The sequence below is a fragment of the Streptopelia decaocto genome, assembly GCF_964273445.1.
Source record: "Streptopelia decaocto genome assembly, chromosome: 1".
NCBI lineage: Eukaryota > Metazoa > Chordata > Aves > Columbiformes > Columbidae > Streptopelia > Streptopelia decaocto.
In genome coordinates, this window is record NC_138663.1 from 190,063,206 (window position 1) to 190,207,384 (window position 144,179).

General features: G+C 42.3%; 2 protein-coding genes across 5 annotated transcripts; one reads left to right on the forward strand and one right to left on the reverse strand.

Annotated features, from left to right (window-relative positions):
* Window positions 1–36,033: 36,033 nt before the first annotated feature.
* POLR1D (RNA polymerase I and III subunit D) lies at window positions 36,034–54,067 on the reverse strand. The gene is made up of 3 exons (XM_082043653.1): window positions 53,934–54,067; window positions 45,163–45,237; window positions 36,034–37,400 (listed from the first exon to the last, which is right to left on the reverse strand). Exons 1-3 carry the CDS (start codon window positions 53,957–53,959, stop codon window positions 37,115–37,117), a joined length of 387 nt encoding a protein of 128 aa, XP_081899779.1. The 5' UTR covers window positions 53,960–54,067; the 3' UTR covers window positions 36,034–37,114.
* Window positions 54,068–54,206: 139 nt separating this feature from the next.
* On the forward strand, window positions 54,207–113,852 carry LNX2 (ligand of numb-protein X 2). Of its 4 annotated transcripts, XM_082043649.1 has the most exons (11): window positions 54,207–54,850; window positions 59,299–59,412; window positions 86,696–87,211; window positions 95,306–95,544; window positions 96,625–96,824; window positions 100,673–101,044; window positions 103,066–103,212; window positions 105,396–105,573; window positions 107,136–107,367; window positions 109,130–109,288; window positions 112,459–113,852. In XM_082043649.1, exons 3-11 carry the CDS (start codon window positions 86,811–86,813, stop codon window positions 112,592–112,594), a joined length of 2,064 nt encoding a protein of 687 aa, XP_081899775.1. In that variant the 5' UTR covers window positions 54,207–54,850; window positions 59,299–59,412; window positions 86,696–86,810; the 3' UTR covers window positions 112,595–113,852. The 4 variants fall into 4 exon arrangements, with proteins under 4 accessions (XP_081899775.1, XP_081899772.1, XP_081899773.1 ...); XM_082043646.1 differs by lacking the exon at window positions 59,299–59,412; XM_082043647.1 differs by lacking the exons at window positions 54,207–54,850; window positions 59,299–59,412 and adding an exon at window positions 76,069–76,183.
* The last annotated feature ends 30,327 nt before the right edge of the window (window positions 113,853–144,179 follow it).

A 144,179-nucleotide genomic window follows, 5' to 3' on the forward strand; every position in this document is an offset into this window, starting at 1 on the left:
TTCTCAAGCAGTGATTATTCATGGTTTCACAATGGACATAAAGGTCACTATCAAAATAAAAAAATTAAAACCTCCAATTTTTTCTTTTACCATTAACTTCAAATATGGAACAAAAAAGTCTTTATTTCCATCAATAATAGATAAGGGTCAAAGGCTACACATTAAAATCCCCTCCATTAGGCACAGTCAATTGGATTTTGAAGTTTGGTTTTCTATTCTGGAGACTTGGTTGGGAGCTAAATGTAAGAAGTCGTCACATTTCCTGGAAAAAAAAAAAAAGCCTGGGGACAAAGGGACCTGCTGATGAGTGTTCACACAACTCTGGTCTCTGACAGCAATACGGACCCAGTTCTGACTCCTAGCTCTAAGGAGGCAGTGATGGATGATGTCCCAGTGTGAAGGCTGAGCAGTGATAAATGAGGCAGCCACACTGAGAACACTCAGGACAGCATGGTAGTTTTACAACACATCATAAAACAACTCTGGCTGCTGCTTTGATGGACAAAACTCATGGAGACTAGAGAGGAAATATCATCTGGCTGTGATAAAGCATTGGGAAGGTCTGGCTGGCAAGCAAATGCAAATAAGAGCACCTTTGCTGATGCTTCTGCTGGTAGAGCAAGAGCAGCCATTGGTAGGTAAAGCACAGCTTGTGCCTTTGCTCTGTGGATGGCCATGGAGGGGCTGTGGGTGATGGACATTAAGCAAAATGAGAGACAAAGCCCCTGAGGTGTTTTGAGCCTTCATCTCAGATGCACAGGTATGGTGGGACATTTGGAACCTTGCTCTTGGACTTTGGAAAGAGACAGTTGTCAAAACTGGTTGGTACAAAATTTAGAGAGATTAACTGAGTCTAGGTTCATGTTTGCATTGGTCCTTTGAGTGGGTTTTCCATGTTGAAGTTAGGGCCCCTCAAGCCTGAGTGAGAAGAAAGTGGCCAGATGACACAGCCCTGGTCACAGAAGACCCATCTCTGTGACCTGTGGCTCTGCAAAAGCAACCATGGCCAGAGCTGGGTCTGGCTGAAATGGGAAGGAGGTGCAGACACTGGGAGGCACGAGAGAAAGAGGTGCTGAAGAGGACTGAGGTGAAATCAAAGTAACAACCCTTTGCTAATGCCTATTCCATTGTCTCAGCTGTTGTCCACGGATGGCACAGAGCAGCACAATAAGAGCCCTGACACAGTGACACCACCTCAGCGAGTGTGAGTTCAAAGCACCAAAGCATGGACTCATCAGAACAAACACTGCCTAGGTCTGTGATGGAATATGGCACTAAACATACAATCTCTGACACACAGAGGCTGGAAAGGGGAAGTCAGAGGAAGCGGAAGGCCAGCTGACCCTCACTGCCAGGTGGGAACCAGTAGGATGCCCTCTATAGTTGCCCTCAGCCATTCCCTGGAACTACAGAGGCATTCCCCTTTGCCTGGTAGTCACATAAACGTAGGGAGTATTAGGTCTCCTCCACAGGCTTCCAGAATGACCTGGTACGCTCATTGACTAAGTGAGGATGGGAGTCATCACAACCACCCTTGGCTGCCCAAAATCTTGGAGTCAAGAGTGAGTCAGCTGGGCTTCTGCTGCATCTCATGGAGGGAGGTAAGCATCTCAGCTGGCAACTAATCCCCCATCAGGGCAACCTCATTTCCCTAGGACAGCACCCCAAAACTCAACCACATATATCATCTGTCAGAATCACATTCCACCTCTGAGCACTGGCTGCAACCACACTGCAGTTACATTATCCAAGGCTGCAAACTCTCCTGCATATGCCTGGCTTCTCATATGTGAGCAGTCCCTTTGAAACAGGTGAAATTAAGGACATGCGTCGGGCATTGCACTATTGAAGACTAAATTAATAATATGGATCCTGACTTATTACTACAGATCCTATACAAAAATATGAATACAAATAGTTTCATGCAATACTGAGGTCATATGCTGAACACTATAAAATCTTAAGCTGATTCATTTTCGTATTAACATAATAAAAATATATATATAGGTGACAATTTGTATACATTGCACAATCCAACAAGTAAGCCATATACCATCTTCAGATTGTATTTAAATGTGTGGATTAGTGAAACCAAAACAATGAGCCAAGTTTAGAAGAGGAGAGAAATAAGTTTATTTGTTTATAAATGTTCGCTTGTTTTATTTGATCCAGAATTGCCAATTCAGCAGCAGTTCTCGTAGGGAAGATTGAAGACAGAGCATTTATAAGGTAACTTCCAGTTGCTTTTGCCTTCCATGAAGTGAGAGTGCCTTTAAAAAGGCACATCCTTTATTTAATTGAATGATTCAATTTATTTTGTGTGATTAAATTTATCCTGTGCAATGGGATAGACAGATGACCTAAAGTATCCCTAGAATATGGTGTTAATTTTTTTTTTAATCCCTAATGTCCTTGATTCTATAAATGTATGTATCAGTGGGGTCCAGGTCCAACCTGAGAACAGCAAATAGCTCAACTGAAATAAGGAGACCTTCACCAACAGAAGCAAAAGCCACAGGACACTTAGCTCAGAGAGAGACATTTCCTGCCCAGCCCTACCCATCCACCTAGAGCACTGTGGTCCTGTGACACGTATGCAAAGATTCCAAAGTCGGATCTCAAAGGGGAAAACAGTGATGGAATGTATCACAAAACCAACAAATTAAAAGTACTGTCCTCTATGCAGTCTGCTATGCCTGCTAGTGGGAAGGTTCACTGGCAGGCATGTTCATATGGCAGATTGCTCGGCACCTCTCCTTTGAAGAACCCCTGGTCCTACCTCTTTTCCACTCACTGCTGTGTTAACCCTGATGTTTTGACTACTTAGTCCAGGTGTTTCTCACACAACACATGGTCGAACAATAGCAACTTGGACATTTCTGAGTAAAATACATTTTTTTCTGCCCATGTTTGATGCAGCATTTTTATTCACTGTGAAGCTGTACCATGTGCTGTGGAGAAAGGACTGGGAATTTACCCCAGAGGATGAAGAAACAGGGCTGTTATTATACCTTTTCTCTTTCTATTAGCTATCACCTAATTTTGTCCCAGGCTTTTAAGGAACACCTTTTAAACATGCTCAGTAGACTTTGCAGGGTTGAACAACTCTTGCTTACTGAACTTAACTCCATCTGAGGGCCAGACAGGGCCATCCTGGGATACAAGTTCAAAGAGACTCAGTCATATCTGTGGACTCACTCTGCTGCATCCGAGGAATACCAGGTGGAGAACAGACAGAGTAGAGGCTGGTCAAGAGGGGAAGCTGGAAGGAGTACACTGAGCCAGTGATGCTGCAGAGGCAGGACTGGATCTATGGTGGAGATGTGAAGACTGTGAGGTGGTACATGGGATAGCCTGGGCAGCTAGAGAGTCCAGAACCTAGACAGCAAGGCTGGAGAGGAGCCTATGACAAAAACGTTGTCACGGGCCTGTGACAATGACTGATAAGAGACTTGAAGAGACAGAATGGGGGGGGAAAAAAGGCCAAAATACAAATCAGGGTGGTAAGGAGAAATGGGACAAGGAGGATGGTCAGAAGGGGCCAGATAAGGGCAGAAGAGCCTTAACATCCTACCATGGAAGGGAATTTCTGCTCCTTCATTGTGCCTAAAGCACACATTATATGGTAAAGCTGCCATGAACTTTGAACATGGCTTGATAGCGGGGGTTCTCATCTACATACTACAGAGCACCCTCTGTGCAAAGCAAGGGGAAAAGAAGCACACTTCAGATGCATGAGTTGCTAAATTGCAATTCATTGCAAACTTTGCCCTATGGCTGCTAAAGTTGAATGCAGAGGAATAAGAAACCTGGATCCAGTCCCAGAAAAGAGTATGTTTGGTCTGATGCAAACCAACATGTTTGCTTTGATCTGAATCTCAAAAACACCTCAGGAAATAAAGATAGTCCCCAAGCATGAGGACATTAGCCCTCCTCATTCAAGACCAAGATATAAGAAATGCCAGTGGGGCATTTCTAGCAGCAGCTTTGCAAAGCCATGGGACCATGAGTCGACAATGTGCCCTTGTGGCCAAGAAGGCAAATGGTATCCCGGGGTGCATTAAGAAGAGTGTGACCAGCAGATCGAGGGAAGTTATGCTCCCCCTCTACTCTGCCCTGGTGAGGCTGCATCTGGAGTCCTGCGTGCAGTTCTGGGCTCCCCAGTTTCAGAAGGATAAGGAACTACTGGAGGGAGTCCAGCAGTAGGATACAAAAATGATTAGGGGCCTAGAGCACCTTTCTTATGATGAGAGACTGAGAGAGCTGGGTCTGTTCAGCCTGGAGAAGAGAAGCCTGAGAGGAGATCTCATCAATGTTTATAAATATCTCAAGGGTGGGACTAGACTCTTTTCAGTGGTGCCCAATGACAGGATGAGGGGCAATGAGCACAGACTGAAGCATAAGAGGTTCTATCTGAATAAGAGGAAAAACTTATTTACCTTGAGGATGCAACAGGCTGCCCAGAGAGGTTGTGGAGTCTCCTTCTCTGGAGACATTCAAAACCCACCTTGACATATTCCTGTGCGATGCACTCTAGATGAACCTGCTGTAGCAGGTGGGTTGGACTAGATGGTCTCCAGAGGTCCCTTCCAACATCAGCCATTCTGTGATTCTGTGACCTCAGAGCTGATGCTGTTGGCCATTGCCATTGCCAGCATCCCATTCTGCACCTGTCCTGTGTCGGGTTTCCTGACCTGCCTCTGCCATTCCTCTGTGTAACTCTGCAGTGTACCCCATCAAGCTGGACATTTTTCCCAGTATACTCAAAGACTGGCTTTGTAGATTTCATTCATTTTTCCCTTGTATTTTGAGAGGCATTGGAGTCTTCTGTTGCGTGTTTACTTTTGATCAGTGCCACTGCAGTGAAGTGTACACCTGCAAACTCCCTTTTTTGTTTTCTGAGAAGTTCAGTCAGCTCCAGACCTTGGTGAATAATATGTCCAGCTCCCAGAAATCATGCCTGTAATAATAAATCTGAGTTTGTCTTTTTTTGCTTCTGCAATGTTTTAGTCAACAGAAGCCACCTTCTCAAAATCTCCTCTGCAATTTGGACACCATGGAACATGTTATGGTTGTTTCTTAGTCCAAGCTGAGAACATCATATAAGTCAGGACTGTAGGAATGGAGACTGAGAAAAAAATAGAAATCATGAGACATTCATCAAGTCTGCCAAACCTGGCAAATGATGAAGCTCACTGTTTAGGTTTATGGTGTGTTGTTTTCTGGTTGTTTGTTTGTTTGTTTTATTTGTTTGTTTCTACTGCTGTCAGATCAACCTGCCCCATTTGCTCTGCCGATCTGACAGAAAGTAACTCAGATGAGGACCTTCTGTCCCTTTGCAGACTCTCTGCACAGGGCTTTTGCCCCAGCTCTGTGCCCCCAAGTCTTTTCCCTCTCTGTTCCTTCTCATGTGGTCTGTCCTTTTTGTTATCTTGGACTCGAGGCTTGTTGTAGCTGCTCAGCTTCTCATTACAGGACAAAGCCACTGAATTAAGTTTGTTTTTTTCTACCTTTCTTTATTCTTTACTTTTTTTTTTTTTTCTGATGTGTTCTAAAAATGATATTTGGCTCTTGTTTCATAAAGAAATAAACTAACACATAAAAGAAAAAGTACAACTGTCAGTGCTTTTACCCTCTCAAGTGAAACAACCCCCAAACTCCCATATTTTGTCAAACAGTGACTGGACCTGGATGAGAACTCCTAATGACAATTTTCTATCACAAAGACAGCTTTGTCAAAATCAAAATGTGACCAAGGAAGATACCAAGCCTAAAAAATTTTCAGTTAGAAGAAGTTGCAGTGGTTTGTCCTGACTTCATTATTCTATGTTAATAATATTGTAAAATATACTATTTTGATAAAGTCAAAATGTAATAGTTTGACATTTTTATTCCAGTACTGGTGTTATTTATCATTGACTAACATTTTATTATAATGCTGTCGAGGGTTAAGATTGCGGGGTGACAATAAAACCCTGGCAGATGTATTGTTAACCTCCTCTCCCCACCACTTCCCCCTTTTTGCCCCTCCCTCTCCCCCCTTCCCACTAAGGACAGGCGATCGGGAGGGAAAGAAGGACAGAGAGAAGAGAGTTGGAAAAATTAAAGATGTTTTACTAATGCTACTAATAAGAATAGAGAAAATAATACAAAATATACAAAACCAATCTTGAAAGCCTCAGCAACTGCAGAGCCGGCCACCAAAGTCCTGGATTGGACTCTGCAGCCAATCGGAGCTGGATTCAGTCTCTCACTAGGCCTCAGTTCTCAGGGACGACTGGCAAGATCCTCTCCTAAGGTCGGCCATAAGCAAAAAGGGAAAAAGGGACGAGATCCTTGTGATCTCCCACTTTTATATGAAGTATTCACGTGAATGGAATGTTATACACAGTTGGTCAGTTTCTTAGTCACTTGTTTCCCGTCACCCCTCTCGCGAGATGTCCATCCATGCTTATCAATAAGTTTGCATTCCATTGCTATGTTTACCAAAACATGTGTCTGGTTCTCCAGGAAAATGCAGTTAATATGAAGGCTTTAGCTGACAGGCAAAATTCACTGAAAGAGAAACTTGTTTTTAACAAAACCAGGACAAATGCTTTCACTTCATTGAAGTTAAATGAATTGTAAAATGAAAACATGCCAAATTACCAAAGCAAAATGTTTCAAGGATCCTAAATCCCACTCTTTTTTTTAAATTCCAATGTGCATTCAATGGGGAATTTAAAGTGCTGGCTTTGCATTTAGATATAGTTCACCATGAAACACCAGCCAGTGAGGTGTATCCACAGCATTCCTCCCCCTTCCTCCAGCCTCCTTGAAATGGAGCAGTCAGCTCCTCATTGCTCTGGTTGTGCTCCCACCCACTGTAGGACTCATTATACAGGTATCAGTTATCTTAGCTTGCTGTTCAAAAACACACTCATAAGCTGCTGGTAAAACAAACAAGGATGTTCTCAAAGCCTTTCCACTAGTTCGACTAAACCAGTTCAAACTCCTGATTTCAGGCAAGATTTAGCCATATTCTGTCACTGATTAGGCTGAACTAATATGCAGAAGGGAGATGTCTCCAAGAGTGGTCAAAACAGACCATACTCTCACTGCTCTGCTGAGTGTTCAGCTTCTTGCCTTTCAGGTAGAAGCCTTTATATTCAAACCTTTGTTTACATGTCCCTAATCAAAGAACCTTCTTTAACAACACATCTGGGAGTGATAATACATTTGAATAGTTTTCATTTATCCTGCAAACACCTACCTGGAGCAAAATGGAAGCCAAGCATTGAGATGTTTGTTTGGCTGGCATCTACCACCTCATGTAGACGTACAGCAACAAGTAACTAAGCCAAACTAGCGAAGAATATAATCAAAACTCTATGGAAACTAACAGAACATGTCTGACTTCACTAGGTTTATGAGAAATTATCCAAAATGTTACTGGAATGTTCATAATAGCTTGTGTTTCAATGGCAAGACACTAATATACCATGAACTTAAAAAAAATTTATTTTTCTGCCCAAGCATTGAGTATCGCTTCCTGGATTAGGACAATGTTTGTGCAAGTCTTTATGTATGAAGTGAAGTGAACTCATTAGCTTATGAGATGGAAAGTTTAGGAAGGAGTCATGGGCAAATTACTGTTGAATTTCGTCTTCATGAGATAACCAAACAGATCAGCTTCAATATTCTCTGCTCCATGTGACCTTTGAATGTAGTAGAGATGATGTAAAATTTTTCCTTTTTTCTCACAGGCTGTTATAAGGGTTTGTGTTATGTGCCGACTTTATCTTTTAGGCCTGCACAGGTATAAATCACTTTGATGAGATGCTCATAGCCCTATATCTTCTTCTTGCCACCTCATTCAAAGAGTCCATCTCTGACTGACTCCACTATGTTTGCTCACCTATATCTGCCTTGGCATAGTGGAAGAAAAAAAGCTGTTTTCCATAATAAAAAAGATCACGTATTTTCCTTCTAAATGAAATCTTAAAATATTTTGTGAGATACTTGACAGTGGTCCAGTGAAAATTCCCCTGACCTCTCTTTCTAGTCCAACTGTCATGAGCAGGAATGAGGCTTTGACTCCAGAGGTGCATTGGTGACAGGGTTGGACTATCTCCAACTCTTGTTTGTGGTGGTCTGGGAGCCCCATAAGAGAGCGGTTAGTCTTTACTGTCCCCACTCTGTAAACTGAAATGGTAGGGACAGCATAAGCGTTTGCCTTTTCCTTTCCAAAACCAGTAGTAGCTGCTATTCCTTTTCATGTCCCCTGGAAACAGTCCATTTACCTTATTTCCCACCTGGCCATCAAACATTACAACAGAGAAAATATGCTGCCCACCAGATCTGTTTACCCTACAACTTTAGCAGCAGTGCCTGAGCTATGCAACCGCTGTCATCCAGCTAGGATTCTAGTCATGATGCTCAAGAGGAAGGTGAAAGGATCATAATAATCACTATGCTTATTTCCATCAGGCTTTGGTTACACAACGTTTCCATTTCTTAATGTAGAGTTGTGACAAGACATGAAATAGTGAGCAGCTGGAAGGTGTATTTTTCTCCACTGTCCCACTGTAATTCTCAGAGGACTATAAATTGCTGAAGATGTTGCCTTCTTGAATCTTATATTCTTCTCCTTGCTGATGGATGTGAGGGTAAGTATAATACCCTGTTGTCTGCAGTCCTACACGATACAGGCACTTGCTCACTACTGTACTTTGGCTGGATTGTCTCCTCACATGAGGGAGTTTAATATACACACCATCATTGTCAGAAAGAAACTTGTTTATACTCTTAACACTTCAAACTATGAAGTTGTTAAAATGTTTAGGGTTTATGTTTTTTAAAAGGAACTTAAACTTGTGAATCTAACATTTTTGGAGAAAGCTCAAATTGTTAAGGAATCAGCAGGACACATCACCGAGCTACAATAGGTTCACTTTCATGTGGATGCTGTAGCAGGCAAGCCTTCATGGAAAAACTCTGAATGTGAATTTAGCTAGTTTTGGATAAAGACGCCTTTCAGCGTCAATAAACACCATGAATGCAGCCACGGTAGAGTTACAACTTAATGAGATGAGGGGAAGTGCACAGGGTCAGGCCTCATCTCCCGGCCTCTGTCATGCTAATCAGCTGGGCAGCCTGCAGCTGAAAAACTGCTGGAATTTTTATTTGCATTTCGTTTAGTTGGAAGGAAATTGACCCAGATGGTCCACAAAGGCAATAGAAGGCTGGCAAGCAGTCTAGTGCTGCACACTTTTCCGAGGGGCTGCACTTGTCCGTCCGTCCCTCTTGGAGCCCAAAACATAAAAGATTAAAACAGCGTAAGGGAATTGATTTCATGATTTTTAGATAATTTCCCTAAGATTTCAGAAAAGACCTAAAACCCCTAATTTAATCAGGCAGGAGCTCAATAGTAATTAAAGGGAAGAAAAGATGAGATAATGAAAGAGGTGGTGGGGATTTTTGCTGTTGCTGGTGGGAACCTTTCTTAATTAGAAAAAGTCTAAAATCTAAATGATGTTAATGATGACAAGCATGAACATTTGTTGCAAAGACTGCGTATCCTTGGTCAACTTTGATGATTGATTGCCAAATCTGATAAACTTCCTCAGAAAAAGATAAAATGATTTGCTATGCATTTGTTCAAGCCAAATACTTCCATGTGTTTGCTCAAATGAACAATATTGGTGTCACTGTTACTCATTTGTCCAAAGCTTAGATATTTGTCCAAGTCATGTGTGATTCCACACCATCTGCTCGTGGTTTCATCTATTTTGTTCTGAAAGCTTAGTTAAACTAACAAAATAAGGGCACTCCAGATTCCACCTACATTTACACTGTAATCTGAAAGACTATAACATTTTAGAACAAGTGCAGCAGCCTAATGGAGGACCAGCTGATGCTGTAACTACTTAATTGGAAGATATAAAACATAACGATAATCACGTTACAGAAAGTATATTGTAAGGACAAACTTACAGCTATAAATTGTCTTGACACCGGAGAAATGCACAGAGATGGAGTAAAGGGCTGGGGATCCCTTGTCTTCCAGTTACATCAGTGGAGGTGCTGTTCTTTACCTCTACCCTGCCCTGAAAGGGTGGAACCAACTGGTCTTTGGTTTCTACCAGCATGAATCTAGTCAAGGTTAAACTTCCTACTCCTTTTACAAGCTGTCTTTCTAGTTATGTTGCCTTAAACAGCAGTGTGCTAACCCCACTGGCTTGGATAGTCATTGAACACATGCAAACAAGTCTTCTCAGTGCAAGTCCTGGGGAATCAAACCCAGCCATCTCAAGGGAATTGCTTCTGATTTCCACTTGTATAATAGTGCATGTAAATCTGGACTTGGATTGCTGGGTTCACACGGGGTTTTGTTTTCATTCTGTTTTTGGGGAAATGTAATAAAAAGAGCCTGAAATAGCCACAAAGACATACAACAGTTTGGGCAGTGTGACAGTTCATGCAGGAACAGAAAGATTGGGGATTTTTCATCTTCTTTTGGTTTTCTGAGGTCTTGCAGTTGGTTCAACTTGTAGCAGCTCAACTGCTAAATAGTGTGGGCTCTGTCATCACTGAGATGACCCAAACACACCTCTGGTCCTTGCTACAAGCCAGACAGAGACCTGGCCTTTGTCTTCCAAGCCATCAATGACTCAGCCCTGAGTTATCTCTAGGATTGTTCCTTCCCACAATCATGACAGTCACACTTGAGCTTTGATTTTCTAAAGCTTACATAAAGCACTCATCCACAGTCCTCTATGCAAAGCAGAGTGAGATAATTCACATTCCCAGAACAGTCAGAAGCCTAGAGTAATTTATAGGGCAAATATTTATAAGGCAGCCAAGATTCATATGGTTCTGAAGACCAAATACTTAAGATATAACACCTTAAAATCATACCTGAGAACCATAAGGTAGCAGGCATAGCCACTGTCCACACTGAAGGTGGCTGAAAGAGCTTCTGACACTGCAAGTCCTTGAGTTATCTTCTCTGAAAGTCAGGAAGAGATGAATACTTTTAATGTGGCTTTCAATACTCTTGCTTGGCCTCCACTGTAGAAGGGAAGGATACTGACTGTAGACAATGTCTGTCTTACAAGAATTGAGCACACTGTGTAGGAGTGGTCTTGGCTTGTTTGAATGAACAAGCTGATTAAGGAACACTTTTATTTGCACACATCCTCTTACCCACCTAGGAGCCTGGAGGTGAGAGAACTTCATAGAAAATATGGAGGGTTGAAGCATTCAGATGATGCACTAGTTACATCAAATCCTAAACCGCATAAGAAGCCCCCAAGAAAGTTTAAAACAGCTCTTCCCAGCGGGGGTACCAATGGCATCACTGCAGGATGTTCCCCTGGGAGTAGCAGTGAGGTCAGCCCTGAAACAGAGTAAAGGGCTTAGAAAGACCTGGACAGACATTCAGCATCACTGAAACAAACTTATTGACAGATGTAGGTGTCTCTGCCTCCTCTGGAGTCTTCTCAGTGCAGATACAATCCAGCTTTGCAACTGAATAGTGTCTTGGTGCTGGAACTCAGTGTGGCAGGCCCTGGTGCCAAGGCAATGCCCAAGCTACATTTTGATTGGTGCCTGAAACGCAGATGTAAACCCCAAATTTCCTCCTCTTCATACTAACAAGGCAGAAGAAAAGTTTGAGGTAAACTTGCAGCTTTTTAATTTTAGTCATACCACTGCTGACTCAGTGTTGTCCCATCTGGGGTGTGGGTGAGATGCTCACTACCAAGTTGCCTGTTTCACATTTCAATTTTGCATGAAATCACTGTATTGTTGCCTATCTCTGTCTAGGGTAGCTGTGGTGTGCAGATGGACTGAATTCAGTGTACCATACATGAGGGCAGCAACCTGCTGGGCCTCGTGAATTCCATTTGTAAGACCTGTAGGATGCCCATAGCCACATCAGGGTAGATGACAGTCAGAGCTTGCTCTGGCCTATTCTGCTCATGAAGCTTGTACTGGAGTAGTTTGGATGAGCAGATTAGAAATGGAAGTTAAAATCTGAAGAAAAAAATAAAAACACCTGTGAAAACAATCAATTTCTTTAGAAATCATTCAATATGTTTAAAGAAGCTTGCTATCTTCTTGAAGTGCTTTTCAGCAGCTATCTGTGCTCTTTAGTTGGAATTTAGTTAATTTTCTTCATAAGAGTTACAATCTTTTATTTTTGGTAGCTAGCACAGTCTTTTGTTTTACTTTGGGATCAGAATAATGTGATAACATGCTAAGTTTCCCATGATTTGCCTGAGAAAAGTGAACTTTTTTATTTCCAGTAGCTGGACTATGTTTTGAAGTCGGTATGAAAAGAAGGTAAGAACTCATTGATATTTTGGCTGTTGCTGAGTGAACTGTGGACTTCTTCAGTTTTCCAGCTGCAGGTGCAAATAGTAGCTGGGAGGGAACATAGCTGAACAGCAACCATTTTGACACCTGGGCTGGTCAATGAAGTATTTCCTACCATGGGCATCATGCTCCGTATATAGCTGTAGCCGGCTTTTCTGACTCATTAGGTTGGCTTTTCTGATTCATTAGTTCCATATGAGTTCTGTGTTTGTTAGTTCTGGAGTTAATTCATTAATTTTTGGACTTTTGCTGTTTTGTCCTTTTGCCTTTTTGCTCTCTCTTGGATCGGCTGTTCGGGACTGGAGTGCTCTCCTTTCTGGGGTGGGCTGTTCAGCGTGATCGTGTTCAAGCGATAGCTGCTGACCAGATCTCTGCTCTTTCAGAATTGATTGATTTGGACAGGAGTTCATGAGCAATTGCCTTGTGCATAATTTATTTCATATACACATGTATAATTGTTATTGTTATTATCATCCATGCTCAGCACTGGTCCCATGCTACACTGGGGCTCAGCCAGGGACCTGCACATCTGGGAAGCTGTGGGCAAAACAAAGGGCCCAGAGCAGGACAAGGAGAATGACAGTAAGTGTGTGATATACAACGAAAGAATTGGGGTTGCTCTGCTATATGCCAGGGATTTCCTGATCATATTTTTCAAATATGCCAAGAGCTGCTGCAAAGGAGTGAAATGCTCTTCATGCCCATATAGGGCAACAGATAATATTCTTAGGTGCAGCGATGAGGTTCCAGTAAGGCACTAGAAACATGTCCTAGTGGTATGGACAGTGAAGGAGTGGAGTTGTACTAGAGATATGTGTGTTGCCGATTGTGGCGGAATGCAACCCCCCTCTCTCTCTCCCAGTTTGGAGTAGGCACATCTCCCTCTTTCTCAGCTACTTGAGGCTAACAGCTTCTTTTGTGTGGCCCAGAGCACACCACCCAGGCCCATTAGGAGAAGGGAGTGCCGAGGCGCCACTGAGCCGCTGGGTGCCTGCGGCCAGTATGGGGGATGTTTGGAAGGCTTCAGAGGCACCCACAGACAGTGTGGGGGTGCAGAGAAGCTTCTAGAGTGACTCCAGTCAGGTCTGATCAGCCTATAAAAACGGGACGCTCGTCGGTGACTCCGCCCCTTGTGCGGGTCCCTCGGAGCACGAGCTTGGCCACTGCCGCCGGGAGCCACGGGCCCCCCCCCGCTCCCCGGGATGGAGACTCCACTTGCCCTGCCGCCACGTGTGTAAGTAAAACTTCTCGCGGATTGCGAGCATATTTATATTTTCTGTGCACATTTGCACATATATTTTCCGTGCACATTTGCACGTGTACTTTAAATTAATCCTCGCACAGTCGCGAGTGGCCGCTGAGAGCCCCTCGCACAACCGCGAGTGTATTTTCCTCCCGTGCACGGGTACTTTAAATCCTCGCACAATCGCGAGTGGCCGCCGAGAGCCCCTCGCACAATTGCGAGTATATTATAAATTTACCCTCGCGGAATTGCGAGTGTACACTTCCCGTACTCAATACGAGTGCGTGCATCTCTTTTAAAAAATAATCCTGCACCGTGCTTGGCGAGTGTGTGCTCCTCCGGGACCCAAGGCTGGCTCCGGCATTGTTTTGGTGCAGCCACGTGCATGCACACTGTGGACCGCCAGTTGTATTAGTTGCTGCCCCTTCAAATTATTTCCTCAACTGATATCCGAACCTGTATTTAAGTCACTTGTGGAGTGCAAGAACCCTGTTTCTCACTGGTTTAATAAAAGTTGCTGTGGACTCTCTTGTCCCTTAAATTAACCTCGGGGTGCCTCCGTGTAATATTTCGTGACACCCATCATGGGAAATCTCTAAGAACAGCTTGGAAGAACCTCCGTCTGACAGGTAAGGGTTATCAAGTCTTGTGGCAATAGTCTGGACTAAAAGACTGCTTGAAAACCTCTCCACCACTCACCAGAGTGAATTTACTTTGATGACTTCAGCTCTTTGGATACTTTTGGTTTGATTATGTAGAGTCACCTTACACCATATATAAGGATGTCTGCACTGGTTCATCTCTCTAAAAAATAAAATAGTGTCAAAAATAGGGCTGTAGTATGTGGATACAACTCAGCTAAATGTAATAGTTTTGCAAATTCTTATCCTAAGTCCGAATTTGATCTCTCTGAACCCTATAGAAAAAGTGTTATAGAACTAGTACATTAAAGGGAAATAATTCTAATGAGCCAAATTATTTAACAGATAAAAAAATCATGCTACAGAGCTCTATAGATTGGTTTAAAATTCAACAGAAAGTTAATTCATTAGTAGAGTCACTCAAGCTTGACTAATAACAGCCTGAGCCAAAAAATCTGGTAATTTAAACTAAACCTTTAGTTGAGAGCATAACTTGATGCATATGATGCCAGCTGCAGAAATTGCCATTTCAAGCCTCACTCTGGTTGGCACAATGGGAACAAATAGCTCTCAGCTGCAGGTGAAGCCTACCAGACCTTTCTCCTCAATCTTTGTATAGTGTCAGTTCTTCTTAAAAAACAGCCATTAAATTATCGCCATTGTCTTGGGGGAATGGTGATTGATGCCTCTTCTTTTATGCTAACTCAGCTTGTTTCTCTGTTCTAAATGGCCTTGTCTTAGGCGTGGGTGTTGGTAGTGCATCATTAGGTTTTGGTAGGCTTCGTGCTGCTAGTTTGCTTGCAGCTTGGCAAACAAGGCAGTCAGACAACGTGGCTGTTCAGCGGATTAATACAACTGCCCTGAACTCCTTAATAGAAAAAGCCACACGTTCCCACTGGCTGGGGCTCGACCAGGGTGCTTTGCAGGGAACGCCTTCCCCTTGTGAATACAAAGGTGACAACATAAAGTAACCGCGCTTTTCACCTCTGTGGTGTATTTTGGGCTTCATCCTACCTGCCACAGGCAACCTGGGAGGAGGCATACAGGAGAGTGAGAGCTATGGGAAATCCTCGTGATGGCAGCAGAGTCCAAACCAACCATTTCAGGTCCTTTGGTTGGCATTCAAGCACTGTTGCTTTGCTGTCGCACTGAAAATGTGAGCTACTCCCTCATGTGCTGGTACACTGCAGAGGATGGCCCCTTTTTTTGTACATAGTTGATCACTCTTTGTAGAAGTACAACCATGTACCTTTGGGGAGGGATCAAAAAGGGAAGTGGAAGCCAAAGATCAATCCTCAGTAGGAGAATGAGAAAGCTGTAAAGGTCTGTAAAGAGCGAAAATCAGCTGAAATTCACTTCCCTCATGCACCACCACACTGGCCTGAGCAGGGAGGTGACCTGGTCCTTGTTCCTGAGCACTGGGAATCCAATCTGACAGCTCTGCATTTTTTGGGTGAAGCGGGTTAGCAGTCTGAGTTACAGTTCCACCCCGAGTAAGTTGTTCTGCTGGATGTTTCTGCAAAGCAGGAATGATAGCTGTGGGATACTCACCAGGTGACTTCTGAGAGCAAGTGAACATTTCTAAGGAGCTGTGAGATGCTTTCACAAGGAGACTGAGGTGGGGACATGGAGAAAAATGGTAGAAGGGTTTGCAGATACTCCTCTTGTGTGAAAAGTCTTTCTTCTCAACACTATAAACCCGGAAAGAGAAGAGCAGGTTTTACATCTCTCTGGTCCCCCATGTAGCATCACACTTCACCTCACTGGTTCTCTTGCCCCTCTTTCTTTCTTGCCCATTTTGTTTGCAAGTTCTTCAAGCAGAGAATGTTTCCTGCCTCCAGCATTGGCTGTGGTTTGTCCAAGTGAAATGAGGCTTAAATGTTTTATTTTTCCATTCGTGTTCCTCAGACAGCCATAGTTTGAATCAGCTATAATCTTCACAGCTTGTGGATTTCAGCCTTCCAAGTAAAGACAGCAAGTACTAAAATAAACAGGCACATCAAAATTGTTATCTTAAGCAGATGAAAAAGCTTAGCCAATCAGCTATACATCCTACCTGGGGAGTGTGTGCAGCTTACCCATGCAGAGATGAGTGATCTGAGCTCAGAGGTTGTTATTCAGGCTCTTATATTTCAGCAGTTTCTACCTCGGGAATGCTGCAGACACCAGTGCATCTAACAGATTTCACATAGGCAAAATCTCTCCCACTGGGAGCTCTGTTTGAACAAAGTGTACTCACAGGACATTACTAGTGAGATGACTGTGGTGTTCATGATACAACACAATCCTCTTTATTCAGTGCATAATGTGGTTTATATTTAATTCATGTTTTGTATTCTTTTTCACATCATGAGTGGGGTTGGATACAAGAGGGAAATTTTTCACAACGAGAACAATCAGCCATTGGAATAATCTCCCCAGGGAAGTGGAGGATTCCCCAGCACTGGACACTTTTAACATTCAGCTGGACAGGCTTCTGGGCCATCTTGTCTTGACTGTGCATTTGTCAAGAAAGGCTGGACCAAATGATCCCTGTGGTCCCTTCCAACCTGGTATTCTATGATTCTATGATTTTCTTTCATAGAATGAAGAGACATCAAAAACCTTATCTGTCTCATATGTTGAGTATTGGGTGCAGATCAGGTGTCTGCATTTCAAGAAGGCTGTAGTGAAGTCAGAAGATATAGGAAAAGGCCATGAAAATGACTGGGGACTGAAGCGGTCACCTTATGTAGAGAGACTGAAAAGACTCCTCAGTTTAGAGGAGAGAAGGGTAAAGAGATACTGTACAAAGTTCACAAAACTGTGAGGGTGATGGCTAAGGCAAATGTGGAACTGCTGTTCACCAAATCTCACTGCGAATGGACCACCATGGGCTGGCAGGAAGTGCCATGGACTAAATGGTTCCCACATCTCTGAATGTGGTCCTGGAGTTACTTTTATTCTGCTTTGGTGGCCGGGAACAATACCCCTTTAATAGAGACACTGTTTTAGAGTGACTCTGTTTACAGACAACTCCAAACAGATTCTTGCAAATGTTTTCTGAAATACAAAATAATTGGTCTGCTCTGGTGGCATTCAACTTCATCTCATTCCTTTCCAGAGATGTGAGGGGAATATGGTTTGTTAGGATGGTCATGGACATAGAGCCTCTGGCAAACATGCTCCTTCATGAAAACTCACAGTAGGAATGGGTCATCTGGTAAATCTTCAAAGTTTCAGGAATTGCCCAATTTGACATCAGGAAAAAAAAGTGTCTCTAAGTTACCAATTATGGCTCAGTCACAAAACATTAAAAAAAAAACATCTTAGAAATGCACAAAGCAATTGACAGGTAGTCTGTAGATAATCCAGAGACTGTCCAACTGCTGAGCAAATAGTTACAGGTGAATAACAAATAAGACAAACAAAATCCTTTTACAGATAATTTTGCAAACAAGAAAATGTCAAATAAAGTAGCCTTTGTTAGGAGTCTAGTTTCAGCTTTTAAAATCTAGATTTTGTAAAAAGTTGGAATAATAGAAAAGAATGGCTCAAAGTGTTGTTTTAGATCTGGGTTGGGTTTTTTTCTTAAGTTTGCAATTGCTTCTTTTGGATGAACTTTATGCCTTTGGAAGATGTCAGGCTGACCTTTCTGTGAACTACAGAACATCTTGTTTTTAAGGATAATTCCTCCAAAAGCTAAAGAAACCATTATTCCTACATTTCCCCAGCCAGCCTTTCAACAAGATGATATCCTGTCACTACCCAACACTAAAGGCTTTCCATGTGTTGTTTCTGCTGCTTCCTTTCCTCTACATCTTTTAGGTGTTGAGATCATAATGATGTGAAGGTAGAAATTGAAGTAGAACCTACTCTTTTAGAAACCTACTACTAGATGAAGAGGACTTTACCTGTTTCTGGACTTTCTTATGGACATTTAAACTCATCTGTGTTCTCTGTGTGAACTGCTGCATTTACTGAGTTCATTTGTCCTACGAATTAAAGTACTCAGTTGACATTGTTTCTGCATCAGCTTGGTGTGGGATGAGGTATGCTGGAAACACCTGGGAAAAATTTTTAACCATTTCAAGGCTCCTGAGAGCATTCTGCTCTGAGGAGACTGGGAGCAGACAGCTGTGTTTGGGGAAGAAAATGGGATAGGGTGGGATGGCCTAACTTTTGCTGAGCAGGAATCTGGACACAGCGCTGACCCACACCTCTCATCACTGTTTATTCCTTCTACTGTCTTCCCACAACCATGTCTCTGGCTTTTGCACTGCCTTAACATCTCTTAACTTCATAGTTGTTTATGCCTGTTAACAGCTCTTGAGATTCAAGCTGGAAAGATGTGAAGAACTAATGGTCAGGTCTGTGGACAAGATCCCATGGAGACATATTCTGAGAGCCACACTTTTCAGGCTCCAGCTGATTTCTGCAGCAGTAAGGATCACCTACATTTCTGAAATGTGTTCATCAGATGCCCAACCTGCCCACAAGTCACTCCATGTGCAGGGTGATGTGCAAGCTGGGTGTGTGAGCCACCCCAGCTCCCAGGGGTGGAAATGCCAGTGAACCACTCAGCTTTGCTGAAAGGAGGAGATAAGCATCCAGCATTTGGCACACTACTCAGATACCTAAGGTGCCTAACTCAGTGTCCAGGGGTATCTAAGAGGCCTCCACAGTTGCTAGCACATCGATATAGGAGGCTTGCAGCTCTACTCCTGTTGCTGGTGCTCAGACCTCCAGGGACACCCAGGCACACAGGCTCCTCATGCCCGGAAAAGCAGCTAGAAATGGAGTTTAATGAGAAGGTGGGACAGACTGAGGTGATCAGGCACACAGACTAACCAGTAGCTTTGTTATGCAACCAGCCCTTTTTATTCTCTTTGACTCTCCACACTTCTTTCCCCAAAGCACCTCCATCCCTCTCTTTGTCCATGTTTAGTCCTTCCCTTACAAAGTCCCACAGCAAGTTTTATATGATCCCAAAATGTTTTTCCCATACTGAGTCCCATACACCTGTAGGCACTAACCCCCTCAGTCTGCAAGGTGAGGAGGGAGCCTCTCAGCGAGGGGCTCACCCCCAGACCATGGGGCTGATACCTTGTTTGAGATAGGCCTGGGAAGGGTAGGGTTTCTCAGTTAGGTTATGGGGGTTCCTCCGCTGTCACTACTATTCCTCTGTGCTTTTTTGTGTTCACAGAGATGAGCTTTTAGTCACATAACTTAGAAATTCTAAGCAGCTGAATCCCACTTCTAATGTTAGTAATGAAAATCATAGTTTCTGGGAAGCTGTGCCAAATACTTGGATCATGCACAATCCTTTTTATTGAAATTATCAGCTTGCAGATCTCCTCAAGGCAAGTTACTGTTTTTGAAGATCTGTGTGGCCTGTCATTTGTCTAAAGTTTACTTTAATATTTGTAATTTATTTTTCTTTCATTCCACTCTTCCTGGTGTAAACAACCCACAAACCTCAGATGCAGGTGAATGCAAGACAAGGTGACCAGCTCACTTCAGCTTTGCACAAGTGCATCCCAGAGGATAGCTGGGGCTTTTGGCATCTCTTCTTGTCCACATCTAAACAGGGCTGACCCTGCCTCCTGGGTCAACCTGGCCTTTCCCTGGCAGTTTACAAGTAGTCTCTTCCTTCTCAGACCCACAACATCAGCTGGATCAGCCACATGCAGAGACACCTCTTGGTCCAAGATTGTACTCCGTACTAGGAAACTCCCAGTTTTCAAGATTTTGGTGTTTGAGTCCTAGTTGAAAACTAAATTAAGACTTAAAGCTATGTTTTGTCTCTAAAAGCCTTGGATTTTATGCTGTATTCCCAGGAAGACTGAACACTAGTTCTGAAATTTGGTCTCCAAATGCAGAATAAGGTTTACTTCTTTACAGTAAAAGCTGATTGCTTCTTTTTCCCCAATAGTGCAGTTGACCATGAACACGTCAAGAGTCTAACATAAGGCAACCCACCTCATGTCTGCCTGTCTGTATTCTAAAAGGATTTAAATAATATTTATCTACCCTGAACATCACCATGGCCTGTTGAACAGATGACTTGGAGCAAGAAAAAGTGGTCAGTGGGACAGTCTGCAAGCTTCAACTTTTTTGTCTTCATTTAAGAAATAGAAAGCTCTGATGAACCCCTTCAATGCCCTTGAAAAACTGGACAAAACTGCCACTCCAGCTATAGCCCACACTTCAAATGGCCGTGAGATGGCCTTTTCTGAATGTTACATAGTTCAAGGAGGCAGTGAAGTGCTCGCTGGAAGATTTTGTATGGGAACTTTAACTTCCCATTCCATTTGACTTTTGGTCTTTAAAATACAGGTCAAATCAATGAATTTAATGAAGGCCGTGGAACACAAAGGCTTTGCCTTGCATTTTGACCTAAATAAAGGAGAGTCAGTCCAGGTCAAAAGGCTTTAGCAGCACTTTAAGTGGTTAGTACACAAATGTGACAGAGTGTTTAGACTCTCAGAGACTTGCAAGACCCAGTGACAAGCCGTTAAAAGTATTTGAAATAGCTGCTTGAATGAACTTTGATAAGGTTCCGCTATTGTCTTCCATTGTCTCTTTCTTTTCATACCAAAACACCCCCAAAAGAACAAGAGTCAATGAATGTATAATGCAGTCCCACTTTTACTGGATTTGGGGCTTCTTTCGGCCCTTTGGACTTTTTTTTTTTTTGTGAACAGTTTATGCCATTTGCATTCGTTTCTCCACATTAAGCTTTTCTCAGACACTAGTGATTAATGTGACTTGTCAGTAGAGCTTTTAAAGTGTAATGATACTTTCAGAAGCTATAACGTGCCAATTGAGCCTAAGATTAAGAACAAATTAAGAGTAAATTTACTTTTACTGAATCTTCTTGCGAGATGGAGCTATGGTACCTGGAGGTGGTGGCAACACTTTCTAGCTCCCACACCACAGATCCAGGTGTCCAAGGCAAAACTAACACAGAGCAGCAGACTTGGATATTAAGTTCTGGATTCATACCTTTCCTCTCACTGGGATTAAATAGCCTGATGAGATCATCAGGCACTTAACACACATTCATGTACTCTAAGCAGGCATCTAAATTAGCTGGTTGAAATCAGCTTGTTGGTAAAGGTAGGTTTCTATTATCAACGATAAATATATTTTAATGATGCAAAGTGTGCTGTCAGAAAGTGCATGATCCGAAGATCTGCCAGGAAGCAAATCTCCATTTAAATACATAATTAATCTCCATTACTAGAACACATTTGTCCAAGAAAAACTGGTAAAATGTGTAACAGTTCATTATGCAGGACGAAATTTGTCCAGAAAGACCAAAATTCTAGTTAATTTGTGCAAGGCAGAACGGTTCAGTTTTGTTTTGCTTTTCAATTTTGTTGTAAAAAGTCTGCTTCTTGAAAGCTTTCCAGGCCAGAGATCAGGTTCCCCCTTCATAATGAGAGCTATTAATGCCTGAAATGGGCCGCTCTAAAGAACCACATGTCTGTTTCACATGGTTTGATAGCTCCAAGATTTTGCTCACTGTGCTTTTGGGACTTTTCTCAGTATTCTCTATAGTGAGATTTTTATTGTATTTTACTCTTTTGTCTGGTTTTTGTGTTCAAAAATTTTCCCTTATTCATTGACCAGCAACTTTCTGTCACCCATCTTTGACTTTTCTTCTTACATCTGCATTAAAGCTGTCATTTACTTCTGCTTTTTCCCCTCTCTCCATATTTGACAGCAAAAGCCTTCATCAGCTTTTATCCCTTTTTGTTCACATTATGACATAACCTGCGCAAAGTGGCACAGCTCCCCAATTCTTGTATATAAAATTTGCAACATTTTTTGAGACGGGTCAATGCCCATTTTTGGGATCCTTTTCTTTATCTGAGTACCGTGTTAAAACTTTTTGCAGATGTGAGCTATTCAGGAGCAGCCTGTGGCTGCATGCAGAGATGGGGAAAAGAAGAAAAGGCCTTCCTATTTTGTGATTGCCATAGTAACTCAAACATTGCCAGGGTGTTTGTCGGTTTGGTAGGGCACAGCCACGGAATTTTATTTCCTGTGCAATCAAGCCCTCTACTGGAGATCATGGCTTGTATGACACAGGGTTACAGAGAGGACAGTGGGCTTGTTAGGCCTGGGATTAAGCATTTTGCTTTAAAATAATACCCATTTGTATCCGTTTTGTTCAACATAACAACAGCTGCTGGCCTTGGGATGACAGGCTTGCCTTTTTAACCAAAGTCTCGTATGACATTTATGAATGAGGCAGACTCCATTCATTTTCACTTTGAATTCACGTTAGTTATTTTTGCTTGCTTGATTCTTTTTTTTTTTTTTTTTTTTTTTAGCGTGTGATGATAGTTAACATTGCTCCTGCAGTTATATTCATGGTTTATGAGAGCTGAAAATTCAGCTTTGTTTGGGGTGTCAAATTCTTGCTTTCATTTGAGGGCATACAGGTTAAAAAAAAAAAAAAAAAAGGAGGAAGAAGCAAAGAAAGCATCTTTCATCAGTATAGTGGAAGGTTTCTATTAGAGCAGTAGATAGAGATGGAGAAACAAACTTTCAGGTGGAGGAGCTTTTCTTCAGGAGCCACAACCCTCAGGTTGCAAAGGTTCCTGACTCCTTTCTAGATTACAAAAAAGACTTGCTACTCCAAGAGCTTCCTGTTTTTCCAGGCTGTGGCAGACACCATCTCTCCCTGCAAATGGTGCTTTCCATGCACAACCCCAGGCCACCTTCTGCAATGGGTCCTGGCAGAGGACTGGAGACAGATGTACTGATGCAGGCAGGAGGAGGAAAATAACAGCTTGTGGGGAGGCTCCTTCAGACTGTTGATTTCAAAGGGAGTTCAATTTTCTGCTCATTCATGGTCATGCTTTCTGCTAAGCATCTCATGGCTGTAGTAAAAAGACTGACCCACCTGAGCAATAGTGATGAGGCTGAGAGACACCCTTCATCCCCCATTCTTTCATCCCCCCAAAAGGTTGTATTGGTTTGCATTTCTAACCTGAAGCAAGTAAAAAAGTGAGGACTATGTTGAGCATGGCATCAAGTTTTCCACCCAGAGGACATGGGGCAGCTCTGCATCTGCAAGTCTCATGGCCTTTGGCCCTGGTGAGCCTTCATGCTGGTGTCAGTTAAGCACAGAACATTTCCATTTCAGTCAGGCAGCAATCGCACTCCTGCCTAAGAAAATGCAAAGGATCAAGGCCAGCATGAATCACACCCAGGGCTGTAGTTTGCTACCATAGCTCTGCACAAGAGAGCATTAGCCCTCCTTCCCCATCCCCACCCTCACACAGCCAGTCCCAAGGCCAGGGCTGCCCTGAAGTCTCCAAAGAACTTGCACAAAGAACAGGCACAAGTCCCACATGTCCCACCAGTTCCTCTCCTGACTTCCCTGCTCCTGCAGCAGAGCTTCAAGACTCCCAGACATATTTTGATGCATCTCTCCATTCTAGAACTCCATATTCCCTGAAGACTTCTAGCTCCAATTAAATACCAGTCAAAGTACTCAAAGTCTGGCACATTGGGAAAGCTATAAGGAAAGACTTCCTTCCATGAAGTCAGAGGTGGAATTTAGCTTTTCTGTGATATATTTCATAGAGGATAGAGTCAACCTGATCTTTTTCTCCACTGAAGCTCATATTTATGAGCTTCCCCAATCCAGGACAGCAGCATGAAGCAGTTTGGTGGAGCCTCACCATGTAGTGCCCTGCACCTGCCTGAAGAAGCAGCACGATGAGGTGTGAAGAAGGAAGGTGCTCCTGGAGACACCAGCATAGCAAAGACCTGGAGCTTGGTATCAGATCCTGCCTGAAGGAGAGAAGCTGACTCATGCAATGTCAGATCATTAAAAAAGCTCCCTCCCTTCTGGTGAGGTCCAAAGTTTTCATTCCTACATAATAAATGAGGTTTCAGGTTAAATGATATGACCTGAAAACTTCCTTCAGTGCTGCTGACTGAGGGAACAAGGAGGAGAATCGCTTGTGATATAAGGGGGGCTACAGTCTGACTTAGACACAGGAACTACTGGGAAACATTTATTTCATAGTGCACTCAACCTTGTGAACATGCCTTTTGTCTAAACCAGAGCTTCCTCAGCCCTGTGTCCTCATAGCTTCAGGGTCCAAATCCTGGCTTGCCAGTGAGATGTAGGAAAAGCCAATGAAGACTGAAGTTATCTTTCTACCAGCTTTGGAAATAAAATTAAAAATTGCTTTCATATAGACAGAAGCAATGATATAATACTCCAAACCTCACTGACCAAATCTGGTGGTTCAAACAGGGCTTTTCCTGCAAATGATATGTTAAGAGATTTGGAATCTGATTTGTTTTGCTTTTCCATTCACAGCTGTAAGACTGGTGGGTATGTCCCATATTGCCCCATGGATTCAGCCTTAGCCAGGTTGGATTGCAACCACAGCCATGACCCATTTGAGCTATTTGACCATGGAAATGCCTGGACTGAACTGATGTTGTCCACCAGCTGACTGCCCCTGAAATGACTTACCCAGCCAAGCCCCGGCAAAGGCAGCGCCCAGTGCCTGAGGAGCTCTCCAGCCCACCCCATGGCTGTGCCCTTCTCCTTGCAGGCACTAACAAGTCACACCAGTAAGAACTGGAACACAGATTAAGATCACTGGCCACACAGAGTTCATAGATAAGACATTGAAAAAATCTCTTTGGTCACATTTGCTGCAGGATCAGCCTTTTTTTTCCTCTCAAACATAAATGAATTAGCTGAGGTAGAATGACGAAGGAAATAAATAATGTACATCAGGATGGTGGAGTGGCTGATCTCCTTAAGTGTCTATTTTCCATGAGGCAGATGCTTTCAGACTGGAAAGGTTAAGATTAATATTCAGCTGTCTCCCTGAAGCAAACAGGATTGTAGCCCAGGACTACTTCATTAAATATGCTTGAAGAGCTGGATCTAGACCATTCAGGTCACAATGGAAGCAAAGCTTAGAAGAAGCCTGAACATGCATATGACTCATCAGTCCTTGGAAGATCTTCCTCAAGGCCAGCTCTCCTCTGTACTGCCCTCTCACTTTGTGCACAGAGGTGAAAAAGCTAATGTGGGGACTTCTGAAGGCTTTGCCCAGCATGTGCATCTCTTCTCTATGTGCTACCTACCTGGTGGGTGGCACTGCACAAAGCCACCTTTGGGCTGGATTGCAGAAGTCCTGTATCCCTTGCCCATTGCATGGGTTTGCTTGTTTGGGACTCTAACCCGGCAAATGAATGCAGAAAATAAATGCAACACAGAATAAGCTTCAGATGTGAATCACATCCTCCTGCCCCATGCGAGAGCACTTCTGCCACGCACCGGCAGCTGGCTTGGAGCAGGCATGGCCGGTCACTCTGCTCTGGGACTGGACGGGGCTGCAGTCCATGGGGCCATACAAATCAACACTGGAACTGCTTGTACTTCAGAGAATCACACACAATAAGGCAGAAGCATCTGGAAATACCACCAAGCTCACCACTCTGACTGAGGACAGGTTCTATCTGTCCTGAAATACAAATTCTGCCCTAAGATAAATTCAGTGATGTCAGAAAGTCTCATATGCAACCCAGAGGCAGACTTTCCTCCTTAAAGCAAAGCTGCCTACATCTTGCATTCTTCTGACGTCTTCTCTTTACCAATAACTTCATTTTCCCTCTTCTTCTTCCTTCTGTTGCCCCCAAAATACAAGCCCACTGGGAGAGTCACCATTTAGAAAATAAACTTCATCATTATATCATAATTGACATTATCGTATTCTTTAAATATTTGCCCATTTCCACTACCAAGAATTCTTCCTCTCCCATTACAGCAGGTAAAAAACTTGAGCGGGTTGGTATGCTTCTATGATGCTCATTGTCTGCATATGGTGAAATCAGTCCTATTGTTATCAATAGAAGTTGCACCTGTAATAAATCATCACAATATGATAATGTAATGCTAGGACGTTTGGAGATACTCGTAACTTCTTGGAGACATTCAGAAGCCATCTGGACACAGTCCTGGGCAACCAGTTCCAGGTGACCCTGCTTGTGCAGAAAGGTTGTTGGACCAGGTGACCTCCAGAGGTGCCTTCCAACTTCAACCCTTCTGTGATGATAAGTTGAACGCTAGTTCCTGTAATCTTGCTAAAAACTCACAACGACATTGCTAAACTGATGTAAACAGTCTTCAAAAAGTAAAGATAGCAAGAACTGACAAAAGATGTAGAACTTAAAGGATAAAAGAGGCTCTGAAAGAGCTTCACTTCTAGTTTTCACCAGCATGAATTCACAGTAAGTCTGATGTCTACGGATTTGCGCAGACCTAAGAAGTGAGTCCCGCCCAAGTCCCATAGTTCTGAAATAAGAAGATGTTTTAAAGGTCAGTCAAATATAATGATGTATGAAAACCTGTTATTGCAGAAGATTTCAATTGCATGCCACATCATTCCATGCCTACTGATGTTATTTGCAGAAAAATGTAAATTTTTTTCATGTGGCATTTAGTTTTGCAAGCCCAAGCAATTAAAAATGTATCTGAATGTAGCTGTTTTCATCATAGTCAGGCTGAGGTTTGACGGGATCACTGTCTTTTCTGTGAATGGGTCGTGATTCACCAGGCAGCAACGGATGCTGGGTCCTGGCCTTGCCCTTGTTTCAGCATAGGAATTAGGATGGTAGGGGTATACATTTGCCTTTAGGTTAGAAATATTAAAATCCAGAGGGTGGTGACCTTTGGAATACGGAGGTAATGTGTTTTTCATACGCATTCCAAAATTTACTCTGGAACTTTATATAAATTCCTAAATTTAATCTCTCAAATTTACTTATTTACAAAATACTTCCACACAGTTCCCAGAACTGAATAACAGGAAAAATTTATTAAAATCGTGCACCACATGATGTAACCCACTTCTAGCGAGAACACTGGTGTGGCCCAGAGATCGTCTTCAAGGTGTGCATGTCTAAAATGCCAGTGGAATCTCAGTCTTCTTCACTATAGCTGTTGTACAAAGATTATTATGGGACACCTAAATCATGCAGCTGTACAGAGAAAATCAGCTCTGTTACGTTCAAAATGTGTGAGTCTACTGCTATTTCATCTCACAAATTTTGAGCTTAACAGAGCTTAGAAGCTACCTCCATCACTTTGTCCTTTGCAGACAGAAGGCTTCAGTGGAACTCATCCTCAGAACCATTTTTCACTGTGTTATTGCCTTGCCAGGTATGATATGATATAAGCACAAGCAAAGGCAAATAAAACCTGCAGCCAACTTGTCATCAGCAAGGTGCATGGTGTGCAGCTTCATTGCCCCTGCTGATGAAGAAAGATGCTCAGGCACCGCTTCCACGTGCCTCCCCTTGTCCCCGATAGCTGCGGGAACACACAGCTGCAGAGGCAGCCCCGTCCATCCTCCCTGGCTCTTCCCAAGGCGGCCAGGATGAGTGTCAAATGCCTAATGGCACAGGAAAGAGGAGAAAAGAGCCTGCGCTAGCCATGGCCAATCTGTAGCTGTCTCTGGCCTGGGAAGGGTTAAACACTTTGTGGTGAGGTGGGACAAACTTCACTTAAACTCAATTCTGTGGCCAGCCTGATTGTTTTGACACCTGCGCTATGTGAGGGATGGCATGGTCTCCTTTGTGGCGTATAATGGCACATCTTCATTATTGTTCTAATACCCTGTAAAAAAAAAAAAAATCCCTAATCTTTCTGTGGTGCCAGTGACTGTAACAATACCGGGACGTTTTATTTTCCTCCTTGCTCTCTCTTTCCCTTAACCCGCTATTGTTGCCATAGCCACGATGGTGCAGTACTGCTGGTTCAGGGAAGTTTCTGTACTGTACCGCCCTGAGCTGATTGTTTAAATCTTTATTATTCAACTGTTCTGAAGATTTACATTTTTAATGGGTCATTTATGTAATCCCATAAATAAAGTAGCAGAAAAGCATCCCACACAAATGAGTGAATTGGGGTTTGAAAAAAGCTGCTGAAGCAGGTCACTCAGGGTCTCAGCTGCGGGGCCTTGATTGGTATCAGCGATATAGCCACTGTGGCAATGGACTTAAGACCACCCAGTCAGCCCCAAAATGGTGCATTACCAGGGAATAGTGGAATGGTGCTATAGTTCAATCTCCCCTATTTAGCAGGGAGCAGAGTTCTGCTGCAAAAACCATTTCAGCCTCAGACTCATTTACCTTATTGCTTTGACAGCTGCACCTCTCCCGCACTAAAGTTTAGATGATTAGCTTTTCCCTCCAAGCAGCTGATGGTGATAGTTTTTTTTTTTCTTAACCAGTATATTCCTGGGGCTGATAAATTCCCTCTAAAGACGCTGTGAATTCAAGCACCTGCCTGAAGAATTTGTTTTATAAACTGAGCGCTGAGATGGAGATATGTTCTAACAATTCACTTTTAAGCCTGGTCCCCTTGCTGGCTCCCTCCCCACACACAAATCCTTCGTGAACTGTAAATCCTTTGAGCAGGGTGAGTGTGTTTGTAGCTGCAGACGTGCTAGTGAAAGATGGGGAAGATATTTTGTTTATGGCCAGTTCTTACCCTCCAAAGTTGATTTTCAGTTGCTACCTCAAAGAGCAGCCATATAGCCACTGTGCACCCCTGGGACTCTGTCTCAGGGCATCCACCACATCTCCTGATGCACCCTGCTCTCCAGGAGAGCTGACAGCAGCCAGCTACCTGCCCCACACCTCACACCCTCACACCACTCTACTGAGTCATCAGGAGAAACCCACCTAACTGCAGTCTTGTCTTTACGGCACTGCCTTCAGTTTGTCTCACTCTGGCACTGCTTTGGCCCCTAGCATCTAGCATCACCCTGGAGGGACTCCAGGCTCAGCATGGGCAGCTTGCCTGGGTTTGCCCTGCCTAAGGGACTGCAGCCAGCCAGGCATGAGCTGGCAGCCCCAGGGCTGCAAGTCCACTCCTGTCCTGTTTTATTTATTAGCACAGATGTAACTGTGGAGAGCTGGTCCTCAGCATGAGCCCTCATCATCTGGACAGCCTGGGGCTCCATAGGCTCTGGAGTCATGGCAAGATGGGGTAGCAGGAATGGAGGCTGGTGCTACCTGAGAAAGGGATGTAGGATTGCCCACTCCTCCTCCTCACTCTCAGGAGCTCCTCTGGGTACCCCAGTTGGTGCAGCGTGTTTGGGGAACAGTTTGCCCTCTTCTAAAATGGGAGGTGGACACCTCTACACCTACCCTGGGGGCACAGAGTAGCTCATCCCTGCCAGTTCCTGCCTCTCAAATTGTGCTGACAGGTAGCAACAGGTGCCAGCCTGCAGCCTGCAGGACAGCCAGGCCAGGTCCCCGTGGCACCGCTTCCACGTGCCTCCCCTTGTCCCCGATAGCTGCGGGAGCACACAGCTGCAGAGGCAGCCCCGTCCATCCTCCCTGGCTCTTCCCAAGGCTGCCAGGATGAGTGTCAGCCAAGGCACGGGCTGCCAGACAGACAACAACCACACAGTCAGAGCAACGTGACCCACACCCAGCACCCAAACTGTGACACACAGTCTGCTGCTACCAAGACACACCAGTGCTGCCTTACACATGCACAAGTATTTTAAGTGCAAAGGAACAACGAGTTTTCCCCTAATTAAAAGGCAAACCAGCTCTTTACAGAGGTACACCCGCGTGAAGCTCTGCCAGCAGATAAACTGTGGTGGTGCACAAGCAGTCAGACAATAGCCCTTCCTCAGTTTACCTGCTGGATCTCGTTCTGCCCGGCTGCGTGGAGCGGAGTCAAAGGAAGCTGCTTGGAGGCAGGGAGCAAGCAGCGAGACAAAGGCAGGGAGAATACCAGCCGGCCCAAAGGAACAGTGGGGAAGCTGGTAATTGGGCCGTGTGTGTTTGGCTTTCGCCAGGCTAGCAGGTTTGTTTTTCCCAGGCTGGAGCCTAGGCTGAAAGAGACACAAAATTATGAAAGACCTCAACCTAGAAAGGAGAAAAAGGGAAAAACTGCTGGCAGTAGCGGATGGAGGTGAATCTCGAGTAATGAAAGCACGGTGGGGGCTCTCTGCTCCCTCCCAAGGGCAGAGGTGCCAGGGAAATTATTTTCAATTGGCAAAGAAAAATGAAGTTTAGGTAAAATTCATTCCTGTGCACTTTTACTGCTAGCTTAACTCATCTGTCAGGTGGCAGGGAGCCTACTGGGCAGGAGGCAATAGGTCCTGCAATGGAAAGGTAGAGCTGTGCCTTCCAGTCCCTTCGTTGCTGCAAGGAGATTACCACAGGGATCCATGTCCAAATGGGACCCATTGGTGAGGCAGACTTAGAGCCACCCTTGGGAAGGGATTCTCCTGTGACAGGGCTGATGTTTGGTACTTTCACCAGGCAGAAGTCACAAGGAGCTTATGTTTACCTGCAGGTCTACAGTGCTGCTTGCAGGGACAATGCATGCAGGAGCCCAGGGCAGACCAAAAACCGTGCCAGTACAGCAGCAAGCCTGAGCTGCTTTGCCCTGTGCTGGCTTAACATGCCGCTAATCCCAGGTGTTAGCCTCGAGGACTGCGATTCCATGTATATATTCGCAAAGCACACTATAGATAGGAAATTTTCAATAAGGTAACCAACCACCCTAAATATGAGCCTGGTGATAAGGATGGAAAATACATTTGCAGTTTCTTTCCCTTCTGGTTCAGGAAGAAGCTGCCTGGATCCTCACAGTCTCCATCCACAAGAAAAGGGGATGCAAAATCCTGCTGCTGGACAGGCAGTCACGAGGGCTGGGGGAAGCAGTACCCAAATCATGAGCCCCAGGGAAAAAACAGGACTGTTTGGAGTTGCTGGTGATCCCACGCTGCTCTTCTGGCTTCCCTGCCTCTTTAAACTATGAGTCAGTGGCTTGCTGGACACAGAGCGAGGTGCTTACCTGGTGCTTACCCAATACAGTATCATCTGCTTTCCTAGAAGCCTACACTTTCTCCCAGAGATTTATTCAACCAGTGTCTGACACGAATGGGGTCTTTGTGGTAGCTATGCCCCACACAGCACCCTGATTGTGTCCTCCAGGAGGGAAGGCACAGGGCCATACCATGATAAGTTCCACCTACCTCTTCTCCAGGTGTATCCCAGCTTGGTAAACTGAGACCAGCAGAGAAAGGAGGTAACATTTAGAATCAAACTCTTTTCTGGACCAAACATTTTCCATCCTCCAAGGACTTCGGAAGTGTCTTCTCTGTGTGGAGGGGTTCAGAGAGTCACTAAACTCCCAGCACTGCTGGGAGAAGCATTAGAAACCAAACTAGCAATGCCATGAAATCTCAGCAACCACCTCTCCACTGCTTTAGCAACACAGTGGATTACACTGAAGCGTGATGTTTTAATTTAGGGGTCTGCTGTGGGCAGAGTTGCCCAAGTTTAGACATCCAGATCGACAACATCAACTATTTTGCTTACCATCTTTTTGGCTTTTGCTATTACTCTGGTGTCTGCTAGTAAGGTAGGGAGAGATGACTGTATTTGAATATAATATACAAAATTAAGACAAAGCAATAGCTCACATAAAGCCTTGGTTTTCTTCATGTGTTATACTCCGTTCTTAATATTCTTATTATTGAAATTAAACAATGGCTCATTACCAGGAACTGCATGTCACTGCTGTTCCTGATGGGTTACCTGCTTGCTGGCCTTTTTTTTTTTCTATTGGAAACATTTTGACTGTCTAGCATTGGGCAAACTTTCAGCCCTTGAGGGACATTTTAAAAGACACAGGCAGTTCCTCTCCAGGAAAAGCTGGAGAATTCAGAAGACACAGAGTCCCAAGTAGAATGCCCATCCATGTTTCCCAAAACCAGACTTGGGTTGTATTTACACAATTAGTATTAACCCGTGTGTAATATTGCTTCTGGGGCACTTTCTGCAGTCTTTCCCTATTCCCATCCACGTGCCCCAGGAAAGCATTGATGACTTTGCTGGGCCATGGGTTTCATGACAACCAGAAGACCAGGGACATGCTCGGCAGGGGGTGAATGTATGTGCTCCTGCCGGTATGGGTGGGAAGATGGCAGAGAGCAGCAGGATTTCCCTTCTGCTCACTAGCAAGAGTCTCTGGGCTCTCTAGGGTTATACTTAAAGACTTAGAGTGCAATTAAATCTTCAGTTACATCTGTGCTTTTTCATCCGCACTATTAAAGACACCATTGCCTTCACTTTCTGACAAAGCTTTCATTTTTACCTTTGGGACTGCAGTGTCATACCCCTCTAACACTCTTTTTGTGACCATGTCCCAACCTGCGATGACACTGAAAGAGCAGAACACAAATCTGTTTGTCATGCCATACACCAGACCTTAACCCTGCTTCACTGGATACACAGAGTGCCTGAAATTATTTACATGAGGCTGTGACACAATTTTCTCAAAGTATCCCTATATGCTGGGTATTCCTACATCTCAAATCCCTGTTCATAGAGAAGAAACTAAGCCACGGTTCCGCCCTGCTCACTACCAAAGTCATGGTGACCACAGCTTGTCCACATCCCCAGTCAAGGCTTGTGGCAGCGGTGCCTACCTGTTCTGAAGGCACAGGGCTCCAGTGGCCTGTGGGACCTTATCAAACTCGGCCAGGCTGGGAAGCTGATGGCCATTTGCAGAGCAGGCAGGAGGACAGAAGGTGGGTGAGAAACACAGCCTACAGTGCTTATGACCACGCAAAACCTGTTCTTCATGGCACAGTCACATCCAGAGCAACAAGAAAACCTGCCTAAGATCCTACAAGGAAGGGGTAGATGTGAATGAACTCTTCACCAGAGACCTATGCTGATATTACAGGGGACCACATCCCCTCTCCAGGGCACTGTGCCACTCCCCACACAATATTTGTGCAGTTAGCCCTATGTGATCACAATATAAAAGACATGGGACACTCTCTGGAGAACTACGCAGAACTTGCACTATTCTTTACCCTGAAGTATTTGGCTCAACATTCCAGTTCTAAAGCCAGGCTCATAATTTTGGGTAGCAGTGAATGTTGTAAACTGCAATTTAATATAAAAAAAGCATATTCTTCTTGTTCTCCCTTGATTCTTTTTCTTCATACGGATGGAGAGACAATGTTTTGAGATTCAACATAGATGCAGCCTTCTAGAAGATTTTATAAGGTGGGGTAACAGGCTGAGAGTTACCAAAACCATATTGGGTAAATTTAGAGTCTAAGCAATACTGAACCGATGTAAAATAAATAAGGTAGGCACATCCACTGTGCTCATTTGAGACTCTGGGAGGCTGCTAAATATTTGTCAGAAAAGTATTGGAGCTTTTTTCAGTCTTAAGACTATCATATCTGGAAATGAGGGTATGAATATATATAGCCTGCAAAATTCTTAAGGCTTATTTTTTTTAATTGGAGATATGCCCTCTTTAACATTTACTCTTGACTACTTCCTATTGACAGCCACGAAAACAAAGAGTGTATATTAATGCAGACGAGAGTTTCATTCATAGACAGTAAGCTACAACAGGATTATTTGCAAGTACAAAGATCACTCACATGAATAAAGATTTGGTGGATCAGTGACTCTACTGATAAAATGGATAAAATCCTCCTCCAAACACAATCCAAATATGTTTTCTTGCTACTTATCCAAGCAAGTCTACTTTTGTGTTGTTCCAGTTTAATTAACTGAAAACACATAATTATTAATGAGTGCTCTGATAGGACAGGAGAGGAAACAGGCTTCTCAGCGATCAACTTGCAGCCACAACACAAAACCCAGTTCTGTTTGTGCAGGAAAAGCAACCCCCTCCTGCTACATTATTCCATTGATCTACGAACATTTACATCTCCTTTGTTAAGTAGTTTTCTGTAGTTTTCATAATCACTAAGTAACACTCTTACAACTGCACCTCAAGAAATTTCCGTGAAGTAAACTTGGATCAGTCTGAAAAACAGGGTCTATTTTGCCTAAGTTGTGTTATACATCAAGTCTGTTGGGCTTTTCTTGAACATTATTTGTTGCATATAATTCAAACTGGATTTACAAGAGAAGAGGCTGCACAATGAACAAAAAAAACTGCACATTACCATATTGCTGACAGCCAAAACTAATATTTTATAAAGCTCAATCATAAAATGCTTCTCCTCCTCTTTCACATTGTTTTGTGATCTATATCTACTATAACGTTGATGAAGTTTGGAGGATTTCTGTCCACCACAATAAAAAAGTCTAACAAGGTCTTGTGGTTATGGCAGAAGAGCACCCTCACCTGAGTAAACTCCGTTATCCACACAAGGTGCACTGAAGCTAAACAAAGACAACATTAGTGATTCACAGACAAACAAGAAACACCTCTGAAGAATCATTGCAGCAGCATTAATATGAGGTGTATTCCCTTCCCATTTGAGCACCTAGAGGCTGCAACGCACCACTACAGGAAGCTGAGACCAAGACCACACTATTTATTGATGTATTTATTTAAAGGACTAGGCACCTTTATGAGTAACAAGTGGTCCAAGTTACAGTAGTTAATAAGATATTTTGAAAAGTCACGTTCAGCTTTAAGTTTCAGGGTTTAAATCCTATCTTTAAGATACCTTATAAACCTGATACTGGTGTTGCACAATATGAGCAACTGCAGACATAATACAAACCAGGTTTTTTGCACCTAAATTTTTATTAAAAAAGTGATCAGCATGTGAAGATTTGTCTTAAGAACAGTTCATGAGCACAGAAATGAGACGTTCTTTATTAGGTACACTTATGAAAGACAGCACTAAAATATGGAATCAACCAATGAAAGAATAATTCACATATAATCTGTAAGTCAGAAAAAAGTGGAATTAGATCTGCACTTACCACCACTGATGAAGACAGGCTTCCTCCAGCTATCTGGTTTAGGTCATGTCAGATCCTCTAGTTGAGCATTTCTAGTATGGAAGTACTCTCTGCCAACAATCCGGACTAATTTTGAAAGCATATTCTAATCACTTTCCCTACCTGAAAGCCTGGCTTAAATTAACATAGAATCAACAGCAGCACTTCTCCTGAAGAGGTGTTTGAAGACTTGAATGTGGAAAGCTCTCAGGACACCATATTATCACTACCAGCCAGACCAGCAAGAATTCATGGAGGTTTGTTCTGTTGAACATCTCCAGGCCCAATCCTGACCAATGATGAGAAGAATTCTCTGCTGCAAAGCCACATCTGTGCAGCACTGTCTCTGCAGCAGAGCCCAGCTGGTATTACAGGTGCTGTCCTTCCAGTAAGGATTATTAAGGAGAACACAACCAATGTCCAGCAAAATAATGACTGCAAACAATATCTGTTTATTTAAACCAAAGATAGTCCTATGTTCTCCAAAGATACCACTTTTTCATCCATCCCAGTCCTACATTCTCCAAAGATACTACTTTTTCATTCATCCCACTTAAATCGTTGGATATTTTCTGAAAGACAGGGACTTCTACAGCACTCTGGTTGCTGCCAAGAAATAGAGAAACTCTCCACAACTCCCTAGTGGAAATGTAAAAGTGTCCCACTGTGTTGGCTACACTGACCCTGGCAGGCACTGGTGGCCCCAACACCAGTTTAACTACCTTCCCATAACTCAGAAGAGGAATTCCCAGCTCAGGCATCAAAACTTAGGCACGGCAGATCTGCACTTTGATGTCCCCATCTCCCAGCTAACGACCTCCTTCCAAGAGCCGGCTAAGTATAGCAAAACGAGGTATAGAAAAGCCTATAGGTGGCACTCTCGCCCTGGCACAACACTGAAGGACCACAAAGCGCTGGTCCTCCCTGCCCTCAGAAGAGAGGCCCATGTCAGTTACAAAACCCACTAAAAGCATTACCTCCACAAAGCACTTTTAATGAACATTTTCAATTTTATTGTCAATACACTTAAAAACGGAAGCCTATGTTCAAAACAATTATTTTTGAGAATACCAAAATACAAAATATTTCACATGGAAGTCTGTTACTGTAACACGAACAGAAACGAGACGTAGAATATGCCCATGTGTATTACACGTGCCCCAAGCCACAAGTTTAAGAACTGTACCGCTACAGAATTGTCACACAGACTTGGAAAGTGAGCATTTGACTGTTTTTAAGTATCACTTCTGCACTTCTAGTATTACACATTTACTCGGAAACTTCCCAGCACTGGACAGAGAACATGACAATTTTGTCTTCAAGGTTTGTTTTGAAAGCACCGTGACAACAGACTGTTCAAAATGCTTCCTTACAGAGGGAAGTCTAAACAGAGACAATTATTGCAGCTATGGCTTTTAGGGGTAATGTTTATTATTACCTATGACAGGTTTGTGAATATACAATAACAAGCAAAACCAGTGTTTCCTGGTAGCTCCTCCTAGAAAGCAAAACCAGTGTTGCCCATTTAAAATTTGTTCTTTTTATAGTAAAGCAAACTTATATTCTATACAAAACATATGTGCTTGGCCAGACACTGATCAGCTTTCCCTTCTAGATGCTGTAGAACTAAACTAACCCAAACACACAAAACTTTATTGGTTAGCAGCAAAGTTGTTCTGCCAACTTTACACAATAAATAGATTTATGCTTAATTAAAATTTCTTTCCAAAAGAGTGACATGACTAAACGAGTTGTATCAGACAGTGACACACATATCACATTCCATCACTAAGACCCTAAGCTTAGTCAGACGGGGAGAGAGGAACGGAGCAAGGGAAAGGAATGTCTGTTCTAAAACAACTGGAAGATTTACGCTGCACTTTGCTTTTACCTTAAAGGTCCCAAATAAAGGTTTTCTAAAGCTACCTCAAGGTTACTTCTCACACAAGCAACTCAGTTCAAAATTCAATTTTGAACAGCGTATTTTCCTGAAAAACGAAAACATCCCTGCAGTCTGACAATTAATGACATTCCTGGCTCGTAACAACACATGTTCATCACCCTCCTCTCCTCATCGTTTGCTTGATCGCTTTTCATGCTTATCCTTTGTGTGCTGGTTCCTGCTTCGATGCCTTGGAGGAGAGTAGTTGACTCTCCTTCTGGACTGAAAGCTGGGTGTGTATGGGTGAATTCTGCGTTTCTTTGGTTTTTCTTCTTTCCTGCTTTTGTTTGGCTCAGGCTCTTTACTGTCTTCCTTTTGCTCACGTTCTTGGTCTTGTTCTTTTTGAGATGGTAACGTGTTTTTGATGGTATTAATAAGAAATCTTTTATTTGTACCAGCAAGAGGACACTTCAGCCTGCAAAGACATTTAAAAGTGATCAAAAGACAAGATAAAAACATCCTGAATCAAGTCTGAAATTTTAACTTCAATAATTTTAAGACAGGTTTGTGCTTTTGGCTTTCCTTGCATGCCACCTAGTGTAAACTCTCAGTACAGAAAGATATTCTCAAGTTTGTCTCCATTCTCCTTTTATCTTACTCTTTATAGGATGAAAAATATTCTACTTCAACACAGTAAAAATCTACATGATTTTCACAAGGTAGCATGTGCAGGGCGAGGCAGAGGATGACGATATATTTTAAGGTTGACGGTGCTTAACTTGGGTATTCAGGAATGAAATTTTTAGTAACATATTTTAAGTCAAATTGGAATGGTTTACAATATCATAAGCTACTAAAGTCAGTATTATTTAACAAACTGAGATATTCAGAAAGTAAAAGATACACTTGCATGAAGAACCTAAACAGCTGTAGTGATAAAACATATGTGAGGCATACTAATTTTAACTTATATCTGGAAACCATCAAACAATATGTTTTTTCTGATACTTATCCAACTCTTCCATTGCTTCTTTCTCCTCTTACAGCTTAACACTTTTGCACACAGCTTTTCAGCTAGTTTTAGTAAACAAGGGCTATACATTTCATTTATCTTCTTGGTATCAGCTGTACTCTACTTATTTCAAATTTATAATTTCTTAAAGAATGGGATGAGAAAAAACAAGTTTGAATATATTCCTGCAGTAAGCAGGAATCACTCTGAAGGCTTTGTTTATAGTGGGAGCCACCGTGGTGTTTGTCTCCAAAACATTTTTGAGTCTGCATGCTAATGGAGAAGTTACATGATTAGTATAAAAAAGCAGAGCAGTTGGAGATCGCAGTGTCATTTACTCTATCAACTATGGAGGCAATGAATCCTAACGCCACAAGGTTACAATCATCTGTGCTAACTGAATACTTTGTGTAACTGTAGAAGCTATACCCTGACCGCTTAAAAACCTCTGAAACTTCTGAATAATCAGAGGTATCAGAATAACAACAGAATTGTAACGAAGAACAGGTCTGATTATTCAGCATACTTCATGTCTTTTAACTGGGTGGGGTAATTACTATGGTGTTTTGCTTCAGGTCTGCCTACTAAGCATTGATAATTGGTCTTGTCCTAAATCCTTGAAGAACTTATGAGAGTAATTTTAGAGGTACACATTAAACAGCCACACTGTTCTATTTCTGCCAGGTATTTTTCTTGAGATATTTCTACAGCATAACCAGTTTTAGAGTTTTCTAAACTTTCTGCATATAAATCTACACTGTTTTGCTCAAGTCCTAGTTTAAAAAAAAATAATCTCTATCTGTATCTAGTATAGCTGTTTTGTAAATTAGGTAAACAGTATTTATCCATTAACTGTATTACTGAGTAAAAATACAAGGCTAACATATATCAGTAGAACAGGGTTTCTACTTTAAGCTACATCAGCCATGAACATGGTGCTGAACTTGGTACAGGTTACACTCAACACATAACACAAATCAACCATTTAAGTCCTTAGTATGTCTTCTGCCAGGATTAAACATTGTACCTCAACATCTCCTACCCAGGAGGGCAGTTTTTTCTAGGCTGCGTCCAGGGAAAAACTATTTCACATTTGTCTCCTTCCTCTCAATCAATGCTAATGCATTGATTAATCACGAATATATATAGCACCAGAATGAGACAATCTGCCCCAAAATAAATTCACCTTGCTGAAGTATTTATTTCTTTTTGGCACCATGAGTGCTGCCTGAGCTATACTAAGAATGAAAACTGATGAGAAACACAGAGCTTCAGCATCAGCGAAGGGATGCCACTGGTTCACCATCACACAGTGACAAAATCAAGCCACCAGCCTTTCATGGAGCAGCAGTAAATTACAGCACTGAAGAGAAACATCAGTCCTTAGTTTTATTGACCTCAGACTTCAACAAAGCAAATTCTGCTTTTAAGTTTTAAAGGGAGTGAGATGTGTGGCACATGGTATATTACACATGCACGTAAACAAACCCATGTTTACATATGTCCATGGTATATATGGGACTGTGAAGATTAAAAGTGAACTATATTAATCTACCAATGTCTTTAAGACCATTTCAAATGGTGAGAAAACTGTAGACTACTTCTACAGTTGACCTCCTTGATGACAGGCCTTTGGCTTGCTGTAGGTCTGATCGTGTGATGCTCAATCCAATGACAGCTTTTCCCCGAATGTACGTTCTGAAGTGCTGGGAGGCAAGCTCAGCCTATGTAAGGTGGGACACGATACTGACAACTAGTAAACAGTGCCACAGAGCAGCTTTTAAATACTTTTCTTTAAAAAAAAATATAAAAGACACATTAAAAGAACATTCAAGCTCTGATCTGAAGCGTGCCTGGAGCAGGGCAGCACGTGTGACCAAAACCAGCACAGAACCTGCAATTCTAGAGCAGTCTTGTCTACTAAATTGGCTCCAGTTCTGTAGCAACGTATTCACTCAGTGTAAGGGTTCATCTTTTGCTTTACATGCTCCAATAAGCTAAATCAAGCTATTCTTAGCCATAGAACCTCATTCTTCTCCACAGAGAAGTCCCACAACCCCCAAACCTCTGCACTATGCAATGATGAAATGTAACATCGCATTCAGAGCAAGAAAAAAAATTAAATCCGTTATTGCGAACACAGGTCAAATCTTAACTCTTTTTTTGACATTTTAAGCCAACTTCTCTGCAATAACACAGAATTTCCAGCCAATACCTGTCATCAAGTGTAGCAGTGCAGCTCAGAGCAGAAGTGCACCGTACCACTTACCAGTAACACACACTGACACCACTTAAGACACAGGAGTACAGCACCATGGGCCACAGCCTGTTCTCTGCTCAGTAACTGGACATATTGAACAGGTGGCCTTGGCACACAGAGCAAATCAGATCTTTCCAGGAAACAGAAATCACTCTGCATGAACTTACAAGTACATTTCTACCACTTCCAAACTGCCATGGAAAATATAGTACTCAACAGAAGAGTGACTGAAAAAAAGAAAAAAGCAGCTAGAGGTTGTTTTGTTAAATCAACTAATCTAAGCTTTTATCCTTTCACAGGAGATCTCATAAAAGAGGATGCCTGGGATGACACTGCAAGCTTTTTTGTATGGTGTTGGCAGCTAGATACAGCTGACAGACTTTGGACGGGAACCTGTGCTCTGATTACAAGATTTTAACATATTTACTTTGCAACCTCTGCCCGTACCCTGTTTCTCCTCCTCTTCACATTGAAATGAAAGAGATATAGTGGAATCACATTGCAGTGTTTCTGCACAGTCATGCAACATCCATTCAAAGAAAAGATGCAATACAGCATTTCGCAGTTCCAATGCCCTTAAACCCTTTGGCTTCATCTTCATTATTTTTGTATTTTGTATTCTGCAGCACTTCTGACTAACAGATTTTATATTGAACAGAAAGCTATCCAATTTTAGGATTGCTTTACAAGAAATAGGATTAAAAATAATTCAGTGCTTTCAACACTTTTCTTCTTTTTGCAATTCATCTGCTCTTAAAACGTAGAGCTGAATAAACCATCCCAAAATACCCTGTTTTCCATATCTCATTTTTAGGTTATCCAGTAAGATGAGAAGATTACATTCAGTTTAGCCTTGGCTCACTTGCTACCAGCATATTTAAAGACCACACCTCTACATTGGAGGAAGGAAAAAAAAAAAGCCTCTAGAACTTGTCCACACAGCAGCTTTTGTGGCATTTTAACTGCTTTTCTCAATTAATGCGGAACAACTCCTTAAAATGGGACCTAACTCCCCTACTATAAGAAGCATATGAATTATGTACGCAGGACTGACAAAACCATTTAAGGAAAGCTGAGCTTTTAGCTTGATTTTACCTAGACACACAATGGAAATCCTAATGTCTTACAGCTTTATTCCATCTGTTGAATCAAGGATCCATTTATCTAACCATTTCAAATGTTCTTACACTATTTGTCCACAAGTTCCCACTCTGCATCCAGCTGGCCCTTCAAGGCTGAACTTTCAGACAGCTACTCTGATGTGTTTTCTGATCTCAGAAGTTCCAGAATCACAGCAGCATCACTGAGATTTAGCCACAGATTCTGTTTTCTTTTGCTCAACTTTTCGAGGATTAAGACACCTTCAGAAGAGGATCCTCCCTTCCCATTCTCTCACACATTTTCTTACTTGTGATGAGCTCCACTAATGCTTGAAGCAGACACACCATTAGCAGCATCTGTATCATGTGGTATCATAAGGATGTAGGAGACCCCCAACAAGAATCACTGTGGCCATAGAATACATACAAAATGGGTATTGCAGGAATTAGAAATACTGTAAGGCTGAGAACCAGAATCTTGTGGACATCCAATGAACAAGTCAATACTCGAGAGCCAAAAATGTGAGATCTACAAAACACTAATATCCCAGTATTTCTTGGATGAATTTACCATGGAGCTAGATACTGCCAGTGTAAGCAGTCCTGAGAGCATGGAGGCCAGCGAGTGAGGACTCTTACCAAGAGCTCATGAACCCCATTGACAATACTAACAGTTTCTCCATGTCCACAGCGTCTCAGATTATGTCCTTTCCCACATAAAGTCTTGCCTGATATCACCACCAACCTCCTTGTCTGGGACAAGCCTTTCTTCTACAGGCATTTAACCACTACAGGTTGCAGCACCTACCCATGTCATCTGCAGCAAACTTGTAATACAATGTAACACTGGCAAAACATTCCCAAACTGGAAGGAATCCTAGCAGTCACCCATTATTTCGGGGCTGAATCCTTAAATCAGTGACAGCAGGCTAAAAGCATACCGCTCAGTGCATGTTTTCTGTATCTGTCAGCTATGCTAGCTCGGATGCTTGCAATTTAAGATCAAACAGCTGATAATCCGTCTCACACAAGGAGACAGCAAAAAGGTAAGTAGGGGTGCTTGGGGAACTTCTTCAAGCAGTGCACTTGAGCTATGAAGAACTAATGACTCTGGACACTAAGGGAGCAGTGGCTTGAACCTGAAAGCAGTCCCAAGAGTGTTCAGAAGCTTGCTGGCTACGGCTTTGCTGCCATCAACACTCACCAGGAGACACTACTCCTTTGTACCACTATGCACAATATAGTTCCCCAGGAATGCCCCAATTCTTATCAAATGCCACTGACTCCAGAAATTTATTTCCCAGTATCCAACAGCTGCTGGAGATCAACATAATCAGTGAAGTATGAGCAGTAGCAGCCTCTGCTTCTCCTTACCCAAAAGACAGATGGTAGAACAAATCTTTTCTTCATAAGCCGAGTTGCTTCAACTATCCAGTTTGCGCATCTCTTCTCCAGGACTCCTCTGACAAAGGGCCGAGGAAATCCCAGAAGTCCTCATGAAACACACCTGTAAGCATTTTGAGTTTGGCAAGGAAGGAAGGTTTTGTGTTTTTACCTGTTAAGAGTGCTTTTAGCCAAGCGAGTGATGACCTTGTCTCTTTGCTTCTACCACTTATGCTTTCCTAGGTTTGGTCCACTAATGTACATTTTCACAAACTAACTTTTCTGCTCATTTCATTTGGTATCCACAAAGCTCAAGGCAGCAGCTACCTTCCACTCCGTAGTTTACAGCTGCAAGGTTACATGTCAGTTCTAGATCTAATCTTTGAAGCTCTTCAGGATTTACTGTAACATCAGTTACATCTGATGGTATTTTGCTGGGGTGTGATACTCAGCCGAGCGTAGTTAATTCGCTTTCCAAATATCTTACAGGTTATCTCATCTCTCACAGGTATATGCAATACCTAGATGTTGGGCCAGTTCAGAAGAATCAGAACAGCACAATGGGGCACAAAAAATATTAAGAGGAAGAGAGTAGTGGCAACTTCCAGCTGTTGCTCTGTCTCTTGTGCTTGCAGAACTAGACACAAAGACTTCTGAGGAGTCTGCCTATGTGGCGGCTTTACACCTTCCTTAGAACCACACACACTAGCAGGACACTAGCCTATGCCAAACTCTATGGCAGCAGATTTGTAGCAAACGAGGTGACTACCAGTCTCTATAAAGATAAATTCAGAGAGGAAAAAATTCCTGGAGAAGTATCATATACAAATATCACCTCTGAGTGCAAGGTATCCTGAGTTGCAGACTGCCCAAGGCTGGGCTAGCACCTTGAGGAAGTACTGCTACTTTCCTGTATTTGTCTTCCTCCATTTCCCAGGCACTGGCTATTGGGCACTGATAAAGACAGGACACTGCAGAGATGGGTCCTTTGATTGACCCGCTATAGCTATTTTCACATTCTTCCACAGTTGAAAGGATCCTTGCTTGAAGAATCTCAGTTCAGGATATCACTGTGCCAATCCCTATGTCTTCCTCTGCCTGAAGCATTCTTGACAATCCTCCTCCTACACCTTTAACACAACCCTGGCCTAGCCACCTGCTCTTTCACTCTAGTGGAATCTGCAGCTGTTCTGAAGAACAGGTCACCCTTGGCTGTCCCCTCCTCTAGCAGATCTTGGGCATCAGGCTTTAGCAAACTATATTATCCTGAGCTGCTCATCACAGCCAGCTGAGCAGGACCACTACTCTTTTACAGACAAGGAGCATGAAGTAGCCAGAGCTGGGAGGAGAAGCCCAAACACACTCCTGGCAGCTATTCCAGACTGCACAAGCAGCAGCAAAGTTGCTCAGGGACACTTGGTTATCTCTCAACAGAAATATTTAGTCTCCATAGTTGGAATTCACTTGCAAATTCACAGTAGCTGGACGCATGCAACACTTCACAGTGCTAATTATCTGCATTGGTGTACCTGGCCATCTGACAAGTCTGACAGGTTAAAAGCATGCTGCATCTGTATAGCTATAACCATTCCAAGGGATTAAACCAATCTAACTATTTCAACATAAAGCATATAAACTGCATCCCTAGCAGAAACACTGGGTAAAATATATAAACCCCACAAAACTTGTTTAGAAAACATAAAGAATTAACTTTTTTTTTTTTCCAGCACTATTTTAATCTCTTCAGAGCTACTAAAACAAACATACCCAAGAAATAAACTGAGAATTTCATTAACAGTGCAGGCTTATCTTTTACTACTGTTGGTGGAGGAAGCCAAATCTTATCTACAAATGTGTTTAATGCAGTCAACTGGTGCCCTACTTGCGTGAACATCCCTAGATCCAATAGCTTCTTATCAAAGTCATGTACATTGTTTTAAGATGAATGACTCTTCACAGCATGTTATTACTTCTTTAATTATATGCATTACGTTCCATGAAAATCTAGCTGTAAAAGTGAAACAATGCATTGAAGAATTAATACTGTATTTCACTTAAGATTTAAATACTGTGATTCTTTTCCTACTTGCTATACAAATTAGCTCCTGGGTTTTAGGTTTCTGTTTTAGTATTTATAAATACCTCCTTCCAAAATTGGATTACACTTTTGAGTTCACTTTTGGCTGCAATTTACAGATGAATTCTCTATTAGAGGAAAATTTATTATTTTTATTGTTTTAAGGGTTTAGGTTTCTTTGTCAGGTTATGAACTCTTAAAAAGAGTCTAACCCAGTAACATGTGGCCAGTATGTTCTTTCTTATCTGGACTCCAATTTTTACCCAGACAAATTAGTACGTGGATGAAGACAAACTATTATTTAAACATGAAGCAAATTAAAAGGTAGAGACTTCTGTCACACATCAAATGCAAAAATTATTTTGGCATTAGTCACAGCATTCATTCTCTCTTGGGCCAACTTACCAGCCCATAGCTCCCATTGTTTCTGCTCTGGTTCTCCCACGTTTTGCCTCTTTAAGTAACTCTTCCACAGCCTTCCTACATATGAGAAAGAGAAAAAAGTTACCACTTGCAGAACACAAGAATTTGCCACTTCATGCACTTACGTAAATAAAGTGGAGAGCTTCTTCACTGTAGTGAACTTAACAATAAAGAGGTTACCAAAATCACCTTGACTTTCTTAAGATAATTCAAATTCCTATGCACTAAGATTAAAAGAAACATTTTAATATGTTAAAAAACCCAAATCAAACATTAAATCTGTTCCAAATACAACAACTGCAATCCTAATTTAAGAGCAGTAATAAAGTGTGCAAAACTGGTCTACTACACCAAAAAGCACAGTCCCCATCACTTCACCTTGGGAATGTTCTTCCCTGCTGTCACATCACTTGGATTCTTCCTAAAGTCTTTCAACCACAGCAGATATATTTTGAGCATGGTTAAACAACTCTAGCAAGCAGTCAGATGACAGTAAAATCACTGCAACTACCAGCTGTTAAACTGCACTAGCTTTGTGCAACAGTGGAAGAGCTCATCTTTGTAACTATGAAGCAATGTCAGTCTCTTGGTTTTCTTTACAAATTAATCTCAACCTCAAAACTTACGTAACTGCTCTACAGTAAATGGTTGAAGCTAACAGGAAAACCAACGAACGGATAATGTGAGTCATTATATAAAATGAATGCATAAACCACCAATTTGATTAGTTAACTGTAAGCAACTATACACATGAAGCAAAAAGAATTTCAAGACAGAAAAGGAAAGCTATGCACCTGGCTGTAATACCCAGTGTATGAAGCTAAAGCATTAACCCCACTGACACGGGTAATACTGAAGGCTCAAGGAACTGAAGGTAGGAGGCAACACAGGATATTTATTGTTTAGTTCCCCCAGCTATGACGTGGCAGAAGGGTTGCTGGCATTCTGACTATGTGAGCAACACAATCATTATCTTGATAGTACAAGTGCATGTGTAGACTGTGCAAAAATGTAACTGCCAACACACTTCAACTCAAACTTCAAGGAAGCCATGTCCCATCATGTTGTTACGGTATTATCAGTATAGCAGGATTTTGCTGCTTTGCAAAATTAAAAAACCCCTTGATTATCAATTTTACTGTTGAGCCAAAATTGATACAAGAGAAGTCAAGAGTCATCATCTTAGAGCAGAAGCAGGTCTGAGAAGAAAAGCAAGCAGTTTATATGGCAGGTCCATGGGAAGATCCAACAAGTTAATGCTGGGCTCTAAACATCCAACAGAGTGGTTTATTCCCATCTACACAGAAAACACAGGAGGTCTCAGCTTTAAATGCGTACACTGCATGTGCAATAACGGAATGAAAACAGAATTTCCTACAGTTGCTAATGAGAAAATGTTAAGCAGTCACACAGCGGCCTACATCTGTTGGGCAAGATCTAACCTTCTCCAGTTTGTTACAGTATTAACATAAGCCCTTAACAGCCCCTTTCACATGTGTGATCCTGGATTTGTTCATTCATTAGGATAGGCTAGTGACTTTATAAACACAGACACACTTTTTCTTCTGTCTGTATAGCTTTTGGGCATGTTTTGGTTTTCCATGGCAACAGAAGCCAAATTGGTGCTAAATGAGTACAACTGTAATGTACACCAAGGTGTAGCAACTCTTTCTGCAGTTACTCTGCAGTTCTGCTTGAATATAGTGAAATATTTGTACATACAATCAGCTACCATTGAACTACTTCCACACTTTATAGTAATTTCTGGCAAGCAATACTTTAGCTAAAGATTCATAAACAAGTTTCCAGAATGGGTCACAAGTTCTCTAACAACATAGAAATAATCCTCGATCAACTTATTTACACACATTCCTTTGTTTCAAGGGGAAACCATTCTATCCAGCAAAAGCTGAGATCTGTGCCAGACAGACACGCAAATACTCACAGGTCATAACGTTTTCCTTTGAGAGTTTGTGTTTGAAGGGCTTTGCAATGGAAAGCGTCCAAGGCTTTCACAGAAACAACAGTAGAGAAATGCAGCAAAAATTGTACTACTGCTTCTCCATGCACTAAACCATTAATGGCACATTGGTTTAAGATTCCTCACATCCTCATCATACTAGCTTTATAAGTCAACATCTTCCATTCTTATCAAACGTTGTTGCCTAATATCCGTCTTTCAACAGTACTCTTATTCAGTGTGCCTTTACAAAGCCCTTTCGACTTGCACAGACAAATGAAAAAATACTCAGATCCTCTTTGAAATAATGTGTTTCCACTCAGTGAACTTATATTCTCTACACAAGTAAGCCAAAAGCTTAGAAGCTATGCAAACAAGGTTTTTACATTTGCTTTCACAGGCCTCTTGGGACTCTGCATTCCTTGCTCTCTCCATTTTTACAGCTTGGCTACAATACAAACAGTCCTGTGGCTGCCAGCTTCCACTCCAAGAGCAGCAGCATGAGCAAAGGGAATGCAGCACGCAGCTTTCACATGAGCAGAACCAAAACACTGCGCAATTGACAGGGGGGAAAATTAGGGACAGGGGCACATTTAAGAACACTGTCATCATTCTGGCATCTTTTACAGCAAGTTTTAAGTGGTGCTTCTTGTGGCAATCCTTTCTGAGCAACCAAGCTTCGCTGCAGAATTACAGTAACAGGAAAGTATAAGCAGTGATGGTTTTATCTTCAAGATTATGGTCCAAGGCCTATTTACTTTTCTGAGGATTAGACTTTTGCCTCTATATTTCAAGGTTACAGGCAAAGCTCTCATTGCACAAATCCTAACAACTTGCATCACAAATGTATGTGCCCAAAGAATGGGAAAATGTTAAAGGTCCTGCAGTCAGGCAAAACCAGAGATATTTCTTATTCCTCGCTGAGGCAAAGAGCTCCATCATTTTTTCTGGAAGATCAAGTGAATAAAAATGAATAATTGGTAATAAAGAGGTATGTCTGATACAGTTACAGGCAACAAAAACACCATGTCGTTACAGAGACCACCCAATGTCTGTAATTATAGACCACTCTGTTAGGAGAAAACATATCATGCTGGATCTGACAATTGAACAGCCAGGCAGCCACAGCTCCATGCCCAGGCCCAACTAGTAGCGAGACTGAAAATCCACTCCCAGCAGGCAGACACATGTACATGTGCATGTACACACCACTGCCCACACCGATCACAAACAGACACAGGGTGCTCACACCAACAGCTTCACCCTGCTCTTCCCTCTGTCCAGGTGTAGGAGCCCTGAAGCTTCAGCCCAACAAACTGCTGGTACAGGCTGGGACACCCTGGACCCCCAGTACCCAACGCAGTTTTGCCCACAGAGACAGGCACACACACATCTTGCCACTGGAGACACCCTGATCCTGCAGCCTCTGCAGCAGCTGGCCAGGACTCCCTGGTGCCTTCAACAGCTAGCTCCTCCCATCTCCCACTTTATTAACCCACTTACCAGCTGATCCAGCTTGATCTTCACTAGCAGCAATGTTCTGCCTCACATATCCATACTTGCTCCAGTACTGCAGCACAGATAAAGAGGTCCCCAATCCCACTCCAGCGGCTGACACTTGGTTTTGCTCACTTGACCAAGTGTCCCCAGTTGCTACCACCCAGCCCTCCAGCCCAAGGTCCCAGCCCCACTGCTGGTGCCCAGGCCTGCACTTGTTCCAGTTGCTGGCACCACAGACACACAGTCCCTCCAAGTCATGGTTTGACTCTAGTTGCTAGGGCTGAGATGTACACCCTCTCCCTTCAAATAGAGACTCTCGCTCAAGAAAAAGTCAGAAAGGAATTTAACAGGAAGACAAACCAGGCTGCGCTGATCAGGTGCAGGGCATGGCCAGACAAGTGTACCAACAGGCAGCCTATTCACAAAGGATCAGACCTTCTTATCCCTTTACTCCTCTATTTTCCCACTCTTGCTTCTCACCAAATCACCTGAACCTCTCTCTTTCCCCTCCTTTGGTTCTTCCTCTACACATCCCATAATAAGCCTTATGCAATCTCAAAATGCTCTTCTCTTGCATCCCACAATGCATTCTCCACCGCTACACAGCAACACCCTTAAGCCCCAAAGGCACCCCAGCATTGACTCATCTTGATGGGTGTCACTCCTGGAGGTCAAGGCTGCCTCCCAGCAGGGGCCCAGAGAATATCTTCATTCTTCTGAGTCCTTACTGTGGGTTCCCTCCTGCCACTGTGCCATTGTGTTACTCTGGGCTCATGGAGATGGACCTCTGATGGGCTGGTGGCTCCTGAGATGGGCATGGCAGAGTTGGGCACTATTTGGGCTTCCCCATCCACCATGGTCTCTCTTTAGTCCCCTGTGGGTGTACGTGGTAGCTTTCAGCATATAACCTAACAAACTCTGCCATCTCCACCCATGCCATCATCTCATTAAAGATCCTGATGAGAACTGTAATGAAAATATATCTACTGGAATTGCTTCACAGCATGCAATTAGCTAAGGAAGTGCACAGACCTGGAGTAGGAATACGGAGTTCAACATCTCCCAGAGTCAGAGAAGGAACATTTTTATCAAACGCATCTTCATGGAAGATCTTCCCAGCATTAATAATTGCTTGCAGTCTATACCACTACTATTCAAGCTCAAAGGCCAGGCTGCTTTGCTACTGCGATCCCCAAAATTGTACTTCAACCTGCCTCCTGAGGCACTCTAGGTTCTGACAGCAAGCTGCAAGCCCAGGAAAAAAATAGCAGTTTTAAAAATAAAATTTTCTCAAAGTAGTTTTATGCTGACTATACAACTTATCTTTAAGCATGCATGAGACTGGAAATAGAAGTGGATGCTGGTATTCTGATTACATCTGAATGATTAATACCAAGACCTTCAGTCAAGTAAAGGACTGAAGATACTGTCTTCTACAATAAAGGAATGGTAATGAATGCCAGTGCAATTTATATTTAACTCCTGTGATCTCATTTGTCCTATCTGCTCACACTTGCTAAGAGAATTGATGAAAAGGAATGTCAAGAATAAAGCCTAAACCACCACATTAAGAGCAAGAATGAAAAAAGGCACAAATATACCACAAATTTCCTAATGTTTTTTCAAAGACAAAGACGCCCCACATCAGGAATGTGAATGCTCTCATTCTTTGTCAATGAAGTTTCATACTTATTTAAATATTCTATTTGTCAGTCCCATGAGTGCTATTTGAAGCACACTCCTGTGCTGATATTCTCACCAACTTGAGCAGTGAACATACCACTCCATTTCAAACATCGGTTTTATCTTGCAGACCTCTTTTCTGCCACAAATATGGGAAAGAATGGCATACTGAATCCTGACACTTTGAGTTTAACTGTTAAAAACAACAGTAAGAACTTTCAATTAACTTCTCCCAGGCACAAAGCTTACTTGTTAAAAAGTATAATTAGGATGCCTGTGCAGTAAAAATATTAGACTATTGATTCCCAGCTCAACTACAGGCCTCTTGTTAAGGAATTATAGTGTTCCTTGTGATTCAGAGCAGCATGTCCTTAGGAAACACTTGCTTCCAAGTAAATGATGCTCCAAACAAGTTTGGTAGGCACTTCTAATAAGGTATGGTATCCAAGGTTGTGAAATATTTATAGCTCTTGAAAGACAGCCCGAATTACAGAAGGATTTGGACATACAGTATAACAAAGCCACTTCCTTTATATGAGCAGAGAAATGACATCATTTTCTGTGCTTCAAACACACGGAGCAACCATGATAACAATTTCAGAAAGAGAGGAGGAAGAAAGACTTTTTTTTTTTTTTTTAAGATAGGGATGAAAATAGAGACCTCTGTAATATCCCAAAGGATATTTAGTTGACATAAACTAGGAAAAACAGATATACCTGTTTGCAGGGAAAACAAACTAAATATTTCCTAGTAGCTGATTTGTAACCTTTTTTTTCCTACTCATTCTTGGGTCATATGTTCCCAATATCATTAATTACAAATCAACAGAATTTAGGCTAGAATTTTCTTAGAATCACATTGTATCTCAGGCTCTGGGTCTTCCCCGCTGTACCACCAAGCTCCAAAGAAAACAAAAAAAAGTCAGTTCATACTTTCAACAAAGGTTATTGGATGAGATAGAGGAGGCAAAACAATTCAGTAGAATGTCACAAATATTACTACACACCTATGCTATTTATGGCTTTTAGAGTACACAACAGTTACATCGTAACCTGCAAGTTAGTATTCAGCTTTGGTAGCGACTATCACTTCCTATTAAAGTGAGGAAAACATCAAATGCAAGGTCAAGCAAGAGTCAGACACAGTAAAACTGAAAAATAAGAGCATAGCAGTGTGGCAGTAAGGACAAAATAGAACAAGGAAAATGAAGACACCTCTCCTTAGTTAACAACAAAAAAAAATAGGACAACTGACTTGTCTTAACAGATCACTTTGAAATGCTGGGACACAAAATCATCTTCAGATCTGAAAAAACACCAACAAAAATAGCTACTCTTCTTTTTTCTCCCATGGTAAATTAAATAAAAAACACACACACACAAATATTAAGCTGTTATTTAAGACTTGTGCATTGCAAGACAAGCCTGAATTCAGAGACAGACTATTGAAAATATTCCAAATAAACCCATTTTTAAATGCTAAAAGTCTACCTAAAATAGTTAACACTGTGGCTACAGAACAGAAATGCCATTGTTTGTAGGCTAAAGCCATATTACAAAGAGCATAAAAATTATAAACCCTAAATATCATCGCTGTACTACTCACAGGACAGTATGATCAACAGGTCATTGAATACAAAACTAAGACGTAATATAGTAATGTCTGTAAACCAAAGGATAAAGAAAGGTCTGTATTAGACTCTTGAAAACTGTATGGGGTAGTGTATTTACAGTAAGAAATGCCAAGTATGACATCTAAATGCACATAGCATTAACTGAGTACAGGCTGCTACTAGCAAAACAAGCTGTTATGAAAGCTGAGGGTATGAAAAAGTAACTAACAACAGGTGGATCCAGGACAGAAAGTGACTAGTCATCAACTACACTATATTGTACTTACTATGTGTTCAGAGCTGATTAAACACGTACAGAGGTGAACAGTAGCCTGGATTGAAGACACCAGACCCCTAAACCTGACCATGTACCACTTGATAAGTAATACTGAGCTTCATCCTTATTATCTGCCATGGTGCCACTGAAAAGAAAAAGCAAATCCCAACTGAGATTGAAGCCATGAGGCAGGATAAAAGCTTTGAATCTGGTTCCTGGGAACCACCCAGGAGAGTGTCAGAAGGAGTGTCTGGAGCAGTGAGCTATGGCTGCTGAGCAAGCAGCTACAACCATGAACTGCCCAGGGGACCCCACGTCCACAGCACAGCAACAGCAGCCAGAAGACAGACAGCATGGAAGAACAGTGACATGGTTTCAACTTGCTATGAGTGAAAAATGTTTAAGTTTGGAATGGCACTAGGAAAAATAACATTTATGCATATACAGAGAGAAGCTTTAATTATTAAACTGATAATCTGAGAGCAAAAGTAGTTTACCAAGAATTAAAAGCCTCTTAGAAAGCATCATGCTCCCAACCCCTCTACCACCCCAGTGCTATTGCGTTGTCCCATTTAAAAACTTGCCAGATATAAGCAGAAACAAGTTATTTTTGAAAAGCACTCTCAAACCTGATTTCTTAAAAGTTAAGGGAGAGAACCATGAGAAGAGTTCAGAAAGCTCCTAGTCATCATTTCATTGTAACAGGGTTTTTTATCAGCAAAAAGAGAAGTGCTGTTACTCACAAATGAGCTTGCAAAAAAAAAAACAACCACCTCCAATAACTACAAATAAGATTATTATCCCCCAAATTTGTGATATAAACACCTGAAGTCTCTTCCCCAAGCACACATAAAGAGAGGCCTACTGTGACTGAGTATCCAAATGCAGAAATCTGCATTTTAATCCTCAGTGTTTGCTTTGGAACACTGTAACTCTGTACGTAGAGCGAGAGGAACCCTCTTGTCCCAAAAAAATGAAAAATAGAAAGCTATTTTATTTTTTTGACAGAATAAATGCCAAGCATTTTCTATCATTCCATAGAAGGAACAAGGCAATTTTAACAATTAGTCAACTGGCACATCTCTGACACTGAAAACTGGCATTTGTATGAAGTGAAGTTTATTTGCTTGGTTTTGATTTATTGTTATTTTTAAATTTTACCAAGTACCCCTAATCACGAAATTATAAGTGATTATAACTGATGAGAAAGAAGCCGCCTAACACTTTTCAATCTTGTTTCTAAACGGTACCAGCATGCTTCACAAGAAGAGCTGATTTTTTTTTTTTTTAAGTAATGGATTTTCCCCGTTACGTAGGAAGATTTTATTTATTTCCTGTTGCAACTCCCTCAGCGAGGGCTCCGAAGTTTTGTCTGAAGACACAGCCCAAGCTGCGCACCCCTGAGTCGCACACTCGCCGCGGGCGGAGAGCAGGCGGTGGCGGAGAGCAGGCGGTGCCGGGCAGAGCCAGGCCGGGCCCAGAGCGCTCCTCTCCATCGAGGACCGCCCGCCGCCCCCCCGAGAGCCGAGGCCCGGCGCTGGTAGGGCCCGCAGACGGCCCCGGAGCACACGGACGCGCAGCGCTGGGCCCCGGCCGCCGCGCTGGGCCCGGCAACCCTCACCCTGCTCCGCAGCCCCCGGGGACCCTGTTCGTCGGAGAGGCCCCACCGAGACCGTGAACTCCCGGGGCCGTTCAACCACCCCCACAGCCCGCCCCTCACCTCTCCAGCTCCGGGTCCTCCTCCATGGCGGCACTCGCTGTTCCCCCGCGCTGCCCGGCTCCTCAGGCGCAGGCCGCCGCCATGCCCTCTGCCAGCCCGGCTTGGGGCGGGGCGGGGCAGGCGCAAAGGACGGCGAGGACCCCGGCGGGGAGGAGCCGGGGCGGTGCGCGCCGAGCCGCCGCCACACCCCTCTGGGCACCTGCGGCCGCGCCCGGTCTCTCCCGAGGGGAGAGCGGGGGTGACAACCCGCCCAGTGGGCTCCTGTCCGCCCCGCTGCATGTCGGCGGGACCCACCGCAAACCTCCGCACCGGCGGCGGGAGTGCTGCAGGCCCTGCACGCGGGGAAGTAGGCTTGGGGCGGTCACCGCTCGCTCGCCCGTGGCTGAGCGGGGGTGCGCTCGGCGGCAGCACAGGGAGGCGGGAGTGGAGCTGCCACCTGCAGTCAATGGCAGAGCCCCCCGGAGCTTGCCCCCCGGCAACGCCGCAGGCCTCGGGCGGGCAGGGACAGCTGTCCGGGCAGGGCAGGGCCGGGCGCCGAGCGGGGCAGATCTCCGGCCGGCCCCTCCTCCACCCCGGCCCCTCCCGCACCCCGGCGCGCCGGGCTGCGATCAGGCGAGTGGCGGGGACACCCCGGCCCGAGGCTCCGGCGCGGCCCGCCCCGGCCCGCTCCGATAGGCTGCGGCGCGCCCCGCCGCTCGGCCCCGCGCCCCGGGCTGCCGCCGGAGTGGCGGAGCGCGGCTGTCACTTGGGCGGCGCCGCTGCCTGGGGCGGGGGGCGGGAGCACCGGCCCGGCCCGGCGGAGACGCGCTCCGCTAAGTGCTGCCCAGAGTTTGCCTTCCGTGGAGCGGGCGGGCACAGCCGGCTCGGCTGAGGGGCGCGGCAGCGGCTGAGGAGAGCGCGGCTCGGAGCCGGCGGCGGTGAGTAACTTCCCTGCCCCGCCGCGGCGCTGGGCGGCTCTGCCTCCCCTCGGCCGGCGGCGGCGGGAGGGCCGCCGGGCAGGGAGGCAGCCGCACGCCCACCTCCTCCCCCACCGTTCCCTGGGCCGCGGCGGCGCCGGGGTCTCCCCGCGGGTGTGGCGGGGCCGGGCCTGCTGCCGACGCCGGGTTGGGCCGCCCTGTAGGGGCAACAAGTACGAGAGCGGGGCCGGGGCTGCTGTGTGTGCGCCGGGGAGCGGGTCCCTCCCCGCGCGGTCCCGGCCCAGCCCTCGCCCGGGCGGAGTGGGGCTTCCCGCCCGGTGCCCGCCGGCGGGGACTGCGCCGGGACCCACCGCGCGCCTCGGCGAAGCTTGAGCTGTGGGCTCGGGTGTTCGGGAACCTGCTTCAACGGCTCCCGGTTCTGAAGTCCCTCGGTACACCTATGCTGCTCTCCTGTAGCTTTATTGAAGAAGCTGCTGCCTGAAAAGGAGTCAGATTACTGCGTGCGGGGGAGGCAGAAGAACAGCTGCAAGCAAACCCCTGCTGCAGGAGCTGGTTTCAGGTTATGTGTTTTACAGCTGCGCCAGAGGAACTCTGAGCTGTGTGTAAAATGTCTCTAAAGCTTTTGTAGTTGGCAGCTATTTCAAAAGGCTAACTCTAGTTCTCGGTGCGCTGACCCAGGATCTCCTTTTATTTTTACCATTTGTTAGCTCTTACCGTTGAAAATGTGGTTTAAAAACTTAAAACCTCGTGTTTTTTAAACTTTAACAAGCCATACTTTAAAATTGGCATTGCTCTTGAGAGGATATTAGTACTCTGTCAACTAATTGAGAAACCAATTGCTGGAGTTGTGATAGTGACAAATCTCACGGTCCCTTGTGACTTTTCTTACCATGTTCCTAATGCATAGTGCTGATTGTTTACTTCTGTAGAAATCCACTATTAAGCACTTCTGAGCTTCATTTAATTCCTTTTTTAATTACATGATGTTGTGGGTTTGTTTTTGTCTCTGTGTGCAAAGTAAGAGCTGTCTGTTAGGAATTAGCTTTGGGGTACATTTGATAGTGTCTGGAAATAAATTTTGAATCATAAATGCATTCGAGCTTCTGTTCAAAAGAGAAACTGTTCTCAGCTAGACTGTCATTAAATAAACACTTTGAATTACTGAATTTTTTTTTTAGTACTCTACCCAATTCCTTTTGGCTTCTCGATGCTTTATTCTAAGCTGCAATCCAGCAGCAGATCAAGGAGGCTTAGGAAGAAACATCAGATGGTTTTGGTTAGTGTCCCTACCACTTGGAAAATAAACATGTTAGTACCATATGCTGCCCTGAGTTTAATAAAACAAATTTCCTCCAAATGGAAACAAGGTATGTCAGTGTACTTGCTAAAACCATAAGACTTAATAAGGTCCTGTATAATTTGCTCTTAAAAAAAAAAAAAAATAGCTCTACTGAGGGAGGAATGCTCTTTCCTGAACGCAATATTATATAAAATGATTAACTCCAAATTCAGCAAAGAACACCATTGTGCCCACTTAGTGTTTTGGGTGTTTTTTTAATAAAAAAGTATGTAATGTTACATTTTAAAATCTCTGGATATTGTAAAAAAAAAAAAAAAAAAAAGCATAATTTTAAAATGAGAGTTTTTAGTACTGAATTTTTAACTGTACTGACCCTTAACTCGGCCTGGTGACTTCAGCAAGAGATAGCCCAAGGCCTTGGACTCAGGTCTGAGATTTGCAAACACATCATGATTTCCTAACACAGGACTCAAATTTTTGATTAAAAAAAAAAAAAGCTGCAATTTAGGCATGAAACTTTGCAAGAGGAATGTAAGCTGGTGAATGGGTGGAAAAGTACTGTTCACTTGAAACAGGTTAGGTTAGGTTAAAAAATAAGCTTACTAACCCCTATCAGGCATAATTACAAAAATGTTGGCTTTGACATTGTAAGCTTTGGCATTTGTTTGGAGTCTGCTCTTGTGGAAGCATTGATGACCTCAGTGAAACATTGTTTTTTTCATAAGGCTTTACCTGCACTGAACAGCCTGTCAGTCTCAACCTTGGTAAATATTTATGGACCTGTATGGCTAAGAACCAGCAGAAGTTTGTTAGCTTCTAGATAAAACTGTTTACTGGAAAATACTTCAAAATATCCTCTTTTTTTTTTTTTTTTATCCTGTTTTTCTGTGCTCTTAAAAATGTCTTCATATAGTTCAAAGCAACTGTGAAGAAGTGATACCGACAATATCAAAGTGAAATGTGTAAGGATGTGATGTATACTAGACCTTGGATTAATTTAAATTAATGTCATAAATTAGCAAGATGATGCTTACTTAAAGAGTGATTAGATATTAAGAGCTGTAAGTAATAAGAAAACAGCATTTATTCAGTGTTAAGGTGTTCCCTGGTGTAAAAGTCACCAGAGGAAACTAGTTGCCTATTTGATATAGCAGTGGCTTGTCTCTGATATTTGAAAGTTTATCTTGCAGAAGCAATTTTAATGTGACCCCATTGAGTTGCGTGCCGTGTAATTTCTTTATTAGGTCAATGGAGTTTGTTGTTTAGAATTTGTAGTGCCTTTCAAAGTTGAAAATTATTTTAAATATCAGTATTATATTATGTAATTGTTAGGTCATGGTGCCTACAGAGCAATAAATAATAATGTTGTGGTGTGTGCTTTTTGGTTTTTATGACCCCAATTCTGTCGGTGTTTGCACTTACATATGTTTAATTTTAAACACCCAAGTATTTCTTTTGGAATTAATGCCCGGTTTTTAGGCTTAATGTTAAGCCTGCATGTAAATATTTTTAGGGTCAGGATTTATGTTCACAAAGTTCACGGGATAAATGTGTCATGTGTTTTCATATGGACTGTGCTGTATTTTGGATGAGATAATGTAAGTAGCTGACTTCTGCTTCAGAACCGCGGGGTGGTTTATCTGTTGACACAAAGAGACGCTCTCAGCCCTACTCTGCGTTACCGTGCTGTACCTGAGCTGACTCCCTCCATGCATCTCTTTCATTTCTAAAGTATTTTTGGTGATTTTGCATATGTCAATCCTTGACATACTTGTAGAATGCTGGTTTCAACTGATGTTAGTTTTACAAGTATTCAGGGCCTGGAAGAGGAGAGGAATCTCTTGCTGAGCCACTCACACTGAGCTGTGCATTAGCTGGTGAAAACAAAAGCTGAAGTATGCAGTTGTTTGATATAAAATCAGGGAACTTGTGAACATGCAAGATTTTAAATTGCTTTGCGTTTCTGTGATTTTTCCACCTAATTAGTAGGAACTATTTTTATTTTAAAAAATGGAAACTTAGGGTAATGTGGCTCAATATTTGCAACCTCATTTTTGTTTTGAGTAAGCAAGTTGTAATGTTGCTCTGGAGTTGTGGTATTTTGTTAAGAATGTCTAGAATTTCTTTGCTGTCATTACAGCAAAACTGAACAAATCAGGTAAGAACGTAATTGCGAGGTTATAAATGTGTCAGATCAATACTATATAGAAGTTAATTTTTGCCCAGGCAGAGTTGTTTTACTTTGGGATGGAGTGATAAATGTTGCATTTTGCCTGGCTGTTTTTCCTTCATTCCACAGATAATAATGTGTTTTTATATTTCATTGCAGAGATTTGTCACACTTAACCACTGTTTGATGGGGTGTACAGAATTTTTATGAAGAACCCTTGTTCGTAGAGCAAAATGCAATTTGATCAAGGAGCATGCCCAATATATGAACTGTTCTGGTTTTAAATTGTTGTAAATGGTAGTAATAAGTAGTTCTAGATCATGAAGGAGGAACTATGACTTATTTATATTGTTTCTAACAATAGAGAATAACTGACAGTGGTGTGTGTTGAGCAAGAACCTGTGTGTGTCTGGGTGAAGGGTGGAACCCAGTAGCTGTAGAAAGGCAAGGTGAGACTTTTGGATCAGGTTGCCTGGAGTAGTGTAGTGCTGTCAAATATTACTCAGCACAGTGGGGAAAAAATGAGCGACAAATTACCTACTTCTGCATTGGTACGTTCTTTGCCAGTGGGAGTGATCCGAGGTGTGTTACAGGCTGTGCTCCCCATGCCAGCCCCCGATATAGCACTGCAGTGTTCTCGTGGTCATATCCAAAGAGGTTGCAGAAGCCTGTGGGAGGTGTCAAGGTGCTGGTGTTGTGTATCTCCAAGGGCTGACGGGTTAGAAAACGACTGGGAGTAAGTACAGTTCATTACTGGGTTCAAGTCGGTGTTCCTGTATGTTGACAGTTTTATTGGCTCTTGGAGTTGTAGATTATTCTTTTTTTCATACAATTTTTGTTGGAATCCGAGATCTCCTCCACAGACAGCTCTCTCTTAATGCCGTATAATCTTCAAAATTTTGGCCCTGAAACACCAAAGAATACTAGTGATGGAGGATTTTAAGCTCTTACCTTTGCGTGACTTTCTTTGTTTTTCAGATTGGTGCTAACCCTCATTTCTGAGTTCATACATAGGAAAAAGAAAGCTGGTGCAGCAGACGTTTTTGATACAACAAAAGCAAATGGAAATTCAAGCAAAGCTAACAGATGGAGGTAAAATGCCTCTGACTCGTGTACTGAAACCAGTTCATGGAAAGCAGTTTTCAGTGGACTCTGTATTCTGCTTGGATAAGCTGTTGTGTTTTGCCACAGGAATGTTGTGTTTGCTTTGGAAGGACTAACCCGTGGGGGTTTTTTTCGGACACAAAGCAACATTTCAGAATCTAGGCGTGTCATGCTTGTTCTGGCTATCAAGTTTTGGTTGGTGTTCCTGAACAAAGTCTTCATTTAAAAAAAAAAAAAAAAGCTTGACTGGTATCTGTGAGCCTTCTTGGTACATTTTATTTTGTCATAACAGGAATGTGCTTTTGTCTGTGTATCTTGTATTAGTCCCCAAATTAAAAGAGCTGCATCAGCAACGTACTCTTATGGCAGTATAATAGAGCCTATACTGAGTTTTTTTGCAAGTATAGTGATGTCATCCAAATAATTCCCCTAATTGACATCACTACCTGCTACACCAGAAAAAACCAAGCAACAAGAAAACCCACAGTCCCCACAAGTCTCTTAACACAGTTGGTTCTTCCACCACCATTAGTAATGGTCTGTGCGGAACAGTGCATTCAAATTCTCTTATGGCTGGTTTTATTCAGTGTATGAGACAGTGACTTTCTCATCCAAGGAACACGTTTTGCAGAGTCGTTTTTCGTACATGCTTCAGCCTACATCTACCCAGGTAGAGGAAGTGACTTTTCAAGGAGAACACAGTAGATCTTAGTATCTGCACATGCCTCATGGATAGTGCACTGAATATCTGCAATAAATTAAATGTGGACTATACGAAACTACTTCTACACATTTGGAGGTTAAAAGTGATAGAAAATAACAGCTGTTGCCACTTCATCCAGAGGATGTGTTATTATTACTTCCAAGTTAATGCATTTCTTTACCAGTAGCCCACCCTTCCTTGCATTTTTGCCTCTTCTTATTAAATTCGTTTCCCTGCCCTATGTCATCTTTTTCCTGTTGTATTTTCTTCTTTTAATCAAGTTGTTCAAAATGTGTTTGTAATCTGACTGAAATAACTGTACATGAAAGCTGATTGATACATCACAAGACCACATAGATCCTGATGTGTTGTATAAACTTTCTGGTTGTTTTCAAAGAGTTTGCTAGAAACCCTACTCTGATCCTACAGCTGTAACTGCACCCGTGGTACGAGATGTGTGCACTGTAGCCATCATCCAAACCCCCATGCTCCTTGGGGCTGCCTTGACTGTTAATTGGTGTAAATTTATTTTAAAAAACTTTTTCAATCAAGCTTCTTCTGGAGCAGGTGGTTGGGTATTTCCTTCTGTGCAGCCTCTTTTTCCTGTCATTTGCTCTAGGGTGGTTTTCTCAGCTGTTTATTGTTACTGACAGGAACTAGTGAAGGCTTACCCAGTGAATTAGTAAAACAGTACCCTGTCTGTGATAGTCTTGCATTTATATTAATTAAAGATTCGTACAAGTCAATTCCTGAGCTGTTTTTACACGTAGTCCCTTACTAAGCTGTTATTGCTGCTTCTAATGAAGGTTGAAGCTGCAGAAATCAGTTTCCTGCCTTATACTAAAGGAGTATAAAATCCTATTTGTTCAGTATTGAATGCCTTCAGAATTTAGGTTCACTTCTTAACTATTTTAGTTCCTTTTAAATGCTAAAGCTAATCTCATCCAGGCTTTAGTAGGCTAAAAAAATACAGATTTGTTTGTGTACTTGTAGATCTGTCATGCATTTAATCTGAATGTCTCAAAAAGGTATGTATGTTAGATCTTTACGTACACATTGCAAAGCTTCGTAAGAACTCAGTGACAACCACCAAATGTGTTTCTTTTTCAAATCACCAGCTAAAAAAGGTATCTTTCTACTTTGGCAAAATAACCACTCTGCTTTCCTGTTATCTAGGGGATGGCTCAGCATGTCTGTTCAGCGCTTATACTTTCATATTCTATAACTTCTGATAGTGTTTGCTTATAGCTGGAAGTGACATGAGCTGAATTAGGCTTTGCTGCATGTACAGCAGCAAATATACCTGTCATGGTGTATTTTTTTTTTTTTCAGTCTAAGCATGATCCTGTATAAATAATACTTGCATTTTCAGCTGTGGGGAGGTTTTTTTTTCCCCAATCTGCAATCTGTTTTGACTGATAGCTGCTGATTTATGTATTGAGTGTAGCTCTCCTGCTTTCTGCAGGGAAAATAACTTTCTGGTGAAGCAAAAGTGAAGGCAATTCAGTGGTGGTAAAAAGGAGAATCAGCAGCACAGCTTGTCTGTGCACTTGACCTGACCTGTCTTGCCATGTAAGCAGAAAAAGAGAATCCATGGGAAAATTAACACTAAAGTGCATGGTAATGTAGAATTTTGGTTTACTGGAGTGTGAAATGAAACTGTTAAGTTCTTTCTTCTGCAGTAAGGGATGTGTGCCATTGACCCTGAGTGCAGCCTCAGTAAGTTTGCAGATGACACTGAGCTGGGTGGGAGTGTTCATCTGCTGGAGGGTAGGAAGGCCATACAGAGGGATCTGGACTGGCTGGATTGTTGGGCTGAGGCCAGTTGTAGGAGGTTTAACAAGGGCAAGTGCTGGGTCCTGCGCTTGGGTCACGACAACCCCAGGCAGGGCTACAGGCTCGGGGAAGAGTGGCTGGAAAGCTGCCTGGCAGAGAGGGATCTGGGGGTATTGATTGACAGCTGGCTGCATATGAGCCAGCAGTGTGCCCAGGTGGCCAAAATGGCCAACAGCATCCTGGCTTGTATCAGGAACAGTGTGGCCAGCAGGACCAGGGAAGTGATCGCCCCACTGTACTTGGCACTGGTGGGACCCCACCTTGAATCCTGTGTTCAGTTTTGGGCCCCTCATCATAAGAAAGACATTGAGGTGCTGGAGGGAGTTCAGAGAAGGGCAACAAAGCTGGTGAGGGATCTGGAGCACAAGTCTGATGAGGAGCGGCTGAGGGAACTGGGGCTGTTCAGCCTGGAGAAAAGGAGGCTGAGGGGAGACCTTATCACTGTCTGCAACTGCCTGAAAGGAGGTTGTAGCATGGAGGGTGTTGGTCTCTTCTCCCAAGTAACAAGTGACGGGACAAGAGGAAATAGCCCCAAGTTGCTCCAGAGGAGGTTTAGATTGGATATTAGGAAAAAAACACTTCACGGAAAGTGTTGTCAGGCATTGGATCAGGCCACCCAGGGAAGTGGTGGAGTCACCATCCCTTGAAGTGTTTAAAAGGCATTTAGATTAAGTTCTTATGGACATAGTTTAGTGCTAGAGTTAGGTTTTGGTTGGACTCGATGATCCTGAGGGTCTCTTCCAACCAAAATGATTCTACGATTCTCTGATTCTATGAGTAGCAGAATGCTGTAGAAGTATAATACTTTCCGAAGTTGTTATATATTTTGACAAGTCTGCAAAGCTCTGAAACCAGGAAACGTTCATAACTAAGTGTCATGCTGTTATGAAGCAGAACATACTTGATGCAGAAATTTTGGATGCATCTTGGTATGTTGCCTCCTCCAAATGTTGAGAAACATATGGATTTCACAACAGGTGTCATTGGTCTTAAGTCTCAAGTTTAGTGAAGACAACTTATTTCACACAATAATGGCAGCATTGTGCTGTGGGATTTGTTTTAGGTTTGGGGTTTTCTTTTGTTTTTCCTCAAAAGATCAAAGAGGAAAGATTTCTGTTTTAGATATGATACTGCCTTGAGGATAAAGAAGATGATTTCTTCTAAAGCAATATAGGTGAGGCCATGTGTTCCTGGAAACCTGCTAAGCAGGTGAAGTTTAAATGTGGGAGACAAGGGACTTCACTCCAGTGCACCCACACGTTAGGAGCAGTTGCTATCCCACGTATGCTCTTTTTCAGATGACGTATCACATGTTGAGTCTTACTTAGTTATATTTAAGTATATTTAAATATTAAATATATTTATACTTAAATATATTTAAGTATATTTAAATATAGTTATACTTAGTTATATTTAAGTATATTTAAATATTTATTTATAAAATTGTATTTAAATAGATTGATAGAACTCTTTGTTGGAAAAAAATGCTCTGCCTTAACAAGAATCGAAGAGGATTAGGATTTAATAAAGTGAATTACTCTTTTCTGTTTGAGGGGGGGGGAAAATGTTTTCCCCTAAGGTTTTGCTTTTAAACTACTGTCTTTCTTCCCAGATGTTTTCGAATACATTCTGCATTGTTTTAAAACAACTCTAATCTTTAATACGATTATCTGTAAACTTCCTTTGTTTACTGAGGGATTTTTTCAGATTATCAAATAATTTTATACACAAATCCTCCTTTTCTTGGTGTGTGCCATAAGTCTCCATTGCATGCTCCAGGCAGTGCCCCAAATGAAGCCGACCGACATCAGTTATTGATGATTTCTCTCTGCACACTGGGAAGTGAAGGGGAGCATCTGGTCTCGATTCATGGTTCGTTTCCAAGATGGGGTAATGAGACCAGGTGCAGGGAGACACTGGAGTGTGTGTGCTGATTTGCAGTGTAAGTGTAGACAAGTTACTTAAGAGTATATGGGACTGAGAAAAGGGTTGGAGCTGAAGTTGTCATTTGCTTCTAAATAACTTGGTCAATATGTATGTACTCCTGTTATCTCTATGGCAAAATGAGAGAAGCTATTTTCTGTCACTGTGGTGATGATATTTCACGGTGCTGGGATACGGGACAGCACTTAGCAGGAGGGAAGAGCGCCTCTGTCCTGGTTCTCCATTCCACCTGAGCGTGGCCTGGTCCGATTTGCTTTGACTGCATCAGGGAAAATTGTACTCCCAATCTCTCACGCAGCAATAACTTTCTTTCTGTGGTGGTTTTTAAGTGTGAAATCAAGCAACCTAACATTGGAAATGTGCTTGTGCATCCCTCATGCTGTTCCTCTTTGTGGCCGCCCCTTGCGCGGGCTGGACTGCTGGGGTAAAAGGCTTCTGAACAGAAACCAGCAGCGGAGTTGCGACACAGGCTCCCGGCGGGTGGGGAAAACTGAAAGGCAGTGGGATAGCTTAAAAAATGGCATTTCCTAATTTTGTAAATTAGTTTACAACCTGAATCATCATGTTTTAACATTGTTACATGTAATTTTTGACATATTTTTAAAGGACAGCAACAGTTGTGGCAACTATATAATTACTAAAATCCTTACTGTTTATGAGGTTTAGAAGGAGCTGGCAATACTGCTTGAGCTACGAGATGGCTTAGACACAGGAGAAAACTTTATTATCTTATAGAGGAAAAGTACTCTGCTTGTTTTTGCTGGAGAACAAAATGATCAGTGAGGATTTGGGTCCAGCCAGCTTTTCCCCCACTGCAGGTTCTTTCCAACACTGCCAGCCTCTTGTGGGTCCAGCTGCTTGGGTTTCCCTGCAAAGCCTTTGCTTTTGGAGATTATTTGGCAAGCTGTGTTTATGCCTTCTGAAGAACAGAGAAAAGAAGGGAAATACTAATTTTTTTCAAAACCCAGTGTGGAATTTGTTGGGATAGAGCAAGCCATGCAGGCACATGAGGATTTTTCATGTTTGAAGTTGTCAGAGTCTGTTGCAGGTAAAAAGGTCAGATGTGAATTCAGGAGCGTGATGTTTCCCCATCAGAATCACCCCTCCATCTTCTGGGTGCAGGAGTTCAAATGCCAAACGTAGCAGGGGAAATAAAAAGTAAGCAAGAGACAATGCATCTTCGAAGGGCGAATCAGTGTGTTGAGAGCCTCCCTTGCTGGCGAAAGCCTGAGTAAGCAGGTGGGACTGGCAGCGTGCCCTCAAGGTTAATGTCCTCAGTCACCAACCCGGAGGGGGGCCAAAGCCTTCCTTCTGCAGGGCATCTCTAGAAGAATGCTCTGAGAGGCTTCTGGCTGCTGCCTCTCATTTCACCTTGAGTGCCAGGAGAAAGAAATGGTAGCTAGGGCTGAGACAATGCAAGGCTAAAAAAAAAAAAAACAAACAAAAATCAATTTATATAGTATCAGTGGCATTTAGAACCGCACTGGTTTGTTTGGTGGGCTCTGAAGAGCAGCCAGTGTTTCGTTTCTTCTGCAGCTCTGCTGCCTGGGTGGGCTCAGGGGCTGCTGTCTGCCCCCCCAACCACCTCAGCTGCCCGCCCCACCTGCTGAGGTTTTATGGTGCCTCTGGGGCTATTCCTGGATATCAGGTCTGCACTGGAGAAATACGGCCAAATTTTTTTTCGTGCAAGTGCAGGAGAGGTCTAGCTGAGCACAGAGACAGTGATACTGTTAATTTTCCAGGCCGTTGCTATCTTACTCTCAGCTGTCCCTAGGCATCCTCACCATTTAATGTTTCCTCTCTAATGGCATGAGCCAGGATGTCATAATATCCAAAATCAAATGTACCAGAAAATATAATAAATTAGAATCTGGCTAGCAGAGTAATTGAAGAATAAACTGAATTTTAAACAACACAAGATTGCGTTATGAGCTGATTGCTATGCACAAAGTGCACCAGAGGAATGCGACTTCATGTAGATTTACTATTGATGGCAGCATTTCCTAGATTGCTACGGGTAATAAAGAAATGAAAACGGTTTGAACTTTTGAGTTAGTACCACAACATAATGTTGCAGCGAAGGAGAAGTACCATTCTAGTCGCACTGCAAAGTAATTCTGGAAGAAAAATTTTCTAAGCACTTTATTTATTTATTTAAAAGGTTTTCTTGTATTTAACAATTTTGGAGTTTATAAAGCCACAAAGCGAGGGCAGGCTTTGTAATGGAAAGTACTAAATTTGTCCTCGTTCCTAATGTGTTTTTTCTATAGGAAATTGAGCAGTACAGTAGATTCCTCCCAATTCAGAAAATTGAGTTTAAGGACATTTGGTGTCCTTAAGGAATTAAAAGGTTGCTTGCCAGGTCAATTCTATGGCAGTCTGCACATTTTGTTTGAATAATTTTCTTGTATTTTTTATTTCATTAAAAACAGGTAACGGACATACATAAGATATTTTTAAAATAACTCTCTAGCTGTCATGCTAGTAGAGATATAGGGAGATGGCATAAAACGTTCTGTTTTGTGAGCTAGAAGTTACCTCAGCTGAGCCCTGGAAGCTGAGCATCTGTGTTCTCCTGGTCTTGTGAAACGTGAAATGAGATAGTGCTAGCGAAAGACACCTGAAGGCTCTTCTGACAACCAGAACTTATGGGAAAACCCATGAAATCGGAATAGTCGGTAGCAGGTATTTGCTAAAAGATAACAAATATCGCTTGAGCCTGGGTTGAAGAATCTGAGTGGGCTGGATGAAAGCAGGTCCTGCGCAGAGGCATTGGTACTGAGGTAGTCAAGCTGATGATGTGCAGAGAAACATGAAAAAAAACACTTTTGACTGTACTTTATTTTTCTATTCATCCTGATTTTGAGAACACAAAGGAAATTTTGTAGGAATCAGATTTTTGGTGACAATAATTCAAAGTCAAGGGAAGACTCTGCCACTTCCAAAATTACGTTATGTGGTGAAGTATCAGTGAATGGAAGGGCTATTCAATGGTAAAAATCAAACAAGCCTTCCTTGTGGTAGCAGGGAGGGCAGGAAGGTAAAAAGTAGTATTACTTCACTAAAAGAATCCAATTTTGTAGTGATAAACAGTATGATTTAAGTGAATATTTTTAAGTTTAAAGTTGTATTTAAATGTGATATGGTAATGTTTATTTTCATTATTCTTGTAAAATTTAAATAAGGTTCTCTACCAGGAATAGTAATGAAATACATTTTATTTTTAACGTACTTTTATAAAATAGTGAAAAGGTAGCTTCTGAGTTAAATACTTAAATATACACAGTAAGCTTTAGCATTATTAAACTAATTCAGAGTGCTGTAAATCCCTGGATTTAAATTACTTCAGTGTGCCACAACCTAATAGAAGCAGAAATTAATCGAGAAGATGCAATTAATAAGCTACTTACATCCCCTGTGTAATATTTTAAAATGGATTATTTTTCCATCTGTATTTTGATCACTTAATAACTTACCTGTTCATACCCATCCCGCTTCTCCATAGAAGGGGCTGAGGGAGGACATCCCGCTGCTGCCCATCCCTCCAGGCTGCTTGGGAAGAGGGAAAGGGCCCGTTTCATGAAGAGGCCACAGGTCACCATGGCTCTGGCTCCTGAAACTTCTGTAGGAGGAAACTTGAGAGAGTGGAGTTATGAAGGAAGAATTAATCTACCCATCAATAGGGGGAAATAGGCAGCATTTAACCCATTTAAATAGAAACAACCTTAAGCACTACAGAGCTGAATTTTCACTACAGTGGAAAATTCAGAGCTCACCTGTGCTACTGAGGTCTCCCTGTTCCTTTTCCCCTGTCCCGCATCCCAGGTGATGTTCAGGGAGTTATGCAAACACCATTTATCTTTGAGAGTTTTCTCCAGTGGGATATGACACTTGTAGGAAATATTTGCACGATTAAACCTTTCTATAACTGTGGTCTGTCTCTTAGTCTCTAACACATGTTGCCTGTCAGAGGGAAACATGCATACCGTGGGAGAGCTCTTAGTGCAGGTAGGACCACTCGAGAAACCTTGAGTGCTGTTGTTATGGGTAAATGGAGTTCATTCAGGGAGTCATGGAGAATTGGTTTTTTTCAAAATATATTACTGGCATGCAAGAAAGCGAGCATTTCTGATAAAGTTCATTGCAATAGTAAATGTTAGAAACAAGTCAGGAATATTGAGCAGTCCAGATCATGTTGGAAGCTGCAGGCAGTTGAGTGATATATTACAATTTAAGCTATGTATTTTCTATAACATTTAGAAGCAGAAAATCTAAATAATTTTCACAGGGTGAATGCATCCTGGAAACATGCAGCAGTCATCCTGATAAAAGGGGAAAAAAAAGTTACAAAAATTATTACAGGCTGCTTTATGTTATTTATTCAAGATCCCTTCCTTCATCTAATTGATAAACAAACTGTAGTGCATAAACGTAATGGGTGGTTTCATAATTTTAAAGAGGTGTTTACATATCTGGTGGCATTGCTGACAGGCAGCTAATATAGCCAGGTAGGCCTGATAATGGTTTGCTACAGACTGAGTAAATATCATAAACACTTAATGATGGGAAACCCTCAGGAACAGTAAACATGACTAGTTAATAGCAATAAGTAATAATTTCACTGTTGGATGCAAAATTGCAGTAATGTATATTTAATGTGCACACGCTTCAGCTGGATACATCGTATGTTGATGCTGTTGGGATCAGCACTTAATGGTACAATTTCTGTTAAGGAATGCTTTTCCTGTGGTGGGTGGGCAGGGAGCCAATGCTACATAAAGTCATTGAAGTTATCCCAGGGTTGCTGATGAGGGGAACAGGTGGGACCAGATGTCCTGAGACCAATGTACGAGGCAACCGTCTCAATCCCTGCATCCACTGCTGCTGCCATTTTGGCCCTCTGTCAGGCAGCAAGCACAGACTGAAGCACAGGAGGTTCCATCTGAATATGAGGAGAAACTTCTTTACCTTGAGGGTGCCAGAGCACTGGAACAGGCTGCCCAGAGAGGTTGTGGAGTCTCCTTCTCTGGAGACATTCAAAACCCACCTGGACACATTCCTGTGCGATCTGCTCTGGTGAACGTGCTTTAGCAGGTTGGTTGGACTAGATCATCTCCAGAGGTCCCTTCCAACCCCAACCATTCTGTGATTTACAGTATGTTGTAAGTCCTGTAAGGAAAGTCTTGTCTGGTGATCAGCCTTCCAGTGGAAGCCGCTATGTTTGAAGAATCTCTTCAATCTGTTGTTTTAAATTATGTATGCTCTGAAGGGGGTTTGAGTGCTCCTAGTGTGTCTATTAGACGGGCAGATGGACAGCTCATAAATTTAGATGTTGCTGTGTTTCATGTTCAGTCAAATAGACTTTGGTTGTAATACAGCAACACAAAGTCATTTTGAGTTTTGTAAATGCAAGAAAGAATATTAATATAGTTCAGCTTTATCCCCAAAAAGTCCAATGAAAAAATGAAGAAAAGCCTTCAGACATTTTGTTATATTGTTTTCCTACCTTCATGAAAGCTTCTTCTCTTCAGTTTTAGTAACAGATGTAGTAGCTGAAAGGAGGCTTTTCCCATGGGAAGGAAAAGGGTGAGACATTGCAAAATGAGCTTACAAGATCTTCAACAGAAATATTTCATGGGGCTTACAGAGGATTCCTTTGTATGAAAGTGGGAGAACTACAGATATAAATTAAGTCCCTATATGAAGTAATTTTTTGTTTGAAGTGGCACACCAATAAAACTGTTATTTTTCCCTTTCAGCTCTTCTGTGTGTTTGAAGAGGGCATAGAAAAAGCCTATCAAAAGAGTTCATAAAGGTTAAGACTTTTATGGTTGTCAGTGACTTTGAGGTTCTTGGGTAAAGACATTAAATAAGTGGCGTATGCAGTGACTGTATCACGGGCATTACGTTGTTCCATCACACCTTACAAAGTTAACAATGTCATGAGTTCAAAACTTGTTTCCTCATATTTATGCACAACATAGAAGAACACAATTGCTCAGCTAAATAAACAGGACATTTTCAATTAGAAGGTGCCATTACCTTTGTGTGTTCTTGTCATTTATGAAATCAGTGGGTGGTTAATTAAATTGCTCCTTTGCACTCTTCTGAAGGCTGTGTATTAATTGTATTTTAGTGATGGTGTGCACATTTCTCAACTTTTTAATGAGGGTAAAAGTTGTTTACCTCTTCCTTCGGAAATAGCATTTTTTTTATTGAGGTTAGGGTAATATGGGGTTTTGTGGTGTTTTTTTCTGTTTTTCCAATAAAAGCTCATTAGTCAGCTGCTCATTGCAATCAATGCTTAGTTGAAATCAAATGTTAAAATGTTAATTTTACAGTTGCAAAGCACTACTAAAACAGCCATATCTGTGCATTAAACCCTGTGTTGATGGAGTGAATAGGTTCATCACTTGAAAGGAGAAAATGCTTCCTTCAGCCATCAGGTCTTTTGAAGACATGGCTCCTGGAGACAATTTAGGGGCTCCAACTGAGAATTTCATTTCAGCCCATTGGCTGAGCAGGCAGATCCTGGCTGTCCTCCTCCATCTCCACCTCCACCAGCAGGAAGAGCAGCGCTGGTGTTTGGGGGTTCAGAGGAAACCCCATGGTGGCAGGGCTGGACTGGGGAGCAGCTTTCATGCGGGAGGGCCAGGGCTCTGCTTTTACCCCTGTGCTTTGCGGAGTTTCACCGCACGTATCCCAGTGCTAAAAATTTTGGTATCTTAGCAAATGCCATTTCCAGCTTTGTCTTTCTTTTTAGTTTAATGAATGACATTTGCATACTAAAGGAAGCCCATGTAGGTGTAGTGTGGGTGTGCTGACAGAGGAATGCTGTAGGCAGGATTGGTTTATATTTGTTCCTCAGATGAAATGGTGTATTACTGGCAAATGTTCAAGTCCAAAGAAGAAGCCTCTAGCCCAGTGTAAATATCATTGATACCATAATTTTAGTGCTGTTGGAAGTGCCTCTAGCAGAGGTCAGAAGTTTCTCTAGGTCTTTGAAATGCCATCGCAGGCTTTATCTCATGGGAACGAGCAGAACAGGCCTCGCTTCTGATCAGACCATTTATTTATTATAACTGGCCTGGTGGCCTCACCGGGGGTGACATCTCGTCTGGGCTGTGCAGCTTTCCTGTGAACCAAAAAGACATCGGTCCTCTTCATTACGCTGTTTATCCAAGCCTGTTTATTTAAGACCATACCAAGCAAATAAAAGTCAAGAAAAACAGTTTGGTACTTTTTGAGATGGGTGGTTTACTTTGCAATTGTGTGTTCTCAAGTGGAAGGTGATAGAAAGACCACCCTGAAGTCTGCCGAAGCATCCATCCACTGAGACCTCAAACCGAACCCTTTACCACTGGAGCATATTTGTCTACTGCTGATTTATGGTGGTGTTTGTGGTTTTAGGGTTTTTTTTTTAATCCACTTCATGGAACTAAGTAAGTGAAAAGAGAGGACAGTATCTTGAGGGGTTATCACATTTAGCAGGCTGTAGACTCTCCTGCATGTTGTTTGTATTATGTCCAGTATAATGGAAAAAAAATACTTAAGTATTTAGTTTGAAAGTGAAAAAAATTAAAGTCCAATTTACTAGACTTTATAAAAGCAGCTGTGGAAGACAGTGGTTTGTAGTCTGTGAGTCTGCAAATATGCAGTATATCTAATATTGAAAAAGCCAGCAAGTTACTTAATTTGAAAGAAAAATACTATTTTTTAAATTTTTATTTTAATTGACAAAAGCAGAGTAATTTCAGGATGTAAAGCTGACTTTCTGCATGGAATACTCCCCTAGGATTGAGATACTGAATTATTAAACTATATAGAAATTGAGAATTTTTCAGAAAGTATGCACAGTTTTGAGAACAGTTTAAACATTTCATTTAAAATTTCTTTTTAAAAAAACAGGATTTTTCTAAAATAGAGGAGGGGAGGAAAGGTTATATAATCTGATTTGGTTTTTTTTCTTGCAAATGTTGTGTTGCTGAAGTAGCTTTACATAATATTCATGGTGACATATGGTGACATATACATAATATTCATGCACATGGTGAGCAGAGTAGAGACTTGAAACGTTCTGTATGTGTTGTAAATGCACTATATACGTGGAGTTATTGTAAGTATTCCTGTGTGTATGATACCCGCACATGCTCTCCGGGTGTGCTTGCGAAACGGTGATGCGCTAGATGTAGTAGCACCGTTTCATTATGCATTCATGAGAAATTGCTGGTGACATTTTAGCCTACGTAGTGTTAGGTTTAGGGTTTGAAAAGGACACAGTGTAAGAGATTGCCTGCAGATCCTTTACGCTGGCTTCTTCTCTGGTTAGTATTTACTAAGCCACAGCTTTTACAGCTTCCCTTGTATTCGTGTGAGGGTAGGTGATCAGATTAATTTACTGCCTTAAGTAAATCAAACCCCGAGAGCTGCTGTAGTGGTTACAGGAGGGGCTGGTCCTGTTTTAATTACTCACCAGTGAATTAATTTGTGTATACCAGCATGCCGACAGCCTTTTTCCTTGAAGTTCCCTGTTGTCATGTGATATCCCCTCCTCCCAGAGAACAACAGTATATTCTCCTTTTCCTTTATGTTGGGCAGGTGCACTGTGCTCCCTCCTCGCCTCTGCTGGGATGGAAGGGTAAGAAATGTAGACTAAGGAGGTGGAAAAGGGAAGGGGCTGTTGTGCTCTGTGGTGCAGGTTTTGTAACAGATCCTCGGTGCTGGCTGCCGAGGAATCACACCTGGGTGTTTCTGGTGCTCCGCTCGGCATTTTAAAGATGCTCTTCTTCAGAGGCTGGATGACGAATGCTTAATTGCACATTAGACCCTGTGCTGAGAATGACAAACAAGAAATTAAGGGAATGCTTTCAGTTTGGCTCTTTTCAAATGCATACGCTGGTCTAACCTCTAACCTGAAGTGTAAAGTAACCTTCTCTTGAATTATCTGATTTGTGCTTCTTGTTTGGTGGGTTTTTTTTTTTTTTTCATTTCTCTTTCCTGAGGGTTTTTGCTAGATTATATCATTCTCTGATGTGTTGCATTTAACAGGTTGGATGTTTTGAAAAATGTTGTGGTCAAGAATCTAAATTTCACTTGCATGAGTACAAGGGCTCTTTCTAGTGATTTGCATGTATGTATATAAATTTTTAAAGACTGCAAGTTTTAGTTTTGCTCTGTTATAAAATTCAAGTTTAAAAACACGTTTTGTGAATTACATGAGATTTCTGACATCTTTTTAGCCAGAAGATGAGAAAGAAGGAGAAGTGACATAAAATTAAATGGTTTTTGTTGATATAAGCAGAGGTCAGTGTACATTCTGGCTGAAATAAAACCATGTCCTCCTTTCCCACAGCTATTTGTATTATTTATAAATGCATGAGATGTGTATCGAGAGGGTGGCCAGGAAATAAGCTCTTAAATGTGAAAGCTCTTTGGTCTCCTAGGATACGTATGTAGTAATAGTTGTACAGTTATCCATAACGTTTTCCAATAGGCATCCTAGAAACCCTGGTAAACTTCCAGGTAGCCTTTATAACCACCTTGCAAAAAAGGCTTCTCATTTTGTTGGGCGTTGTGCAGTGCATGCAAACTTTTAACACAAGTCCTCTGGTTAAGGCTTTTTTAAAAACAAAAAGGAATTATATACTTTTATGTCAAGTATAAACAAGGAACAGAAGATCATTCATGTTTTTGTTCCTTCTTTTTACTAAATCTGTTTGTTTTCAGGACTTCTTGGTAGAAAAATAAGAGCTCTAGTGTGTAAGTATTTTAAAATAACAGTACTTAATGTTTTCAAGTAGAAATGTTTGTCCCAGAAGAAAAATTAATGTTTCACTGTTTTTCTGGGATTTGAGGAAATGAAGGAGGCAGAGAGAAAAATGGGAGAGCAAGTGAGGTGTCAGGTCTGTCTGTCACGAGGGTTTTTTTTAATTGTTGGTGAGGTTCAGTGGTTTTGCATTTGTATTTTCTTACCCTAATCATGCTGTGTACCGATGTTTACAATAATTACTTGGGACAAGGTTCTATAGCGTCCCTTTGGTTGCATTCACAAGTCTGAAGGGAGTCATGAGGGCAGTGGAGAACATGGGTCTCCAGCCAGCCGGAGCCCCAGCAGACGAGCTGTGCTCCAAATCCGATGTCCAAAAAACCACATCCATCTTCTGTTGCATATGAGAAAAGCGGAGTGATTTATTTTAATTTACTTAGTGAAAAAACAAGACTCTTTGTAAACCCTTTTAGCTTTAAATTTACTTCCATTTAGTAGTGTGGTCGGCTGAAGCTAAAGCAACAAAACATGCTTTAAAAACAAAATAAGTATCAGTTCAGAATTTAATCTCATTGAAGCTCTCATGTTAAGTTAAACCGGTCTGTAAAGACAAGCAGCAAATCCAAGTTCATATATTTCCTGTTCTGAAGTTCATAAAGGGAAATGTATGCAAATCATGGCTTTTAGCCAAAGCATGCTATGTTACTGCAATACGTTTCTAGTGTAACTTCTCCGTGAAGCTTGGTTTGCCTTTTCCCCCCCCGCTCCCTGATCTTAAAATTGCTCAGCTAGGATGGTTTTTCAGTACTCCTTCGTTTTCCCTGTGTGTGTTCTTTACATTCACTCTATATGTGGAGGCACACTAGTTGCCTGGGATTCTATTTATTGTACTCTGTTCTTATCCTGATAATAAAGAGACAACGTTGCTTGTAGCTGAGTCTGCTGCCCTTAAAGTAAGACATTTCCTTTGAGTGAAAATTTCATCATATTCTTGACTGCCCTTCTGGTTTTCAGATTGTGCACTGAAAGGATGGGAGGAAGGCTTTTAATTACCCTGTTTCCTCACCTCTTAGTTCACTGAATTGGAATGATTAGCCTTTGAACTCTCAGAATCAGTGAAAATCAAGGCTGATTTTATTGCAGTATCAAATGGTTCTTTACAGAAATGTGAAATGTTGTTTTTCTGACCCAAATGTCTGTGTCTAGCTGGAAGGTAATAACCATAGAGCAGACTAATTTTTTATGTGGACTCCCTCTTAATTGTCTATATTACAAGCTTGATGCAAAAGAGACCCTTCTCAGGATAAAGCGTGCACTCATTTCTTAGGTATTCCTTAGCTTTTTAGCATCTCTGCCATGTGAAGGTGACTTGTGGCATAGTCTCTTTGACCCACTAGACCCTGTTCCTGTGAGCTGAACTCTGAACTTGATAGTAAGTTTGAGTAATTTCTTACAATATCTGGATTTTATGAACTGGCAGTTTGCAGGTGAACTTCTGACTAATTCCTTGAATACTCATTGTTGCTGATAGGAGCAGAGAAGTTTGGAAGTATGCTATTTCCAAATACTCCGTTGCATGCTTGTGTCATTGCATGAAGTTAACCTGGCCTTATCAACACTTCTCCTACTGTTGCTTCTTCTCTTGGAAGGGTAGGCGTGTGTCTACAGCAGCACCGTGTAGCATTTCTGGGGTCTCATTGTCCCGGTGCACAGCACTGCTCCCTTTTTATGAAAAAGAGATATATCCCATGGGAATGTGAGTCTTTATCTCATAGAGACGGCATTTTCTTTTGGGTTCATTTGCACAGCACGCAATGTAGTAGGAACATTGTCTGTGATTGTTTCTGGCTCTTGGACAATATAACAATTAAAAGAAAAAGTTTATAAAATTTTAAAAATGTTTAAGTATCTGGCATAAAACATGTGAAAGTGTTTGGCATGGGTTAGAAATAAAAAGAAAAAAAAGGTGTGGAAATAAATCAGAGCTTGAATTTTTGAAGTCTGTGAACCTAACCTAACTTGTTGAGAAGTGCCTGGTTTGGGAAAATGAGCATTGTGGTTAGGGAGTGAAAAGAAGTTGGGCACTCCTGAGGCTGAATCATCTGCCTCTTAAAGACCTTTTTCCAAAAGCAATGCTAATGAAGTAATATCCTTCAAAGCAAGACTGGTATTTTAAGAGCTAGCTCTGAAGGGTTGAATACATAGAATAAATGAGGAAGTGAAAATTGTATCATCCTCCACAGAATCTCAAATGCAAAATTTCAGTGTGCTGAGAAGAGATTGGACAGGGGGGAGGAGGAGGAGGAGGAGGAGGAGGAGGAGAAGGTTGGCTCCTTCCCAGTGTAGCGTGCTTCTGTCAGCCTCTGTTGCTGGAGCCATTTTGACCACGGGTATAGAAAAATGGTGCCTGAAGTTAGGAACCTGGGCATCCTACCTGGTGGGGCTCTTCAGCGCATCGCTCCTTTCCCACTCTCTTCCCAAAATGTGGTGAACCAGAGTTCTCTACTGACGTGAGTAAATGTCTTCTGTATGTTTTGCAAATTCATGATTAAATGTCTGAGAACTGAAATGCATTTTTCTTTCAGAATTGTAGGTCTTCAGTTTTTTAACAACTCAGCTTTTGTTCACTAGATGAGTGTGGCAGTTGGAGCCCTGGTGCCTTCCCAACCACCGAACTTCTCCTGACCCGTCCCCCTGTTTGCTCATAGGACAAGTAGCTTTCTCTGAGCACTTAACCCTCTTGTGCTTGTGTTGGACAATTTTATTCTAGTCGATTTCTTTATTTATAGCTATATAAATATATATGTTATATATAATTTCTGCATAAGGCTGCCAGTTTGGTGTTTTACATAGGTGCTACCACTTACGTGTCTTTAGGGTCATTTTGTTTTTCTTTGATTTTTGTTTTAATTTGTACTGCTCACTTAGAAGGTAATGATTTTCATTTGTCTGCCTTTGTTTAGGAATCTTGTTTTTTGAAACAAAGAGAACAAGACTACCAAAGAAAGCAGACAGAAATGCTATAACAGCAGTTCAGCGCTCACTCCTCCACATTATTCATTCTGCAACGGGGAGGTAGAAGATTCCTCCTTAATATTTAGTCCCTGTCACTCATTTGAGAATAACATACCAGGACCTGTTGCTTTACTGTGTGTTACTATGTATCTTTGCTAACATTTTCACTTGGAATTTAAAGGAATGTTTTTCAACAGTGCTCCTACAGAAGTGGTTTCTTTCCTAAGAGCCCTAACAGGATTCGGGGGGGACACAGCAGCAGCAACCAAACTTTGCACCTGAGGCAGATAAATAACTGCACTGTAAAAGCCTCCCTATCTAATAGGTGCTGAAATTCTGTTGTTTTTTTTTTAATATATATATATATATGTATGTATGTATGTATGTTAGTATATATTTAACTTACAGTCAGCCAAGCTTAATAGGGAAAGTAATTGAAATAAACACCTGGCAAACATGGTTAACAGACAGAGGAGTGTATTAAGAAAAATGTTTGGGGTTTTTTGGTGGTGTTCTTGTGTTTTGTTTTGTTTTTCCATTCCACAAATGTTGTCTCCACTTTTTCTTGCTGGCCATGGAATTGCAAAGACTCAAGGGGACAATATATGATTCCTACAGCTGGACTATAAACAAATGCAGCGCTTTCTTTGTTTCCATGTTCTTTGTCAAATCTGTATAACCAGACTTGACTTTACATACTCAACTCAGTGTCTGCTTCCCTCTCTGAATCCTGTCTGGAGGCTCCAATCAAATGCTAGTCTACTGTGTATGTAAAGACCTGTTTACATACAAAATATTTAAATGTTGGGTTTTTTTTAAATTTAAGATAATATTTGTATATTTAAGACTACAGCTTCTAGATCTAGCATGTTCTTGTTATGTAAATTCTGATGATGCGCGAGCTATTTGTTTTCTTTATCTGCGTACAGAGTACGTCTATCTGAGGTATGGTACATGTATGTATAGAGAGTGTAAGCAGAAGATCTCAATGCAAAACTTTTATTTTCTGACAAGTGTCCTACAAAATAATGTGGGAGTATTTTGTATAAATGTACAAGAGCATGAGGACAGGTCACGTTCTGCCTTTCCTATGTGCTCAAAGCTGGGTTGGGCAACTGGCTCTGAAAATAACCTTTTAACATGGATCAGAAGGAAAGTTCTCCCTGGAAGTTAGGTAGAAATTAAGTTATATACAGCAGCAAAGTGAAATGTCTTCAGCAGAGTTAATAGGGAGAGGGGCAGCTATCACCCTGAAGTGTTAAGAATCAAAGAACTTGCCTTTATCATGGAGTTAATTCAAGTGACAGCTTGTGAATGGCATCCAGATGTCATTCCCAGGGACAGGTAGGGGTGGCTCAGGCATGGCAGTGCTTTCAGGACGAGTCACCTGCTTGCCGAGGGGTGGCTGGGCAAGCACAGCTTTCCCTGAGCTGCAAACCAAGCGGGTGGCTTGGCTGGTGAACCAGTCACCCTGCCTGCAGTGCCCCCACTCACCAGCAAGTCACAGCTTCTGGCTGATTAGCCCTGCGTGTAGGTAGCTGAGGTTAAACACTCTTTTGACTGTGGTTTTAAGAAGGTGCTTTTTTGTTGTTGTTGTTGTTGTTGTTGTTGTTTTTCTTATTTGAAGAATCCTGATGTGGTGATACTTGTTTTCTTATATTAGGGAGAAAATGAGCAGTGTCTTGGCTGGGCAGACCGGTTTAGGGGATTGCCTTAGTGCTTCAAATGAAGCTCCTGAGCTGCTGGGGTGGGTGCTGTTCAGTAGGTTGAGGCTGGAGGCACAAACCTTCTGTCTAGACCATCCTCTGTACTTTTTCACTTGTACTTTCAGGTTTCTTCCTCTCTGCATAGGTTGTCATGAGTTCCTTGTAGCTGATGGGCACTTGCTCCTGCAGAGGATTCTGCCTGCTTTCCTGCAGAGCAAGGATGGCATATGGCTTATGATTTGTCTGAGCTGTCTCTAACGCATGTCTTCTTGGCTCTGTCTCATACAGATCTTAGAAATCCTCATTTTGATAGAAATCATCCTTTTTTGGTAGCATAGTAGGGGGCAGCTTCATTTTTTCGTAATGTGGCTGAGTTAGAGTACTGCTTAGTAACAGCATGGTTTATGTTTCAAAATAGCTTTCCACCATCACTCAGGTTGTGGTTGATGGGGGAAACCAGCTGTAACACATCACACAAGGTGGCATATGCCCAAAGGAAGAGATGGGGCTGGTGTTTTTCTCTAAAAATAGTCAGTCCTGCAATTTAACTACCCAGAAAGTTACTTTATCCTTCTTTCCACCCCTCCACCCCCAGCTTCTCTTTGTCATCAAAGCCATTCTGTGATTAATCCAAGTGTTGTCTCCCTGAATTTTCTCCATGCACACTCATAGAGATGGGGGCTGTTATACAGAAGAGCAGAAAAAGGGAATGTAACTCCCCACTTCTTTCTTTATTTTCTTTAAAATGCTTCAGCACCTTAAAATTTGAATTAATCAAATCAAATCGTCTCTGCGCACATCCAGGAACCAGCTACATTTAATCTAGTTAAGTGTTTTCTGTTCATCCACGAAAGTCCCTGTTTCAGGGTGAAGTGCGCAGGGGAGGGCTTTCCAGAAGGTTTAGCGTCTTGATGGACAGCTTTCTGCTGCCTTCATCTCTCCAAACAGAAAGGGTGGCACATATGGCAAGGGCTGGTGGACAGATTGCACTGCAGAAAATAACCATGGCGGATAAGCAAATGTTTTACTCTTTCTTGCCTTTCTACTCTGCTCCGTCAGTGAGAAGAAAGCCTCGCTAAATGTCTCCTTGTCGTGGATTTTTGACTGTTGGGTTACTTTTTTTGCTCCCACTGGATATAAAAGCCCACCTGTTACAACAGTGGTAATGAGATACTGCTTTCGTTATTCTCTTCGAGTGAGGAAGGAAGTTTGGCTCTACTGGCCGGTAAGTAGGGTTATTTTCACTTTCATTTCATTTTGCTTCTTTTTATTTATTTTTTTTCACTACTGCAAAAATCCCAAAAGGGATTTGGGAGCTTGGAGGAGGTTTCGTCCAGGGGTTTTTTTTATACTCTTGGCCCTGAAAGTTGCAGACCTGCTCAGTTGTTTAGAGAGACCTGGGAGCATCTTGAGCCACCTGGCACTTGTCCTGTGCTTGGGGGTTCCTGCAGTGGGGTGGCTTCTGACAGCAAGCAGTGTTAACCCCCAGAAACAGGCCCTTTGCTTTCCACTTAGCAGTGAATTGAATGTACCCACAGAAAACAGATCTTCTGGCAAATCATAAAGGCGGTCACCACGTCTCTTGTTGAACAGGGTGGCAGAGAAGGGCAAATACTTGTGACTGAGACTTTGAGTAGGATGGGCAGCAGTGGCTGCTGTGCTGGTGGAGGAGGGGGTGCAAGTTCAAGTCCTTTCTTCTCCAGGGGGTTCAGGGTTCCTGCAACCCAACAGAGTGGCTGGCCATCCAAACCTGGGTAACTCTCATCTAGCTTGGCTTATGCATTTTACCTCTTCGTTTTTCAGCGCTCCTCTTGTTCAGTAGGAATATGCAAACTTTAATCTGTAGAGACGTAGTTGTGTCTTTGTTAAAGATTCATGCTCTTGCCTCTTTTTCTTCTATTCTAAGATGATTTATCGGATGTAGCTCTGTATTAGCTATAAAGAATGGATACTTCGTTGCAGAGACCTCCTCATCTTCCCCATCGTGTTCGAGACCTATTTGACTAAAGTAAAGCTATTTTAATCTCCTGGTCCCAAAATAGAAGCCATTCCATTTGTGCTGTAGAAAATGGCTGCAGGATGATCTTCGCGTCTTTGAGCAAAACCTTCTGGCCACTTGTTTTCTCTCAGGGCACCTCAGCTGTCTCTTTCCTCCCATCGTCCCCTGGTGTTGAGCATCTCTGGGTTTGAGGTGCTGTTTTTGGGAGATGGGCGTCATCCTCCTTCTAACAGTGGATGGCCTTGTGCTTCCCCCTTTCTTTACGTCTCTTGGTTTGCTGGTGTGATGGTTGCTCAGACTCCCTGAGTCTCTGCAGGCAGCGGCCAGGCAGCATGGGCATCCCTCCTCCATCCTCTTTCACACACACCGGGGTACAGCCAGGGCCCTTAACGTCGTGATGGTAATTAAAGCTTGTAGCCCCCAGTTGCCATGGAAACGCAGCACTCCACAAATACCGAACACAACTTACAGTCCTATTAATTTCCCCAAACACTCCTTATTCTCCAGATTTAAGGAGGGTTTCATTTCGCAGCCTGGAAAAATGCCATACTCCAGAAATACCCAGCAAGGGAGCGCGTGTGCACATCTTTTTTAGGATATTGCGTGTAACAAGCTGACAAGTGGGGAAGGAGAAGCATTGCCTGCAACCTGCTGCCTTTGCAGCAATGATGCCATGTCAACATCTGGTGCAGGGCTGACACCTTCCCTGTGTGGGCATTGCTTTGGTGAAGCAAAAAGACAAGCACAGAGGCAAAGAAATAATCAGTGGAGAGATAGTTTTACTCCAAGCCCAGCCTTGCCTGGTTGCAGTTCAGTGAAACAAAGTCACTATTCAAGCACAATTTTTTTAGCTTGATTATAAAAATCACACTTGTTCTACTGAATTACTTAAACGTGGAAAAGGGTTTCTCATTGGTACAAAAATATAGGTGTATTGGATAATTGTCATGCAGTGACAGTGTGGCTGCAACATTAGCAGAAATCTGTCCCAGTCTAATTGCTGTGCTCTGCCCATCTCTCGTACACTTTTCCCTGACTTTGAGCTGCCAGATGCCATCTTTTGACAAAATTTTCAGTTGCTTGCATTTTCAATGAGGAAGAGCCTAACAGGATTACTATCTCATAAATTTGGACTAGAGTCGAATTGGGGTTTGATATTTGAAGACAGTGCAAGCCTCAGATAGCGGTGTAATTAACACGGATATTGTAAAGTCAATACAAGTTGGTAGTTCTGCTTCACTTGTTTGCTGTGTGGCTTTAATATTAAAGCAGAGATTGTATCTAATGAGGTAGGTCATGCTTATTGGAAGATGTGGAATAACACTTTCCCCTCTAGTGCTGTGTGCCAGCTATTTATTCTCATCATGTTTTTTATTACAGTTTCTGCTATCTTTTATTCTTCCACTCAAGCTAGGGTCCGCTTTGAAAACAGCTATGAATCATCAGCCTGATGTTGTAATTCCTGTGAAGGGTGCTGGACTGGGAACTAACAACTAATTTTGAAGCAGTTATGATGTGTGTTTTTTAAGCAAAGGTTGTAACCACTCTATAGTTTCCCTCTGCTGGGGCTTGTGTTGATCCACTCCTGTCTGCTAAGAGATCCTGTTCACAGCCCTCGTGTTTGAATAAGGCAAGGGAATTTAGATACCACAAGATCCTTCTGAGCTATCTTGGGTGCTCAGGTGCCATGGAGAGCAACTTCAGAAATCCTATGACTGTTTTAGATTAAGCCAACCTTTCCTCATATGAGAGCATTTGTGTTGCCTTGTAAATGCAAATATGACCAGGAAAGGACTGCCTGAGTTCAGGGTCATATGAAACCTTCACCGTAGCTGTTCTACCCTTCTATACCCTTCCCCACTGCAGAGGGATAAGAAGGGGCTATGCTGAGGCAACCCTGTGCTGGCAGCAGGCAGCAAGTTTTTGAGACTTGTGGGAAGAGAAGCAGCAGCCAGCACCTGGTGGCACTGGATCGACAGGAGATGCAGGTGGACGTTTTATCACCTGCAGTTGCTTTAAAGCACGCTGTATAAATTAAGCATTAATTCAGTGGTTAGATACAGCTCAGTGAGATGATGTCCATTCTAGCGTGGAGCATTATCAGCCACAGAACTGACACTTGCATCCCAGAGGTTTTGGGATACAGGGACACCAGAGTCCAGCAAAGAAACAGTGGTGTCATTTGTCAGAGGGTGTTCTTTTGACCTTTGCCTTCTGCTTGAGGAAATTGTATTGGGTAGTAAGCAAAATAGGAAATTGTGGTATATTAAAGATAATTTTTAGCGGAATTAGTTGGTAAGATGGGTATTTTCTGTAGTTATTTGCTTTTGGGGTATAGTCAGATTTTTTTTGTAAAATTTTGAACTGTCAGTTAATGGCCTCTACACCTGCAAGATTTTAATAATATAATTTACAAACAGATTGCTTAGATCTCTGAAAACATTCATTGCAAATACATATTTCCATTAATTTCAAACTAAAACTAGTGTTAATTATTTGTGACTTATATAAAAAGGCAAACATAGTAAAAGAGCTAAGTTATTGCTACAATTCTGGTTTGATTGTGTTTTGTGTTGGTTTTTGTTTCTTTTCTGTTGTTTTGTGTGTTTGTTTTAGTGCCCCTTCAGACAGAAGGAGTAAACATCGTGAAGTCTAATGCAGGTATAAAGCCTGACATCTTATGCTTTTGTAAAAACATGTCAAGCTTCTCCAAATAACGTTAGTGGAATCAATAAGTCAGAAGCAGAGGAGGCCTGAGGATAAGGCTTTCAGTCTAAAATCACTCTCATGCACAGTCCACTTAAAAATAAATCACACAATTGGATGTCCAGTCTTGCCCACTTCCCAAGTGGATTGTTATTTAAAACTAAAAGCAGGGCACCACCTGCACTGTTCGGCTGTTGTAGGGAAGTTCCAGGAGAATTATTTCTTGGCGAATTATAGGCCCGGCTGGCTCTTGTACCCTCTTATTGTTTTTAATAATTCTGACTATTTTTCCTGTTTGCAGCTTTACTGAGCTGATGCCATCCTGTGGAGGTGGTGATCTTTGGTGATCTGCAGCGATAAAAGATACAGCACGTAATAGAAGGGATGCATAGAGAGGGTTGAAGTAGAGTATTATAATAGGCAGTGCTCCAGTATTGTGGATTTCGGGGATATAGTGCTTTACATCGGTGAAATTTAGACCCTGCCTGCTATCCCAATAATTTCTTGGACCACAAATACTGTGTTTGTGAGCTTTGTAAGTCAGTTGATATTTTGCACTGGGTATAGTCTTGGAATTGATAATTAGGCAGCTGTGGTATATAATCAATACAAGTCCTGGTGAATGATTCCTTAGTCCTGGAACAGTGAAGGCAGCAGTGCGAAAGAGAAGAAATCTCAATGGGTTTTTTATTTGTTTGGTTTGGTTTATTTATAAGGGGGGTGTTGGGGTCATGGTAGTGGTTTGGTTTTTTTTGTTTGGTTTTTGTTGGTTTGTTTTTTTCTTTTGGATCTTCATGTTGTAATCCACTATCTGTTTCTCCTGCAGCTCTGCCAGCAGGGAGGTGATCGGAGAGTGGTCACGTCAGCCACAGCAAAAGTGGTGGGGTAGTTTATATAGTATTTATTCGTGGCTTAAGCTCAGAGGGCACTGGCAGCCCTGAGAAGCAGCCAGAGGCGATGTCAGCAGCTGCAGGAACAGCCTGTCCCTGGCCTGAAGTGGCACCTCTGCACAGCCCAGGGCACTTCTCACTGTACCAGCAGCATTAAGAGACTGGGATGAGGCGGTTGTAGGAACTGGTCTGTGTGCTCACCTGCTTCAGGTGTGGGCAATCGAGAGTGACTGCCTGTGTTTCACTGTGCTTTCAGTAAATAGAGCTTGTCTCTGGATATGCCTTTCCGGAGAAAGAAGGCTTCTCATGGTAATTTAAAACACGACAGTGAAAGCCTGATCACTCAATAACTTCTCATTTTACTTTTTGTTCAAAATTGATAGGGAGCTATTTAAAAAAAAAACATAAAAAACAAAAGGGTTTAATTGCAGCCTTCCTAAAGAGAGGTGCAGGTATCTTTGACCGTAGCAAGTATGTGGTCAAAGTATCTCATGGTATATTTACTGTGTGACACTGCCTGGTGCTCTGCAGCAGACTGGCATGTGAGTCACATAGACTTCAAAGGACAGAAATGCTGGAAGCTTTCAGGTACGTGAATTCGGGATGCTCACCGTCAGGGGTCCGTGACAGACCTCCGTAACTGCAGTACATTGAATGGTTCCTGGGTGTTTCTGTAGCCTGGCTGATGTAGGACTTGCTCCTTTCTTGGGACCTGGGTGACTGGGAGGAGGAGGAAGAGTCCTGCTCATAGTCAATAGCAGAAGTGCATCTGGCATTTGGGTAACACACTGTTAAAATGTCTTTCTCTGCCAGTTCTGCATGTCCCTTTTCTCTACCCTGCCTGTTGGGGCTGCCAGTACCCCCACGTACAATATGACATGTGCCACGTATTCCTCTCCTGGAGCTCTAAATGGCAAAATAATTTGTTAAAGCCGCAAATCAATACAGTGTTTTTCTAGAACATTTATCTGGTTTATTTTGCGTTACATAAAGGGCAGCCATTAGGCGGGTCTCATCCCTTCTGCGTTAATCCATGAAGGCAGAGCGCGAGCGCTGCAGTTCGAGCACGAGGGCCCCGCGCGCGGCTCTCCTGAGCTGCCCTCCAATCTTCGAACTCTTATATAATACATTTAAGACTGGTTTTTGAGTAATCTCTTTTGGGGTCTCATTTTGCATTCGCAGTCTCCAGTAACAAAGAACAACTATGCTCTTCCCTGGTGAAATCCTTTCCAGAAGGTGCACATTATCTAGTACGAGGCAGGGCAATGATGAGCATCAATTTCCACGGCAGAATAGAAGCCTGGATTACAAATTACTATTTAATCCTTTTTGCGTCAAAGGATATAATAATCCTTGTAAAATGTGCTCTAAGTCTTATGCTTGGCTGTGTGAGGTTAAGGGGCAAAAACCAAACCAGGGATTCTCTTAAAAAGTAAGACATGGTGAAATGCATGCATTCCACAAGAATTTCTGAATATATTTATGACTTCATTTCAGCAGCTAAAAATAAAGGTGGTGGGCTGGTACCTAGACTAGCAGTTTTCATTTCTCTGTTTGCTTGCTACTACTCTACTAGAACACAGTAAGCATCTGTCATGAGAGTTGCTTGCTGAATAGCAATAAAGAACTTGGCCACAAAGTAAACATTTCTCAAATTTGTTTTTTTTTTTTTCCCCACCAATGAAAACATTAACGAAAACTAATGAATGAGGAGGCCTCTAAAGTACGTGAGAAAACTTATTTTGTTTTCGAAGTTATCCTGTTATGCGTGTCAAGCAATGTGATTTTTGTAAGGGAGAGAAGGGTAAATAAGGTTGGGAGGGGTAAGGATTCAGTGTTTGAAATTGCAGACTGATGGCTGCTCAGTTTCCTGACCAGGCAGCTATTTTAAGAGAGGCAAAGTTGAATAATTATATAGTTTGGAAAAGAAATCCCGCAGTGACTGACTTACATTCCTTTGACTGACATGATTATTGTCACATTGAATATGCTGTAATTTTGTTAGATAAAAAGCAAAACAAATTAGTTGTTTGGAAACAGTAGTTTCATATGGTTAGTTTATTCCATATTTTTATTAGTGGCCTCTGTACTAAATCAAATGTGGTGTACTGGATAGAATCAGTCCTTCTTACTGTGTAGCAGCCCACAGAGAAAATGTGAAGTTAAGTGGTGACAAGCATGCAATATTACTGATAGAAAGAACAGGGTAAGGGGCTTGTTGCTGTTGGTTTTAATGCAATGTATTTAGACCTTTAATGTGTAATATTCTACATCAATAGTCAAAATTTTTAAAAAAAGATAATAGGACCAGACTAAAATCATAATCTTATATAAAAGAATACATTTAATTACTTGGTCAAATAACCATTATCCCACAATAGGATATTTTTGTGCTAGACAGTAATTGCACGCTTCTGGTGTGACATTGCGTAATGCGGTGTCCTTGTTGTCACAAACTGGTCATCTTGCAGGTGAAAGCTGTGCAGTGCAGCAGCTGTTATGAAGCTGTAAAATGTTTATGTTGTAAAAGGAATCGTACTTACACATTTTTTTGTTGCTGTCTTCTGTGACGAATTTACAGAAAACGGGAATATTCTCTTACTCTGGCTGTTGTGTTTTGGTAAACCCAGAAGAAGTCAAAAGTTCTGACAAGAACTTTTGTAATTCATGCAAAATGAATGATTATTATACCTTTATTTGTTGCAGAAAATGACACTTGACTGAAGAGCATAAGTCACCCTGGAAGGAGTTGCTCCCCTCTGAGCTTTAAGTGAGCAGCCCTGTCGTATGAGGAGGATCCGTCAGCCTTCTTAGCTGTACAATGGGCACCACAGGTGACGACATGGCTTCGGTGGAGCAGAACGCCTCCTTGAACCCGCTGTGCTTCGAGTGCGGCCAGCAGCACTGGACAAGGGAGAACCACCTCTACAACTACCAGAACGAAGTGGATGATGACTTGGTCTGCCACATTTGCCTTCAGCCCTTGTTGCAGCCGTTGGACACTCCCTGCGGACACACTTTCTGCTTCAAGTGCCTAAGGAACTTTCTGCAGGAGAAGGATTTCTGCCCGTTGGATCGAAAAAGACTCCATTTTAAACTCTGCAAAAAATCCAGCATTCTTGTTCACAAACTGTTAGACAAGCTATTTGTTTTGTGCCCCTTCTCTTCGGTGTGTCAGGAAGTCATGCAGCGATGTGACCTGGCGGCACATCTCAAAAACAGGTGAGCGGGGCAGGTGCTTGCATTGCGTGTTCCTTGCACGTTTCGTAGGTCAGTTTGTGTAGCATTAGGAATTGAGGGCAGGAAGGGTAAGAGTGTTGGTGGTGGGGTTTAAATTTGTAGTAGAACACCATAGGAAATGATCAGTCTGTAACTGGGCATAGCTGGAGCACTGGATCATCTTTTGGGCATTGCGCTTCAAGAATAGTGAGGCGCACTTCAGGAGGGTCATGGGGAGAACAACATCATTCATTACAGAGGTCTTGACAACGTGATTTAGCAGAAAAAGTTAAAGAAAACGGTCTTGTTTATCATACGGGGACAAAAGGCTGAAGGAGGGGAAAAGAGATGTACAAACCACATCTGCAAAGAGGAAGGAAACAATGCAATAGGAACAAAGGAGATTTAGTTCAAATTTTAAGAAAAAAAGCTTTAGAATGATCCGGCACTAGTGTAGGTTGCTTGGGGGTGGGGTGGTTGTGTACTCCCCACTTTAAGAAGTGTTTCTGAACATATTAAACCAGACTTTGTCAGGAACAGTTGTGGCAGAATTGATTCTTTGAGTTAGGCAGATGAACAGGCTATCTCTGGAGACTCCTTCAAGACCTGTTTTTCTCCATGTTAAAAAAAAAAAAATCTGTTTTCTGAACAGGTTGGTAGTACGTCGTGTGAGCATGCCGTACTTTCTAGGATTGTTTGTTTGTTTTGATTGCTTATAAAACACTTCCAACACCCTGTTAATTTGGTAGAAACTCATGACTTCACACCAGTGGGATGTTTTGGTGCATCTGTTGCAAGTGATTTTTTTGTGAGAGAGATACATTCTGAAATTACTTGCACCTAAATGTTTAGGACCTTATTTTGAACTGTTAATAATTTTAAGGTTCTTCTGCTTTATGCCATCCTACCCTAAATATTTAAATATTGAAAAAAGGCCATGATAGAAAGAGGGAAATAAGATTATTGTAAGGTTGGACCAGATGATTCTTGAGGTCCCTTCCAACCTGGTATTCTATGATTGTCAAATTCAGATAGAATAACACTTCATATTGTGCAGACTAGTGCACTTTTGTTCTTTCAGCAAAGGAATTGCCTCCATACGATGTGTGTGCTGCCCTGCTACATGAAGGTGTTTTATTCTTCTCTGTAAGGAAAATCCTTTTTTCTGATGGAAAAATGTTAATCTTGTTTTGAGGGGTACATTTGACTTCTTTTGTTTCCTCTATAGAGTGGAGTATATTTTCAGTAAATAAACAGAATTCTGTTAGTTATTAGTTATTTCATTACATGAGTCATGAACAAGAACTTGGACATACCATTTATGTTAAAGCTAAAATATGGTGGAATTAATGAGTCAGGGCTAAAAAAAAAAATAATGCATATCTATACCAACTAACTTAAAACTGTTTAGGGTTTTATGAAATTATAAGAAGAGTATAGTTAAGGATTTCCTAAAGAAGGAAATTATGTATTCAAAGGCGATGCATCTGACATCAAAAGGATCCAGTTAGGTGAATTGCATCTGCCTCCAGAAAATATTCCCTGTGCACAACTCAGTGCTGTTTGAAGACCTATGTTCATTTCACAGAGAAAGGTTTCGGAAAAGTATGTAACTGTCCTTGCAAAAAACATTAAACCCAGAAGAATAAGCATTGCACATAGCAATTGTACATAGACAAAAGGCACTAGGAAAATACAATTCCATATTGGAGTATTTTTGTCAGCAGCATTTGTAAAAACAAGCATATTGTCTGGTGAAAATGGATGGTAGGAGTACTAACTCCTCTGGTCTCCTCAGTCACCAGCTGACATGAGATCTTTTCATTTCCATAACTTAATCATGGGCTTTGTTCTCACCTGCATTGCTTTCATTCATTTTGATAATATTTCCTTTTTTTTCCTTTTTTTTTTTTTTTCTTGTTTTTTTTTTTTTTTTTTTTTTTTTTTTCTTTTTAAATTTCTCCACAGTTTCCACGTTAGCTTAGGTTCTTGCTTGTTTCATCCAGGCAAGTCATTTCTAACGTATATGATGACTCAGGGGTGATGAGGCCGCCTAACTGTTCGCTCAATTTATAACCTTCATATTGAATGGATTTGATTTTAATAAAAAGCAACATGTTAGCAAGATTCCTGCTTCATATTTGGTTCATCCTCTGGTTTCCCACTGTCGTGTCCCTCACCTTTCCAGTCCATTTTCCTTGGTTGACATCTGTTTGAGTGATATTAGGGCTGTTTACAACAAGGCCACGTAATTTATTTGTACATGGAACACTATGCTCACTTTAGGTATACATGAAATATTCATTTACTTAATGCACAAGGTTATTATGAAATCCAAGTGAACTGAGTCACTAGCTTTCCCTGTCTGGCAGCTGCAAAAAAAACCTTCAGCTGCAGAAAGCTGCTCATCTTCAATTCTGTCTGTTGTCTTGGGATGCTGATACGCATTTTGAGAATATGGTGATTTACAGTTTTCAATTAAGTTTATTTGCAAACATTTGATCATCTGTAAACTATCACTGCTGACATAAACAATGTCTGCAACTCCATAGCTTGAATTTGATTTTAAATGGATTAGTGAATCCAGTAAAATTCTACTGCTGATGATTAAATGTAGGAAAGAAATATAAAATTCAGTATAATTTTCAGCACAGATTAATATAAACCAGTTTCAACAAGCCTTTCTATGAGCTAGTTTGTATTTCTAAGAAGTGCAATATGGTTGGTTAGTTTTCATTGTCTAAAAACATTCACACTCAGGTTTTCCAGTGTTGTAATCAGCACCATTTGAGCATAAAAGCTCGAAGAAAATGTCATCGTATCCAGCAGGCACCTCGGAGTGTGAGGTTGCTTCAAGCTGCTCCAGCAAAGAGACGAGAGGCACAAGACACAAACTTGATTACTTCATGGTGACTAATTGCATTCCATGATACCTCTTCACAGAAAGAAAATATTCTTGATTTATCAGTCTTTCAGCTTCATCACATTCACTTGGGAACTGTGGTTTTCAAAGTTAAACACAATGCATATAATCTGATGTAAAGAAAAAAAATATATGTGCACTGTTTTTCCTAGTCACTTGGTATAGAAAAATTTTAATAGGTGCCAATTTCACTTCTAAATATCAAAGGTAAATTTATCAGAAGAAAAGCCGACAAAATATACTGAAATTTTTTGTGTATGATTTTAATTAATTTAGTTCTTGCAGATTATTCAGGCCTGAATAATCTGTATTGTACAAAAACATACTCTGAAATTTGTACAACTTTTTAGTGAGAGGGTTAGCTGTTGAGTTCATGTATTGCTTTTGCATTGGGCTTCAGTTTTTGCTTCCTATATTCTCCCATGGGGGCTTAAGTTATCATTTTGGATTTTTCCAAGTGTTCTGGCGCTGAGGCTGACATTCAAGGCAATTTTATGTCAAGTTAAGTTTGAACTTTTAATAGGATTGTGTTTTCTGGAATTGAAGAAATTATTGAGCTATTCACTGTGTGTCCGTCAGCATGCTTAATATATGGATGTAGACTAACAAGATCCACAGGAAAATTAGTTGTATAAATACAGATTTTTATCATTCAAACACTTGGCAGTCCTGCTTATTTTGGTGTTTACAATAGTGCTGCTGGGTCCTGTTCTTCCCCTGTGGCCTCATGTTGGCTGCGAGCACTGTCCTACCCTGCTTGTTGTAGCACCAGGAGAAATGAAGAGGATCTGTAGAATTTACCCTTCTCTTGGCAGGTCTTTTCTTACAGCCGAGCAGTGGATAGGCAGCAGATTCAGAGTTTCTCCATGCCCTGTGGACTCTTTCCCTTGCTGGAAAGGTGAAGGATCTTTCTGTGGTGGGTCTTTGCTCTGAAGCCTCTTGGTTGGATCCCTGGATCATTTGGTATGAGAGGGAAATGTGCAACAAAACCATTCTTTCTTTTTTTTTTTTTTTTTTTTTTTCTTTTTCCTGAGTATTCCCAGATTCCCAAATCAAGATAAGTCCTAGTGCCCCATTTTCTTTTTTCTTTTTCTTTTTAAATTTTTTTTTCCCAAAAGGAAAAACAAGTTTCAAACACTTAACTTCCCAAAGCAGCACCATGTTTTATTCTGAATTGCAGCTGTTAATCTTGCCAGAATTAGTTTAAGGTCACTTTGCTGGCAATAGCAAAGGCATTTGGGTTGCTTCTCTGCAGTCTTTGCTTAGATTCAGCTCCTACTTGGAAAACGATTTAGTGCAACTGGTTTGAGGCTATTTGGTGCGTTTGCTTTTATCAAACCGCTAGACTGGGCAGAAGCTGATGGCATAAATTACAAAGAAATCTTTATTTTCAGTAGTCGGTGAGCAGATCTGTTTTTTGAGCCCCTACTGTTATTCCATAGAACACACCGTAAACTACATCTTAATTTTGTATGAAAGCTCTGCGGAGAGGGATTGCTGCCAGTGTTCCAAGAAGTCAGCTTTTAAATGAGAAACACAGCAGCCTTGGCTGAAAAGAAGAAAAAGGTAAACTTTTCTTCTGTCTGAGGTGAATCAAGAGGAGTTGGAGGTAAAAGCTACACTTTGTCACCATCCAGAATTAAGCAAAAGCTGGTGCTGAAGGAAGGAGAGGAGGGAGTCAATCCGTATAAGCACAGGCTCATTTTACGTCCCAAGAACAACTGCCCTTTGAGTTTCCTGATAAATAACATCGCTCAGTTGTTTTAGCTGGTTGTTTCAGTATCTCTGCCATTGGACACTTTGATTCATGAAAGAAATTAAATAATTCCTGGAAATTCTAAAAAACATGCCCACCTTTCTTCTCGCTTCTAGCCAAGATACTCTGGCTTTGCAGGTAGTTATGAAATGCTGTTCCTGTAAGACACATTTCAGTCTCATTTCAGCCCTTATTTATGCATTTTGTTGTGTGAGAATAGGTTCCTGTACCCATAAAAACAATCTTCAGTGCTAGTTTTGATCCCAAGATGCCCAACTGTGTGCATAACTTGTTAAAAGATTTAGTCCAAAATGCTCTTTATCCCAGACTTCGGGCAAAAATAGTATTAGTGAAAGTGTGTACCTTTAGATATTTATTGGTGCTTGTTAACTGTTACACTTGTCGTATGGTTTTGCTGTTTGTGAATAATACATTCCTACTGGCAATAAAAGTCTTTTTATGTTGCAAGTGTAAATGGAAAATTTCCTTACAGGTGTACTTGAATACCAATACTGAGTTTTACTGCTTGGTAGGTGGCAGATCGTGTTTAAAGACTGAGGAACTGACAACCCATGAACTAAGGTCTCCACCAGACAACTGCTTTCCTGGCAATGCAGTTCCACTATACTGGGCTGAAAGTCATAGTCTGTTACAATTACTGGTGAATTTGAGGAAGAATATATATTGGTTTGGTTGGGTTTTTTTGTTTTGTATCTATTCATTTATTTATTTTTTGTGGGGTTTTTTGTTTGTTTTTTGGGTTTTTTTGTGTTTTGTGGGGTTTTTGTTTTGGTTGGTTGGGTTTTGGTTTGGTTTTGGTTTGGTGGTGGTGTTTTTTCCTTTTTTGCCTTGTAGAGTTGGAATAGGTGTGCTCAGGAGGTTGTTTACATTTCCTGATATTAGCCTTTGAAATGATAATTAAATATCACTGGCAAAAATAAACTTCAAATCTATTTATATTTCACATGATGACTTTCATCAGCTGCCTGGTAATGGTGGGGGAATGTGCTCTGTGAGGGAAGACCTGTCTATGGTTTGGAAGGCTTTGACAGAAGTAGGAGAGTTCTGAGAGTGATTTTTTTTGTTCTGTCCTGGTTTTATATAGTTTAAAAAATAATACATTTCCAAGGTGTGCTTTACCGTCTACACCAGCTCCTTGGGGATCCATGGCTCATGTGAACTGGCTGCATGAGAGTCGAGAGCACAGTGTTTTAGTAGAAGATAGCAAAAGAACCATCTGGTTCACAAGTGGTCCAGCGAGGCTGGACTCTGCAGCTCAGACTCAGCGGGATTGAAGCGTGGTCCTCTGACAGTGTCAATTTTGAGTGATTCATTCACCTTTCTGCTGAAAATCGCACTTTCTAGCAGAGCAGTGGAGGGACAGCAAGGACGTGGCTTGGGGTGGCTTTGTCCTCAACTCTGGCAGGTTGTTGTGGGACAGCACATCTGTCAGAGCTTCCAGCAGATGAGAGGTTTCCTCTGCAGGAACATTTACTCCTTGCTGTATTGCTGCAGAAGTTAGTGATGTTGGAGATTAATCCTTTGTTTTCCTGTTGTCAGTGCTAAGATTTGGGGGATTGTGGGGCTAACCTATCAAGTTAAAGTATTTTAGAAATTTTGAGGAAAGGGATTGCATCTTTCCTTTTCTTGGCCTTTTGGGATTCTTTTTTTGAGGTTGACATTGTGAAATGGTGAACAATAAAAACTTCCTGCCAAGTTTCACCTGTACCTGTGGGTCTCTGGCCACCAGAATAAATTGAGACCAGCCAGTATTACCTGACCAAAACCAAGAAGTAGGGTTATGTTCCTTCATTAAAATCAGAGAAACATTTTCACAAAGCAAAACCTTTCAAATAATTTTCCTCTTTCACGGTTGTGCTTTCTTAACTTTGTAGAACAGCATGACTAGTAGTCTCCTTGGGGAATGCCCCAAGAAATGGTTACTTAAATGTGTAATTTCATAACATGAACCATCTTCAATTTATGTATTTAAGTGTATTCCACAGCACATTTGGGTTACCAAATGCCATTCTTCTAAACATATATATCATTATATATAGAGATATATATGACTTCATGTATGTATAACGCTGCTGGGGGTCACAAAAGCTGTACAGGTATTTTTATCAACATACTTCAGAGCTGAATTGCTTTGTTAATATTTCTTCAAAATCCCTCATTCTGAAACGGTCTAATCATCTAATTATCAAATCCCCTTCACAGAATGTCAGAACAGAATTGTGATTCTTAAAACGTTCTGGTTTAACAAGTTAGGACATGATTCGACTTTTGCTCTGTTAACACACTTATTCTCCCGTTGCAAAAAGAAAGCATTTTTTTCTTTTGTTTTAACAACTCGTTAAGTTCTCAAACACGGAGTCTTTTCAAGAACACAGCTGCTTTTTTCTGGCGCTGCTACAGTATGAGCATATTTAGGTGATCAGCAGCTCCAGAAGCAGAAACTTTAAAGATACCAGATACTGAAAGAAGTAGAATATCAGATGCTGGCAAAACTGTCACATGGGCAGATGTAAGACTGATATCCACATCCAATTATCTACATGTAAATGTAAGACCATTTGATAAATGAAGACTTACCATGAGTTCGCAACATCGCAACCCTTTTTTGCAATAAACTGTTGTAGGATTTTAAACATAAGCAAAAAAACCCACATTGCACTAGGAATAATGGGAACTCTCAAAAATTTATTTACACTGAAAAGTGCAAAATGCCGATGGAGCGTCATTACCTGAGGGAAAGGAAAAAACTGCACCTTCTATGTGAAGTCAGGAATTAAAAAAGGGAGACAGGAGGAGGATGAATCACCAGCTATTGATTCAAGAGGAGATGATGAGCAGATCTGTTACTTTTGCTAAACTTTTCATACAAACTTTAGACAAGCATTTTTTTTCCAGTACTTTAACACTTAGGTTGCAATACAGGTAAAAGGTTCATCTCTTTCTTTCCTCCCCGAAATGACCCCAGGAAAATACGATGCTTCCTTTTCTCTTGGCTTACTAAGGTGAAAGGAGATTGCTTCGGGGGGCTCCAGATGTGTCTTTGAATGGGGTGTCTCTTCTCTGGAGTTTTATGCAAGACTTGTTTAATCTTCTCAGCAAAGTTATCTTCCAGAAACTGGAGTGCACGTAACAGTCCACATTCACAAGGTGTTACTGCACATGTTGTTCATGGCCGGAAAACTATGTAATAAAAATTTTGTGAAGAAGGCAGTATTGTTTTGGGATTCTGTCCACTCAACCATTTTGGCCTTAAAATCCAATGTGTTTAATATTTTTTATGATTATTTTAAAGCTATGGCTTTGAAGAAGACTGATTTCATTTGATGGAGTACCTAGGCATTTTGTGCTACAATCATTACTGCAGGCTTGAAGTGCAGTATAAACCTTGTCTTCACAGGTGTCCTGGGGCTTCTCATCGAAGGGTCGCTCTGGAGAGAAGGAAAACGAGTAAACTGCAAGCAGAAGTGGAGGGCGAGAGCGGTCCTGGTGGGACGGAGCAGCCTGGCAGTTTGTCTCCGGACGCGGATCAGGGAATCGTGCCAGCCGAGCAGAGCTTCACCTCGCCCGCCCTTCCAGCCTGGACAGACGAGCCCGGCATCGATAACCCACCTTTTGAGGAGAACACAGCAGCAGATAGTATGTCATCGCTTGTCTTCTCAAGTCTCTTTTGTCAGATGTGAAAATATTTGTGGTGTCAGAGCTTGTCTCTTGCCGACCGTGAACCTGCATCTTCTGCTCTTTTCTCATGCAGCTCCTGGAGAAATATTAGTGGGTTTCAGTTTTGTTGCAAGTATACAACTGGGATACGGTCACTGTTAGGAAGGAAAGAAGTATCTTGCAGTATGTGCTGGATATCGTGGTGCTATATCATCATGTATCATCATGGTGCAGAAGTTCACGTTAATCTAGTAGTAGTACTGTTCTTGCAGTGATTCGGAAGGAGCATATTTTCTGTAAAATTACAAAAGTTGTTTTCTAAGATGAGATTTCTTTTCCCCTGTTTCCCCTTCCCCTCCTGCCCGGATCAGCAGCCTTCCCACACACAGAGAGCTGTCCTGCTCAAGCGAAAAGGCAGCTGAGTAGCTCCTGCATCCATCTGCACCGAACAAGCAGTAACGTCTCTAGCATCTGGGATTTTAGAGAGGAAGCACTGAGCCTTACTGCAGAGGAGGGTGGTCCTGTCCCCTTCCTTCTCCTCTGTATTTGCCATCCTTTAGCATCCCCCTTTTTCCTCTTCAGTTGCCTCCATGTTTGCTTCAGAAATGGGCTCCTTCTCTTGAGCCGGTAACTCAGTGGCAGCTCCTAGTGCAGTTGTGAGACCGGCTGACAAAGAGGCACGGCCATGTCATGCTGCGTGGGGTAAGCCCCAAACAAATTGTTGTTGTTGTCATCATCAAACGTGAATATACCAGTGACCAAATTGGAAATGAAGTGTATGGAATTTACTGTAAAGGACAAGATACAAAGGATTCAGAGTGTCATTTTCTGATCCAAATGACCCCATTTCATGAAGCGTGGATGCTACTAAGTTGTTAGAAAGCTGTTTCTAACAAGCTGGGTGTTCCAACAAGTAGTGGAACTAACCCAATTGCACTTGTTTAGTTTGTTTTTAAGCCGTTGTCGTGTGGCCTGTTTACACTGTAATTTGGTGATTTGCTTTACTGAATGAGGTATAAAGGATGTTAACCATCTTTCTTTTTAAAAAATAATCGGCAGCAAATCAACAGCCACCTACCCTGCCTGAAGGAGAGATCACTACTATTGAAATTCATCGGTCTAATCCTTATATCGAATTAGGAATTAGCATAGTGGGTGGCAATGAAACACCTTTGATCAACATTGTCATTCAAGAGGTCTATCGAGATGGGATCATTGCCAGAGATGGAAGACTTCTTGCTGGAGACCAAATACTTCAAGTATGGAACCTAATTACGTATTCTGTCCGCTTGCTTTCCATTCGCTCCTTGCAGAACTGCTTGTTAAATGAGATGAGAGATCTTCCTTGTTGGACTATATTGTGTAAATGTTAGCTTTGCAATTATCAGTTGGAAGGCAAATTAATATTCAGAGCAGAGCCTGTTGTTCTAGCATTTGTGGCTATCATGCTTTATATTGTTGGTGGCATCAGCCTTCTAGAATTATTTTTCCTCTTAGCATCTCTTATGAGTTTTTAAAACATGGGTTTATTTTTCTGTTTTTAAATGTCGTGAGACTTGTTCTTCATTTCAACTTTATGCATGCTTTCTGAAGGAGCCCAAGATTGCTTCTGGATAACAAGTTAGCATAATTTGTCCTATGTAAAAAGCAATTTGTGGATTGTAAGGTTGACTTCATCTAAACAGCTATTTTAATCTGGCTTCACTGTCATCTTCCATAGCCCAGGCAGCCAACCTGCATATTTCAGTATGTGTAGGAGTCGATATTTTTCACTGACATGGTTTGAAAGAAGGTGCTCTAAGTATTTTTCAAAAAAATAGACAAAATTAAAGTTGGTTATGATAGTGTGCATTTTTTTAAGTAGTTACCCACAGACAGTGTAAAAAGATCCAATTATTTTAACTTTTGAGTTTTAATTTTATATTAGGGGAAGGGACTCTTAAGAATGGACATAAACAAGATGGTCCTCCATCTTTTTCTTCTATTTTTAATCATTCCACCTGAAACAAATATATTACCATAATTTCAAAATTACTTGAGTAGCAATGTTGGCTTTTGATCTGTGAGCCTGAGATCTGCCTTTCAGTAGTATTTTCATTTCACTTTTTTGAAATCAAGATGATAGAAGTAGATTTAAATACTGTAGTTAACCTTGGAATTAAATCAGTTTGCACTTCAGAAAATAAAGTCCCTTTTGAGAAATGTGTCTTTTTCCTCTCTTGGAGTGTTAGCATAGTGGCTGGCCAAGAAAGTGACCCAAGAGGTTTCCAAGATGTTGCCTTTTTAACAAGCAGAGGCAGACACTGATTGAATGCTGCCTAATTTGTTTCAATACTCAAGGGCTCTCCTTGGTTGCCAGAATAGGGAGCTTGAGCTCCAGCGGAGCTTTGGAAATTCTTGCTGTTTGGGCAGGTGTCAATTATAGTTTGCAAAGCTGTAAGTAGCAGTAAATTGACTATAAATAGGATTTATAAGCTGCAGTGAGTCTCCCCTATCAACGTGCTGGGGGGATGTCCATCAGAGTCACCCTGTGACGCTGAGGGAGAGGTACAGGAGCTAAAAGCCAAACATTTTGGAAGATCTCTATTGCTTTGAATTTACCTGCGCAGGTGCTGGCCTATTGTATTAAAATGACCAGGCTTGGTCTCCACAAGCTGTGATGAAGTGCGGAGCTGGATGCAGCCCAGTGTGCACACTTCAGTCAGATATTTCTGAAAACGTTTTCAAAGGCTTTTATGAGCAGTAAAGGACTAAAAGAAAGCCAGAAAGGACTGTGAGGTGAAACTCAGCATTTTCTTGCCCAGTCAAACAAGAATATTACCCTTTTAAAATCTGAGGGAACAGCATTCAGTAACAGCTACATGTTAATAAAAGCATATGTTGTCTGTGAGGTATAGGTGGGTGCCTAACATTAAGCGCTCTACAAATGGCCCCTTTTTTGTGCTGGACTCTGACTGTAATTCATGTAAGATGTGTACTAATGAGAATCTCTTTCCCCAAGAAATGCTAAGGCTGTTCTGTTCTGAAATTGTGAGCTGCCTTGTAGAAAGAAGAATTACATTTTATTGCATATATTCTTCCGTGCCCTTTGAATGCTTCCATATTTTATGTGTTTACTTTAGCTAGCGACAGCTAAAAATAAAACTAGATTTAATTTAAGGGCTCTGACGGATGAGCCCTAGTGGGTTTTGCTGGTGGCAGCTCTAAATGTTATTTCTTCTAGCTCTGCCTCCTTTGCCTCTGCCCAAGGTTACAGCCTGTCTTGGGGCAGTGGAGAACCAGGGCCACCTCCTGCTTCGCTGCTGGAGCGGGAGGCTCTCGCAGGAGTGTGGCGGACGCAGCCACCCCTTTGCCGTGCTGAAGCCACCACAGCCAAATTGCTTGGCATTGACCTCTCAAAGCCCTTCAACTCAGATGCATGATGTAAATGTGGCAGCTGTTGTACATAGGCTTCTGGGTCATTTCTCTTCCTATTTATTTTTTTTTTTTTTAAGTGGTACTATTGCTATTACAGAATCATGGAATTGTTAGGTTTGGAAGGGACCTCTGGAGATAACCTAGTCCAACCCACCTGCTAAAGCAGGTACATCAGAGCAGGTTGTACAGGAATGTGTGCAGGTGGGTTTTGAATGTCTCCAGAGAAGGAGACTCCACAACCTCTCTGGGCAGCCTGTTCCAGTGCTCTGGCACCCTCAAGGTAAAGAAGTTTCTCCTCATATTCAGATGGAACCTCCTATGCTTTAGTCAGTGCCCTTTGGCCCTCATACTATTGTTGGGCACCACTGAAAGGACTCTGGTCCTATCCTCTTGACATCCACCCTTGAGATATTTATAAATATTTAGATGGTGGGAAGCTGCAAGTTTATGGTTTTACTTACTCAGGTTGCAATGGGGAGCATTTAAAGGCTTAGGTGGGGCAGGTTGTTATAGTCCATTTGGCGTTGGTCTCTATCTGCTAAAGTTATGGGACAGGGGTTCCTCCATCAGGGCACAACAGTACATGGGAAGGATGAAGTTTTGTTGTTAGCTTTGACCTCCTTACAGAACAAGGAAAATACAGCTTTTCTGCTGTTTTTTTGTGGTGCCCCTGTTTTCTCCCAAATCTCCTCGCACTGTCAATTTTTATCTTAACTTCATCGTGCAAGAAGTGACTGAAGATTACTGATCTTTGCATCAGTGGGCCACATAACAAACACAGTTCTTGTCTGTAGGGAGGGAAAGTTTAATCTGTTTTTCGTTTACAACTGAATTTTGAGCGATAGAGGTCATAAGTCTGAAACTCTGACCTAGGTGAAGTCGGTGGAAAATCTCCTAAGTTCATGCTAAGATTTGAGAACTAGTACAACCACCTTTTTCTACTGCCTTAAGGAACAAATTTCATTATTCTGGATTTCAGGTTTTTTTTTAACTTTTGACATCATGAAAGTACTACATGTTGTTAGACATAAGCTTTTTTTCAGAGATTTGGATATATTCTTTTTATAGCTATTATTTTATAGTTTTAAGTGATCCTGAGCTTAACACTGAAATCACATGCAAAGTTTTTGTTCTGGAGAACAAACAATGTAAAGATCTAAAGAAGACAAGTGTTAGGAGACCAGGAAAACAAAAACCCTGGACTACGATGACAGAGGGTGTTCACCATTAGAGAGATGATGTCACCTTTGTGGGAAAAGGCCACAAGTTGTGCCAGCGGACTTTTAGATTGGATATTATGAAAAATTCACTCACCAAAAGGGTTGTCAAGCACTGGAACAGGCTGCCCAGGGAAGTGGTTGAGTCACCATCCCTGGAGGTATTCAAAAGACATATAGATGTGGCAATGAGGGACATGACTGAGACGTGGACTTGGTTAGGTTAATGGTTGGACTTGATGATCATAAGAGGCTTTTCCAACCTCAAAATGGATTCGTAGATTGAGCAGCCCAAGTGTGTTTCTAGGAGACAGTGGAAGGAGGAGAGAGGAAGGCTGGTAGGGTCAGATATGTAGGTTGCTCCAAGGTCAGTTTTGCAGTGAGCTCTGAACTGAGTTTCAAAAGGACTTTATTTCCATAACCAGGAACAATTAAACATGTGAAAATATCATTTTGTTTTTGTTGTTTTGCAGGTCAATAGCTTTGACATAAGCAACGTTTCTCACAACCACGCTCGAGCTGTGCTTTCCCAGCCGTGCTCGGTGCTGCACCTCACCGTGCTGAGAGAGCGGCGGTTCGGCAGCCGCACGCACACCCACGCGGACACCACCGGCCCCTTGCGAGAAGACAGCTTCCAGGTGACACTGCACAAACGCGACTCCAGCGAACAGCTTGGCATTAAACTTGTGCGCAGAACAGACGAGCCGGGAGTTTTCATTCTCGACCTTTTGGAAGGGGGTTTGGCTGCTCAAGATGGCAGGCTCTGCAGCAATGACCGTGTACTCGCAATCAATGGACATGACTTGAAGCACGGGACACCTGAGCTTGCTGCTCAGGTTATACAGGTAATTTGCATTCCTACCCGAGTCCTTAGCTCGGCTTTATTTCTTGGGCAAAGCCTGAGGTAGAGACTGTTCCAGACAGAACAGCTTCTGTAACACCTAAAAGCCTACAGTGATGCAATTTGCTGTGATTTATGTTCTGGAAATAATAGTGCAAAACAGGGTCTTGCTTTTGTTGTCCCCAAAACAGGGTTCTGTCACCCTGTGTGGAAAAAAAAGAGCTGAATTGTAGCACACAGAGATGAGATATTGTTTATTACAGAGTTGTGCAAGCCTGGATGCTGGAATAAAGCCAGCACACCAGAAAGAAAAGTAACAGCCATTATATACAAAATCTTATCACTACATTCACACCCTAAAGAGCCAGTTGGTTATACGTTTGCATATTTGTTACATATTGTTTTAGTGTATAATGAGCAACATTCAGCTGAAGGACACTTTAACACGTATCTCAAGACTGTTAGATAAAGCAAGACTCAACTAATGGTGAGGTTCCAAAAAGTCTGCACCGCAAGGACAGTATTCTTTGCAGTTTGTGATGATGTGTTTTCCAAGTTACCCTTTCTCAAATGAGCAGACTGACCTAAAACTGAAAGGATTCACATATCTTTAGGTTAGCAATTGCCAGCAAGATTTATTCTTTCAAGTTGTGATGACTACAGTTTGGTACCTAACAGATGAACTTCACCTCCACAGAAGTAAAAAGTCTTCCCTGGCATGAAGCCTGAAAGTTAGAAGACTGCTCATATGAGCAAGGAGAGTACCATGTAGCCTATTGCTAGGCAGAAAAATAAATGAGGATTATTATTATATTTATGTATGTACTGTAGTTTTAATCTCTCAGTAAGCTCTATAAAAGCAGGCTTTGTTTTGTATTGATTTGCCTGTGCATGGAATTGGGGTTAAAACAGGAAAGTGATTTGTCAGACTTTGTAGAGGCAGCAGGTAGCAGCTGGGAAGAAAAAAATAGATCTTCCATGAATCCCATACACTAAAACTCATTTTCTGAGTGTTTAAGAAAGGGCTATTCCCAATGTCTGGCTCTGCTCTAGGCACAAATGTTACCCAAAGCTTGATGCAGTCTGACATATGACCGTTCCCTGTTCCCCCAGGAAAACCTTTACTCCGTGCCTTTCTCCTAGTCTGTAAGGAAACAGCTGCAGCACATCGCTGCATCCTGCTGACAGGATGTTTGTAATTGCTCTCGTTTTAGGAAAATTGGAATAGACCTGTAGTACGTTCTTGCAGTCTAGTGCAGCCATCTTTGCTTAACCCAGCACCACCATATAGAGAGCTGCAAAACAAATGAGTAGTAAATATTCATTTCAGGTATCATTTTAACAGCTTCAGCTGCAGTGAAAGAAAAATAACAGTGATCTTGGGAAATGTGAGTTCAGTTTCCCAGTTTTTGGATGCAGTGGTCAGAATTATACACTGGGTAACTTTTACCTATTGAGGTGTATATTTGCAGCAATAGAAATAATTGCTGTTTCATTTAACATCTGGGATCTGAGTTTCCTGATACTCCCCATACTGCAGAATTTGATGGTCTGCTCACATGTAACATCTTTCTTGGAACTCTTGTTTGGAAACAGCAGAGTTGTTCAGGCCTTTTGACCAAAATCTGCAGGCCCTGGAGCCTTCATGTGGGCATTTCTTTCTTTTATTGCCATGCGTCGCAGTTCACACAGGCTGCAAATGGAATTGTGTGATGGTTTTTTTTATGTTTGAAGCTTTCTAATACATTTTTTTAATGTGAGAAGCATCCTTTTGCAAAGGATTTCCAGCTACTACAGATGTAACACCAGGGGAAAAGCAGGAGTGTTAGTATCACTTCTGTTCTGGGGGGAATTGCAGCAAGAAGCCAGTAAGAGACTGTGCAGTCTAAGCAGTTTGTGGCACCTCTGAGGCCTGGAAAAAAGTGCTGCCATTGTTTGTTTCATATTTCACCATATGTTTTCCTCCCTTTCTGATAATAATCAATATCCTACCAACTTCAGTACTTTGTTTTATGTATTCGACAGGCTAGTGGGGAGAGGGTGAATTTGGTCATCTCTAGGCCTCTGAAGTCACAGACCGTCAGTATTATCCGAGACACCGGGAGTCACAACAGCAACCCACACCAACACCAGTCCCAGCAGCTGTTTCACAGCAGACCCAACTCACATAAGGTTGGTGTTTCTCTTTCTAAGAGTTATAAACACAGTTGTAGTCTTGTTATGCTCTGAGTGTGTAGCAAGGCAAGATTTGAAGAAGGCATTATATATTCTTTTCTACTTACTCTTTTTAAAATTTTAAATTGACTTCTAAGTACTCAAATCCTGCATCGTGTCTGGAGTGAAAACAAAAGACATGCAACAGCTTTTCAGTATATTTTTTTGATTTGGGGACTGCAGTGAAAGAAGCGGATGCTCTGAGCTGTAGTTGTTAGACCTCGTCTATCACAGTGGCTCGTGTTACTGCTGCATGGGAGAGCTGTCATTCAATAATGTTATTTTTTTGTTGCTGCTGTGCTGGCTGCAACCAGCAAGGACAAGAGGTGTGGTGCACATCATCCAGAGTATAAAGAGCATGTTGGAGGGATGTGTCATCTCCTCAATGAGCCAGCCGTGCTGAATTCTGCAGGATCAAGCAGAGAGGGAAAGGCAGAATGAAGAGACTTTCATGAAGCTAGTGGCAGATTATCTGGAAGACCTGTAGAAATAAAGCCTGTGCTTGAATGTTCTTGTAGTTAGAAAAATATTACTTGTCAGTGTTGAGAAGTTGATTTTGTGAAATAATTGTCATGCTGACCATGTCAACCAAGCCATCGTTCCTCCTGTCTGCGCTGTTGGCGTGTCTGTTTAACATACTTCTGTTGGCAAGTTTTACATATGTTGAAAGTATTTTCTTTTAAAAGCTTGGGTAATTTCAGAAAAGAACAAGTGAGGCTCCAGGAAGCTTCTTTTTTATTCCCAAGGGACAAAGATGAGGCTCCTGATTAGAGCCACTAATACTTGTCACAATGTTAGGCCATATCAGCACAGTAATTACAGCCCATCTGTATCTGAGCTGGATTATGTTCATATGGCAGTTTCAAAAGTTGAACTGTTGGCCAAGCTGATCTCCCTCATGTGTCAGTCCCATCCCTGGGCTCTTTCAAAATGGGATGTCCCCTCTCACCACAAGCAGACATTTCCCATGTTTCATACCATTTATCTTGGCCTGCCTCTCTTTAATCTATAGTTGGCTTAGAGGTCTTGTGGCTTAAAAACTGTTTATATAATTGCATGGCACCAGCCAGTTAGTTCTGAAGACTTAAGAAGAGGCTGTCTTCATAAACTATGGTATGTATATGTATAGCTACATGTGAGATTAACACCTACCTGAGAGCAGCAGAGTCAGTCAGAAGGAGAATGTGGCATTAGAAGTCAAAGAAAGCAGTGTTGCCATTTCCAGGAGAAGGCAGGGGAATAAGTAAGTATTTGTAGTTGGAAGAATCTCCCAGGTTATTTCTTCTGTTGTTTTGCATTCCTTGCAATTATTCTGTTGATTTAAGATGCTACTACAGGTTTATGTGCTATGGTTTGAATGTGTCACTAAATATCCTGAAGAAGAAGGGCTTCAGCAAATAAAATATGCTTTAATTCAGGTTTAGATGCTTGATGCTTTAGATGCTTTAGATGTTTGATGGGGCAGAACTGAATGTGACCTAAACTTTATGTATCAGGTGTTAGAAAATGAAATGCAGGATCTCTTCTTGCTTCAAGTTTGGGTCTTTGTTGTAATCATTAGAGTCTGCACAAGGCACCCATTACCAGCCTGTAGCATCGATTGGCCTTAGTTACTTTGTGCTCTGGGAGACTCTCCATACCAGCTGCAAAAGAAAACATGACGTATAAGGGCTTTGAATGGTCTCTCTTTGTCATCATGGAAACACACGTGTTTTCGTTTCTTAGAAGCTTCTTTGTCGTTCTGGGTCATATTCTACTGACAAATGAGGCAATGCTGTTGTTCACCAAGACATCAAAAGATTTGTTTCTGGTTTGTGCCCACTCTTTTGACCAAATGGTTTTGTAGTGCAGTCCTAAAATGTAGCCTATTCCATTGCAGGATGCTAAGAAAAACTGGAGTGAGATTTTCAAGACGGGCCTTAATAAATTTTCTGTCTATATTTAAGGATCTACATGAGTGGCTTTTATTTTTTCTTTTTCCTGACCTGGAGGAAATCTAGCTGAAGCCAATTTACTCTACTTAGTCCTTTTAAATCATTCTGTTAAAGGGCCAAAGTACAGCTTTGGGGTGTATTTAGTTATGTTTTGTTCTGGTTTTGGTTTTTTAAGTTTTAACAATGTTGTTTATCCTTGTCAAACAGGATCTCTCCCAGTGTGTTACATGCCAAGAAAAGCACATCACAGTGAAAAAAGAGCCACATGAATCTCTAGGAATGACAGTGGCAGGAGGCAGAGGCAGCAAAAGTGGTGAACTGCCCATCTTTGTGACAAGCGTACAGCCTCACGGGTGTTTGGCAAGAGACGGCAGGATTAAACGAGGTGGGGCTTGGCTTTCCTGGTGGCGTGGCTGGCCTCTGCTGTTTGATGAGCATGTTCTATGGAGTCGGGTGGTGTCAAAAAGTCTTTTCACAGATGTAGGGAAGCGCTGATGGATGTTTTTCTTCATGTTTCAATAATGGAAATACAGTATTTAATATTGCACTTCCACCTTTTCTAGGAAAGGGATGTTTAGAGAATGATATCAGGGGAAGCAGATAAGATCAGGAAATGTCTGGTTAAATTCTTTAAAGCTGACAGTAATCCCCTGAGCTGAGGGCCTGGTGTGATGCTTTGTACTGTAGTGCACTCATCCTGTTTTTGTGTTTAATGTGGTGGGCTGGGTCCCACCTCTGTCCGAGGAATCTCTGCTCCTCGATGTAATATTTGAACAGCAGAGACGCTCTGATGGCCCACCACAGCTCACCTCCAGAGCTACGTCAGTGTTGACCCTGGCTGCCGAATGCTTTATTATCCCGTGGGACAGCTTGAGTTTGCCAGTTTGCAGGGTTGCTACAGCACCCATCCGTGTTCCTCGGCTTTGCAGATGGGAACCGGGAGGTGGAGGTTGAACTCAGTGTAGGTAAAGGCAGCATTTGATGATTAGAACACATTGTGCCATATGTGAAACAAAGACTGCGTATGGGATCTCTGCAATTCAGAGTTCACAGAATTACAGATTATTTTAGGAAAGAAATTTAGGAAAAAAAACCTTCATGGATTGCAAATTTTAAAAGAACAGTGTGGGAGCATCCTCATGTGCTTCTGAGAGAGGGAGATTTACATACACATACCAACGAATTTGCTTTCTTTTTCTGTACTACTATGAAAAACATGCTTGATGGGAGAATCACAATTTCTCTTTCATTGTTTAATATTAAGGTAGCCACAACAGTAACTGAAGTGATTTCAAGTTAAACTGCACTTTAGCTTTCTCTGGGAGGAAAAAGCTTTTAAAAAATATGTCTCGTTCCAAATGGGACCCAGGTGTTCATACTTATGCTTTGGTTTTTCTGGCTTTCATCGGTATTGAGACATTGTGTGAAAGAGGAAATGGTCACTGCTTGGACAGTAAATAACATTCTTGTTTTCATCCTGAGGCTTTTAAAAAATATTGTGAACTAAAATACAAATTGTTGCAAATTTTTACTGGCTTTGACTCTTTCCAAATTATCTTTGGTTACTTTGTATGCTTGTATTTTTCCTTCTGTCATTCTTTCTTCCCTTTTAAAGTTAGGATGGACCTAAGATCCACCACTGGAAATTACTATCTTGTGGCATCTGCAGTAGCTTAGGTAATTTCTATCTCAAATTTTCAAGGTGATGTACCATGAAAGCCCCAACATCCGATATGTTACGTGAAAACAAGCGATACTGATCCAGCTTAATAGTTCAATACATTGATGTTTCAAACTGGCAGTATGAGGCTTCAGAGCTGTTCATTACCCAGGCTGTTAGTTCAGAATGTCTGAACTCCAAAAAATACAGGATTAGATGAAACCCTGGCACAGGAGGTGCTGTGGGTAAGAATGACTGACAGACTTCCCACTTGTGCCTTTGGACAGGTGATGTGCTGCTGAACATCAACGGCATCGATTTGACCAACCTGAGTCACAGCGAGGCGGTGGCCATGCTGAAAGCCAGTGCTGCCTCTTCAGTAGTTGCCCTGAAAGCCCTGGAAGTCCAGATTGTAGAAGAACAGCCCCAGGCTAATGAAGAGCAATTGAGTACCATCAGTGAAAATGAATATGATGCCAGCTGGTCACCATCATGGGTCATGTGGCTGGGACTTCCAAGGTATGGAATTAATCGATAAAGTAAATAGTTACCTGTTTTAAGCTAAGTCTGAGAGAGAGACAAAAGCAGAGACCTTATTAGTTGCAGCTCATCTGCCCTTCTTTCTGCCTGACTGACCATCTCAACTGTATTTGGTTGGCAGTGTGCTAAGGAAGAGGCCTGTGAACAGGAGCAATGTTTCCATAGGAAACTGGAAGATAAATAAACTTGGTTTATGCCTTCACAAACCATAGTAACTACCCATGTGGATTCTTCTCATTGAACACAAGACATCTTTTCTATTGCTTAACCATATCACAGCTCCCAGTAGAATACCTAAAACCAGAGAGGTTATTAATAAAAACATGAATTATTTACCCAGTTGTCTTTTTGCTAAGCTGCTACATAAATTTACAAGGCCAAATATTTAACTTTAGGATATTGGGTCAGACTTGCCATTCTTACAGACTCCTGACTCAGATCTCTCACACATACACAAGCCTGTAGTTAAATCCTCATATATTATTTTTTTCCAAGAACCCACTACCATCTCTGCCAAACACAAAAGCTCTCCCAAGATTTGCAGTGAGCGAGCTCCCCTTGACTAATCTGCAGGCTGCTGGACATCACTGTGTTTCATTTTTACTCTGCTGTTTTTCACTCTCTTGTGGCTACAGCTATATAATCTCATTCTGGTGTTGCTTGCTAGCCAGAAGAGCTCCCACTACAGCAAAAGTGTTGTTCACTTCAGTCAGGGTGTGCAGGTTAATTCCTCTCCCTCTGATAAAGTTACCGGGCCCAGGTCTGTAGTTTAAGCATCAAACCACAAGAATCAGGTGTATTGGTAGCAGAATGCAGATGAAGATAACAGGACCATGTGTTCCAAAGATTTCACACCTTTTCCTGAGTTTTACAATCAATTAATTTCTCTTCCATTCAAGAATTAATGAGTTATTTAATTTCAATAAACAGCTCTCAGTTTTGGTAAATGTACTTCTTTTCCACACTTGAGCAGTGATTTATTGCTTATATGCTACAGATACCCATGTGTGGCACTTGAAGTTACGCTATGCGTTGTGTTGCTGTTCTTTAAAGATGTGTTGTACATCAAGAAAGAAATTGACATCATTTTTACCCAAAAGTTAATTTCAGTGTTGTTTTATTTTAATTGCAGTCAGCGCTAACTTCATTGGCAAAAAACAATTTTCGCTAGGGGAGGTAACATATACCAACACAGTTTGTGAAGCTTGATCTGGATTATTTAAATTCTGTATATAAATTGGTTAATCATTTATATTTTCATTACTTGTGATTCATCACTTCAGAGGTAGAGAAGATGATGCATGGATTTTTAGCTCTTTACTTAAAGTGGAAAAAGCCTAAACTGCCTGGGGCTATGAGAGAATCTCACTAGAATTTTGACTTGCATACTAAACACATTGGATATCCATTTTCTACTCACATTCTTGCTACCTGTGAAATCCCTAAAATGCCATCCTATTGCTGTCAGTTTACAGAGTTAACTGTGTTTAAGTTATCATTCTAGTACTGCATTATTTCTTTCATAACACTTTTCTGTCTCAAGATTGTGGGGTTTTTGAGTAATCGGTTTGAATATTGCAAAATTATTCTGGGAACAGAATTCTAATCACCATCCCTCCCCTCATCTTCCATGCTTAGCACAGTGGTAATGATGATACAGCAGGTGTTGTACCTACTATAAAAATATCTATATGTGGTATACATGGCTTTTCTCTTGCTATCCTGTGCTTCCATTCCACAGCTGCCTACACAGCTGCCATGACGTAGTCCTGCGGCGGAGCAATTTAGGGAGCTGGGGTTTCAGCATTGTCGGTGGCTACGAGGAGAACCACACAAACCAGCCTTTCTTCATTAAAACGATCGTTCTTGGAACTCCTGCGTACTTTGATGGAAGATTAAAGTAAGCTACAATAACAGTAGTAATAATTATCATCAACACTTTTAAGTAGCTATGCACTGGTGCAACTAATGGCTTAATGAAATACACTGTAGCATCTTGTGTTGAGGAGGGTCTTGCAGCCCAGTCATGCTTTGCCTTCCTGATGAGTGGTGCAAGGAAGTACAGGGTGTTTCTGCTGGGGAAGGGGCATCTATCAGGTGCTGGCTCCTCTGCCATCTCCTGTCCTCCCCAGCTGTGGTGCTGGTGTCACCTACTGTCTCCATCTCCCTGTTGAACTCTTCTTTAGGCCAAGAGACATTGCAAAATGTGTATGTGCAGAACTGGCTAGTTGGTAACATTATTGTCATCATAGAGAACAGCTGAAAAATTAGAACTTACTTCTGTAAATCAGGGAAAACCACTTTATCCTTTCATCCTTTCTCCTCAGAGAAGGGCAACAAAGCTGGTGAAGGGTCTGGAGTACAAGTTCTACGAGAATTGGCTGAGAGAACTGGGGCTGTTCAGCCTGGAGAAAAGGAAGCTGAGGGGAGACCTTATTGCTGTCTACAACTGCCTGAAAGGAGGTTGTAGCATGAAGGGTGTTGGTCTCTTCTCCCAAGTAGCAAGTGATAGGACAAGAGAAAGCAGCCCCAAGTTGCTCCAGGGGAGGTTTAGATTGGATATTAGGAAAAAATTCTTCATGGAAAGGGTTGTTAGGCTGCCCAGGGAAGTGGATGAGTCACCATCCCTGGAAGGGTTTAAAAGGCGTATAGATTAGGTTCTTAGGGACATAGTTTAGTGGTGGACTTGACAGGTTAGGCTGACTTGATGATCTTAAAGGTCTTTTCCAACCAAAATGATTCTATGAGTCTATATAGCCTTCTGAAGCCACTACTGGAAACTGGTGCTGAAGATGGGCACTGCTGCTTTAATGGAAAGGCAAGAAAGCAGATGAAAAAGGTCTCTGAAAATATTTTTAAGGAACCGAGTCCCTGTGCCAGTGCCTTAAGAGTCCATGAGCTGGCAGGAAAGACAGTGATAAATGACACAAGCTCAGCAAAGGCCCCTAAGACGGTGGGTGCTGGAGCACTTGGCCATGAGGAGAGGGCATCAGGGGCACCTAACAACCACTGTCAGTACCTACAAGGAGATTATCAAGGACACAGAGCCCAGGCTTTTCACAGTGGTGCAGGGTGAGAGGAGAAGAGACAATGGGCACGAGTTGAACAGAAGAGGTGGAGACTGGTTATAAGGAGAAACTCCTTCCCCGTGAGGACAGTCAGTCTGTGGCACAAGGTGTGAGGTTTCTGAGACCCAACTGGATAAAGCCCTGAGAGACCTGGTCAGATCTCACAGCTGACCTTACTTTGAGCAGAAGACCTCCTGAGGTCCCTTCTGGCCTTGAAGATTATATGATTTTACTTACACATTATGTTTGGATGCAGCTCCCAGGTCTAGTATCCATATATGCATCTTAGCCTTATGTAGGATTAGTTCAGAACTAGGACTTAAAATTCCTATTAAAGGTTCTCTTGTTCATAAACTGTTTTTTTTTTTTGTGAAGATGGCAATAAAAAATATGCAACTTGAAGTTTTATGGAATGATTGTTACATGTTGATTTGCTTACAAAATAACTTAAGAAAAAATGTACTTATGCCTAGAGCCTTGACAGTAATTGATTTTTCAGTTCAGTGACTAAATAAATAAATGAAAAAATAGCTTGGCTGAACACAAAATTACTTTTTTTTTGGCCAACGATGAAGCAGTTTGGATCAAGTGAAAGATTTCAGTTCAAGCCGAAGTAAATTATTTCATATTGGGTTCTTAATAAGTATAAGTCTTCACACGAATGGAAATTCAAGCGTCGTTCCTAAGAAGGGGGGAAGAGTGGTTGTGGTCACACTTACCCACTGATAAGGAATGGAAAAGATGCTCTAGTGTGATATTGTGATGTAGTGTCTCACTGAGAATACAGAAATGAGCCATCAGCAAGGGAGAGCTCCTTAGAACCTACACCATGAGTTATCGTGGGGCAGGTCTTTTTGAAGCTGTGCTGTTTTGTTCGAATTATCTAAATATTTTGTTAGGCTAGAGGGGAAATGAGTAAATAACCTCACAGTACAGTAACTAAGACAGTTTTCTGCCTTACATGATCTGTCTGGTGTGATTTTATAGAAGGTGAAATGACTTCTGCAGCAAGGCAGGGTGAGTGACACCCCCATCAGTGAACCATAGCATTGTGGTTTGAGTGCTGGGGCACCTTGGTTCAGGCAGAGAAGGACTTTAGAATGAACGTTTGACTGTTGTTGGTCTCACTGCCTCTTCTTCCTCTGCCCTGTCCTAGTGGAGGGCACCAGGAGAGCTCAGGAGAGCATCCTTTTGCCATCACTTTTGCTGCCTCCAGTAGTTGGGAGGACCAGATTCAGGAGAAGTCCTGTGTGATCTCCAGACTCATGTGCCACTGCTCTGCGGGATGCCAAATGCACACTCAAGTCACAGAGAAGAGTTGCTTGGAGATGGAGCATGCTCAATATAGGAACAACTTAGTTGCTTTTTTGAAGTTTCTCTTGAGCTTGTAAAAATTGAAACTTAACCCTTTGAGGTCAATTTTCTCAAGGCCATAAAACAGTACCCTCCCAAATTTTCAGTATCTGCTTCAAAACACATGAGATGCTACAGCTTCTCAGTTGAACCATCTGCTGAGGGAGATTTCAAGCCAAATGGTTACATTTTACAAAAACCTAAGCCATTGAAAACATGGTTCTCTTGGAATGCAGTTGGTAACCATAAGTATCTTTACTTTCACCTCCTACAGTGAAGGCATGTTTGGTGTAAATGTGTTATAATCCACACAAACAAACAAAAATGCTTCTGTCGTGCACATGATGTCTTGTGATCTCTTGACTCCATTAGATCTTGCCACCTCTCTCTTCACATTTCCCTACAGGTCAACTCCTAATGCTGCAGAACTGTTTTTGTATTAGAATTGAAATCCAATGATTTTATAATTTCCTAGATGAGTTTCAGTATTAAAAAAGGCTTTAAATTGAACCCTTTGGGGTTTTTTAGCTACACTTCCAGCATGATAGAAATCTGTCACCCCAGAGGTGAAGTGCTGTTTGTTGGTATGTGCTTGTCACTGCAGAGGGGCAGTCATCATTATTTTTCCTTTTTCTTCTTGTGTTTTTAGGTGTGGTGATATGATTGTTGCTGTAAATGGACTATCCACAGTTGGAATGAGCCATTCTGCACTCGTTCCCATGCTGAAGGAGCAGAGGAACAAAGTGACTTTAACAGTGATTTGCTGGCCTGGAAGCCTCATATAGATTTGTGAATCACTTTTGTTCGAGCAGCTTCTTTTTCTAGATAGCTGGCACAAGGATCTCCTTTGTCTTTTTTTTTTCCCCTATTGATACAGCTGGTTATAAGCAGGGCCAAAACTGCTGTATTTTCTTTTTTATGGGCCTCTCAGACTCACTCTATGTATCTTTCCATCCTGAAATAGCCATTTCTGTTTGTTATATGCACTGCTGATGCAATTTCAAATATACACGGGCTCACAGAGAAGCTCGCACTCTGATACGGCTGTCATTGAGCTTTCCCCGCAAGGCTTATAGACTCGGCAGAAGAACTTACTGGTTCTTTGGGTTTCTCTGCACAGTCCTCAAGTTATATGTGATATATAAACCTAATAGCCATGTGCCCATTCTTCCCTGCGCAGAGAACATGTGTCAGTACCACCATGACACATCTATCTGCTGCTATGAATCAAAATCCGTTTCCAAAGGTACATCTCTTCGTTTTGTAAACCTTTCCATTATTGATTCACTATTTCAGACTGATCCAAGAAATCCATGTTACTCCTCAGAAATTACTTGGTCCCCCAGATTTTTCTTGCAAGGTGTCAGTGTTCATAGAAAAGTAGGAGAAAAGCCTGAAATTACTGGAATTTTTATAAAGTGCAATAATTGGACTCTTTGTTAGGAAACTTTAATATATTTCAGAGTTTTTATCCTATAATGACAAGAAATATGGAAGTAATTTGGTGCGACGCTGGCAAGGATACACGTGCTGAGGTCACCTTGAGTGAATGGCTTGCAGTATTAGACTTGACTTTACAAATGAATGTTTTGCTATGTCAGAGAATTTTGATGAACATTTTTATGAAGATCATTTTTACCGTTTCTATTGTAGTTGTCAGTTGTCTTTATTCACATGTGGCAACAACACTTTGACTTGTACTTTCTAAATGAGGGAATGAGTTCCAGGAAAAAAAGCAAGCTATTAAGAAGCCATACGTTATGGTTTACAGGTGGGCAGGCTCGAAGAGAGCCTCATTGAATTTGAGTCCAACTAAAAAGTAAGCTGCAAAGTTAAACTCTTATTCTGTCACCTCATGACAAATGTGCAAATGCCCTGATATCAAATGCTGAAATGCTCTCTCTTGTATTTCAGGATTTTTTGTTTCCTTTAGGGAGCACCTGCTATTAAGTTGTCAGTAAGAGTAACACTATTTATCTTGGATTGTATTTAGTATTTTTACATACCAACCTGTAACTTCTAGACTTTTGCCTTTCCATGATATTTGCAGGCTAAGCACCCATTTGATTAAGGAAAGAGGGGTGGAGCCCAGAAAGAAATGTGCTGACCTGGAGCAAACCCTGTGTGCTGTCAGTGTTCTGCGTGTTTGGAAATGAGCTTCATTTATAACCAGGTTCCCAACCTGAACTGATTTTATGAATGACCTCTATATTGTATTACTAATTACCAGAGAATGTATTTGAGAATCACAGTATATTTCAATTGTGAAGCATGAACTTCGTTTTCAAACTTAGCTGGTATAATATCGGGGCATATTATCGCATGTCATTAATTCCAGTAGCTTTGTTTTCAAAACAAATAAAGTTACTCTTTTGCAAAAAATTAAAATTCTCATATTAATGACGTGGTTTTATTCTTTGCTGTAATGTATACTCTTGGTTTAATTTCATAATATTAAAATACAAAAGAATGTCCTCTACAGTACATTACTGTACTGAGAATCTTGGTTTCTGAAGCAAACACCAAACTTATTTGATAGTCTGAGTGATTTGAGAACAAGTTTCCTCCCGTCCCCAGATGCTGTTTAACTGTACGCTATGCTCTTAACATAGATCTTTTTTTTTTAAGTACATCTTAGTGTAGTCTTTAGGGAAGATTTTGACATATGTACTAGAGTTAATGGTTTTTATTTTGAAAATTACACTTTCCATTCAAAACCCTGCAGAAGTCAGATTTTTATGGTTTTTTTTTTTCTTTTTTATATATATGTAACAAAAGCATGGGTTAGCTTCAACTGTGCAGTTTTGTTTCTCTGTGCTGTAGCTTTTGATCAGAATGTGTAGTGAACAAACGTTTCTGAATTAATTCCCATCCTGAATCATTTTTCCCGTTTCTCTTGTAGCTGCATAGTTGGGTTTGGTTTCCTGTGCCTTCTGTTTTAAATTATTTCAAGACTTTTTTTTTTTCCCAGATATTGCTATCTAATTGTATGGTATTAATGAAGGATGAATGAAAATAAAAGTTCATTCTACTCATTGCAATAACTCAAAAGTATTGTCTCAGTCTTTGCAAAAGATATGGGTAGCTCAATGCAGACTCAGTTTAAATATATCGTTTTTCTTCTATGATTTATTATAAATTGCAGTTAGTGAATGTACCAAAAGACTCTGAGGGCATGCTCATCCCGCCAGGGAAACGTACCAGCTGTTTAACCAGCAATTCCAGCACTGGGAAGTGTTTCTGAAGCGGAGGTAAGAGCTGTGCCTTGTGGTGCTTTGCTGCAACAGTGCTTCCTCTTTTCCCTCAACACCAGCTGGTACCGATCAGCTGGAGGACATTTTCACAGCATAGATTTGATGCAAGGAGACAGTCTTGCTGGAAAGACCAGTTTTACAGCTGAAACTTGAGCCTTCTGGTAATCAGTTCCCATCTCCATCTCCTGCAGGCGAGTATCTTTAGATATCTGCAAAGCTGGAATGAGTCTAAAAGCAATTTCTTCAAGATTTGCAGTAAAGTTGCCCAGAACCTGGATTCTTATTCTTTGCAGTGCTTAGTAGGTTACGAAGAGATGTTTCTTTAAAACAAAACCATGGCTATGTACAAAAACGCAGAAGAAAACAGCCGCATCTGCCAGAAGGTTATTGGCTCTTGTACTTCTTGTAAGGTAAGAGCCAGACAAGCAGAGTTTTGATTTACAGACAGATTAATGAATTCACTGTTGCAGCTGAAGGTGCACAGAGCTGCTGCGTGAGGTGGTGGATGTAGTCATCTGTGTGCTGTGTTCCTGGGAGGAACACCTTCCCCAACAACCCTAGGGATCTCCAGCGAAGAATATGAAACAGTTTGTTCTGCTTCACAGCATGCCAGTGAAGTGAAACCTGAATATATTTCATTTGCCTCTCTAAACTTCCATTTTACAGTCAGGAACAATGGAGGGAAAAAATCAACATCCCAGAAGAATTAATAATTCATTTATTTACAAATTCCCTCATAGATCTGGGGTAGGTATAATGAAAATCTAAGCCTTGTTCTGAGATACAGTGTGACCCAGATACTATCAGAAGCAAGGCAAGTTCCTTTTAGTTAAGAAACTTGACCATTTACTTCTGAGCCAGTTTTAATAGATCATAACCTTTTTAATGAACTAAGGTAGGAGATCTTGATGAGTTAAAAGAATTATCATGCCAGGCAGGGCAGCACTGATGGCAAATGTGAAGTTAAGGCCACAGATGTCTGATTCCACACAGCCCAAAAAGATGTTATAACACCAAGAAAGATGAGTGAACATCCTTATCCCAGTTGTCTCAGGCAACTTCTAGGCAAGCTTACTCACCTAAAAAGTGAATCTCCCCCAACACATAGAAAAAGGAGAGACAGGAAGTGATTTGCAGTGGCCTCATCACACCTGACATAAATGTGTCCAGCTAGTGACAAACAATTCTTAGATTACTTGTTACCCAGAGGATGGAGAAGGCTCTAGACTTTATGCTTCTGGGACAATCAAAATAATGTTATATGGGTAAGAAAGCTAAATTCTAGATAAATGTTGATGTTGTCCTTCTGTTTGTTGCCATATGACATGGATGGGTCCCCTGAATATTAGCAGTGCAATATGGATGCAATGCCACTCTCAATAGTGCATTGCAATTGGTATGATGGTGATGAGCTTGCTTCTGTAGAGTGATGCAGAAAACTTCAGACAACTCAGAAATCAAAGTGGTCTTAGAGTCCAATCAAAGGTAAGGAGCCTGCTTGGCATCAGCCATGGCATTCACTGCACCTGGAGCTGTTTTAGAAGGAGAAGGAATGTGTTTGGGGGTTGGTTTTGTTGCTAAACTGTGCTGTTAAAGGCTGGCAACAGGAATCTGTGTGTTGCAAGCACAGCCAAGCAGAAACAGCAGCATGGTCCTCAGTGAGGAAAGCCAAGCTTGTTTTGCCAAGTGAGGAATGAGAGCCAACTGCTCCCATCACAGGAGGGGAAGGAATTGGGCAAGAGAAGGAAGGGGAGAGCTACTTTTGTGACTTTTGGGGGCAACTATCGCATCTAGGTAGGGCTGCTCCTCTTCACCCTCCTTCCCAAGTAGCAGTAGCTAGCTTAATCACCTCAACTGCCCTCCTGGACCTTTCCTACTCAGCTGCAGCAACCAGCTGTGGAGACCATGGCTCAGGTTTGGAGAGAAGAGGCAGCAGCATTGAGGCCGCTTTGCATCCCGCAGCAGCTGCCACAGTAGGAAATACCAGCTGCGGCTGTGCTGGGGTCAGCGCTCCTGGTCTCAGTGGTGACTCGGTCTTGGGTGTCTGGCAGGGAGGTGCTCTGCAAAACCACCACCCCTGCCTGCTAAGGTGCAGCTGCAAGGCTTTGTGTAAACACATCAGGAGTGCTCTTGAACTCTGGTCTTGAAGTTAGGCTTGCCTAATGCTACAGATCCATAGCACACAGATTAACCTCTGCTGTGGTTGTGGGTTCATGTAGGGCTCTGCTTTACCCCCAAAGCACAGTGTGTGGGGGTGCAAAGCCACCGCTATTTCAGCAGCAATGTTTGGTCTTATACAGCTCTTCTACCATACCAGCATTGGAAATCATTAGAGGAATAGTTGAAGGAGAGGAGGTAAGTTTTAGTAAAAGAAAGATCTTTCTTTATGCTTTTACCTATTCATGGACTAGTCGCATTCTCAGCAGCACATTTGCTGTACTGTGCCTTCAGATTAATAACAAATTGTGGCATATGAGCACTAAACGGCCATGGAAATTAGAGGTGGATATGTTCTGTTGCATTAACTAGTTTACCTCTGGGCTGGACAAGATACATCACGTAAGGGAGATGGTATCATAAGCAGTGAGAGAATTTAATTACAATGACGAATTTAATGCTATGATGGGTTTGAGATGTAGCTGTGACATTAGGTACTTGTAGTGACTTCATTGCTTAGCAACCTCAGCACCAGGCAGCAAGACCCAAAACTTATTTTTTCTGCCCCTGAAGCAGGTGGGTATTGAACCAAAACAGCCCCAGGGTGAGCCTGGGCATCGGGCTGGTTCCACAAGCCCTTTCTCAGTGAGCAGCTCCTCTAAAGCCAAATAGGGCCGGGTTTGCAGTTGGGACCCAGCTCTGTATGGTGACAAATGAAATACGCAGTTAAGGAGAACCCATTTGGTATTTCTTTCTATCTGGGACAAACTAAAGTGCTGGTGGCTTTGCTCCCAGGTTTTGCTATAAAGCGATTGCGGAAAGCTACTGAAGAGAAGCATTTTAATCAGATTAGAATAGATAAAGAGTATAACCCCATGGTTATACAATTGAGCTTTCTAATCATATTAAACTTTAATACCAGCATAAGTGCCGTATTGGAACAACAATTGCAAAAAGCTACAAGCATAAAATATTACAGATCCTTAAACATATTACAAAATGTCATCCACTGAAGTTAAAAAATGTTATCATGTTTGGGGAAATGTGCCAACTAAAAAGAAAAAAAACAAAACCACACAAAAAAACCCCATGGGAGCCTGAAGTCCTGGGTACATGTGCAGATTAAATGCAGCACAGCAGAGGCAAGGCTTGACCTTTTTGTTTCTTACTTTTTTTGTTAATTAAATTGCTTCCCAAACAGCTACTTCTGCTGCCACTATTACCCACCTTAGTCCTCATCCACCGAGATGCTAAGTACACTTGGCTCTTTTTGCAATCAATTAAAGGGTCCCTCGTTGTAGGATGCAGCAAGAGGTGGCTCCTCTTTACTGGTGAAGTAGCCCTGGGAAGAAACAGCTTCAGCTGGGTCACACCTCTGCCATTGCAGCCACTGCTCAGCATCCATCGTGCTTAAAGCAGGAGTGGACTGTAGCCAAGAGCTGAAGGAAAGGGGCTGTTAATGCACATCAAATGCCTGATTTAAGTGGATCTGTCTTCTGGCATCTATGTGTTTCCACCAATTTGAGGGTTTTTTGTGATTCAGGTTTGTAAGTACACAGGATCCTTCTTGGAAACGATGGCCTTGAGCTGAAACTCTGCCTGCAAGTCCTGCCAGTGTGGCTCCAGGCTGCAGCAGCCTCGAATCACCGCAGCTGTCCCTCCTGGAGCAAAATGGCCAAGCAATAATTCAAATGCAAAGGTTTTCCTTTCTTCTTCCCTCCAGCTGGAATTTCCTCTTCCCACAGACAAACTGGAGGAGCCATGTGATTTGTTTTGATTGGATAGACCCAAGGTAGCAAAGATCTCACATTTGAATCATGTGGTCCCTCCAGCTGTGGTGCGAGTGCAGCTGGCAGCTGCCATGGGCCAAAGGCCATGGGGGCAGCCAGGACGGGAGCCACCGCACCACTGCAGCCCCAGGTCAGCCATCCAGCTGTGATGGGTTCTCCTGTGCCCCTGGGGAGAAGTTTTGTTCTGCTGAATATTCTGCACCTCACAGAGTCTTTCACATCTTTGAACTAAATAGCATTTATCCCCAGATTTTTGTTCCCAAGCTTTCCATCATTGTTTCTGACCTTTTTGCGTGTTCTCTGTCCCTCTTCCCACTGCTGTAATGCTTGGACACTTGCTTACGACCGTTTAACCTTTGCTTTTCCCAAGGCATCTTCCAGCTCACTAATGCTTCCTCCAGGCTCAGTCTCTCTGCATCATTCTCTGACAGGCAGCACAGGGTCTATAGCACGGGGATGCCGAAGGGGTAATTTGGACTTCCCATCACTGCCAGCACTGCTGGTGCTGGGGCTGCAGCCTGATGCCGGGACAGCTGCTGGGCTTGCTGCTCCCCACGGCCTGGGAAGCATCACCTCTGGGTCCCAGAGAGGTCCCTCGTCTCCAGCACCCCACACACCAGCAGCCCTGGGGCAGTGGGTGGGGACCGCTCTCTAACAGCCTGGGAAGTTTGGCTCTTTGTGTTTCTTTATGATTGACGCCCTGGTAATTATGCGCCTTATGAAGATATGCGATGTAATCATACCCTTCTAAAAATGCTTTGGATTAAAAGCTTTTCCCAGGTCTTTAGGTGATGGGCCTGCAATTACAGAAAATGAACTGCATTTTAGCTTTCCATTGAAATTAATAACAGTGGTTCTCCAGTTGACTCTGGGAGTAGTTAATGGAACAAACTGGATGCTTCACTACAATATGGGTTTCAAAGCTATTTGAGAGAGATTCTGTGTTTCAAATAAGAAAATAATTCACACGATGCAAAACCATTTTGTTTGCATCTTTGTGAAATAATGGTTCTGTGTCACTTTGAGATGTAACTGTTTATCGATAATGATGTCAATGTGCTCTTCCATCCCTTGCTGCACTTGAGGGGAATGACCTGCAGAGAACTTTGGAAAAAGAAAAACAAGCCAAGGAATTAATGATGCAGAAAAGAGCTCCAGCCTGGCCTGAATTGCACCAATGCGTTTTACCATAAACCTTTAAAAATAAATTTGTGTGAGTTCATGCAGGGGCAGAACAGCAAATATTCTGAGGTTTGTGGAATTTCAGTTAACCTGTCTCCAACTCAACCCAGTTGAACTCAAACTGTGATAATCAGCAAATTTTGGAGTGTTCCTGGTGGCTTGCAACAGGTCTTGGGTGAGAGCAGCCAGCCCCTCTCCTACATCCCAGGTAACCTGCCCCATAGGCAGGGCACAAATAGCTCACATCTTCTGCTGCATCTGCCTCCTTTCAGAGCTCCTTGCCCACCGAGCAGAGGTGCATCTGGGGCATGACTCTCCAGGTTAGCAGAAAAGCAAGTGGTCCCTCTTTCCCCAGTGCCTCTTGTGTACGATCTGGGCCAAGGATGGACCAGGACCCAACTCTGAACGTCCTACAGTGAACCCAGTCCTGCTGCTCCTCTACACTGGGGATATTGGATGTCCAGAGCAGGTTCAGACCATCTGTCCTGTGGAGCAGGTGTACTGCAAGGCCACCCTCTCTCCCTCCACCATCAGGACCCATGTACCACCAGCCTGCCCGCTCCTGCGGTGCCACAGCTCGCCCCAGAAACATTTCAACACCTTTGGTCCCTGGTCAGCACATCCACTCTCACAGCAGCCATCAGTAGCTGCTCAGTCTTTAGGGTCGCTGTTTGTCTCCCACAACTGGGAAGTTTTTCCTGGCACTGGCCTTTGCAGGGACAGATGCCGAATTAGGTGAGCTGCATTAGCTCGTGCTGCAGCCGTTGCCTTCCACCAGTGGCCACGGTGTTCTCAGAAACATGTGACCCTGTCCCTTATTCCTCTGTGGACACTGTTTCAGTGGTCGGGGCACTGTCTCTAACAGGGCTTCTTTACTTTCTCATTTGCATGAACATTTTTATCTCCTGTCCAGTGAACACTTGCACTGTGAAGCTAAAGCAGAGCAAGTGCTGAGTGCCACCAGAAGCCTGGCACTGGGGCTGTCACCAGAGCTGGCTCCCTAGTCCTGGTTCATTTAGCAAGTCAAGAAAAGACCCAAGCACACCCACCTCCTTGCCCAAAAACTCTTCCCCTGGACTGAACTTCCCAGGGTGTGTGGTTGGTCCTCACTTCCACAAGCTGTGTCCTGCCAGAGGCTCTTCATATGTCAGTATTGCCTTTTTTCTGCCTTTCCCCTGGATGATAGCATCATCTGTATGAGTTTCAGTACTTTCCCTGACAAAAATAAAATAATTGTGTTCGCAGGGCATATCTCTCAGCTGTGCAGAGCAACCTGAACTGCAACCTAAAGAAACTGTATTTTGCAAGGAGCATCTTGAATTAAACATTTGCTCTTTTTTTCCTCTCCAAAAACATTTCCCAGAAATCTAGTGAGACATCAACCATAGAAAAGTATTTTTCATCAGCTGAGTCTCCTGAGACTCACAGAAAAATACTCCCTCCATCAATGGCCTTGTACCTGAACCTGTACTACAGTGGCCTCCTCAGGTATCTTCTCAGGGGCTGGATGGCACCAATTTCCAACAAAATGCCCTGAAACCCCTGGCCTGAGCCCAGAGCCCTTGCAACAGCAGCACTTGCGCAAGGACAGGTGTTGGTAGCATCCCAGTTCCCAGCCAGTAAGCAAGATTGGATATGGTCAGGAATAAGGGTGCCTAATCAATCAAAACCTCAGGCCAGGGAAACTGTAGGTAATTTTCTAGCATACGTCACTGATAATATATTTTTATGGTATATATATTTTGTATTACCCGTATAATTACCATATAATTTACTGTAACAATCTATATGTTATAGATAGCAAATTATAGCTAGTTACCTAAAATTCTGCAGCCTTTTGGGTGGCCCAGCATGGACAAGACTGAATTTCAGTTGTTTGTTCTCCTTCCAGACTCACAGCTCCTCGAAGCATGGCTCTGCTTCCTTACTCAGCTGCAAATCAGTCTTAGCTAGGTTAAAAAAAAAAAATCACAATAACAAAAAAACCCTCATTTTTTCTTTGCATTTTCCTCTCCTAATTAACCTTCCTCTCACATTTTATATGATCTATACCTTTCTCAAAGTACCAAGGCCCAGGAAGGACTGACCACACCATCCACTCAGCACCCCTGCACCAGAACTGTTGCTGGAAGCTACAGCCGGGATAGGAGACTCAACCCCAGGGTGGGCTTTGAAGGCACCCAGCAGCTGTGCTTCTGGCCACACTTATTTCATTTTATTTCTGTATCTCATTATTTTTGTTGGCAAGGCAGGTAGGTGGAAGGATTTTTTCATCAGAGGTGGAGTCAATCGAGAAGGGCCACAGAAACACCTTTTGGCCGACAGCTGCTGCTGCTGCATCCTCTGTGAGGCAGAGGAAAACTTGCCCCAATCTAATGAAGTATAATGTGTTTATCTGTTTTTAGAAAAATCCTTCATTTTTTGCTAGAATAGGTTAATTCTGTTAGCAAATAGATCAACTACATTCAGGTCTTCACGTGTATTAGGGTCTCATGTGCTACACGACTATGCCGCACATGGATTATTAACAAGAGGTGTCTGTAGTGGCTTGAATTTGCCTTAATTTGTGCTCTGTTACCATGAGAAGCCACAGCTCCTCAGCTGTAGCTGTTGATCATGGCTGGAGCATTCAAGTACCTGTTCTTTGAAATACAATTAAAACAAAATCTCGCTCCCTAAACGAAGTCCTCCTTTGCAGACCCCCAAAGCAAATCAACCTTTACATGTGTGGTAAAACCCTGGAAGAGGAGGTTTTAGGGGAAATGCTGCCAGCCCCCTGCTCAAAGCCCCTCTGATGGCCAATCCTGCTATCATGCCACTGCTCATTCTTCGGCTGTTGTTTCACAAATGAAGAGCCAGATGCACATCTTCTTTGGTTTAGGGTAAATATTTTATCAGCTGTACCCTTCAGATGCTGCGTTGCTCTCCCACTCTTCCCCAGTCACAGCAAGGAGTAAGCAGCTCCTCACCTGGGCTTGAGAACAGTTTTTTTACCAATCGTATGGGCTGCGATGCTGAAATCAAAAACCTATTGACTTCAACGCCAAGAATGAAGGCTGAGCACAGTGATGCATCTTTGCAATGCAAATTCCCCTCTTGTTTTGTGTGATTTTTCATTGTCAAACAGATAAAAGCTAACTGGGGAGCGAGGAGCAAACCTGGCATGTTGTGACAGACACTTTCAAACAACAGATAAAATGTGCCGATTCCGGCTTCAGCCACATGTGTCTGACATTCGGTGAGTCTTGGGAAGCTTTGAATACCAGGTATTTTAATTATAAATGCTCAGTCACTCAATATATTTCTCCGTATGGGAGCAGCAACAGACGAAAAGGATTTTCTTAAAATTCAGTGTGCACAGGAACATCCCCAGAATTTAAAAACAAGACAAGCACATCTTAAAAAATTCAAATAAATAAATAGATAGATAAAAATTAAACCTCATATATACAAAACAGAAACAGCAAAATAGACTGTGGGTAAACTTTGGCCCAAAGTTGGGAAGAAACATAAGCCCTGGAAGACTGGAAAGACTCAACAATGTGTAATTATGTTGCACTTTTATACCTTGAAGTAAAACACGGCTGTAGCTGTGCAATCTTAGAGCTACTCGGGACCTTCATAATGGAGGAGAATTTCACCAGATGGGCCTCTCTCACTGACAGACTGGATGTGAGACACAGTGACAGAGATGCTCTGCCCAGGCACAGTTATCTGTCATGTTGATACCTAATGTTTATACCAGGGAGCCTGGGCTTCCTTTCTCCTTAATGGAGAGAAATTGCCACTTTTAGGTGCTGTTCATCTCATCCTAATGTAGTTGTCTAAAATAAATCAGATGACTCACACTGTGGACATAGCTTTTATTTTTCCTGTCTTGAAAGAGAGTGGGGATGAGCAGCAGAGGCACCAAATTTTGCACAAGAGTGTCTAAAGGTAGGTGAGATAATCCTACTGTAGATAGGAAGAGGAGTTTTCCAAATATCAGATATAAAGCCCCTGAGAGAGTCTATTTTGAGAGCAGTCAAGAAAATGTAAGCAATGAAGATTTCAGCTCCCCTCGTGGGATGCGGGTGGCACGAGACAACATTAAGCACATGTTGTAAGACATAGAAATGGGGCACCCAAGGGAGTCCCACAGGGTAGGGTACTCAGGGATGTCCATGCTGGGGGAGCCATCGCCTCAAGCCAGCTCCTCTATGGTGTTCCTGGGCTGGAAATGACGCATCTCAGACAAACCCATCTCAAAGCTTGTGGTCTGGGGGCTCTCAGGAATGTGTGGCTTCTTTAGAGGTAACAGCAGGTAACTCAGGAACAAACCACCCCTGGCATGTCCCTGCGCCCTTGCTGGCAGCCGCTGTTGGGTACAGGGAGCTGGGTGGTGATGCCAGCTGGTGTTAGGGCACCTGCGTTCCCCAGTTTCCTGGAGGGAAAATACCCATCCAGCTCAGTGACTGCTGTGGGGATGGCCCATCTCAGCCAACTTCACCTACCCAGAGGTTGAGCATCTCCTCTAATTGTGCCTCCATGAGCAGCAGGGACCCCGGAAAGGTGATCCTTTCATGTACTTAGATGTTTACCCAAGCAAGGGCTGGACCAGCCCTGGAGGCCTCCATGTCCCTGACTGACGAGGGGGTTAGATGAGGGGCTCCTGCGTGGCTAAACCTGTGTGAGGGGGTCCCATTGTCATGCTGTCACAACCAAGCAGCAGTGCTGGGATGTGGACATTTACATTAGGGATAAGCAGCTGCTGATTTTAAAGACAAGTTGCAAGTAATACGTTGTTTTGACTGTCACATTAATTCATGGTATCTTGAGGTGCACATACACCTAAATCGAAGAAATATCAGCTCCTACCTTGGAGATATCCAAAAGCCATCTGGAAACAGTCCTGGGCAACTGGCTTGAGGTAGCTGCAGGGGGTTGGAACAAAAGACATCCAGACATCCTATCCCACCCTCAACCCTTCTATCGTCCTGTGAAATCTAAAAATAATGTAGAAACAGTACAGAAATTAATAATGTTCTCAGTGAAGCCTTTCCTGAAAGACGACTCTGAGATTTTATGAAATGGCAATTTTCAAAAATACTTTCATTACTCAGGAGGGTTTTGCCTTTGAATTTTTTATCAAAACACCACACTTTGGTGGAAGCATTCACATTCCCCTGCCAAGATCTCCAGCTCATCAAGCACTTTTCAGCAGAAAGGGGGTACCCACAGGTTCATCCCCTTCCCACCTGGCTGGACCAGGGATTCACCACCACCACCACGCACCACTGAGGCACTGCCAGGGCTGGAGCAAGAGCATCCTCCCCCAGACCACAGCCCCTCTCCCCTCCTACCCTGTCCCTGCTCCCCTGCCACACGATGGGGACATGGCCGTGGTGCCAGACATCCCTCCATGGCCACCTCATGGCAGACAGCCTCATGTCTCGCTGCTCCTCCTTGGGCTTTCATATATGCTACATATGCACTGGTCAGATATGGACAGTGGAACTTCATCCCCTTCCTCCCCTTCCATTGCTCTGTGTCTCTGCACCTGGAGGGGAAGAGGCTGCTGATGTCGGTGAGATACAGAAGTAAAAAAGAAAGAAAAGGAGAAGGCAGCAAAATAATTCTTCCCTGATGGAAAGCTCTCCTGTTTGTTCAGATCGTCATCATATCAGCAAACCCACATAAAAGTACCATTAATTTTAATACTTTCCAAAGACTAATTAGGTTTAAATTGGGTAGAAAATAACTAGCCATGCATAAAATCCTCGATGAAGTTTAAGCAAGAGTGGTAGAAAACAGGGAAAATAGTTTTTATTAATGCATTTACACCTTCTTAGAATTTCCATGAATTGTGTTTTACCTTGGCTATAAAAATGAAAACATTTAAATTTCTTTAAAATTACATTTGAGTTAATTACAGCCAATCCCTAATACCAGCAAACAACCCATTTTGCCTACTTTGCAGCATAAATAGCCACCAGCCTCATCATTTCATAAAGAGTTGTTTTTCTACATGATGTTCTCTATGTGCAGAATGTTAATAGCTACTATAGCTGAATATGAATAGGCTTTGTAGCTCCACTTGAAATATAGAAAAATGGCCCAGACATTAAAAAAGATAAAAGGGAAAAGGGCAGTAATGAATTTAGAGGAAAATGAACATTAATGGTACTAGCATTACCTCATGTTCCACATAACAAATTATTGGAAATCTGTCAAGCACACCAAATTATCTACTCATCTGCTGTTGTGGGGCCCTTTGGAGACATCCAAAACCAGCAAAAGCAAGACAATTTAAGCTAATTTTACTATTTATAACAATAGAACAGACCATTAAGATAAATTAATGTCATTATCAAGTTTCTATGAAAATGACAAATACCACTATTTCAAGCAGCTTTAGAAGCTGTTGACTATAATGAAATCTGCTGTACAGGTACTAAAAAGAAACACTCCAAGTAATTATTTTCTAGTAGCTTGTTTGTTTCCTTCACATTCATTTACTTTCACCACAATTAGTTCTGTACACAATATATGGTAACTAAACAGTCAACACTACGCAGCATTAGGACTAATTGGGCAATTATGATGCAGTTTTCAGCCTTTTAGGTCCTAAAGAGAGCCAGGAGTAAACATTTTAGAGGCAACAATAGCTGCACCACATTGATTTGCGGGGTTGGAGTTTGAAGGAATACAAAGCAATGCAAGAAATAAAGCCAAGTAAAATGCTTTACACAAAACAGCCCGAAATGAGATGGTTTATTAAATAATCTAATTGCTGAGCCACTGATCGTGAGGCTGGACATGGCTGACAGAAGCCAGCCGGGGTTGGGATTTTGGAGCAGACGGGCTCCCGGGTGGCTGGTGGCGCTCAGGATGAGAGCAATGCCGGGTCAGGATTGGCAGCCACCGGCCTGGGATCGGTGCAGCCATCGAACCAACAGCAAGTGTTACACCAGGCGGGGAGGGGGGAAACGTGCTGGAAAGATTTATGCATATTCTTTCAAAAAATCCTCAGCGTTGTAACCCCGGTGTTTCACATGTGCAGATCCCACCCTTTCCTGACCCCCATCACTGCTGTGTTAGACATGAAGTTATGTAAAAAAAATATTTTATTTACTGCCAGTCTTGACTTTTTGCTCTGGAGGATAAAGAAAACAGAAGCTCCTGGTTCCTCCTTCTTTCCAGCATGCACGATTTACTACATAAGGCAAGGAGAATATTCACACACTGCAAACATGGCATGGATGTGGCTCAATATGTGAATAAATTCCAGCCAAAGCATCAACCCAACACGATGGAGGTAGCCATGGAAAGCTAGGTGGAGATGTCACGCTTTGCCAGGCCAGCTTGGAGGGGTTTTTTTCCCCCTACAGTTTGCTGTAGGCAAGAGGAGGATGAGGGAGTTTAGCATCCCTCTTGGAAATCCTTTTTGCTTTCCCTATTTCTGTAGCTGCCAAGCTTTTATCCACTCTGTGTGTGGCATTCCATGCCAACGACATAATGAAATAATTTGCATATTTGCACATAATTTCCACACAACTGCCTCCAACTTTAAAGGCCCTGTAGGGCTGAGGTGCAGGGGCGAGCATGGAATGCAGGGAGAGCTCACTGGTGTGATGCTGGGGAGCAGCAAAGCAAAGCTCTGCCTGCATCCCTGCCCAGGGCCATGCAAGTTGAGCCAGGAGCCTCCTCCTTGCCTTGAACACAGCTGAGGGGTTGAGCTGGAGGTCCCCAAATTGCCATGGTGGAAGGCACCATCCTCACACTCAGCTCCCTGCCACAAGGGTGATGCTCTGCTGGGCAGAGGGCAGACCATGCATGGGGACAGCCCATGTTGGTGAACTCCCACTGGCCTGGGGACAAGGCTTTCTGCTGCCAGGGCACAAAGTGGTGTCCAGTCCAGGAACAGGTGAGGAAGGTACCAAACCCAACTGCTGGCACCAAGATCCCTCTTTTCTCATCTTCCCCATAGCTGCTCCCTGTCCTGCATCCAGCAACACAAGCATGGCACAGCGGTAGCTTCGTCTCAGTGCTGATCAGTTCTGCGCTAATGATAATGAAAGGCAATTAGACTCTAAAAGCATTATCACAACATTCATTGCATTTATGACATTTTATTAGTACTATCAGTCAGTGATTTTATGAAGCAGAGGTTTTGTTTTTCCTTAATTGGACATTTATGAGATAATATCAAATCTGACAATCCATTTAGTAATTTATTATGGAAGAGTTTCCAGCTGAAATTCAGATTTGGTTTATACATCTGTTTTTGCACTGAATTTAAAAGGAGCTGCATCCATTCACACCAGTGCAAATTTGGCTCAATGTCCTTGTAATGGACTGTGCTTTCATCAATTTAGAGAAGGCTGAACTGTCTACCCTGCTCACAGCTGATTCTGAAGGCCGGAGATGCTCAGGCTGCATGGGGATGCATGGGCAAGAGCAAAGGTCCAATGAGCTCTGGCACCAGGATGATTTTTAAACGGGTTCCTACAGTCACCTCCTAAGTGAGGATTTCAAAGTGCTGGAGAAGCTACTGGGGAACCTCTGCAAATCACAATTATTCAGGTGCCTGAGACACACGTAAAACCCAACCAGGTGAGTGTGCTGGGCCAGGTTACACCATCCCGTCTGGGCTGCAGCAGCTTTCTAAGCCTGTTCTCCCACCGCCCATCAAAGGTGAGACATTGTGGTTGGGCTGGGCCTCTGTTTCTACTGAGGAGGCTGATGTCCATCACCTCACCTTGTCACCACCAGAAAGCTCATCTAGGAGCAACTGGAGCCCAGCAGCCAGCACACAGCAGGGTTGGGTGAGCTCAGTCACTCAGATGTGTGCCCGAGCCCTTGGGACCTTCACTTTGGTTTCTGCTTCAATATCATCTTTGGTCCTTGTGATTCATCCTGCATTTCCTATTGTACAGTTAGATCCATGCATTGCTCCATCTCTAAAAGAAATAGTTTAAAAAACTTCACAGCTGAACGGAGTGATGAACCGGCTGCTGACCCCGCAGCAAGCAGCTGCCCACAGCACCGGAACACTCAGCCAGTGCCTGCAGGATGGGGTGGACTTGCTGGGACTCAGCAGGGCCTGGTGGTCTCCTCAGCAGACAGGAGAAGAGCACCTTCCTAGGTGTCCCAGGGACTGGTGGAAGGCACAGGATAGCTGTGTGCCATAATCTGGACTTCTCAGTCTGCTGAGCCTCACGAAGAAAAGGCTTTTGAATCCTGGAGACAGACATGGAGCCACAGGGAAGGGAGCGGAACAGCTGGGCTGTGTCCAAGGAGGGACAAGGAATTCAGGGGAAAAGCAGGCAAATGTGTCCCTTGTGTGCCTAAAGGGCTCCTGTGATGCCTGCATATCCAACCAAGGCTGAAAGGGCTCTTTTAACCATGCACACTAACACTGTATCCCCTTATGGCCTCTGCGGTCTTGGAAGGTGTTCAATATTTAAGAAGTTACAAAAAAAAAAAAAAAGAAAAAAAAAAGAACAGTGTTTCAAGACTTTGAGAAAATGCTGCTGTGAAAATTGTGAAGAGCTTATAAAGGTTATTGAGAGTTGACCTTGCTACAATTTGTATGAACTTGTTCACAGAGAAAACAAGAGTTGCAAAGTGCCTGTAAGATATGCATAGAGGAGAAAGTCATAGCAAGAACTAAGGAATGGAGCTGCAGCCACACAAATTCCACTTGGAAGCAGAGCACAGAACTCCACCAGCCAGGGTGCTTAACCACTCAGTCCCGGTGCCAAAGGCAGCAGCTACCACCAGCAAGAGGTGGGATGCCTGTGTTCCCACACACAGATTTGGGCTACAGGCAGAGGTAAGAAATGGCAATGTAATAGCCTGTGATAGACAGGCAGTCTGCCCAGGCGCTTTGAGGTTCCCTTTTGCCCTTAAATACTGTAAATTTATAAGAAGGATCTGCAGGTTGAAGAGCTAGGTCGGGGGGAGCTCACCTGGGCACGCACCTAAGATACCTGTCAGAAAGGACTGTGATGGAAAAAATACTTGAATAGCACAATTGTAGTGTGCTTGCTGATTTTTTTCAGACTCTTAGCTCTGTAAATAAAATATACCCTGTGAAATTTCTAAGAAACCAGATTTTTTTGTAGAGTCTTGACATCGTTTGTCCCCAGCCAGCAACTAGGATCATGCAGCCACTTTCTTACCATTCCCCCACTTCCCAAGTGGAATGGGAGACTCAACTGGAAAGGAAAAAAACCCAGCCTTGTGGGCTGAGGTAAGAACAGTTTAATAGGACAGCAAAGGAAGATAAAAATAATAATAACAACAATACTAGAATATACAAAACAAGTGATTCACAATGCAATTGCTCACTGCCCACAGCACCGATAGCCAATTAATTGCACTATTTGCTCCCTGTCCAACTGCAGTTTTTACACTGAGCATGACATCATATGGTAAAGAATACCCCTTTGGCCAGGTTGGGTCAACCATCCTGGCTTTGCTCCCTCTCAGCTCCTTGTGCACCTGATAGAGCATGGGAAGCCAAAAGGTCCTTGACTACTGGGCAACAACCAAAACATCAGTGCATTATCAAACATTCTTCTCATACTAAATCCAAAACACAGCTAGTAGAAAGAAAATTAACTCTAGCCCAGCCAAAACCAGTACAGGTCCTCTGCATGCACACGAGTGTGGTGGGTGCAGGAAGAGTATCCTGTATCAAAAATAGCGTGGTCAGCAGGACAAGGGCAGTGATCCTTCCCCTGTACTCTGCATTGGTGAGGCCACACCTGGAGTATTGTGTTCAGTTCTGGGCCCCTCAGGTCAGGAAAGACATTGAAGTGCTGGAGCGAGTCCAGAGAAGAGCAACAAGACTGGTGAAGGGACTTGAGCATAAGACCTACGGGGAGAGGCTGAGGGAGCTGGGGTTGTTTAGTCTAGAGAAGAGGAGGCTTAGAGGTGACCTCATCACTCTCTATAACTACCTGAAGGGAAGTTATAGCCAGGTGGGGATTGGTCTCTTCTCCCAGGCTGTTAGCAATAGGACAAGGGGCCATGGGCTTAAACTCTGCCAGGGGAAATTTAGGCTGGATATTAGAAAGAAATTCTTTACAGAGAGAGTGGTCAGGCATTGGAATGGCCTGCCCAGGGAGGTGGTGGACTCGCCGTCCCTGGAGGTTTTTAAACTGAGATTGGACATGGCACTTAGTGCCATGATCTAATAAACGGACTAGAGTTGGACCAAGGGTTGGACTCGATGATCTCTGAGGTCTTTTCCAACCCAGTCGATTCTGTGATTCTGTGAAGAGATTGATCATGGGAGTCAGTTACATCCTTAAACACCAACTCTTCTTGTTCCACTATAAACAGACAAAACCCCACAGACATCCACAGTAATTTTTTTATCTGATAAAGACAGCTCGAGGTCAGCTCCAGCTTTGTCAGTCATGGACACAGTGACCACCCTCAGCGCAGAACAGCAGACCTGGCCAGAAAGCATCACCGCTCACCAGGTGAGCAGCCCTGCATCTAACACCTCGGCTGCTCTGCCACCAGCCTGGCTTCTGGTGTTTCCTCAACGGACGCTGTTTAGCTCTTACTTCATGTAACAGTAATCAAAATCCACACTGTTTATGAAAAAAGATACCCAAGTAGGGAAAGAAATGTGCTTTTTAGATCCTTCATCCTGCCTCTTGCCCAAACTGCTTTTACCTGTGTACGTGTGTTAAGGACAAAGACAGACAAACAGACAGATGGTGGAAAAGCTGCAGGCACGCTGCTCAGGGTACAGACAGGACAGAGATTTTACCTGTTTCTTCCTGCTTAAGCAGGAGATGCAGGGCAGCCTGTGCAGCCCCCAAAAATCCCCAATTCATTTAGTGGGTCCCTCTTACTTGGCAGAAAATAAAACACTAACCATGATCAGTGTTCCTATCAATCAAGCTCATACTTTGCAACAGATTCCAGCCTGAACAACCCAGAAAACCATGTGGTCATTGGTTTAGGTTGTTATGGACTTTCCAGAATTTGGGTGTAATTTTTCCCTCTACACTCCAGAAGTACAACACGGGTAATGATGAAGAAAACCCCTCCTCCCATCCCCATGCATATTTTTCCTTTCCCCCTGCTTATGGAGAGAGCACTAAGCCCTGATGTGGATGTGTTAAGATCAGGTCAATGAGACAGTCTTAAAAGTCTACAAGCAGCCTGGCACAAGCCACTCGGAGGCGTGGGCTAGCACAGTGATTTGATTTAATCATCAGCGAACCAAAATCCAAAGTGATCCATGTTCAGCTTACTGAAAGCAGAAGCTTGTGAGCACAGAGACAAATACATTAGTGTACTAGAAAACCAAACACCATGAAACTGACCCTATTACACAGCTATTGTCAAATGAATTCCATTAGATCTCTCAATTTTAAGAAATGGATGCATTTTCAAGGACTTCTCCACTGAAAGAGCGCAGATGGCAGGAAGCTGGTGCAGAGCTGACAACCAGCTCACCGCAGTGCACAGCAGCCTGCAGACATGATGCTTATAGCTGCTTATTACATCTTTCTCCAGGCTGGATGCAGAGACATGGCCCCTTTCCCAGGCAAATGATCCACAGCACAGACTGTGCCAGGCTGTACTAATGGAAGAGCTGTAGCCACCTTAATTCTATCCAAGCATCTCTCCTTCCCCCAGGAGAAATCCACAAACATTCCCTTCTGAAGATGGACAAAAGTGTGTTCCCTTTCATAGAAGCAACTAAAAATAACAGCTAGAGAACACAGTTGCCCCGTAAGACTGATGATTTGTCCAGATGAATGGATCAGCTGTCAATAGTTACTGTCTTGGCACTGATGGAGCTTTTTAATCCTAGATGTGCTTCCTGCTCTTTGCACACCTTTCTCCAGAGGTGGGTCTAGTGACTGCAGTCCACATTGTTGCCCCTGTGTCCTTGGAAAGGCTTTGCCACAGAGCGTATTTCATGCCTGATAGATGAGAGAGGCTAGCCTTTTACCCCTGTGCACACAAGCAGCAATGGACTGTCTGAGCCCCTCTCCAGTGCCTTATCATGTGCCCTTGGTGGCCAAGCCATGCCTAGGACATCCCAGCACTTCACCCACATTAAATGCCGCCAGGGGTTTGCTGCCCTCAGGGCTAGAGACGGTCTCTGAAGGACCAAGCTTTGTCCACTTGGGTGTTCTTAACCCAAGAGTAATCTGGGAGAGGACACACTCAATCTGCACAATTTACAGACAGCTTGGAACAAACCACTTTAAACTGAGAAATTATTTGGTTTAAGAGAGTCTTGGGGCAGTGCTGTGTGACATGGGACAGTAGGATTTGCTTCAGCAGATTAAGGAAAGGAATTGGAACAAAAGTTGTCTAGAGATCCAGATTTCTGATTTACCTGTATGTAAGGAAATGAACAGCTCCTGCCACACCAGAGGTGACCTTGACGTGCGTGCTCCGGGGGTGCAGGAACGACCTGCTGCTCTCTACCCCTGCAGAGCCCCAGTGGCATGCACACGGAGGTCACTTTGCCAAGACAGAGGGCTCAGAGGCACTCCTGGTCTGTCAGCTTAGCACAACTTATCCATCACTTGTGCCCTGACCTTTGGGGAAACCTGGAGCATTGAGTTATTTATGCCCACAGTGAAGAGAGGAAAGGCACACATACATGGAGAGCTGACATGGAAACCTGATGAGCAACACTAACTTTGTCTTGTGTCTCATATCCTGGAAAAGGCTTTTAGCTGGAGACCAAAGGGAAAGGTGTTAATATGAACACATCAGTGTGCCACTGTGCTATTTGAACTGTGCATATACAACAGCTGTGGAGTCTGTGTGAGGGACACAACTACACATGCATGGAGAGTCTCAGGTGTTAGGAGCAGCTACTAACTCTTCTGCTTGTGTGTTTGGGCTCTTTGTTGGGCTCCAGGGTAGCGATGGGGGCACATCAACACTCTAGCAGTATCTCAAGTCCAAACACTGGTAATACCAAAGAATGGGGCCCTCAGGCTCCAGCAGTCTCAGTAACACTTCCCCTGGACATGTGTGTTCCTCTCAGGAGACAGGCTCTGCTTTGTGCTGCCATCTTCACCATTAGGTGTGAGGTCAGTCAGGAGCCAAAGCAAGCTCTCTGCCCCTGCCCACAGACCCCTGGAACACTTCTGCAAAACCTCAGTGACACTGTCAAGGTACCAAGGCACATTTATTGGTGTTGCTGGAGTTTGACAGTGTCATCTATCCCACTGTTGCAAAGTCCACACCACTGCTGAGTGTGTTACCGCCAGGCAGCTGATCAAGAACACCTGCACACGCATAAGCATTATCAGACTGATGGTGGGGCAGTGCTGTGTGAGAGATCCTGGTGTCTGGATCTGGATATTTGGTAGTACCATGGGGGACATGGAAGGCATACAGTCTGGTTCTTGGGCTGTATACATTTCAAATGTATTTTTATTGTATACATTTCTACATGGCCACTGATGAGACAGTCAATCCATATTTCCTGTCAACTCCATCTTCAGCATTTACTTCTGCTTGCAGTCTGCCTACCAGTTGTGCCAGCACAGTCCTTTGTGCAGCATAGGGTGACCAAGACCACTGTACTTATTTGGATGAAAAATTTTTGCAAAGTCATTTTTCAGCCATTTCATCTCTCTGGCTCAGTCACAAAGCTGCTCGTGCCAGTCCAGCACAGCTGCCAGCACGGTCAGCGGGAATGAAAGGAGACAAGAGCAGTGGCTGATGGAGAACTGTCTCCACATGGGGCTGTGGCTTTGTGGTGAGCAGTAGTGTACCTCTGCCCCCCCAGTCCTGCAGCACATTCCTTTGCCCACCTGGCACCACGTTACATCTTGGCTCTGGAGCAAACATTTTGCAAGCACATTGTGAAAACGGTCAGGGCTTTTGGCATCACCTCTAAAAGAAACCCGCTAAATATTTATTTTTAAACCAGATCAGTTTTTCAATCATGATTCATAGGACAGACGCAGTTCCTGCACAATTCAATAGGTTGTATGACAACAGAAAAGCCATTTACAGCAGCTGCTGAAACTGCTTCATGCAGTAACACCATTGAGCAGTGTAAGTCAGGACTAAAGTGGGATGTGTGTGCCCACAGAAGACTTTTCAACCTCAACTACAACAATTTTCAACCCTCGTCTTCAAGCTTAGCTAGTGCAATTTGTGTTTAATGTAATGACATAAGACTTCTTAAAAGAGTTTGGTTTAAGATTGGTATGATAGAGGAAGCATGCAATGTACACGGTAACACTTTCCTGTGATGAAGACTGAAGAGACCGTTCTGTGACGTTGTGATCCATGACCTTTGTCTCCAAAATTAAGCTCTATAAATACATAATAAAAAGAGCTCTGTAAATGAAATTCTGTAAATCACTTTAGTTATTTGAAGAACATAAAGAACACAGATATATTTTTAATCTCTGAGACTACAGGTCTTTGGAGCCTGAGCAAAGCTTTAAGTTCAGAGGAAAGTGGCAGGCCTCCAGGGAGGAGTAAGATGGGGGTGAACACACAATGTACAGTGGGGCTGTACACGCAGTGTACAGCTGCTTGGGTTTGGCTCAGGTTTGGTCTTGCACTGAGCACACGGGAGTTATTGACAAGGTGGGTGTACATGAAGCAGCAGTGAAAGAATCAGAGAAGAGCTGAATCTCTTCACTCAGTGGGCCTGTCTGCTCACACTGCTGTGCTCTTTCAGTTGAGAAATACATCACTTTCTCCATTACCAGGTGTATCGTACTGATGAACTGCAGCCCAGAGCCCCAGGTCCACTTTGGGAGCTCACTGCACTCGCCAGATAGAGCAATTCATACATCACCCTTGCCACTGGCCTGAAGGACACAGGCAAGTCATGACTAAAATCACAAAATGGCAGCTTGAATTAAACAGTGATTAACTTTTTTTTCACAGCCCCTTAATAGCTAATTACAATAATTTGTGATAACAAATGAGAATTAATATCGGCTTTGTCTGGGAGAAAGATAATTTGCTACCTAAAATGAGGGAAATGAAATGACTTCATATGCAGGTGCTGCTCAAAGACATGATTTGGGGTTGTACATGGGGACCATCACAGAAGGTTAGACTGGCACTGTCTTTGGCCAGGACAGTTGTAGGTGAACTTGACAAATAAAATATCCAGATTTGCAGCTGCTGTGGATGGAGGTTTAGGACTTTGCACTGATTACTGGAAAGCATGACTTAAAACCTGTGTCAGGATTCTTGAGGCCTTTTCCAGTCAGGGTCTGAAGCTCTACAGGGACTGAGATTCCCTGGCTGCCTGGAGAACACCCTGGCTCCGTACAGTGTCTTGTCATCCGAAGAGTTGCCTCAGGTATTTCATTTCCCATTTGCTTGCATTTTATGCTCAGGTATGATGAGGTCAGTGGGAGCTTTGCTTCACCAACCTTCATAAGTACTTTTTCCCCTGTGCACAAAGAACTTCGTGTTGTTACTTTTGTTATTGTTGTTGTTGTTGTTGTTTTTTCCCAAAAAGCTCTCACTCAGGTCCCTCATGAAGACTCTTACAAAAATAGAGCTGTCATGAAAAATCCTCCTCTGAGGATTAATAACTAAAGTGGTTAAGAGATGTGAAACAAAAGGTGGCGAAGATGAGGCAGTTTTTCACAATGAAGGAGATAACCGCTGGGGAGCTGTGCTGGCTAATATTTTCATAAGTGGTTTGGACAAGGGGTGAATCGTGAGGTGACAAAGTTTGCTGATGTTGCAAAATTGTCAGGGAGTAGCAATAACAATTGGCTATGAAGAACTGCAGACAGATTTTATGCTGTGGAGTGACTTTGAGGATAAAACGGAAGATGAAATTCAACACTGATAAATGCTAAATAATGTGCATGGGGGAAAACAATCCTAACCATGTATGCTCAGTGATGGGCTCTAAATTAGCTATTATGTCTGGGGAAGAGATCTTTGCATAGCTCTCTGAAATACCAGATCATTACTCAGTGATAGTCAAGAAGGTAAATATGATGTCAGGAGTTATTAGGAAAAGAACAGCAGAAAATAGAAAACACCATTATGCCATAGTATGGATGTACTCAGACCTTGAATACTGTATACAGTTCTGGTCTCTCTACCTTAAAAGCATGTGCTAGAACTGACAAACAATGAGATAAGATACTACAGGTATGGAATGGCTTTTTATGGGAAATGACCACAAATATGAGGATGCTGAAGTTTGAACGGGGGTAAGACAGTGAGATATTAAATTATGAATGACACCGAGAAAACAAAATACAATGGCTATTTGCTGTTTCTCAAAGAAGAATGGCTATTTGCTATTTCTCAAAGAACGAGTTTCAAAAGAAACAGAAAAGCACTATTTTACTTAAATTGTCAAAATTGTTGTCACAAGATAGGTACAGGCACAGATGGGTTGTAAAATGGATTAGATACAAACAGCAGAGGAAAAAAAATCAAATGCTATTACAAAGATGGCAATGCAATGTCTAGTTCAAGAAAATGGAAATATGTTTCTGCAAGTATCTAAGTGGGAAGGGATATATAAATACAAACATGTAGAGGAATGCACACAAAAACAACTATTCCTAAGCCAGAAAGGGGATGCCAAGAAAGAATCTCTCTACTCGCTGTTTGTACATCCTTCTATAAGCACCCATCACTAGTCGCTGTCAGGTGCCAGTCTCTCCCAAGAACCATTCACATGTCCCTCCCTTCCTTTTAGGATCACTGTTGCAGATGTCAAGCACTGTTCTCTGCCCTCAGGTCTCTGACTGAAGGTGACACCTCACACATGGATGGACCCTGGCACTGGGACACTGGCAGCTGGCTGGAGCTTTCCAAAAGAGAAGGTACATTTACAAGTGACCATCCCTGTTCAGAGAACAGCATCTGTGTGTAACTAAGGCACAGTAAAAAAGTAATCAACAGTGTACATCGCTGATTACTGTGTCAGAAGGAAATAATCACAATACTGAAATCTACTGGGATCTGACAGGCAAGAACTTTTTTTTCTGTCCTCATATTAAGATTGGGAATGAAGCCTGATGAAATTAAGTTAATAAATGCCATGTTTACAGAGGAACTTGGACCCTCCTGGTGTTCGCTAGTTCTTATACATCCTACACAGCATCCTCCTTTTGATTTCAACCATCACATCACAGTTGAACTTTGAGAGAATAAGGCATGGTTCTCCAGGACTTTTCCTTCCTTTTCCAGGACTACTAGATCCTGACTGCTCCTAGAGCTGGTGGGCACAACATATCCCACCCTCTCTGACCCACTTATGCTGCTTGGAAAGGCGCTGTCAAGTGTATGTGCAAGGGTAGGATTGGCAAGTGCAATCAAGTGTTTTAATGTATATCACACTCTTCAGCCGGTGTTATAACCAAAGTGAGGGTCCTGATGCTACCCTTTCCTTTTATGATACAAAATAAACCTTATGACTGGCAGGAGGCGCAGACTTGCAGGAAAAACATACAAGACTACAATCTAATGACCCTGTACATTCATTCATTTCTCGTGATTCAATGGACAGGTCTGGAAATGGTGAACATATAAAAGGACACCACATTTCCAAGTTGTTGAAAGATGAATAATGCATTGGGAAGCAAACATGAGCATTATTTCTTCTAGCCAGAATCATGAAGCATTTTACAAAATTAACCTCTTTCCCCAGACACGGTATTAAATAGCTCTAGGCTGAGCCCCAGTCAGGGTGGACAGTAGCATCTGCATTGAGAAATTTGCCTATACATTTATTAATGTGAAATTCACCCATTAATTAAACCTGTCAGCATTTTTCCTGGAAACTCTCATTAGCACATTAAGTTAATTGCAACAACTAGCATCACCAGGAGGTGTGTATATGTGCAGAGCAGGGAAAAGGGGAGGTTATTTTAACTTAATAATGGAAAGGATACCTCATTCTTACATTTACATTAAAATCAAATTGACAAAGTCAGAATAATTTGGTAATGAGATAAACCTGTGATTTTATTTTCCTCCCATATTGGAATCTTGGCTGCAGGAGGAAAAATATATTCAGAACATGACAGAAATGTTCTGAAGCTAATAAACCTGAAGCCCTCAATACAGGAAAGACATGGACCTGTTGGAGAGTGTCCAGAGGAGGGACACAAAAATGATCAGAGGGCTGGAATAGCTCTGCTGTGAGGACAGGCTGAGAGAGTTGGGGTTGTTCAGCCTGGAGAAGACAAGGCTCCAGAGAGACCTTATTGTGGCCTTTCAGTGCTTAAAAGGAGGCTTATAAGAAAGATGGGGACAGACTTTTTAGAAGCGCCTGTTGTGGCAGGACAAGGGGTAATGGTTTTAAACCAAAGGAGGGGAGATTCAGGTCAGACATGAGGAAGGAATTTTTTTACAGTAAGGGTGGTGAAACACTGGCACAGGTTGCTCAGAGAGGTGGTAGATGCCCCCTCCCTGGAGACATCCAAGGCCAGGCTGGAGGGGGCTCTGAGCAACTTGAGCTAGGGGAAGATGTCCCTGCTCATTGCAGGGGATTGGACTGGATGAACTTTGAAGGTCCCTTCCAAACCAAACTATTCTATGATTCTATGATTTGTGTAGTAATACTACTCAGTTCATTTTCTACAGCTCTCCTTGCTCAGGATAGTTTCCTACCTGCTTGTATGACAGCAGCACCTAGAAGCCCTGGCTGGACAGGAGGACTCAGCTGCATGACAGAATTATCTTGACCTGCCCAGTTTCTTCAGTGAGGTGAGCCAGGGTGAATGTGGCAAGCTCTTGGCATGCCAAAACAAATCACCTGTGTTAACATGAGCCTTTTCCGTTGAGGCTTATATTAAAACATTTTCCTCATGCATCCCACATGTTAGGAGTAGCTGTGCAGTCAGTGGCTAGAGCTCAGTTGATGTTCAGTCCTTCTTTATGCCATGGTAACTGAATGCCTATGATGACCGTCACTGTATGAATATCAAGTGAAACACAGTGAAAATTCCCCAGGGAGCCTGCTGGCTAACCTGACAACATAGCAGGAGGTAGGGAAGATGGCAGCATAGAGAAATGAAATGACTTTTAAAGGTCTTGGGGTAGAAGGAAGGAAATCCTAAATCCAAGGGCTCTTAACTCCTCATTGAGTCACCTTGTCAGCTTGCTCTGCTGCCCACACTAAGCATCTTACAAATTTATCCTTTCCTTACAAGTTTGTCACATGTTGCACATTGATACAAAGGAAAAAGTGTTATTTTAACAACTCTCTTGCTTTATCACATGCTTGTAGTGTAAATGAAAATGTGGACATTACTGCCAGTACTTCCCACAACCTTTCTACATGGGCGGTCCTCCACCTGCAAAATGGGAGCACCCAGGGAGGGAAATGGAAATAGTCAGATCACACACAGCAAAGCACAGCCGGCAGATGAGCACATTATCAAGCTGACAACACCAGAGCACATATGCTGTAAACCCCACAGCAACACCCATGGGCTTTCCAGAGTCACACAGCAAAGAGGGTGGGATCTGAGGGTGTGTAGTGAAAAGTCAATGTTGGGAATATCTTAGAGATCCAAGTGTCAGGGCTTCCATGTGTTGACCTTTTTAATAGCTGAAAACTGGGTCAAACTCCACAGGTCTGCATCCTTAGGGGAAAGGAATCCACTTCTGGTCATACTGCTCCTACACATATTACACAAGTATCAAAATTGAAGGTCTTCTCTTGTCAAGATACTTCAGAGCACAGGACACATTTGTAAGCAAGTCACTCTACATAAGGTCATTGTAAAAAACCATTCCACTCCAATTAAACATGATTTGCTCTTACTAATTTTACTGCGGTACAATTCTTGTAACTATAATTATCTAAAGCTCTAAGCAAAGATACATGCAGGTACTTAGCCACGAGCCCATCAGCAGTCTCAGTTCTTAAGCACTCTCCTGCATGCATAACTTGTCTCCAGCCTTTTATCCCTTCAAAGTCAGTAGGACAGTTTCCATGTGTAAAGCTGCTCTCACACACACACCTTCAGAATCACACCTTAAGTAATGTTCGGTAAGTCCAAAAGCATTTTCTGCTTAACAAAGAGTAGTAAAAATATTTCTTTGTCAAAAATACTTTCAATGAAACTAGGACCCCGACCTCAAATAGGGAACTGGATTACTTCAGCTTGCTAGGGTTTTTACTTAGCCTTTTTATGATCTCCTTCCCTGCCTTCTAATCCTGACAGATTTCAGCTGTATTTCTCTAGCAACAAATGGATTCTCCTGTGGCTAAAATAATTGTATAAATAGGGATGCTAATGTACTCCCTTCAGCTGATTAGTATCAAGTTGTAGAGACAGTGAGTTCAGCTTGTACTTGTATTATAATGTCTATTAACTTCTGCCCCCAATCTCCGTGTAAAGATACTGTAGTAGAGAAATAACATGAAATAAGCATAAGATGCAAAATGGTTTTGGTGTTGAAAAAAGAAGAAAAATTTAAGGAAGAACTTCATCTGTGTCATTCATGCCTGATGGCTGCTTATTTAAGCAAGATGCATTTAGGACTATTTTGTTTAATTTGATTATTTAAATGAATAAACTGCCTGTAAGGCAGTGGTTTTTTCAGATATAATCAGGTCATATTCAAATCTGGTTCATATTATATTTGCTGGTTTTGATACAGTTAGATCCAAAATGAATTATTTCATCATTTCTCTATGTAGCTAAACCATTTTGCTTACATGAGGAATGTTTTGGATCAGATGAGAATTACCCTGATGCACCAATTGATATTATGTTAATGCCTAGCACATTAATGCTGTAGCAAATTTGCATATAATGAACATGGACCATAACCCTTTGTTGAAGTGCACATCCCTGGGTGCCTGCCCCAGATAATGGGCCCTTTCCATATCATCAGGGAACCGAGAAGGGAGGAGACGTGGGTTCTGTAATTTCTCTTTTATGCATTCAACAGAACTAACACCATAACTGCAGAGGTATCGAGCAGTTACTGGTACGGGAGGGATTATGCAAATGACATTAAGCAATTTAGAAACTGAACTAACTACCTAAGGCTATACATTTGTTCAGTCTACAGTAGACATTTCCAACCCATATAGACTTAGACAGAGATAAGTGCTTATATGGTCAATAAATAGTGTTGCTCTGCCCTGCAGACTTGGGGAGTGCTTATTATTTGAGGCTCATCTAAAACTTTTCCACTGAAAATGTTTTTATGGAAAGCTTCAATTTAAAACTGAACAGCTTTTCATTTTTACTAAAAGGTTGTCTCCCATCTGTGGAATATTCTGCCCCTTTTGTCCCAGTGAGCTATGTCCCAGACAAAGTGCATTTTGATGGGGGCATGCCATTCAGAACACTCAGGGGAACTCCAAGTGCGGATCCTTTTCAGGGCTCAGCTTAACTGCTGAAGCACAGCGTACTAAAATTAGTAATTGGCGCACTCTGTGAAATTTAGTCTGGACAGAAAACCCAGCCTGGAGAGGGCAATGAAGGTACAGAGCACCTCAGGGCATTGCCATGTCAAAGTGTTTGGGTCTGCAGTTTGACAAAATCTTTTTTAAAAGCCAAGGAAAAAAATAGTAGTTTTGTTAACTGTGCAAAAAGTATCTTGATTGCCAACCAAAAGCTAATAATTAAATTTCACTGAAATATCTGCATTTGGAAATTTTGTATGCTTTTTCTTTTTGTCCTGCAGCCTGTTTGTAAATGGCTGGGGCGGACAGCATGGGACTGTGGAAAAACAGGCTCACACCTCGAGCCTGGAGTGATGTGAGAGGACAAATTTTGATACAAAACCGATGCAATGAAAACTTGAACCTGCCTTTGCTTCCTCTTGAGCCAGGACCCCAGAGCAAAGCCTTTGGCTTCAATGAAATGCTACATTGTTTCCAAAATTTAATGTTATTGAAAATATTCTAAATGATCTACAATTAATACTTTTAAAATACAGAAGGAAACAGTGATAGCCTCTATATATTTACTTGGATATTTGTTACAGTTACTCCATATAGATACTTTGCTTGGCTCATGACTGGTTTTTAGATATAATTAGAAGAAACCATTTGCCTTTTAGACCATCAGTCAATTATATTTCAAGCTCACAAAGCACAGTTGTTTTTCATTACCCAGATACATAACTATAAAAGCAAAGCAAATGTTATGGTTGTAGTGTGGCATTCCTCTTCGAAGTTTACAAAAACAGGGTGAGATCATGGAAAAAGAACAACTAAATAAAGCACCAACTGGCCCAGTTTCTGGGCTTGCTTTTAACTTTTTCCCTTTTTTGGACATTTAAGAAAAGATACTGTGATTTTTCCCACTTTATTTTTACCCAGACATGAAACAGCTAACAATAACTCCTATCTTTTTTTCAATGGTGTGTTGAAACATGTTGGTTCAGATGAATAAGTATGAGAATTGAGTGTTAAAAAAAACCCAAACAACCCAGTTCTGTTAGTCTATTTCCTTGTAAAGAAGCAGAAAAACAAGAAACTTCAGCTTCTGTACATATGCTAATTCTCTCACTTGTTAGGACCAGGTACAAATTTTATACTACCTTGAATATGGGGAAACACTATAAAGCTGTAGATTAGTAAATTCAGATTTTTTAATCTGAATCATTATTGTTGATAATATTTACAGAACTTCTCGTTAGTACATTTTGCAGAAAGATTTTTCTTTGACAAATTTAAATCAAATAAATGCATGCGAGGCTTTTCAGCATGAATAAATTCTGCTCAGTTCTTCTAACACCATCTATGTTTGTGAGTTACTTGTGAATATGGGAATAATTCATTTCATTTCTGAGTATGATTCTACGTGTTAATGCAGAGCTGGTTTCTGAATCTCATATTGAAACAATTACATCCTGCTGCTCTTTATAGAAAAAATATGACTCATTTCTTGTGGCTCCATCATCCATGTTTAATTTGTGTAAATAACTTATAGTTTGATACTGTGTAAGTATCACTGGCCTATGAATCCAAATAAATACATAAATTGCTTGGAATGTAAAGATGTCTCAGCACATAA

What these genes read in the sequence shown, in the direction of transcription:
- POLR1D (XM_082043653.1), bottom strand. Translation starts at nt 53,959, where the DNA reads ATGGAGGAGGACCCGGAGCTGGAGAG. An exon ending in GAGGACCCGGAGCTGGAGAG is followed by an intron (nt 45,238 to 53,933) that starts GTGAGGGGCGGG and finishes TCTCATATGTAG; the next exon opens with GAAGGCTGTGGAAGAGTTAC. An exon ending in ACAATGGGAGCTATGGGCTG is followed by an intron (nt 37,401 to 45,162) that starts GTAAGTTGGCCC and finishes ATGTCTTTGCAG; the next exon opens with GCTGAAGTGTCCTCTTGCTG.
- LNX2 (XM_082043649.1), top strand. Translation starts at nt 86,811, where the DNA reads ATGGGCACCACAGGTGACGACATGGCTTCGGTGGAGCAGAACGCCTCC. An exon ending in GGAGAACACAGCAGCAGATA is followed by an intron (nt 95,545 to 96,624) that starts GTATGTCATCGC and finishes AATAATCGGCAG; the next exon opens with CAAATCAACAGCCACCTACC. An exon ending in CTGGAGACCAAATACTTCAA is followed by an intron (nt 96,825 to 100,672) that starts GTATGGAACCTA and finishes GTTGTTTTGCAG; the next exon opens with GTCAATAGCTTTGACATAAG.